Source organism: Sciurus vulgaris, assembly GCF_902686455.1.
Source record: "Sciurus vulgaris genome assembly, chromosome: 14".
NCBI classification, from domain to species: domain Eukaryota; kingdom Metazoa; phylum Chordata; class Mammalia; order Rodentia; family Sciuridae; genus Sciurus; species Sciurus vulgaris.
In genome coordinates this window covers 51,227,328-51,357,555 of record NC_136475.1, presented here as the reverse complement: position 1 = coordinate 51,357,555, position 130,228 = coordinate 51,227,328, and the positions used below count along the sequence as shown (strand labels likewise).

The window sequence follows — 130,228 nt, the reverse complement described above, 5'->3', positions numbered from 1 at the left end:
ACAAATATTTCTCGAGTGGCTTCTTGTGCTTAGGATTCTGCTATTTATCCCCGGGGTACTTTACTAGGAGATAAATGTGACAGCTTCTGTGAGTTACTGAGGCTCTCTGCAGATGTGTCTGTGGACCTGGCACTGTTGGTTATAACATCTGCCCTCAGAGTGTTTGATAGGGCATCTGAGTCCTGTTTGGCTTCACCTGCTTTTCCTGTTACACACTTTACCATATGGTAAAGATGCCAGGAGTGAGCTCTCATGTCTTAAAACCATCGGAGTAGGTGTTATGGAACTGTCTGTACTTTATGCAGAACAAAGTGCTGAGAGTTAGGTTACATAGACCTGCATAAGACTTAAGATATGGACTCATTAGAGCTGGAAGGGAAAATACAAATCATCCAGTCCTCCTTTTCATTTAAAAGATAAGAAAGTTGAGACTTGGGGACATCAAGGGATGTTTTCATGTTAAAAATCCTTATTGAACGATAGATCTGAAACTGCAACCTAGTTCTGACTTTCTGCATGGTGTTATTTCCACTGGCGTCTGTTATCTTAAAACTGTACATTCTGAAGAAAGAGAAAAGAGATCTAAAATTATCACAAGCTAAATTAGTATGTGCCAAAAAGTGTGCTCAACTTGGAGTTTCTCAATGAACCCTCATGACAACCAGAAGAATGAGTATTGGTAGTTCTCCTATTTATAGGGAAGGAGAGCTTAAGTAACTTTCTGAAACACCCAAGACTAAATTTTCAGAGGCAGTTTTCACCCAGAATCTGGGCTCTTAATTATTGAGTCAGTCTTACTCTATGAATGAGAGTGATGATACCAAAAAAAAAAAAAAAAAAAAAAAAAAAAAAAAAAGCCAGAGGCTGGGAGCCTGCTGAAATTCCATGAAAGATTTTCAGGTTCCCAGTGAGGAGCTTCTAGAAGCAGAGGGCATGTATCTGTTGGGACGAGAACAGAGGTCTTGCCTCATGGAAGAAGCCTAGGCTGGGTTTATTGGGTGAGTGTCCTAATATCCCAGTTTCTTATTGTACTTCCAAGTCAGGAGAGTATACATTGTAAATGGAATTTTTCTCTGGCACTGACACACATTGCTGATAACAGTTGGGTCCTGAATGCATTAAAATCTAGCCATTCTATGGCATGGGGTAACAAATTCTTTTTATTTATTTATTTATTTATTTATTTTTATTGTAAACAAATGGGATACATGTTGTTTCTCTGTTTGTACATGGCGTAAAGGCATACCATTTGTGTCATCATAAATTTACATAGGGTAATGTTGTTTGATTCATTCTGTTATTTTTTCCCTTCCCCCCACCCCTCCCACCCTTCTTTACCCTCTATACAGTACTTCCTTCTTCCATACTTGCCCCCCTCCCTAACCCTAACCCTAACTCTAACCCTAACACTAACACTTCCCTCCCCCCCATTATGTGTCATCCTCCACTTATTAGCGATATCATTCGTCCTTTGGCTTTTTGAGATTGGCTTATCTCACTTAGCATGATATTCTCCAATTTCATCCATTTGCCTGCAAATGCCATAATTTTGTCATTCTTTATGGCTGAGTGATATTCCATTGTATATATATACCACAGTTTCTTTATCCACTCATCAATTGAAGGGCATCTAGGTTGGTTCCACAGTCTGGCTATTGTGAATTGAGCAGCTATGAACATTGATGTGGCTGTATCTCTGTAGTATGCTGATTTTAAGTCCTTTGGGTATAGGCCAAGGAGTGAGATAGCTGGGTCAAATGGAGGGTCCATTCCAAATTTTCTAAGGAATCTCCACACTGCTTTCCAGAGTGGCTGCACTAATTTGCAGCCCCACCAGCAATGTATGAGTGTACCTTTCTCCCCACATCCTCGCCAACACCTGTTGTTGCTCGTATTCTTGATAATCGCCATTCTAATTGGGGTGAGATGGAATCTTAGGGTGGTTGTGATTTGCATTTCTCTTATTACTAGAGATGTTGAGCATTTTTCCATATGTTTGTTGATTGCTTGTAGATCTTCTTCTGTGAAGTGTCTATTCATTTCTTTAGCCCATTTGTTGACTGGATTATTTGAATTCTTGGAGTAGAGTTTTTTGAGTTCTTTATAGATTCTGGAGATTAGTGCTCTATCTGAAGTATGATTGGCAAAGATATTCTCCCACTCTGTATGCTCTCTCTTCGCATTGCTGATAGTTTCCTTTGCTGAGAGAAAGCTTTTTAGTTTGAATCTATCCCAGTGGTTGATTCTAGCTTTTATTTCTTGTGCTATGGGAGTCCTGTTAAGGAAGTCTGATCCTAGACCAACAAGGTGAAGATTTGGACCTACTTTTTCTTCTATAATCTGCAGGGTCTCTGGTCTGATTCCGAGGTCCTTAATCCATTTTGAGTTTAGTTTCGTGCATGGTGAGAGATATGGGTTTAGTTTCATTCTGTTGCATATGGATTTCCAATTCTCCCAGCACCATTTGTTGAAGAGGCTATCTTTTCTCCATTGCATATTTTTGGCCCCTTTGTCTAGTATGAGAAAATTGTATTTATTTGGGTTTGTGTCCGTGTCCTCTATTCTATACCATTGATCTACCTTTCTATTTTGGTACCAATACCATGCCGTTTTTGTTACTATTGCTTTGTAGTAGAGTTGAAGATCTGGTATTGCAATACCCCCTGTTTCACTCTTCCTGCTAAGGATTGCTATTCTGGGTTTCTTATTCTTCCAGATGAATTTCATAATTACTTGCTCTATTTCTGTAAAGTACGTCATTGGGATTTTAATTGGAATTGCATTGAATTTGTATAGCACTTTAGGTAGTATGGCCATTTTGACAATATTAATTCTGCCTATCCAAGAACATGGAAGATCTTTCCATCTTCTAAGGTGTTCTTTAATTTCTTTCTTTAGTGTTGTATAGTTCTCATTGTAGAGGTCTTCCACCTCTTTTGAGAGATTGATTCCCAAGTATTTTATTTTTTTCGAGGCTATTGTGAATGGGGTAGTTTTCCTAATTTCTCTTTCTGAAGATTCATCACTTATATATAAAAATGCGTTGGATTTATAGGCATTGATCTTGTAACCTGCTACTTTACTGAATTCACTTATGAGTTCTAAGAGTTTTCTGGTGGAATTTCCAGGTTCCTCTAAATATATAATCATGTCATCAGCGAACAGGGATAGTTTGAGTTCTTCTTTTCCAATTCGTATCCCTTTAATTTCTTTGGTCTGTCTAATGACTCTGGCCAGAGTCTCAAGAACGATGTTGAATAGAAGTGGTGAAAGAGGGCATCCCTGCCTTGTTCCAGTTTTTAGGGGGAATGCTTTCAGTTTTTCACCATTTAGAATGATATTAGCCATGGGCTTAGCATAAATGGCCTTTACAATGTTAAGGAATGTTCCCACTATCCCTATTTTTTCTAGTGTTTTGAGCATGAAGGGGTGCTGTATTTTATCAAATGCTTTTTCTGCATCTATTGAAATAATCATGTGATTCTTGACTTTAAGTCTATTAATATGGTGAATTACGTTTATTGATTTCCTGATGTTGAACCAACCTTGCATACCTGGGATGAAACCCACTTGATCATGGTGCACTATCTTTTTAATATGTTTTTGTATGCGATTTGCTAAAATTTTGTTGAGAATTTTTGCGTCAATGTTCATTAAGGATATTGGTCTGAAATTTTCTTTCCTTGATGAGTCTCCGTCTGGTTTAGGTATCAGTGTGATATTGGCTTCATAGAATGAGTTTGGGAGGGTTCCCTCCTCTTCTATTTTATGGAATACTTTGAGAAGTATTGGAATGAGCTCTTCTTTAAAGGTTTTGTAGAACTCGGCTGAGAACCCATCTGGTCCCGGACTTTTCTTTGTTGGTAGGCTTTTGATGACTTCTTCTATTTCAGTACTTGAAATTGGTCTATTTAAATTGTTTATGTCCTCCTCGTTCAGTTTAGGCAATTCATATGTCTCTAGAAACCTGTTGATGCCTTCGAAATTTTCTATTTTGTTGGAGTATAGATTTTCCAAATAGCTTCTAATTATGTTTTGTATGTCAATCCTGTCTATTGTGATATTTCCTTGTTCATTCTGAATTTTAGTGATTTGAGTTTTCTCTCGTCTTCTCTTTGTTAGTGTGGCTAAAGGTTTATCAATTTTGTTTATTTTTTCGAAGAACCAACTATTTATTTTGTCAATTTTTTGTATTGTTTCTTTTGTTTCAATTTCATTGATTTCAGCTCTGAGTTTAACTATTTCCTGTCTTCTACTACTTTTGGTGCTGTTCTGTTCTTCTTTTTCTAGGGCTTTGAGCTGTAGTGTTAGGTCGTTTATTTGTTGAGTTTTACTTCTTTTATTAAATGCGCTCCATGAAATAAATTTCCCTCTAAGTACTGCTTTCATAGTGTCCCAGAGATTTTGATATGATGTTTCTTTGTTCTCATTTACCTCTAAGAATTTTTTAATTTCCTTCCTAATATCTTCTGTTATCCATTCATCATATAATAGCATATTGTTTAATCTCCAGATGTTGGAATAGTTTCTGTGTTTTACTCTTTCATTTATTTTTAACTTCAATCCATTATGATCTGATAGAATACATGGTAGTGTCTCTATCTTCTTGTATTTGCTAACATTAGCTTTGTGGCATAATATATGGTCTATTTTAGAGAAGGATCCATGTGCTGCTGAGAAGAGAGTGTATTCGCTCTTGGTTGGATGGTATATTCTATAAATGTCCGTTAAGTCTAAATTATTGATTGTGTTATTGAGATCTATGGTTTCTTTGTTCAATTTTTGTTTGGAAGATATGTCTAGTGGTGAGAGAGGCGTGTTAAAATCACCTAGTATTATTGTGTTATGGTCTATTTGGTTTTTGAAATTGAGAAGGATTTGTTTGACATACATGGATGAGCCACTGTTTGGGGCATAGATGTTTATGATTGTTATATCTTGCTGATTTATGCTTCCCTTAAGCAGTATGAAATGTCCTTCTTTATCCCTTCTGACTAACTTTGGCTTGAAGTCCACATTATCGGAAATGAGGATGGATACTCCAGCTTTTTTGCTGAGTCCATGTGCATGGTATGTTTTTCCCCATCCTTTCACCTTTAGTCTATGGGTTTCTTTTTCTATGAGGTGAGTCTCTTGCAGGCAACATATTGTTGGATCTTTCTTTTTAATCCAATCTGCCAGTCTATGTCTTTTGATTGATGAGTTCAGGCCATTAACATTCAGGGTTATTATAGAAATATGATTTGGTTTCCCGGTCATTTGGTTCATTTTTTAAATTTCATTTATTTATTTGTTTGACACAACTTGTTTCCTCCTTTATTTGACAATTCCTTTAGGATAATTCCTCCCTTTGCTGATTTGCTTCTTTGTTTTTCATCTCTTCCTCATGGAATATTTTGCTGAGAATGTTCTGTAATGTTGGCTTTCTTTTTGTAAATTCTTTTAGCTTTTGTTTATCATGGAAGGATTTTATTTCATTGTCAAATTTGAAGGTAAGTTTTGCTGGGTATAAGATTCTTGGTTGGCATCCATTTTCTTTCAGGGCTTGAAAAATGTTGTTCCAGGCCCTTCTAGCTTTTAGGGTCTGGATTGAAAAATCTGCTGATATCCGTATTGGTTTCCCCCTGAATGTAATTTGGTTCTTTTCCCTCGCAGCCTTTAAAATTCTGTCTTTATTTTGTATGTTAGGTATTTTCATTATAATGTGCCTTGGCGTGGGTCTGTTGTAATTTTGTGTATTTGGAGTCCTATAAGCCTCTTGAACTTGATTTTCCATTTCATTCTTCAGATTTGGGAAATTTTCTGATATTATTTCATTGAATAAATTGTTTATTCCTTTGGCTTGTTTCTCTAGGCCTTCCTCAATCCCAATAATTCTTAAATTTGGCCTTTTCATGATATCCCATTGTTTTTGTAGATTCTGTTCATGATTTCTTACCATCTTCTCTGTTTGTTCAACTTTGTTTTCAAGGTTAAATATTTTGTCTTCAATGTCTGAGGTTCTGTCTTCCAGGTGTTCTATCCTATTGGATATGCTTTCTATGGAGTTCTTAATTTGGTTTATTGTTTCCTTCACGTCAAGGATTTCTGTTTGGTTTTTTTTTTTTCAATATATCTAACTCTTTATTGAAATGATCTTTTGCTTCCTGTATTTGCTCTTTTAATTGTCGATTGGTACGATCATTCAATGCTTGCATTTGCTCTTTTATCTCATCATTCAGTGCGTGCATGTGCTCTTTCATCTCATCGTTTGCTTCTCTGATCATTTTAATTATGTACATTCTGAACTCCTTTTCTGTCATTTCTTCTGCCATGCTGTCATTGGGTTTTATTGATGTAACATCTAGATTTGTTTGCAGCATTTTCTTTCCTTGTTTTCTCATATTGTTCAGGTATCAGTGGACCGCTGAGATATTGCAGATTTCCTCTATTGACTTACAATGTCCCTGAAGATTTCTATATATATCCCCTCTTAGCCTTCAGTAGGCTGAAGTCTTGGAGGAAGTTGATAATGCGGTGCTCCACAAGGAAGCTGCCTCTCTAGGGGTGGTGGCCTTCAGGTGGGGTATAATCCCTGCTAGTGGGCAGAGGTGCCTCCACTTGTTGACCAATGGTCATCCAAAGGGGACCTAGGCTGTGGGCTGAGGCAAGGCCTGTTTGGGCCTGTGTCTCTGGTTTTACTGTCCTTGTGGGGAATCCTCACCCGGCAGGGAAGACTCACCCGGTGGGGAGGTCTCGCTGGTCAGTTCCCTCCTAGAGATTCCCCTCAATTTACAGCTACCGCCTGAGCTGGGCTCCCTTCCTCTGCAAAGTTCCCAGGGGCCCGGCCCTACCTCCTGGACCTTGGAGCCTCACCCTTCGCAGATGAATCTCCTTAGGCTGCCCCTCCTCAGAGAATCTGCCCGCAGGCCTGGAACCTTCACTCCGCCCTCAGCCTGTCTCTGTGCGGCTCTTCCACCAAGAAGCCTCCTAGATCCTGGGACCCTGCTCTGCACCTAATCGCCTGGCTATGTGGCCCCTCCTCTGAGCAGCCACCTGGGGCCCCGTACAATTGCTCTGAGTCCCAGAGACCCGCCACACGCCTCTTCCTCCAGACAGCCGCACAGTATTCCGGTGCGGTCACTAGGAGTCCAAGAAACTCACTGCGTGCCTCCTCCTCCCACCAACCACCCGTAGCCCTGGGCAATCAATCAGTCCGAGTCGAAGTGACCCTCCCCGTTCCTCCTCCTTCTCCAGATAACCCCCCGGGTGTTCAGGAGCGGTCGCTCTGAGTGGCTCTGAATCCACGTGACCCGCTGCAAGGGTCCTCTGGGCAACCGCCTGGAGCTCTGGTGCGGCCACTCAAGACCAAGCGACCCACCATGCTTCTCCTCCAGGCAGCACCCCTGTGTTCAGGCACTGTCACTTTAAGTCCAAACAACTCACCACTCGCCTTCTCCTCTGAGCAGCCGCCTGGAGCGCTAATGCAGTCACTGCGAGTCCAAACGACCCGCCGCGCTCCTCCTCCTCCTCCTCCTCCTCCTCCGGGCAGGCCCCGGTGTTCAGAAGTGGTCTGAGTCCAAACAGCTCGCCACGCAGCCCCTCCTCTGGCAACCGCCTGTAGCTCTGGTGTAGTCACTCTGAATCCAAGCGGCCACGCTCCTCTTCCTCCTCCTCGTCCTCAGGGCAGGCCCCGGGGTTCAGAAGCAGTCGTTCTGATTCCAAACAGCTCGCCGCGGAGCTTCTCCTCTGGCAACCGCCTGTAGCTCTGGTGCAGTCACTCCAAATCCAAGCAGCCACGTTCCTCCTCCTCCTCCTCAGGGCAGGCCCCGGTGTTCTGAGTCCACACAGCTGTCCTCGCCACTCCTCCCCTGGGCAGCCTCCGGAGCCCCAGTGTTTGCTCCGAGTCCCAGCGCTGTGCCGAGCGGCCTCCTTTACGGGGCTCCCAGTTGTCCGAGTTCACTGCTCCAGCGGGGGGAGGGGCGTCTCACTGGCAGCTCTACTTCACAAAGTTTCCTGCGTTCCGGGACCACTGTCCCATCCGGGACGCCTTCCCAACGGGTGAAAGTCACCCGGCTGCTTTGAGTTGATCCCAAGTGTCTCAATATCTCCTCTTTTGAATCCTGAGTCCTGGAGCAACATGAAATGCAGCCACCCTCTAGGCCGCCATCTTGAAACCTAACAAATTCTTTTATCATACTCTACTTTAGGAATGATTATATTTGTGGGTCATTCATTCATTCATTGTTTCATTCAAGAAATATTTATTGAACATTAGCTATGTGCAGGAAGACATTGTACTAGGCAATAAGCTGCATTTGGGCTACCAGAGCAACTGTCTGCACCTTCCCTTTAGCTCTGACATCCTGTTTACTGTGGCTCATATGCTTTCTTTTCTTTCCTTCTTCTTTTTCTCCTTTTAAGGTAACAACCAGTATTTGACATTCTTGTTTAGATTTACAGCACAAATAAAATTAGAAAGGGATATGTTGCATATGATTCTAGATATGCTATTTTTAAAGGGGATCCCTGCAAGAAGGACCATCTGCCCCTGAATATTTTGAGTGTAAAAATATTGTCAGTTAGAGTATGGTTGATGGATGTAAACAAACCTAGTCACGTATAATACTAAAACCTGAAGTAAGTTTATTTCTTGTTACATAAAATCCCAACTCGCTCTATCTGGTAGATTAAAGAGACTTCTCTAAGTGATAATTTGGATGCTCAGTTCCTCTCAAAGTTGTCATACACATCTACATCAAATAAACAGAAAGAGGAAGACATGAAGGTTACACATGTGAGGTTTTCTGGGCATCATGTGAAAAGGCACACATTTTTCTACTAATGTCCCTTTGACAAGAAATCGATCATATTGTTGGCATCTAACTGTGAGGAAGCCTAGAAAATGTGCACTACTCTATGCCTGGAAATAAGATGAGATCGTTTGATGGACAACTGGCCAGTCTGTCAAAGTGTTTATGGACATCCCATACACACACACACACACACACACACACACACACACACACACACATACACGGATCTGAATTACAATATTTATTTGAAAAAAAGGAAAGAACTGAAATGCCCAGATTTATCCTACTTCTCTTAATTTATTAATCCTTTTAACTTACCCATTTCCTTGAATTTCATGTATATATTTCTGAATTTAAGTTTTTTTTATTTCATAAAGTTAAAAATTATATTAGTAAGTATAAATTGAAATCACGGTCTTTTTTTTTTTTTTTTTTAATAGATGAGAAATGTGTGTTCCAGAGAGGTTAAAATAATTTGCCTAAGGTTCCGCAATTGGTTGGTGATAGAGTTAAGACTAAAATTCAGAGGTTTCTTGATTTTCTCCTTAATTTAATATAATATCAATACTACATGTCCAAACCTTTATTATCCGTTTTATATTTTATATACATACAGAACAGTTTTGTTGAATTCATTTTATAGAAAGTTTGATATAAATATCTTTCTTTTTTCTTTTTTTTTTTTAGGTCCAAGTTTCTCACTACAGCCTTTAGATGGCACAAGTTAGCTAATCCGAGGTTGTTTTGTAGCTATGGTGATTACGGGAGGTTAGAGAAAAGTTTATGGAAAACATGAGAATTGAATAATAATTTACACAAACTAGCCATGTTATCAGCAACCCCTCCTCCTGCATTTAGAATCAGTCTTCTGAATGAGTATAAACATGATTGGCAAATGTTTAGAAGATTTTCTAGGGGTTCCCACTTTGGGCTGGTATCAGGAGTCTGTAGAAATAAATGACCCTTGGGATAGATTTTGGGAAAAGAATTGAAATTGGAGAAGGTTTTTCTGAAGTGAATGGAATATAAATCTGGGAGCTAGGAAGTCTTTATTTTCCACAAATCCCAAAATTTGCAAGATAAGTTCTTTTTCCTGTGGCTTATGCTGCTTAACACAGATCCTTGTGGTATTTGCGAATTATGTGCACCTCCTTGGGATGTTCTGAAGACTTACATGGGATGACTGAAAAGGTTTAGATTTCCTCTCTGTAGGATGGTACTCCAGCACAATGCTCTGCAGTAGGGCTACAGGAATTGTTTGTAGAATTGAATTTTCCCACTTGATTTTCTTCTGCTCGTTCTTGTGCCTGAAGTTTATTGTAAACGCCTTTCCCAAGATGCTAATGAAAAATGATATTTACCCAGTGCCTCTTACGTTCATCAGCATTCTTGGAGTCTGTGTAAAGAATCCTAGGAAAAATTCCTTTTTCCTGAGATCTAATTCAGTTCTGAGGACAATATTTGGGAAAAACAAACAAACAAACAAAAAACAAAACAAAAAAAGCATGTGTAGGACAGGCAATATAAAACCAAAATGATAAGTGAATGAGTAGTGTTTTTTGTGACCACGTGCAAATCACCAAATCATGTGCAATCATATATCTGCCAAAAAGGTGAAAATGTGCTGAATTGAGGAAGGAAGTGGTAAAAATACTCCTTTAGTAGTCACTTAGGGTATGCTTTTTGACACACTGTATCTAAATTTCAAAATTCTCTTGTTTATGAGAACAGAAATCCAAATTAGAGCTTGAACAGGCTGATTTCATTTTGCTGGACAATTTCAGTTTCCAGGTTCATGTAATAACGTGAAGCAGGCAAAGGTAACTATTGGTGTTTCTGGACTGAATGTGTTCTGCCTTCTTCCTTTTTAAAAAATTTTACTTATTTTTATTTTTACAGACTGCATTTTGATTCATTGTACATAAATGGGGTACAACTTTTTATTTCTACGTGATGTAGATTCACACCATTTGTGAAATCATACATGTACATATAGGGTAATGATGTTTGTCTCATTTCACTATCTTTTCTTCCCCCATCTCCCCCGATCCCCTCATTTCCTTCTACACAATCCAAAGTTCCTCCATTCTTCCCTTAACCCACCCCCACCTCATTATGTATCATCATTCACTTATCAGAGAAGACATTTGGCCTTTGGTATTCCACCCTTTTTCATTTTAGGTGCTATTCCCATGCTCGGCTCATTCCCAGCAGCTAAAGTCTTCTTCCTTTTTTCCCCCCTACTCTTAAAAAATTGGTGTGTTATAATTACACGAAATGGTGTGATTTGTTATTGTATATTCTTATATACACACAATATAACAATATAATTTGGCCAATATCACTCTCTAGCACTTACCCTCTCCCTCCCCTTCCTCCTGGCCTTGGTTCCTTTCCTTTATTCTACTGATCTCCTTTTGATTTGAATGAGTTTCCCCCTCCCCTTTCTTTTCCTCTTTCTTCTCCAGCTCCAAATATGAGAAAACATATAACCCTTGACTTTCTGAGTTTGACTTATTTCTTAAGCACCATTCATTTTCCTGTAATTTCATTTTTCTTTATGGCTGAGTAAAACTCCATTGTGTGTGTGTGTGTGTGTGTGTGTGTGATCACATTTTTCTTTATTCATTCATCCATGATGGACACCTAGGCTGGTTCCATTGCTTGGCTATTGTGAATTGTGCTGCTATAAACATGGGTATCAGTCCCAACAAAAGCTCACTCTCTGAATCTTGGCAATAAGGTGTATATGCCTGATGCTGTCTCCTGATATTCATAATATTTTCAATTTTTAACTAGTCTAAATCACCTCCCAAGTCAAAGGAATATACGTAATTAGATGGGGTTTTCAAGATGGCGGACTAGAGGGTGGTTGCATTTCATGTTGCTTTAGGACTCAGGATTCAAGAAGAGGAGATATTGAGAGACTTGGGACCAACTCAAAGCCGCCAGGTGAGTCTCTCCCATTGGGGAGGCGTACCGGAAAGGGCGGTAGTCCCGGAACACAGGGAACTTTGTGAAGTAGAGCTGCCGGGGGAGACACCCCTCCCCCCGCTGGAGCAGTGAACACAGACAAATGGGAGTATTGGAGAGGAGGCCGCTCAGCATGACGCTGGGACTCGGAGCAACCACCGGGGTTCTGGGTGGCTGCCCAGAGGAGGAGGTGCACGGTGAGCTGTTTGGGCTCAGAGCGACCACTCCTGAACACTGGGGGGCTGCCCAGAGGAGGAGGAGGAGAGCGGTGGGTCGCTTGAACTTGGAGTGACTGCACTAGGGCTACGGGCAGTTGTTGGGAGGGGGAGGTTCGCAGTGAGTTGCTTGGACTCCTAGTGACTTCGGGTGGCTGCCTGGAGGAAGAGGCAAGTGCTGGATTGCTGGGACTCGGAGCAACTGTACGGGGCTCCAAGTGGCTGCTCAGAGGAAGGGCCGCATAGCCAGGCAATTAGGTGCAGAGCAGGGTCCCAGGACCTACGAGGCTTCTTGGTGGAAGAGCTGCACAAAGACACACGTAGGGGTGGAGCAAAGGTTCCAGGACTGTGGGCAGCTTCTCTGAGGAGGGGCAGCCTAAGGAGAGTCGACTGCGAAGGGTGAGGCTCCCAGACCCAGGAGGTAGGTCTGGGTCCCTGGGAACGTTGCAGAGGAAGGCAGCACAGCCCAGGCAGTAGTTGTGGATTGAGGGGAACCTCTAGGAAGGGAACTGACCAGCGAGACCTCCCCACCGGGTGAGTCTTCCCTGCCGGGTGAGGATTCCCCACAAGGACGGTAAAACCAGAGACACAGGCCCAAACAGGCCTTGCCTCAGCCCGCAGCCTAGGTCCCCTTTGGATGATCATTGGTCAACAAGTGGAGGCACCTCTGCTCACTAGCAGGGAATATACCCCACCTGAAGGCCACCACCCCTAGAGAGGCAGCTTCCTTGTGGAGCACTGCATTATCAACTTCCTCCAAGACTTCAGCCCACTGAAGGCTAAGAGGGGATATACTAGAAATCTTCAGGGACATTATAAGTCAATAGAGGAAATCTGCAATATCTCACCGGTCCACTGATACCTGAACAATATGAGAAAACAAGGGAAGAAGATGTCCCAAACAAATCTAGATGTTACATCAATAAAATCCAATGACAGCATGGCAGAAGAAATGACAGAAAGGGAGTTCAGAATGTACATAATTAAAATGATCAGGGAAGCAAACGATGAGATGAAAGAGCAAATGCAGGCATTGAATGATCGCCCCAATCGACAGTTAAAAGAGCAAATACAGGAAGCAAAAGATCATTTCAATAAAGAGTTAGAGATATTGAAAAAAAAAAACCAAACAGAAATCCTTGAAATGAAGGAAACAATAAACCAAATTAAGAACTCCATAGAAATCATAACCAATAGGATAGAACAGCTGGAAGACAGAACCTCAGACATGGAAGACAAAATATTTAACCTTGAAAACAAAGTTGAACAAACAGAGAAGATGGTAAGAAATCATGAACAGAATCTACAAGAACTATGGGATATCATGAAAAGGCCAAATTTAAGAATTATTGGGATTGAGGAAGGCCTAGAGAAACAAACCAAAGGAATGAACAATCTATTCAATGAAATAATATCAGAAAATTTCCCAAATCTGAAGAATGAAATGGAAAATCAAGTTCAAGAGGCTTATAGGACTCCAAATACACAAAATTACAACAGACCCACACCAAGGCACATTATAATGAAAATACCTAACATACAAAATAAAGACAGAATTTTAAAGGCTGTGAGAGAAAAGAACCAAATTACATTCAGGGGGAAACCAATACGGATATCAGCAGATTTTTCAATCCAGACCCTAAAAGCTAGAAGGGCATGGAACAACATTTTTCAAGCTCTAAAAGAAAATGGATGCCAACCAAGAATCTTATACCCAGCAAAACTTACCTTCGAATTTGATGATGAAATAAAATCCTTCCATGATAAACAAAAGCTAAAAGAATTTACAAAAAGAAAGCCAGCATTACAGAACATTCTCAGCAAAATATTCCATGAGGAAGAGATGAAAAACAAAGAAGCAAATCAGCAAAGGGAGGAATTATCCTAAAGGAATTGTCAAATAAAGGAGGAAACAAGTTGTGTCAAACAAATAAATAAATGAAATTTAAAAAATGAACCAAATGACCGGGAAACCAAATCATATTTCTATAATAACCCTGAATGTTAATGGCCTGAACTCATCAATCAAAAGACATAGACTGGCAGATTGGATTAAAAAGAAAGATCCAACAATATGTTGCCTGCAAGAGACTCACCTCATAGAAAAAGAAACCCATAGACTAAAGGTGAAAGGATGGGGAAAAACATACCATGCACATGGACTCAGCAAAAAAGCTGGAGTATCCATCCTCATTTCCGATAATGTGGACTTCAAGCCAAAGTTAGTCAGAAGGGATAAAGAAGGACATTTCATACTGCTTAAGGGAAGCATAAATCAGCAAGATATAACAATCATAAACATCTATGCCCCAAACAGTGGCTCATCCATGTATGTCAAACAAATCCTTCTCAATTTCAAAAACCAAATAGACCATAACACAATAATACTAGGTGATTTTAACACGCCTCTCTCACCACTAGACATATCTTCCAAACAAAAATTGAACAAAGAAACCATAGATCTCAATAACACAATCAATAATTTAGACTTAACGGACATTTATAGAATATACCATCCAACCAAGAGCGAATACACTCTCTTCTCAGCAGCACATGGATCCTTCTCTAAAATAGACCATATATTATGCCACAAAGCTAATGTTAGCAAATACAAGAAGATAGAGACACTACCATGTATTCTATCAGATCATAATGGATTGAAGTTAAAAATAAATGAAAGAGTAAAACACAGAAACTATTCCAACATCTGGAGATTAAACAATATGCTATTATATGATGAATGGATAACAGAAGATATTAGGAAGGAAATTAAAAAATTCTTAGAGGTAAATGAGAACAAAGAAACATCATATCAAAATCTCTGGGACACTATGAAAGCAGTACTTAGAGGGAAATTTATTTCATGGAGCGCATTTAATAAAAGAAGTAAAACTCAACAAATAAACGACCTAACACTACAGCTCAAAGCCCTAGAAAAAGAAGAACAGAACAGCACCAAAAGTAGTAGAAGACAGGAAATAGTTAAACTCAGAGCTGAAATCAATGAAATTGAAACAAAAGAAACAATACAAAAAATTGACAAAATAAATAGTTGGTTCTTCGAAAAAATAAACAAAATTGATAAACCTTTAGCCACACTAACAAAGAGAAGACGAGAGAAAACTCAAATCACTAAAATTCGGAATGAACAAGGAAATATCACAAGAGACACGAGTGAAATACAAAACTTAATTAGAAGCTATTTTGAAAATCTATACTCCAACAAAACAGAAAATTTCAAAGACATCGACAGGTTTCCAGAGGCATATGAATTGCCTAAACTGAACAAGGAGGACATACACAATTTAAATAGACCAATTTCAAGTAATGAAATAGAAGAAGTCATCAAAAGTGTACTAACAAAGAAAAGTCTAGGACCAGACGGGTTCTCAGCCGAGTTCTACAAAACCTTTAAAGAAGCACTCATTCCAATACTTCTCAAAGTATTGCATGAAATAGAAGAGGAGGGAACACTCCCAAACTCATTCTATGAAGCCAATATTACCCTGATACCTTAACCAGAGAGAGACACATCGAGGAAAGAAAATTTCAGACCAATAGCCTTAATGAACATTGACACAAAAATTCTCAACAAAATTTTAGCAAATCACATCAAAAACATATTAAAAAGATAGTGCTCCACGATCAAGTGGATTTTATCCCAGGTATGCAAGGTTGGTTCAACATCAGGAAATCAATAAATGTAATTCACCATATCAATAGACTTAAAGTCAAGAATCACATGATTATTTCAATAGATGCAGAAAAAGCATTTGATAAAATACAGCACCCCTTCATGCTCAAAACACTAGAAAAAATAGGGATAGTGGGAACATTCCTTAACATTGTAAAGGCCATCTACACTAAGCCCAAGGCTAATATCATTCTAAATGGTGAAAAACTGAAAGCATTCCCCCTAAAATCTGGAACAAGGCAGTGATGCCCTCTTTTACCACTTCTATTCAATATCATCCTTGAAACTCTAGCCAGAGCAATTAGACAGACCAAAGAAATTAAATGGGTACGAATAGGAAAAGAAGAACTCAAACTATCCCTGTTCGCTGATGACATGATTATATATTTAGAGGAACCTGGAAATTCCACCAGAAAACTCTTAGAACTCATAAGTGAATTCAGCAAAGTAGCAGGTTACAAGATCAATGCTCATAAATCCAATGCATTTTTATACATAAGTGATGAATCTTTGGAAAGAGAAGTTAGGAAAGCTACCCCATTCACAATAGCCTCGAAAAAAATAAAATACTTGGGAATCAATCTCACAAAAGAGGTGAAAAGACCTCTACAATGAGAACTACAGAACACTAAAGAAAGAAATTAAAGAAAACTTTAGAAGATGGAAAGATCTCCCATATTCTTGGATAGGCAGAATTAATATTGTCAAAATGGCCATACTACCAAAAGTGCTCTACAGATTCAATGCAATTCCAATTAAAATCCCAATGACGTACCTTACAGAAATAGAGCAAGTAATTATGAAATTCATCTGGAAGAATAAGAAACCCAGAATAGCTAAAGCAATCCTTAGCAGAAAGATTGAAGCAAGGGGTATCGCAATACCAGATCTTCAACTCTATTACAAAGCAATAGTAACAAAAATGGCATGGTATTGGTACCAAAATAGAAAGGTAGATCAATGGTACAGAATAGAGGACATGGACACAAACCCAAATAAATACAATTTTCTCATACTAGACAAAGGTGCCAAAAACATACAATGGAGAAAAGATAGCCTGTTCAACAAATGGTACTGGGAGAATTGGAAATCCATATGCAACAGAATGAAACTAAACCCCTATCTCTCACCGTACATGAAACTAAACTCAAAATGGATTAAGGACCTTGGAATCAGACCAGAGACCCTTCATCTTATAGAAGAAAAAGTAGGTCCAAATCTTCAACATGTCAGCTTAGGACCAGACTTCCTCAACAGGACTCCCATAGCACAAGAAATAAAAGCAAGAATCAATAACTGGGATAGATTCAAACTAAAAAGCTTTCTCTCAGCAAAGGAAACTATCAGCAATGAGAAGAAAGAGCCTACAGAGTGGGAGAAAATCTGTACCACTCATACTTCAGATAGAGCACTAATCTCCAGAATCTATAAAGAACTGAAAAAAACTCTACACCAAGAATGCAAATAACCCAATCGACAAATGGGCTGTTAATGAACAGACACTTCACAGAAGAAGATCTACAAGCAATCAACAAACATATGGAAAAATGTTCAACATCTCTAGTAATAAGAGAAATGCAAATCACAACCACCCTAAGATTCCATCTCACCCCAATTAGAATGGCCATCATCAAGAATACAAGGAACAACAGGTGTTGGCCAGGATGTGGGGAGAAAAGTACACTCGTACATTGCTGGTGGGGCTTTAAATTAGTGCAGCCACTCTGGAAAGCAGTGTGGAGATTCCTTAGAAAACTTGGAATGGAACCACCATTTGACCCAGCTATCCCACTCCTCTGCCTATACCCAAAGGACTTAAAATCAGCATACTACAGAGATACAGACACATATACATATGCTTGTAAATGGTATACGAGGTATTACTGGTGAAATTAAAGCCCCCTCGCAGGTAGCCTATCCCAACAACTATGTAATTTTCCTTTTCTACTAGTAAGACAACTTGCATAAAGGATGGGTAATTTACAATATACAATATACAATTATCCTCTGTAGTTTAGTGATATATCTTAAATATTCTTAAATGCAAGGATTTATTTCTTGTGATTCTTATGGAAAATAAATCATGACTAGAAGATCCATTACTGTCTTGGTGCCTCTTGCTGCATAGTTTCTGCAGGGAGACATCAGAGCACCTGCATTTTTACACCTAGTTTCCCAGTTGGAGAGGAGCAAGTCTGGTTCCTGTACGAGTCAGTGATGAAGTCAGTGATGAAGACTGGTCCTGTCTTCCAGAACACAAGTTTATTATCACAGAACTATGTTATGGCTTCACCATTCCCCTCTTAATTTTCTAAACCGTATTTAAATTTTTGCATGAAAACAACGTCTATAGAAGGTACACTTGCTTTCTTAAATACTTTTCTCCTACTCCAAATACCTGTCAATCACTTTTTTGTCTTTTGGATTTAAAATTTTATCCCTTTGAACTGAAATGGAGAAAACTGTTATAAGCATTCATGAATATGTTCACCTGAAGCCCCCAAGTTTAACTATAACACACTAATAAAGACTTTTAAAAAATTTCCCCCTTTCCTGTCTTTTTTCTAATCTAGACCCACATATTTGTTCTTCTTTTGATTCTGCAGAATAGGGATTTTCATCCAACCTAAATAATGAGCTGATTAAGAACATGCTTAGCTCCCTGCCAGACTATGAAGTTCATGAGAAGAGCCAGTGGTGCTTAATGGCTTTGAACTTGGGTTTTGGACTCAGACTGCCAGGGCTTGAACACTGCTTACTACTTACTAACTGTGTGAAAATAGGCAATTTCACTTCTGTGAAGTCAAGATGACAATGAAGGGACTTCCATCAAAGATTGCTGATGTACTTCATTGAGGTAATCTATGTTGACCACTGAGCCCAGTACCTGGCAATGTAATAGGTGTTACTATTATTATTTATTCTTTTCTTTTTTCTTTTCTTCTTTCTTTCTGGCACTGGGATTTGAACCTAGAGGCATTTTACCACTGAGCCACATTCCTAGCCCTTTTTATTTTTTATTTTGAGGCAGGGTCTCACTAAGTTGCTTAGACCCTTGCTAAATTGCTGAGGCTGGTCTTGAACTTGTGATCCTTCTGCTTCAGACTCCTAATGACTGGGATCACAAGGAGACTGCCACTGTGCCTGGCTTAATTAATTATTTCTAAACACCATTAAACATGAAATCTGTTCTAAGGAAATTAATAGTCAAGCTGAATTAATATTCATGTATAATACCCCAAGAGTAAAATAAAATAACTGATATAGATTGTGATATTGGCACTAAGGGCTGTTATTAAAGAAGAATTCATGGAGGATGTGGGGATCAAGCTGAGCCTTGAAAGGCGTGTAAGGTTTGCATCTGCCAAGAAGAAAGGGAGACAAGATTCCCTTGTGTAGAAATTGTGTATTAAGGTTAGTTTTTCTTGAGTATCCAGAGGTTTGGGGCCCCTCCATCATGCATGGATAAGCTGCTTCTAGGGCTAGGTTCTGGCAAGACTGGGAAGGCTGTTCTTCAAGGCCTCAGGGTGTGATGAATTTGTTCTGTGGGGATTAATTGAGTAGATGGATGAGTAACAGCAATGGTAATTAAGCAATCCGATAGGACAGATTGTGGCATGATAATGATTAATGGGACGCCTCAGGTGAGCACTGAGACACGAGGCAGAACTGAGAGCTCTCGGTGTCCCAGAGAAGTGTCATTAATCAGCATTACATCATGCTTAAGAGTGGTTTTATTGAAATTATAAAATAGGTACTTAAAATAACATTAAAAGCACAATTTTAAACATGCACAATTGATTCTAGTGAAATACCATGCCAGAAATGAATTCCAACCTTCCAGAGGAGTGTACCCCTAGAAAAAGAAAGCAAGCTGTGCTCCTCAGAGCTGAAAGTGGCCCATTGACACAGGGTGGCCCTGCCAACTTTACCTTCTAAAAGCTGTTCTTTTCATTGGAAACCACAGTAGAGACCAGCAAAAACAGAAACGAAATCTTGGCAGTGCTTCTTCTTGCCTCGTGTGCCTGTAATGTCGCCCAACCTCTCAGCCAGGGCTGGCTGATTCTTCCACCTTGGATCGCCAGGGAGTGTGTAAAGGAAGGGACTCTGGACAATGTACAAGCATTGTTGAGTTTGGGGCAATCTATTGCATCTGCCCATCAAAAAGGGAAGAGGGGGTTTGGGTCTAGATGGGCCGGAAAGGGTCTCTCCCCCTAAGATGCTCTATGGATTCTTTATGATCAGGGTGTGTAATTCAGTATCAAGCATCTAAATCAAGTGGTTAGACTAGAGTCCAACACCTGGTGTCAGGTATGGATGGTCGATCAGGTACCTCAGCATCTAGGGAAGAGCTCTAGTTTTGGAAAAGGCTTTTACAAACTGAGTATGGAGCGATAAGGGCAAGGAAAGCTATAGTGAAGGACTGATGCATCTAAGAGGCTCTGCAGAGCTGGGTGCCTACAATACCTGGTGGGCTTCCTCCTCTGCATACACTGCTAGGGTAGGACCCCCTCTGCTTGACTTGGTTGCTCTCAAAGGGACTCTGATATCAATTAATCAGAATTATCTAGTAAGGGGAAAACAATTATGACCCCAAACTAAAATAAACTAAAACAAATGCCTTTCTCCTCTTTGATAAAACCCATTCTGGATCATATTAATTCAGATGATTACCCTATTAGAATTGCATGATCTTATTTTTAAAATTTTTACATCAGTCTTGGTGGTTTGAATGATGTTTCCACCCCCAATCTCAAAGATATATACAACTGTAACTTGTGAATCTGATTGCATTTGGAAATAGGGTCTTTGCAGATGTGATTAAGTTAGGGATCTTGAGATGTTAAGATTCAAGTGATCCTACATTAGAATGGGTCCAAAATCCAATGACATGTGTCCTCCTAAAAAAGAAGGGGAACCAGGCATGGTAGTGTACATGGAACTCTGGAGGCTGAGACAGGAAGATTCCAAGTTCTAAGGCCAGCCTCAGCAACTTAGTGAGATCTTCTCTCAAAATAAAAAATAAAAAAGGCTGGGGATGTAGTTCAGGGGTAGTGCATCCCTGGTTTTAATCTCCAGTGGTGGGGGGGAAGAGAGAGAGAGAAGGTGGGGCAGATTGGAAAGAAGAGGAGAGGGGAGAATTCACACAGAGAAGAAGCAGATGTAAAGAACGAGGCAGAGATTGGAAGTGATACAGGTAGCAACCCAGGAACGCCCAGCATCACCAGGGGCTATTACAAGCTGGAAGAGAAGCATGGAATGAATTTTTCCTCACAGCCTCCAGGAAAGCAGACCTTGCTGACACCTTGATTTTGGACTTGTGACCTCAAAACCTGTGAGAGAACAAATATCTGTTATTATTATTATTTTTTTACTATACATATATAATTCATTATAGTACATAATGTTATATGCAAATTATAAAATAATATATTATATGATGATGTTATGTGATCTAAGATTTGATACATTATATTATGCCTCTATGATTCATATTACATATGATATCTCATTCATATATATTATGATATAATATCATATAATATCATGTAACAAATGTCTTGACAAATTTGGGATGACACATGAATTATGTAATAATATATAATGACATAATGATTATTATAAGATATAATACATTAGATTATTTATAATTCAGTGTTAACATATCATATACAGTGTTAATATATCATATAATATCTAATCCTAATGTGATCATTGTGACTCCAAATCCTCAGTTTTCTCAAACATATACAGCTGTACATTTCCAAACTCCTTTTAGGATACACAATGCCTGAGGAATCACCTAACAGGTGTCATTGTAGGTAAATACTTGCTTTGACATGGGGGCTGCCTGGGGCTGGGAGTGGGGGAGGGATAGGGGCTGGGAGTGGGGGAGGGATAGCCTCTCAGGGGCAGAAGGACATTTTAGTGACAATGGGCGTCTTCCTTTGCCAATGGCTTCCCATGCCTATGCATCTGTCAAAGCCAATTTAATCACACACTTTGGACGCAGACAATCACACTTAAGTTATTTTTCAACAAAGGTGTTAGAAACCAAACCATGGCTTTGCCCACAGCCAAGTGACTTGTCTTAGCGACATGCTGCAGGGGATTTGTGTATTTTGTTGACGACCTGGGTGCTCTTCCCTCAGCGGAGTCCCGCCAATGGATTTTGGAGAGGAGCATCAGATTCTACAGAGTCGTTTGTTTCCAAAGTTGAATTGAAATTTTGAGACACACTCATGACTTTTTCCTCTGTAAGTGTCAACATTAATCAAGGGACAGGTGAATTCCATGAAGCTTGCATATGAAAAGCCAAGAGGCGTTCTTCTGGAAAACGTGGACCAGGAAGAGTTCTGAGCCATGCGCTCATTTGTGTGAACATAACTATGTAACTTATTCTAGCTGGTTACATGTAAAGTGAAATCCAGGTCAATCTCTGGGTACCTGTTTGTCACATCTCTTAAAGGAGCAAGTTTTGGTTACCTCTTTACATCTTTAAGTTTTGTATGAACTTTTATATATAAAAATACATATTTTCATTATAAATCTGTTCCCTTTTCTCTCTTTGTATTGTAGATGAAGCATGCTATTGACATTCTGTCAGGCTATGTGGTGGGATTACACAAGCTGTGAATTTCATTTCAGCATTATAAAGGCAGCAGGATAAATCATTTGTTACAGAAAGAGGTTGGGTCTTTTTGGATGGATTCTGCCTGATCAAACCGGACCTGAAGATGCCTCCTTCGCAGGCTCTTAACCTTTATGCTCACAGTGACCTCTTGGGTCGACAGCTTAAATTTATAGAGAAGTGGACTTTTCCAGGAAGTACATTTTAAAAAGCTTTGAGTTGATCTTTCTCAACTGGAAGCATCCTTACTCATATAATTATAGATTATATAATTGGGTTATATAATCATTGGGTTGCTTTCTGTTTCCATAGATTTTTCTCTTTGGGGGTGGAGTAAAGCTGTGAGCTCTTTGAAAGCAAAGATTGCATCTCCCTCCGACACCATGTCTTTCCATATTGTCTCTAAGTGAGCAAGTGTGATGGGGTTTAAGCCTAAGGAGATCTGCTGTGAGCTCCAGGTCTTGACCATGTTCATCGTGAATAAAGTCTATGGCCGAGACAGCACTCTGCTCTCTGAGCTCTGATCTCCCTGACTCCCACAGCGTCCTGCTAGCTAGGTGTTGTCAGCCTGGTCTCGCACCCTTGGGATAGGGGTTCTTTTGGGGTCTCAGTTTTTCCATGTGTAAAATGGGTCCATAAGAGGAGCCCGGTGGTGAAGAGCTTGTGAGGATTCGATGTGATGATGGGTGTCAATCACTCGGCATAGCAAGGGTTCCGGGGTCATCGACCTCCACTTCTCCCTCCCATGGGAATTCTTACTCAAAGGCGGGTTAGTAGATGCCCTTGGAGACGTCGCTTTTCGCTGAGATCCAGACATGTCGAATCCCCCCCCCCCCCCCGCCCCTGTTATCAAGGTCGTGTCCTACGTCCTCTGGCTGGATCAGCTCAGGGTGCTGATTCTCTGAGTCGCTCTCGGTAGGTACCGTGAATCATCCATTTTTGTATCTTGACTTCCTGTATTTCTAACAATTGCCCCCCAGTTGCTCCCTTGCTGGGTCGTGATTGAGACCCTCACCTTATCCACCCACTCATTCACTCCCTTCCCCCCACCCACACACACACATGCATTCCTCACCCACTGTCCACCTGTGCATGAGTCCACCCTAATTATTTGTTATTTTAAGCTACTAACGTTGTGGCAATTTGTTAGGGCAGTCATAGAGAGGACAGCGTTGGAGAGCTCGCCTCAAGAGCAATTTTAGCTAAAGGGGTTCAGAAACTAACTCACTGACCTTGGCGCTCAGTGATGACCCTCTATAGCTCACTCCTGAAGTCAGTGTTTCTGGGGCTCAGAGAGCAGAGAGCTTTGACCTGGATGAATATATGGATCAGTTCACCAGTGTCTTTTCAGATCATGACATCACACTGTGCTTTTCCTGAAATGGGTAGAAGACTTTAAAAGGTATTTATTCCCAAATGCATGACAACCAGTATGGTATGACAGTTGTCAAGTCAGATGAGTTTAAATGCTTTGATGGATATCCAACATATCATCCTAAAATGCAAAGTTGTTAATCATCTGCTAAAAGAATACAATTCCAAAAACCACAGACAAGTGATCTCAGATCTCATCTTGGCAATTAATTTATTAAAATATGGAATGAGCACATTCCAAAGACTCTGGGATTTACATTCTGCAATGTCATCCCGTTCCATACAATAGACGATTTGATGTGGTTTACTCTTCCTTCTTCCCTTTCAGTTGATGTGTAAGGACCCAGACTTGCAAAATGGATAAGAAAGAGGAAGGCAATTTGCTTTACAGAGGGTCCTTTGCTTAAAAAAGAATTAAATACATGGTTCATTCATTTATTCAGTAAATATTTATTGAGAATGTACATGACAGACATGGTTCTATGAACTGGGGATACAGGAGGAAACAAGGCGCAGTTCCTACCCTCATCAAACTTACTTCCTGATAGGAGAGATGGATGTTGAATGGATAAACAATTGCATAAATTAATAAAATTAATGCAATGTTATATAACATGTACTATGAAGATGCTCCTTCTCCTCCAATGGCTGGACATACTTTGACAAGACGTTCCTCTCATTTATGTATGACATTATTTTTTCAATGAGGCTTGAATCCTCCAAAGGCACAGATGTACATTTTTGTTTGATACTTGCTCCCTGCCAGTCTTCTCCTGATTTCACTAGTCTGAAACTCCATATGGGGCTGCTATCTTCCTAAAACCTAGCTCAGCATGTGGCACACAGAAATTATGGGCAGGCTTCTGTTGAATAATTAAAGCAAAACAGGAAATGCACTGCTGAGTGAGCTCCAATTTTATGAAATTCACCTATTTCAAAGAAGGAGTTACTTCATTTATTCTTACATTAAATTGTATTGCTTGGCAAATTTATTATAATCATTTTTGTGCCTACTCTGGAAGGCCCAGAAAGGAGATAGTTTACTGAATTTATGTGACTTGTTGCCTAGAGATATACTTTTGCGTTCCTTCATAGAACAAACTTGTTGGTTGACAAATAGAAGACAACCATCTAATAATACGACTGGCTGTTGACTGTATGTATTCCCAATAGAATAGTTCTTCAACACATTCTAGTAAGCAGTTCTCTAATTTCAGTACTTGCTCTACCAACCACCTTCACACACTATAAAGATTATTGTCCTCTTCTTTAACCAAACACTTTTCTATTTCTTCCAACCATGGAAACTTTGGGTGCTCTTGTTATTGCTGCTTGAGAGAAGAGATGACCAGTCAATTCCTCTCTTTTTTGGAAATTCAAGTATATACATAGTCATTGCTTAGTGACCAATATTTGCCATCCTGGAGGTTCAGAAATAGTAGGCAAAGTTCCTGCTTCCTGGAAGAGACCTGCAGTCCAGAGGCTTGATGTTATAGCTCCATGAATGCAGCAGCTCAGCTCCATTACACCTTACATAACTGTGCGCTGTCATGGGAACCCAGTAGCCTTTCGTGACATTATTTTCAAAGGAAATGTAACCAAGAGTGCCAGATTAAAAAACAAAACTAATAAAAACTTTCAGAATTTCATTTACCCTAAAATAAGATTAAACTTCACCTTTTTATTCTCTGGAGAAGATCAGAAAACATTTATTTATTTTTTTTTTTTTTTGGAGTTATTGGGACAATATCTAACACTTACCCAAGAACCCTTGGTTTTTATACTTTCTAAATTTTTAATAATGAATATGTGCCTTTGATTAAAGTTATTTTTAGATGAGAAGAAAGGCATTATAAGGAATATGGTGGCATAAGTGTAACAAGCTACAGGGCCTTTTGTAGTTGAGGCAAGGACAGGCAATGTGTATGCTGCTAGAAACGTCCCCACATGATGTCGGCAATCATTATTGGTGGGCTCGGCCTCAGTGAAGATCTTTCCCCTCGGAGGAGACTCGCTGGGTCCTGCAGGAGGTGATCAGAGAATGCCAGGCTTGGGATCTTCAGGTTGTCACCGAGAAAGTAACCTGAACTTGCTTTTCCTTCCTTATTTGACTTCTGCCAATGAGGCTGCTGAGGAACAGATGCTGCCATCTTACACTAGGCTTCCTCTCTTGTTATCTCTTCCAGACATTCAGAGACTAAGAGTAAGCCACATCAAGTTTTCTTTTAGAGAGCCTACTGGTTGATAACACTAAAGAAAAACAACATTAAAGTTCACAATTGTGTTGCACTTTATGATCTTCCTAGTATTTTCTGTTTTTGTGACTAAAAATTTGTGGTACAATACACGTGATCTAAAGTTTACCATCTGAGCCGTGTTTGGGGTACAGTTCTGTAGTATTTAAGTACATTCACACTGTTGTGCAACCATAACCACCACCTGTCTCCAGAACTTTCTTCATCTTGCAAAACTGAAACTTTGTACCCATTAAACAGTAATTTAGCAAGTGTTTCCTTTGACATTATTTCAGATGCTCCTCTTCATAGTCCTGAAGCTGGGAGGGAAGTATCATTAGCTTCAACAGAACACAGTGGCTAAAGGGGCAGGCTCTGGAACAGGGCTATCTGGTTGAAACCTCTGTCATCAAGTATTAACTGTTAATAGCAGAGCCTGCTGTACTGAACCAGGTTATGAAGATCACATGCGGTCATTCACAACATGTTTAGAGCATAGCTATAATCATCTTCATTTTGCAGATAAGAAAAGTAAGACTTGCATACCTTGAACAATACACCAAAACCCACAGAATTAATAAATGGCCAGTGAGAATCTGAATTGTGTTTGATTCAGTGTTCTTTTCTTTGTACTAGTCAATAATTAATCGAGTCTTAGCTCTGTGTCAACTCAGATAGCATGTAGCCTTCCTGCTTTTAGGCTAGCAAAAGGAAGTGACTTCACGTAAACCTATTTTGTGTTTTGACTTCAGAGACAAGGCCTTGCGGTTCCTCGTGAGCCCTGGTATCCCACCAGAGGTGCTGCTGACACTGACCTCAAGGTGTTCTATGAACCAGAAGAGCATGTGCTGGGGATGGGGAGGTTAGAGGAAGGTGGATGAAGGCCAAGCAGGACTGAAGTAAATTTAGTTCAGTTCCAAGCTGGCATTGGAGGCCCACAAGGAGCCTTCTTTGGGTAAATTGGCACAGGGAATGATTTTAAACTGCAGAACAGCAGTGGCAAAGGGACCAGGCAAAACCGTTAAGGTAGGAAACGTTTCAAGATCAGGTGAGAAATAGAAGAGGATTCTGGTCCATGTACATATGTAAGCTCATCAGATACCTGGGATACATGGATCTCCTGCCCAGGGAGAGGCTGGCTGGAGGGGGCAGAAAAATGATCTGCTCACCCTGTAGTTTAGGGGCTGGTAAAGGTGGGAAAGGAGCTGCTACTGATAGCCTCCAGAAATGCTGCAGTCTTTGGGAGACATTAGAGATCTACCAATTATTTCCAGGTTCCATTGGTTTAGGGATTTAAAATTCTTGGCCAGAGGATCTAAGAGTGAAGTAGGGGTGGTCTTTACACAGCTTCAGAGCTGGGATGGGACAGGAGAGAAGATGGTGCAGGTGAGACTTGCAAGGTGAGCTATATCCTTCCTCTCACGGTCTCTTTTTCCCCAGAGATCATTTTTACCAACCCCTGCTTTCTTTTTGGCACTATTAACTTCTTTCTCTCCCCTGGCACATTCTTTTTCTACAGAAACAGGTTCAGAATTCTTATATAATTAAAACAAACAAAACCCCCAGCCAAATAGCCCTTCAAGCTCAGCTCCTTGTCTCCTCCAATTATTGTTCTTGATTCTTGCCTCCCTTCATGGCCACACTTCTTGAAAGAGTTGTCTCCAATTTCCAGACACACTTCCTTACCTCCATCTCTGTCAGTCCCCTGCCATGTGGCTTCTCACTTCCCCCCACCATTGAAACTGCTGTTGAAGCTGAGGCAGGAGGATCTCAAGTTCACAGCCAGCCTCAGCAATTTAGTGAATGCCACTCTCCCCTCCTCTCCCCACCAAAAAAGAAAGAAATGGCAGGGATATGGTTCAGTGATTAAGTGCCCCTGGTACCACAAAAATGAAACCAAAAAACCCTGCTGTCACAAAAGCTACAGTTTTCTACAACCCCAAATTCCATAGCAATTTTCTCTTCTTTGATCATAATGACTGGGTCATCTTCACTGCTCTATCCTCATTACCCAGCAGCACATGCCTGGCACATAGTAGGTGTACATTAAATTCATATTGAATTGTATTGACCTCTCTGTGGCATCTGAGACTTTATCACAGAAGGGGAACAGATTGTGCCACCCCCAAATATGCCACTTTGATGTAGGGATCATTTTGAGCTGAGGAAAACTGAGAATCTACAGATACTGAAAGAAGTCTTCACAGAGCTCCCCTTATCTAATTAAGAGCAGAAACTTCTGAGAGTGAGGACTGCCATAAATCCCCCGTCTGGGACAAGTTTCATGACTATGGACAGGACAGGAAGTTGGTACTGAGATGGACCTGCACAAACAAACCTCAGTAAGTTAGCCTGCCCCTTGTTTTCTACTAACTTCCCCTGTGTGTTTACCTCCCCCTGGTGTGGGTAATATACTTACCCAGATTGATCTTGAACTTGAATATTTCAGTTCTGAGGGTGAACTTAGAAGCCCAAAATTGTTTCTCTGTATCTTGTCACATCTCCACAATTTATTATTTTTTGTTAAAAATTGTTATATAAACTCTTGGATTTATTTGCTCCTTTGGTCTTCACTTCTTTTGCAGGAAGACAATGCTGTCTTGTAAATACCACACATCAAACGGAATTCATGTGCCTTTTCTTCTGTTAATTTATATTTTGTCAGTTTAGTGTATAGGATTCCAGGCATTGAGCCTAAGAGGTAGAGTTTATTTCCGCCCCCTTCCTTACAACACCTTCTCCTTTCTATTCTTCTCAGACTTCCTCAGCTTGTTCCCTAAAGATCAGTAAGCGCTCGGGTCTGTCCTTTGTTATCTGCTTTTCCCTCTCTATAGACTTTCTCTGAGATGACAACTTTTGAATGGGAGCCCATGCCCCAGAGCCCAAGTGCTTACTAGAAATCATCAACTGAATGTCTGCGTGCACCTCATACTCAATATATTCTGAGCCTCTCCGTTTTCTCCCTCAGCCTGCCTCTCTTGTGTGCCCTAGCACAGTGCATGATACCCACCATGAACCCTACTGTCCAAGCTGGAAACCTGCTACTGTAATTCCTTCCTCCTCTTCCTTATCTCTCCTGTGCAGTAAATCATGGAATCTGATCAATTCTGCACCTAGTTCTCAGATTTATCTCTTTTTCTCTAACACCATTGCCATGACTCAAGTTCAAGCCACTAGGATCAGTCTGTCTCCTCCCTTATTGCTGTGGCCTCCTCACTGCTTCTCTTTGGCCTCCAGCCTTCCTCAGCCTCTGCCTCTTCTCCATTCTCCTTGGCAAGGATAATTTCCACTCATCCTCAAGTTCCACTCAATGTCACTTCACTTGGGAAGCTTCCCTGACTAAACCCTCCCAATCCTTGAGCCCCAGGATATGATCAATTCTTCTGCTAAATGTGTTCCAAGCACTTAACTCATCTTAGTATAATTGCTTATTTAATTGTTTAATTGCCCACTGGATTGTAGACGCTCTATTTTGCACTGCCTCTATTTCTAGCACCTAGCATAGAGCATGGTACACATAGCACGTTCATATTCAAAAAATATTTGTTGAATAGATCAGTGAAAAGACTCTCTAAAAGAACCACCATTCTCCTCTGAAGAAAGACCATTTTGTAGTTTATCTAAAAATAAACAAGATTGGTGGTTTAGCAAATAAATCTATGGTGTGTGTATAAACCTCCCACTCTAAGTTCATGTGGTTGATGAACCTCAACCATGTAAGTGAAACCTTATTTTCCAAATAAAAATATGCAGTGTGAATGGCAGTGTCATAACTTTTGGTTCTCATGGCAACAAGCAGCTGCAACAAACAAAATTAGGAAAAAACAAAGGTAACAAAACCCCATTTATCCATCCAGATCTTTTCCGTTTAACTCTGCAGTCTTAATAGTTCAATAATTCAACTGCAAATTTGTTAAGATTCATTGCTTTCCAAGTCCATCACATGCTCAGGCTTATTTGCTTGTCTCTTTCTGCTGGGAAACTATTTGTCTGTGGAGCGGCCCAGAAAACAGCTTTTTTCCATGTTAATTACTCAAAGATTAAGAAAGGTAAAGTAAGAGTTATGTAACAGAGGGTTTGTTTTGCTCCTGGGATTACTCAGTAGTGAACATGCATACTTATCATTGGGAATACTTACAATGATGTTATTTTATCAACGATGTATTTTCTTCCACCATTCCTACCAATAACGTACTAATTGCTATCTTTCTTTTCCCATCAATTAAATAGCTTTGTTGAACCCTCTTGTACCTTTAATAAAATGTATAAAGCACTGTTCAAATTGCTAAAACAATTAGTGTCATAGGTTCCCAATCTCTTTGGGAAAATGTGACCCAAACCATCATGAAAGACATAGGATAGGGTGTAAGAAGCAATTGTCTCCAAAACTTGGCAAACCAGGTTTCCTTCCCACTAATCATCAACCAGTGTTTTTGGACTTAATGTACTTACCCAGATTGATCTTGAATATTTCAGTTCTGAGGGTGAGCTTTTTACAAACTTAAAAGCTGGGGGCAGTTGCTTTCTTTGAGAATTATAGTCCCTAGAACTATGGTTGTATAAATATTTTTATAGTATTACAGTATGTACATAAATCTATTTTAAGGAAATAATTTCATTCCTCCCTCCCTCCCTCTTTATTTCCTTTTATAAAAGTTAATATTTTCCCTTTTAAAAATCAAAGTAATGAGCATACAGTTTAAAAATTCAATTAATGCTAAAAGGCTTTTAGTAAAAACCAATATTCTCTTTTTTCTTTCATGCCAAATTGTGTTCCATTTTTCTGGAAGCCATACCTCCCTCAGATAACCATTTTCAAAATCTTCAGCTGTTTAAACTGACATTAGCTGGGCATGGTGGGTTTATGCCTGCAACCCCAGCAACTGGGGAAATTGAGGCAAATCAGCAAGACCCTGTCTCAAAACAAAAAATAAAAAGAGCTAAGGTGTGGCTCAGTGCTGTGTCTCACCCAGAGTGCCCCTGGATTTAATCCCCAGTACTGAAAAAAATAAAAAAATAAAAAAAACTGATATTTACTTCTTTAAAAAAAATTTTTTTTAGCTGTTACTGAACCTTTATTTTATTTATTTGTATGCGGTGCTGAGAATCGAACCCAGTGCCTCACACATGCTAGGTAAGTGCTCTACCACTGAGTCACAACCCCAGCCCAAGATATTTACTCCAAATATCAAAGTACTATGTGTATACTTTCTTGCTTAATTCATCATTTTAAAACATTACTTATTTTGGTTCTCTTATGGCTCCTTTCCTCATTTCATTTCTTTTAAAAATGGTACTATCATAATTTTTGGTTAAATAAGTATTCAATGATTTATTGTAACTAGTATGTAATTGTGCATGTAAATAGTTTGTGTGTATATTTTATATAGTTTATACTATGATATATGATTGTGTATAGTATATATTACATATATATGTGTACTATACAGTGTAAAATTTATACTATATGTACTATTTAGTCATACAGGTTTAAAGTTTATACTATATATAGATTATAATATGTGCAATATATATGCTATACATACTAAAGTTTAAACATACTGAAACAATGTGTATTATATATGATATATATTTTTTATGTTAAAATTTTATTTCTTACACCATTTCTAAGTTTTATTGGAGTTAGTAATGGTCTTTTTTATTATTTAGTATTGATATTTTTTAAAACATAAACTTCTCTATAAAGTGGCTCTCATTATAGCTTTTCACATGATACAATCTGTAAAATAATCTGCAAGTTCCATTTTATATTTTTCTGGAAGAAGCCACTGTTACCTTTTGAGCTCCTCAATTAAGTTTTGTTTGGCTCTGGGACTTGCTACACATCTGTTTACTAGGTCTTCAGCTTGATACCATCTCATGAATTTTTTTCTCAAGGAATTTTCTTCTATTATGAGAATCTTGCTCTTTCCTGGGTTTATCCATCATTTTAATAAGCTCATTCCTCAGTGACTTCTGGAGAAAAAGCATGCCTACAAATTCGCATGAGATTTTGTATATCTGAAAATGAGGACTTCATTTTACCCTCATGTCTTTTGATGTTGAAATTACTTTTCTTCAGAAGTTGTCTTGGTCTCTTTTTAAAAGAACCTTTCTTGCCAGACATGGTGGCACATATCTGTCATCCTAGCTACCTAGGAGGCTGAGGTAGGATTGTTAAGTTCAAAGCCAGCACTCAGCAACTTAGTGAGGCCCTAAGCAATTCATCAAGACCCTGTTCTCAAAACAAAACAAAACAAAACAAAACAAAACAAAACAAAACAAAACAAAACAAAACAAAACAAAACAAAAAACCGGGTTAAGGATGTATCTCAGTGGTAAAGTGTCCCTGGGTCCAATCCCTGGCACCCCATCACCACCCCCAATTTTTTTTTCTTAACCATCTGGCATTCTTCAGCTATTCATTCATTTTTAAAGGTGAGGTCTCCTGTGTTCTGGTTTTTCTTAGACTGGGGCAGGAGGTAACGAGGCCGTGGAGGTGCTAGAGAAAGGTTGTTTTCAAGTAACTAGCAACTGGGCTTTTCAAGTCTGTTTTCCAGTTTTTTTGTTTGCATCCCTGAGATTTGAAAATTTCCATTTGACTATTTCATGAACTTTGAGCTTTGTTTCTATTCTAAATTTCTTAAAAAGACAGCAAACCAATCTGAAAAATGTTTAATTTTAAAATATGATCGATATTGCTCATTTTCATGTTGTTGCTCTGTCCTTTATTCCTTAATCTTTAAAAGTTATTCTGTAATATTTCTAACTAAATGTCTTCTTGCAGTTTTGTCAATATTTCTTTTATGCATGGTCTTGCTATGTGATTTTATTTATTTATTTATTTTGGTACTGGGAATTGAACTCAGGGCCATATGCTCGCACTTTAAGCCCTCTGCCACTGAGCGGCATTCCCACTCCTACTATGAGGTTTTAGATACATACATTCAGTATTTCTAATTCGTTGTTAATCTACTTTATCCAATAGATAGTCATTTCTAATAATAATGTGAGCTAAAAAAAAAAAAATCACCCTAATTAGCTACTAGTACAAATATCCTGTGTTTACCTTATAGTCTTACAGAGGTGGTAGACCTTGGTTGTTGTCAATCTTTTTATTTATACAATTTCTGTAAACTAAATTCTTTCCTTCCTCCCTCTCCCTTTTTCTCTTTCTTTCTTTCTTACAATTAAAATTGGTTTAATGTACCAATTTGAAGGAGAGGAAAAATTTATGTCATATAAATTTATATATTTTAGGAAATGTAAATAGTTAAATAAATGTACTTATGTATATGTACATATGTATAAATGCATGGATATACATAAATAGAAGCATAAATATAATACATAAATATATTTTATATATGTATATATATACACATATACATATGTTCTGTTTTTGACATGTAATAAAATGCAAGATCTTATTATTGGTGTGTTTTGATAAATTTATATACCTGTGTAACCAGCACCTCAATTAAAAAACAGAGTATATCCATGACTTTAGAAGTAGCCTTCAGTTTAAAAGCTTACTAAAACAAGTTTGGAAGTTAATTTTAAGCAAGTAAAGTATATACAGCTTAATTGGTCTTCTTTTTCCAAAAGCTATAACAGAGATATATAGAACTTAAAAAAATTAATTCTACAATTAAGTAAAATTTTAAATACTTTGTGGAAGAGATAAGACATTAGGTTTTGTTTAGCCATAATTTTTTTTCTTTATATCTAGAGTTTCCAAAACGATTACCAAATTTATTAATGGAGTTTATGTAGACAACATTCCATTCTTACTATATCCACTTACCCTCAGATGCCTTTTTGTATCCCTTAATTTTTTTTTCTTTGTATTATCATTGTTAGTGTGGGATTTGTTGATACTTTGTTTTAGGTCTATGATGATTTGGGATTTTTCTCTTCTTAACTTCAAAGAGAAAAGTTAACTTGGGTAGGTACTGCAGGTGGAGTTAGAATTCCATTTCCTTAGAAGTTCAAGACAGGCATTTTTTTTCTTACTTGTGTACTTTATCTTATATAATTATCTTCACTGTCCTTTGAGGTAGGATTATTGTACTTGTTCTGTGGAGGAGTTAACAGAATCAAAGTTGCATATCTAGGACCAGCAAAGCTGGGATTTAACTTAGATCTTTTTAACTCTTCCTTCTTTCCTGATTCCATTATTTCTACTGAGCATTGTCTGGTCTTTCCTATAGAGCTCTTCTTATTTCCAAATGAGATGTTCAGACACATTCTTACCACCACATTTTGAAATGTCTTCGTTAAACCTCTTAGAACATGAAGGCACATTTTATTATCATTAAAATAAAACATTTTTTGAGTGTCCGAGATGCTAGGTGTGGAGATAAGCTAGTCTTCATATTCGAGTACATATATCAAAATATCAATGACTTTTCACATTAGTACCAACTCCTTGGAAATTTATAAATTCTTATTCTTTATATATTAAACATTTGACAAACACAATTTTGGGAGGTAATGAGAAGTGTTATTGTTCTTTGCAACATTTCCTGACTTTAAAAAATCTAGACCAATGTGGTTTCTTTTTTCTTATTTTTTTCAATTAAAAATTTAAGAAAAATATTTTTTTCAAATATCCACTGATGCTGGCTGTTCCTGTGTTCTTCAGTAAACCATTTTTCTTGTGGGTTAGATCTTATGGTTTGTTTTTCAGGTGTGTTTATTTGTGAGCATTGTTCTAAGTGGTTTGTTTAAGTTGTGCATTGCTTTTTACTTCATCTTTTTAGTGGCATTTCTGGTTTCTTTGCTGGGTCCTTCCAAACATGATGTCTTAAGATCCTTCATGTTTTTAATAATTTTTTTTTCTAGTATGATTAATGGTGCTCCACTGGGATGATTTTGCCCTGCACCCCACAAATCCAGGGCATATTTGGCAGTGGCTGTAGACATTTTTGATTGTCACATCTAGTGGTAGTGGTAGTGGGGGTGGGGGTGGGGGAAGCTGCTACTGGTATCTAATGGTTAGAGGTCCGAGATGCTCCGGTTATCCCTGCAATACAGCACAGGACAGCTCCCCTTGCCCCTTTCCCTGCCTTATAACAAGGAATTATCTGGTCCAAAATTTTAGTATTGCTAAGATTGAGGAATTATAGTTTAGGGAGGTCATCTTGTTAAGGTGAATAATATTTCTAGCATTATGCATGTTATGCAGGTTCCTATCAGAAATTCATTTTGGGGCTCCCTTTTTGCTTCCCTGGAGACTTTCCAAAATTATAGCTGACACGTTTTTTTTTTTTTTTTTTTTTTTGGATAGAAAACAAAATACAGTAGCCCCCTTTTATAGTGATAGAGGTTTACTTTGGCACTTAAAACAAGGCTCTCACTTGAGGCTATTTCAAATGGTCCATTATTTGTAAATCTTAACTATCATTTTTTTTTTCTTTGCTCTGTTTACTCAAGGGACTTCATAAATCAGTCAATAAAGGTGATTTCATTTATAAAGTTAGCTCAATAGGTCTTCATTTAAACTTAATTTTTGTTTTTTTTTTTGCCTTTTTTTTTTTTTGCATGTTATCAAGTGAAATATACATTCTTAGCCATCTTTTAAAGACTGGCCATTTTAAAGGGATTTTCAGCATGAGTACATCACAACATATGCTCAAACACTGATTTAGCACGTGTGCTGGAAACCCTCAAGTTGAGAAACTGAATAACTAGATGAATTTTTCATCCCCTCTGGTGAACTTCAAGTACTAATAAACACTATAGTCTGAAAATACAAGGATATTTTGGATCTGGGGCTTAGTTTGCAGTCTTGGTGAAAGCAAGTTTGTTTTATTTTAACTTTTCTTCTTGTGCTTAACATTTGACCAAGATATAAAAGAAAGTAGGCGAGTTTATGTTTGCTCTGAAGTTTTAAAAAGAGAAAAGGGAGGAGTTGTGTTCACTCTGCATTTACTGATTAGAGTATTTTCAACCTCAACCAGGCAGATGGCTTCCAGACTTCCTGAAAAGAAGTTGCTGAAAAAAGGAGTTGCTGAAACCTCCTCATGTTTTCCTGTGCACATGGCCTTGGAAGATGGGAACAGATTATATTATCAGTTAAGTCAAATATTTATTGACTACATACTGCCCTGGGTGTTGGGAATACAGAGCATCCTAAGAAGTAGCTTTTGCATTTAAGGAATGCATACATTAAAATATAAACAGCTTTCCCAAATTAGTACCTGTTAACTGTAGGGAGGATGGTAACAGCAGTTCTTGCTACTGCAGTTCACTTTCCCTTCTGCAGCCATCCCACCTCCTACCAGCTGCGCAGTAAAGTGTGCACCCAGGGATTTGCTTCCTAAGTTCTTCTTGCTTCTCACACTGCAGAACCCAGGTACCCTGTGTCTTAGATGTTCACAAAGACACTTTGTTGTTGTTGTTGTTTTGTCTGTGGCGAGGCCTCCTTGGCTCAGTGGCTGACTCAGACTTCTTTTGGGGATTACTGATCTCAATTACCTGTCTTTCTCCTCCACAGCCTGTCTTGATTTTTGTTTGTTAGAAATTTGTGACTCTCCTTTGCTGGGCCCTGCAGCACTCCCACCAGCACTGAGCAGCTAACACTTCCTGCCTTTTTCTTTCTTCTACCTTGGTCCAGGAAAGATGCCAGACTTTGTGGCAAGGTGGGACTCCATTTTGATGAGAGACAAATTTTAAAAAATAAAAATTTCAGCTAATTTCGAAGTTCAATGTACTTTCATCCTCCTTACACCAAAAGCGCTTGTGTCAAACAGGACTTTAAAAGGGCCAACATGAGAGTGGCATGTACGTTAGAATGAAGGCAGGGAAATTTAATGAAATAATAGCCTAGGATCAGAGGATAAAAATCTCAGCTGGTAATAGGGGAAAAAGAAAACAGCACTAGAAATGGTTTAAAAATAATTAGCTAGACTGGACAGAAAGAAAAACTTAACAAAACAAAACAAAAAAGATTTTTGGAATTCTTAGAAATGCTGTAAAGATAAAAGTGCTATCAGGGGGAAATAATGAGAGATCTCTGAGGAATCACCAGCCTATTTTCCCAATGTGCCTAGGACTGAGAAGTTTCCTGGAATGCAGGACTTTCGATTTTCAAATCAGCAAACCAGGAAGAGATGTCCAGCACTATGGGGGCTCTTTTAATCCCAAGTCAGTTTGACTGGGATTATCTAGGCAGGTATTGGGATTTTAGTTGAAGGGGTTGAAGATATAACTGGGAGAGAGATAGCCACATGTAAGAGCGGCAGCTGCCTGTTCAGAGTTGCCAACCTTCATGATCCCCTTTTAAGGAGAGGCAAATTAAAAAAGAATTCAAATAATTTTAAATTCAATGTACTGTCATTCTCCTCCTACCAAACAAAACCAACCAAAAAAATCCAGAGTTCAATTTGTTATAGATTAAATTGTTTTGGTCTCACCTTAATAATTTTGTTTCCTTTTGTTGGATGGTTTAATGTTTACTGAAATGGTTCATGGCAGGAGGGACAAAGAGAAGACAAGAACACAAAAAAAAGAGAAGAAATCTGAGAGTGAACAGATTGATCACTGACCACTGAACCTGACTGTGCATTCCTAAAGACAAGTCTCTGGTAATGTCTCTTGTAAGACCCAATTTAGCTGGAATTCAGTCCTAAGAAGACCTTTGTGCAACCAGAATAGACTTCACATTCAGGTACTGATGCTTATATATTTAGATCCAAAAGCAATATTTCCTATTGGTACCTTCCAAATCATATTTACTTTTAATGTAGATGTTATATCAAACTTATTCACATGGATTTCCAATCTTTGCACAGTGGAGGCAAAAAACCCAAAGTTTGCTTTCAGAGACTGACATGAACCTCAGTGCAAAGTGATCATTGATAGGTTGATAGTAAGGTTGAGTATGGAAGGAGACAAAAATTAAAAATACAAAAATTTACCAAAGTAGTAAAGAAAACCTAGTGGTGTAGGACTCTTTTATGTGAGTGGGTCCAAGAATGGTTTTGGTATTATTTTGTACCCCTACATAATACTTGATAGTTTAAAGATGACTCCAAACCATCAAGAAAAAGTCAAATACATTGAGTATATCTTATTTGAGACCTAAGGGAACTATTTAACATATGAGAAAGGGTTTTCATCAAGTTAACATTAACAAATCTTCAGTTATTGGAAAAATTGACTTCTGTCGAATACTTGATTCCTCAGACTATCAATAAAGAAAATACTGCAAGTTTAAAAACAAAACAAAATGGAGGAAACTAAATGAAATTTAGGAATCTGAGAGTACTAGGGACCCTGAATTTCTGAGAAAATTAACTTGCAACCTCAGTATTCAGCTGGGGCTGCACAATGGACGCCAACTGCAGGACAAAGCCGGATCTCCCAGACATTCTGTTGCCCTGACTGCCGGCAGAGAGCCATCACAAGCTTCAGTGCAGCCCCAAGGGGCGCATATATTAAAGAAAAAACAAGAGCCATGCTCCAAAATGGCTTATTTAAAATGCAAAGGGTAACAAGAGAGCTACATTTGGGGAAAGCCCAGCTCTCAGAAAAAGGAAAGTAATACCAAATCTTGGTTAAAGCTGCTTGTTCTTGAACTAATTAGCTGGGGATTGAATTTAGCATGAGAAGTCAGAATGTGGGTTAAGAGTGAAGGAAAGTGTTATTTTTCCTCTTAGGTACCAGCCTGGCATGTCAGAATGTAGTAGCAGGCAGCACATGAGACTCAGCCAATTTGACGAAGTCACAAATTTATAAAAAACACCATGACTGATTGAAAAGGGGTTGAGGAGATATAATTTGGGCCAGATGTGTGATAAAAGGCAGTTTTATCTACTTTGGTGGTAGCCTTTTGGTAATAAGATATTGGCACATTTGTCATTAAAGAAAAATAAAGAGGAAAGAGTAATACAGGATCCAGGAACAGTAAATAATATGTTCCCCCACTTTTGAAATCTTATTCCTAACTAGCATTGATATGCTATTGTTTTCTTTCAAATCTCTTTTCTTGTTTTTCTAAGATGGGGGGTTTATGGGAAAATAATACATAAAAGAAGGAAGCTAAGATCTTTTGTTATTATTTTACTTGTGAACTTTTCAGAAAAGGATAGAACTTATAATAAAGTCATATTTCCTATTGATGGCATCCCTCACAGGATATAAGTCCTTGACAGAACATGTCTGTGTGGAACAAGATTTGACTTCTTAACAGGCCTGTGCTAGATTCAAAATGTTCATGCCTAATTAGCTGTGTAAACAAATTTGGAATTTAGGGAATTTTCTCTGTCACGGGGAAGTGAAGGTTTATTACCTCTATTTGTACCCCGCAAATCCAATGCACCTACACTTTCTGAATTTGGTGCTCTTTCCCCATGGTGTTCCCTTTGGCTCCTGCACTATACATTCCATGGGAATTCTGCTGTTGCTTCCGGACTGAGAAGCAGGAGTAGACCATTTCAGAGAGGGGGACACTACCCACAAAATACAGGGCACATTTCAGCCAAGGGCACCCAGCCCTTCTGGTGTTGCCCTGCCAAAGCTCAACAGTTATGTAAGATTCCCGTGCCCAGATCTCTGCCAAACTTGGGGATTCTGCAAATTTCTCGTCAGTCCATAGCAGAATGAAAGGAGTGGCAGGTAGAGATGGTGCCAACTCAAGGGTTAGGAGAGAATTTGACTAATTGGGTGTGGGCATCCATCAGCAGAGAGCACTCACCTCAGAGCGGGTCAGGAATCCTCAGAGAAGCCAGGCAGGCACATCGCAGGTCACCCGCAGGCGGCTTTATCTTCTCTGACTGACACTTAAATGGCAGAGCTCATTTGATGCTGTTCCAGGCTCACTGCTGGGTGTTTCTAATCATGTGTTTTAATTAATGTTTTTATTGTACTTGGGCCCAGAGGCTGTTTCAACAGACCAGCATATATTTAGAAGTCTCTGAATAAATAAATGTAAAACAAAGGAAAACTGACTCGGCTGGAATTAGGAGGATTGTTTCTAAAAAGATAGGCTGAGGCTTCAGACTTGACTGCTTGAAACTAACTCAGCAGTATCAGGGTCTGTCTCCCGAACACACTGGGTGTAGCAAAGCGTGACTTCAGGATCTTATCTAGGCTCTAACTTTTGAAACCTATGCTCTGGGTCTTGGGGTAGTTGGGGACACTAGAATTTATTATGTTGATTTTGACTTGAAAAAATTTAAAAATAAATAGTAGGAATACAGGGCTGGCAGTAGTAGCAAATTTCTGAGGCAACATTTCTTTAAAGCCAGGTGGATCTCTTTCTATTGCTAGGTAAAGTGATAATTGAATGGGTTAGTTTCTTTGTCCCACCAACATTGTTCTCTTGAATTTTAGCCCTCCCCTTTCAAAGGAGCTTATATCTCTTCCTATTCGAGGCAGTAGCACTTTTAGAGAATGAATTTAATTCTGTTTAGCAAATATGTACTGAGCACCTCTTCATTCAAGGCAAGAGCTTGACTTTCTGAGAAAATGAAGTGTTTACAAGTTATAGGAAGTATATTTATAAGATACAGCTTGCTTCCGGAATATGTGCTGTGTTCCGAGTGGATGAAAGCATATTCTGAAGGATCCATTATTAGCTAAATTCTCTGGTTGTGATTTCCTTTGGGCCCTTGAGAGCTTGTGAAAGTTACTCAAGAGCTGTAAGACTGGAGTGTCAGCAAATTGCCTGGCACTAGTAAGGAGGCCTAATCCTGGGCAATACAATGAAGTTCTAAAATAGGGTTTTCTGCTATCATTTTTTGTTTGTCTCTGGTGGCACCCATTTTTTCCATCTCCTTCAAGGTTCCAAGGTATCTGTTCTGAATTCTACTTGCATAGAGCATAAACAACATGGATGCTGAGTTTCACGCTGAAACAAATGAAAAGTGCTTCAGTGATTCTATCCAGCAGCTGGGGTTGGGGCTGAGATGCTCACTGGTCACCTCCAGCACTCCTCCACCATATGCACTTGGGCAACTTTGTTCTTAGGAGAGTACCTGCTTCAATTACACTAGCTTCTTGAGTTAATGACAGATTTTTTGACTAAAAAAAAAGAATCAGAAAAAAATATCACCACACTAAAAGAAAACTTAATTTCAGGTCATGACATGGTTTCAGAAAAGATCATGTAAATTTGAGAATAAGATCATATTATTTGAAAATAAAATTAACCTATACTATTTTGAGGGCAATTGCATTATTAAAGAGGATACATTTGAAACCAAAATATTGCAAATATTGCATTTTTGTTAAAAAGTTTTCAAACCAAATGCTCTGCTAGGCAAGGGTTTCTTAATCTGGGCACTAAGAAGTTTTGGATCGCATAGTTGCTTGTTGTGGGCAGCTATACTGTGCATTGTGGGACATTTAGTAACCTCCCTGGTCAGTTACACTCATATCTCTCTTCCTCCCAACCTTGCTGTGACAACCAAAAATGTGTCCAGACATTGTCAAGTGACCCCTGGGCAGAAGACAAAAAAGTATCCCTGGTTCAGGACCATAAGGACCGTGAGGCTGGTGGAACAGCTATTTGAGGGGACAGCAGGTCCCACTCATTTATTTGAGGGGACAGCAGGTCCCACTCATTTACTGTTCTGTTGCAGAGGGCAGGTCCCACTCTAGCTGGCTTAATCTGAAATGTATGAATGACACAGGGTATTGAGTGATCAGCAGAATCTGGAGAAACCGACTCCAGACTGGAGTTTTCAGAAATGGATCCTGAAATGACACCACGAATGAGCCGTCAAGGGAACTGCTTCGCTTGCCTGCATCTGGACACCGAATGTCCATGGAGAGCAACGGAGAGTAGCCAATCTTGCTAAACAGGGGAGCTAACATGCCACCTGCAGCAGGAGAAGGATCCCTCATGTCTTGCGTCTTTCCTTGCTGCACTCCATTCTGAATGCAAGTTCTAAAAGTGTTTCTGGTAGAGCTTAAATCATACTGAGATTGTAAGGAGTTTGGAAAGAAAAGTAATTTTTAGTTGACCAACCTCTATAAAACACGAGAAAGCACTCCATGAAGATGTTCAAATGGATGTTGAATGAGCCCACTTCTAGTATTTTCTATACAGTTCTTCAGAGATCCTCAGGTCCCACCAATAGATAGACAGCCACCTATTCTGGGAGATTGGGGTTGATCCAAAAGTATCCTCTTCCCTCCCCATTTACATATTTTACATCGGGTTAATTATCTTCCTTCTATTGCTCCATTCTTTTCCCTATTTTCTCTTTTATTACCATTCTCTCTCCCTGTCCCTAACTACAGGTTTCCTAAGGATTTGAAAAAAGTACATATTTTCTACTTGACTCTGTCAAAGCATATGACATGTGAAGTCCTTGTTGATATGTGAGTGAGCTTAGGATACTCATCTGTCCCCACCTGTGTCTCTAGTCCACCGAACTTACTGTGGAAATCTATATTTTGGATCTGAGATTTGTATCTTCAAACAGTATTTTCTCCAATCCAAATATTGATCAGTAGCCTTAATTCCAACCAATAAGCCTTAATTCCAAACTATACTTTCTGTATCTGGAGTAGAGTCCTTCAAATTTCAAGAAGTGATCGCTTACCTGAGATATTTTTCTTTCAGTCAGCTGCTATACTCTCTGAATTATTAATATGGGAACTCTGACCCTAAGTTAAAATTCAATCAATATCCTCAGAAAAGAAATGAAAACATCACAAGGTGTTTACTTTTTAGTATAGGGCTACCCCAGGAAATACAGGACAACTTAAATTTGAGTTTCAAATAAATAATGACTAATTTTAATATAACTTTTAAAATAAGCACATTCCAAATGTTACATGGAACATACACGAAAACATTGTTATTTAACTGAAATTCAAATTTAACTGAATCTGAATGTCTAGTATTTAGTTTTGCTAAGTCTGGTGTGCACGAATGAATTTTCTTTCTTTCTTTTTATTTGCACAGTCTGGCAATTGAACTCAGGGCCTTGTGCATACTAGTTAAGTGCTGTTACACTGATGAGGGGATATATCTCCAACCCGTTTTTGAGTTATTTTTTAAGAATATATTTCTTGAGATGGGTGGAGGATGTAGAAAATATGAGGACAATGGACTCCTGAGAGGAATAAAGATGAGCAAGTTGGGTTATGGACGGAAAGGAAGAGGGGCAAGTAAAAAGAAAAACTAACATCAAACTGGTCCTAGTTTATCATTGTCCATTCCCCAAATGTGCAAATAAAGCCCTGATTTGAAGATGAAACTCTATTCTTTCTCTGCTAATGTGACCATTTTCCTACAGCATTTGGATCAGGTCCCAACGCAGCATTTAGTTGCCCGGGTTGGACAAGCAGAGCTTCGAGGTAAGAGCGAGAGATGAGCCGTGCAGGCATTGGATACCTTGGAGCCTTGTAATCTCGCTTGCACAACCTCCAGATTGCATGGTTCTTGGCTTCAGTGCAGCTGGGCACCATTTCAATGCACATCTATGGAGACCATGTCACAACAACAAAACAAACCAATGTAGCTGTGAGTTACATTAACAGCTTGAAAAAACAAGTCAACAGACTTGAAGACTGCTCTGGGAGCCCCTCCCTGGGAGTCGGCCTCTGGCAGAAAGGGAGTTACTGTGCCTCCTTTTTGGCTTTTTTTTTTTTTTTTTTAGCTAAGATTACAGTATATGATCTGTAGTTTGTCACTTTCAAAGATTTTTTGGGGTGCTGGGGGAAGAACCCTTATTTACTTTATTGTTGATCAGCATTAGATCTTGCCAAGGTGCAGAGAGGTTTGTACTGTGCACAGTGTCTTGTCCTCAGGGAGGGTTTCCCTGCTTAGACATCACACCCAATGCAATGGTACTTCCTTTTGTAGGCTCTTACACTACTATTAGTCACAAATACATTGAGCCAGATTTTCCAAATCTTCTGATGCTTTAGTCACTGCCTGGTTGCAAATTAGTAGCCAGGAAGGGTTTACACACCTTGCAACATCATCTTCTATGGCAATTGTGAAACGATATGTTAGAGAAATTTTGCTTCTTATAGAGAGTGTATTAGTACATGTAAATTAAATCTGGTAGCACCTTCCTCATCACTGAACTAAGAACAAACTGACTTCTTAAAGCAAGTTAGTGAATCAGGCCCAGAAGTATATGTGGATTGGAGTCTTGCCAATATCAAGAACCTCCTGTGCTCATATATTTTTTATTTCTGATTTTTATTAAAGATTTGATTTATGTGCCAGTAACATCAGGGTGTGTGGGTGAACGCATTGTGAGGAAGCCGGTAAAGGGAAGGAAAATGAAACACTTTGGAAGGGATCTTCTTAGCTGCTCAGTGTGATTAAAAAAAACCAAAAAACAAAAAACAAATATAAGGTATGCTTTACCATGTATTTTGAACGTTTTCATCTGATTTACATATATTCATGGATATCCATATTCACTTCAAAAATTTTCCCTACACAAACAGAACGTTGTAACAACTTTAATTGTTGCTTTAATAACTGTAAATTTATGTTTTGAAGAGACTAACCACGAAAATAGCAAAGTCATCTCATTTTCTTTATTTTTCTTTGGTTGTATTTTTTTTTTTAAACAAGCTTCTTCTGACTCATATCCTGGGCTATCTCAATTTGCACATGTTTCCAAAGTTTGTTTTTTTATTTTTTTTTTTTCTATTTTCATTGCTTGCCCTACTTGTTCTTTTTCTTGTTATCCATTCCCAACTTTTGCTTTCTCATATTCTCATCTTTTCCCATTTCTCTAGATCTATGTGAGAGTCACAACATTATTTCAATCTTTTAAAATCACAGAACTATCATGAAGTCCTCCTCTGGGTTCCCTTAAAGTATATGGAACATATTGCCCTAGCTCAAGGAAACCCGAGACATGGAATGGTTGGAGTCTTGGGTATGAAAGGGGATGAGTTATCAACTCTCAGGTCCAATCTAACCTGAGGATGTCTTGATTCCATGAAGAGATATTTCTGGAATTGATGGATCAGGTAAGTTCTTTGTGCATTTAGATTCTCCAACTCAAATATTATTGTTGAACTTACTAGTTACATTGAGCTGAAAAACAAATGGACAAGACTATTTCCAAGCCATAGAAAGATTTATCTTTTTCCAGAGAGACCAAAAATTTCACTATTGTCAGATGGTCAGAAATCCTTACACTACCTGAGAGGAGAGTCACTCTCAGAAGAGAGAGTAACTGTGGAGGACTTAACTTCTAATGCAGGGCTTTCTTTGGCACATCTTGGCTTTCCTTGCCATATAGTAACTTTACCACCCACCCCCACAGAGGAACTAGAGGTCATTGATAGCTGTCACCCTCTATGTCCTCCCTGGAATTCTTGTGGTAAAGACTTCATTTAAGATGAAAAAGCCGTTACCTCTATGGAACCCTGCTCAAGAGGGAGCCATTGAAAGGGGAGGTTGCAAAGTTGTATATCATAAGCAAAAAGCATAAATTCAAATGTGCTTATTTTGTTGAGGCCATTCACTCATTTGCTTCATTGTGCACCTACTCTGTTCTAGGCACATTATTCAACAGAGTGAACAACGGTGGGCAAAGTCAGATATGGAGCTTCCATCTTTATGGAGCAGTATAGTCTGATGGGAGAAGACAGACAGTTATCACATAATCACACAAATACATTTAAAATTGTCTTGGCAATAAACGCCAAAAGGGGAAGTAATGGAGCTATAGGTGAGCTTGACCCAGTTGTGAGGTGAGAGGAGAGTAAGGAAGAAGAGGCATTACTTAGTAGGGGGTTGGGGTGAGACATCTCTAGAGTCAATGGCCAAGGGCCAAAGCTCTGTGATAGGAGGGATGGAGAGAAAGGACCAGAAGAACTGGAACAGAGTAAGGATGGGGGAACAACAGGAGAATAGGCAGCAGGGTCTGGGTCATCCAGGGACACAAAAATCATAATGAGGATGATTTTGATCTTTAATTGTAAAAGCAACAGGATGCCATCAGAGTCATGTTGGGCAAGGGTTGGGTGGGAGAGATAGTCAGGTTTACAAAAATATTTTATTTTGATACCATCACGTAAATTATTAGATGACCTCAAACACTTAAAATGGATATATAGTTCTTAAGAGTTGACTTCCAGTTCTAGCCCACCTCCTAGGTGGTTGTATTCCTTGGACAAATCCTTCATTCTCTCCCCAGCTAGTTATTATATACGTATAATGCCCTAATCAACTTTCCTGGGTGGCTGTGAGGCTCCGTGGAGGCAAAGGATGTGAAAACACATTGAGGGACATATAGCTAAATAAGTAAACTTTAATATTGTAATTTTTAGGAACCAGGAGCCATCATTACAGGGAAAAAGAGCATGAGGAGCTAGCATTCTTTGCTATGAATTATATTGTATTATATTTTTACCTTAATGAACTTAGCAGAGTTACCCCTTAAATAGTGAAATGTTTGCTAAATTATGATAGAGAATGTAATAATGGAATTTTTTTTTCTCTCTTTTAGGGGGAATTTTCAGATGGTATATTTATTATGTACAAATGAAAAAGGATACATTTACCCTACCTTTAGATCTTATTTTGATCTTGTCACTTTGACTCCATCATATTTCATATGGAAGACATTTTGATCTCTTCTGCTACTTACTGCTAAAAGAAACTAGACAAGAGAAAGAAACAAAAGACATCCAAATTGGAAAGGAAGAAGTAAACTATCTTTTTTTCCCTAGATGTTATGATTATATACGTAGAAAACCCCAAAGACTCAACAAAAAACTGTCAAAATTCAATAGTTGCAATTTACTAAATTGATGTAAAAAAATCAGTCCCATTTCTAGACACAAAGAGTCCACTATCAGAACAAAAAAGTAAGAAAACAATTTCATTCTCGATAGCTATAAAAATAATAAAATGTGTAGAAGTAAACTAACCCAATGAAGTGAGAGACTTGAACCCTGAAAAGTGTAAAACATTGATGAAGAAAATAAAATACATATAAATGGAAAAATATCCCATGTTTGTGGATTGGAAGAATTAATATTGTTAAAGTGTCCATACCACCCAAAGTGATCTACAGATTCAATGCAATCCCTGTGAAGATACCATTAACTTTTTTATTTTTTATTTCTGATAGTATTGATATTTGAACTGGTGAATACTATACTACTGAGCTATATCCCCAACCCTTTTACTTTTTATTTTTGAGACAGGTCTCACTAAGTTGCCAAGGCTGGCCTGGAACTTGCAGTCCACCTGTCTCAGCCTCCCATGTAGCTGGGATTACAATTGTGTAACACCATGCCTGGCTCCACTGACATTCTTTATAGAAATAGAAAAAAAATTCATAAAATTCAGAGGGAACCACAAAAATCCTTGAATAACAATAGCAATCTTGAACAAGAAGAACAAAGCTGGGGTCACCATACATACTTTCTGATTTCAAAATATATTACAAAAACTAGAGTATTCAGAACATGGTACTGGCATAAAAAATAGACACATAAAACAATGAAACAGAATAGAGCCCAGAAATAAATCCACCACTCTCTAGTCAACCAATATTTGGTAATGGTGCCATGACACAATAGGGGAAAGATAATATATTCAATAAGTGGATTTGGGAAAATGGATATCCACATGGAGAATGAAATTGAATACTTTTCTTATATCATATACTCAAATTAACTCAAAATGGATTACAGACTTAACTCTAAAAAACTTGAAACTGTAAAATAACTAGATGTTAACAGAAAAAGCTTCTTGATGTTGATCTAGGCAGTGATTTTTTTAATATGACACCAGAAGCAGAGGCAACCAAGCCAAAAGTAGACAATTGAGATTTCACCAAACTAAACAAACAAACAAAACTCCCTCTCCCACATGCAAAAGGAGAAACTTCCTCATAGCATGCAGCAGTAAAAAGGCAGCCTATAGAAAGGGAGAAAATATTTGTAAACTATATATCCCATAAGTGGTTTATTTCCAAATATCTAAGAAACTCAATAGCAAGAAAACAAATAACATGATTAAAAAATGGAGAGGAATCACTTCTCACCTGTTAGTTAGAATGGTTATTAGCAAAAAAGACAAATAATAACAAGTGTTAGGAAGAATGTGGAGAATCCTTATACATTGGTAGTGGGATTGTAAATTAGGACAGCCATTATGGAAAACACTATGGATGTTCCTCAAATGGTAGTTACCATATGCTCTAGCAATCCCTCTACTGGGCATATATCTAAAGGGATTGAAATCAGTGTCTTGGAGAGACATTTGCATTCCCATGTTCATTACAGAATTATTCACAATAGGCAATATGTGGAAATAACCTAAGTATCTGTTGACACATGAATTGATAAAGAATATCTTGTATAAGTAATATAAAATGAAATATTATTGAACCTTTAAAAATAAGGCAATCCTGCCATTTGCAATAACATAGATGTACCTGCAGGACATTATGCCAAGTGAAATAAGCCAGACATAGAAAGACAAATACGGCATCATTTCACCTGTGTATGGAATCTAAAATGGTCAAGTTTGAAGAAGCAAAGGGTAGGAAGGTGGTTGCCAGGACCTGGGGGCGGTGGGGAGGGAAGGAGAAATGGGATGTTGGTCAGAGAGTATGAAGTTTCAGTTTTTCAAGATAAGTAAATTCTGGAGGTCTACTCTATGGAAATGTGACTATATCTAAAAGTGTACAATTAAAATTGTGAGAGTATAGATCTTAAGTGTTCTCACCCACACTCATAAACACACACACAAAGGGAACTATGTGAGGTACAGATATATTTATTAGCTTGATTATGGTGATTATTTCCTATGTAGTTGTACATCTTAGATATATAAGATTTTAATTCATCAATTATATTTTAGTAAAGCTGGAAAAAAAAAACCCAACATAGATTGGAAATGACAACACCTCAAAAGGGTGGTCAAATTATCTGGGACCTCGTTTTAAATTTTAGGCATGTCTTATCAGCATCTAATATGGTGTCCTGTTCATCACTAGTACCTTACTCATTGTCATGCTCAGTTTCATTATTTTTCTTTAAGTCAAGTTTTTATTTCACTGTATATGGAAAACTGATGAAAAATTAACTATTGGGGACCATATTCAGAAAGAGGTTTTCTAAAAAATTTTTCAAATATATTTTTTTAATTGTTGAGGGACCTTTATTTTCTTTCTTTATTTATATGCAGTGCTGAGAATTGAACTCAGTGTCTCACACATGCTAGGCAAGCACTGTACCACTGAGTCACAACCGCAGCCCAAGAGGGTGATTTTTAATTTTAGTCAATAAATAACCCTTTTTAATCCTGCATATAAATAATAGATACTGGTTTGGGATTGCTATTCACTACTTAGTCATATTATAGTCTTCAAATATATTGAATTCAATTGTTATTTTTTAATTTGACTGAATTTAAATTGTAATTTCTGACTGATTTATAATTTGATAGTTTGAAGGATTCTGATTGGCTTAAAAGTATGAGAAAAGTATTGGACAAAGAAGTCCTCTCTTACTTTGGCAATTAAAAAATTTTGATTCCATTTTCAAAAGGGCTTACCTGAAGTTATGGTTAATTTCTAACTAGTAAAATAAGCAGTCACTATTGGAATCTTTCATTTAAACTTAGTGGAAAGTGACTAAATTTCCAATCTGCATGACTTATTCCAAATCAAGCAAAATTTCCATTTATAAACTATTAGAAATAGAACAAATTGTGAATAATGACCAAAAGATACAAATGCTGAAGTTTTAGTTTTAAAAAGTAATCTAGAGAAAAAAAATCCAAGTTCTTGAAAAATATTAACAGAATTACATAGTCTTAATTCTTAGGTTGGAAGCAGTCATGCTAGCTATAAAAATTAGTGAGTGAAATAAAATGCCATGATTTAGTGGAAAAGGAAACTTGCAAACAGAAAGACTTACCCTATTGTTTTAGGTCAGCAGTTCCATGACATACTATAAAAAGAAGAAAACCCCCAGATTTTGTACATAGAATGCAACGCTTAACCTCTGGAAAACCTGGAAATTAGTCTTGTGTGTTTTGTTTATTTGTGTACGTGAAACTTACACCTAGACAGTGCAGTCTAGTGGTGAAGAGGGAGCCTCGAGAGTCCGATCCAAATCCTCGCTCCAGCTTAGATCCAAATCCTCGCTCGCTCATTTATTAGCTATTGAACATCCATGACCTTGGGAGAACTGCCTAACCTCTTAAAGTCCTGGTTTCCTCATTTCTAAAGTGGGGATAATCATAGTTATATATCATAGGATTGGTGTTAGGGTTAAATGTCATAATACATCTGAAAAACTCAACCTATTGTTATCTTTATTATTATTGCTACTACTAGCTATAAGAGAATTTTCTGACTTAATCCAGATAGATTTCTCCTTCTTTTAATAGATAGTTGATGTTTGGAAAATGTTCTTTTCTACTCAAATTGTTTAATCTCCTTATCCATATTCTTCCTGAAGACCCCTGAGACAGTTGTGGGCTCTGTGTTTGGGGAGATTAAGGTTATAAAATGGTGCATGCTATTATATTGTGACAGGATTCTAATATTGCAGGTATTAAAAATACAGGGAATGCACAGAGAATAAAACTAATTCTGAGAAGTTACTTATGATGATGTAATCTTGGTAAATTTCTTTCATATCTCGGCTTATTTAAACTAAATCCCTAATTTCCTTCCAGAGCTTCTCCTGTCTGAAATGCCTATTTATACAGCTGGTATCACTGCCCCCCCCCCCCCCCCCAATCCTAGGGACCAAACCCAGGGCCTTGCTCAAGCTAGGCAGCTGCTCTGTCACTGAGCTGCATCCCTAGCCCTACCTGCTCCCACTTTTTTTTTGGGGGGGGACGGGTACTGAGGATTGAACTCATTGACCACTGAGCCACATCCCCAGACCTATTTTGTATTTTTTTTAGAGACAGGGCCTCACTGAGCTGCTAAGCACCTCACTTTTGCTGAGGCTGGCTTTGAACTCTCCATCTTCCTGCCTCAGCCTCCGAGCAGCTGAGATGATAGGCATGCACCACTGCACCTGGCCTGCTTCCAGTTTCAGGATGACTTGTATCCTTGAACCTTGTAGGATAGATCAGTGTGAAGATGATTATCTGATTTTATCCACTCAGGGTTGTGGTAGAACCCACAGCATAAAGATGAAGGCATCTAGGAGTGAAGTCTGCCATATGTTCAATATCAATATGGAGGCAGTGCTGAAATGACTGACAAAATGAGGTGATGGATAGAGGGGGCCACCTGCGCTCCTACAGTGCTTAATGTTAATAGGTGTTTACTAACTTCTTACTGACCTGAAGTTTCTTTAGGCAACATATTCCAGATTCCAGCTGCTGGGAATTTCTACCCTTGTTAACATTTATTTTCATTACCCTCCATTTATAAAAAGCTACTGCTTAAAAGGCTATTTGTTACTCGTGTCCAACATCACCACCATCAAGGACCCACCATATTCAAGGTGCTCTGTTGGGCACTGAGTAAATATTTGCCAATGTTCTAAATGCCAAGGCCTCTTGAGGACTTAAGAGGAATGTTGCTTAGGCAAGGATGGGGGAAGGGCAGAATAATACCTGTCCCTGCAGCTGTGCAGCAAATTTTGGAGTTCTGGACTGAAAGTCTCCAAAAAATGTACCACATTGCTACTGCTTAAATTGTTATTGTGTTGATGACTGCATCTCTCTCAAGCTGCCTTGAAATACTCTCTCTGGTGTTGACACTTTGAAGGACAGCAGGAATTCTCCTCTTCTAGTTTGGGTTTTGGACTGTGTTTGAAAAAGGAATCATGAACGTGTAGGTCTGCAAGGGTGTGGCAGAACAGGCCTTCGACCTCACATTGAGGGCTCAGCAAGTTGCTTCATGTTTTCTGTTGGTAGCCGCCTCCACTCTGTCAGCTCTTTTGAAGCACCCATAAAACAAAATAGGCTCATTAAATACAAGAGGGCAAGTGAAGTTGGCAGTTGCACCTATTCAAATAGGCTTTTCTTTCTAGATGTTTACACTCCAGGAAGGGAAAAATAAAAACGTCAGAAGATGAATGCCTGCTTATCACTGATTATTCATGGCCGCACTTTGGAGGGTAAGTGAGGTCAGTTGAGCTCTTGGAAGATGGGAGTGTTTTGCTCTGGACTGAACACTAAACTGGTTGACAAAATTAATGTTAAAGTGAAAAGTCAGGATGATCTTGTCATTTCATTCACTAAGTTTTCATATAAGGATGAAGACAGACTGTCAAGTAGGCTTGTCCCACGTGTGCCCTCTTGCTGACAAGCACAAGCAGTAGTTCTGCCCTGAAGATTTGCTCTTCCCATCCTCGGATTCTCTTCTTTCATGAGGTTTTCCTGATAGATTTGGTTTTTCTGAACCTGCAGCGTCCACATTTTAATGAGCTGAAGGGATGCCAAGATACATACATGATTTTAACCCTCAAAATCTTAACAGTCAGTAAATGAGGTCATGTGTGATGATGTTCAGCAAATCAACATGCAAATGTGAGGTAATTTGAACTCACCCTTGAAAGATGGAAGTTTTTCTGTGGTCTCTGTCTGTGGGAAAAGACATTTCAAACCGGGGGGAGGTTTGGATGAAGGTACAAGTGTGTTTCTAATCAATGGACACTTTTTGGTTCTTACCTTACTTGGCTTGAGTCGTGTTTGGTGCTGTAGAAGTGTCCTCTTGGCATCCATGACCTCCCATTCTGCAGGATATCCTCCTGCTTTTCAGGTGGCTCTTTTCAATCTTATCCCCAGTTTTCTAAGACCATAGATATGCTGATGGTAGCTTCCTTGTGCCTCCAGCCAGGCTGCTCTACTGATGTTCAGACCTATACAAAACTGATTGCTGGTCACATGCACGTATCCAACTCTTAAAGATCTGACGTTCTGCATGTCCAAAACTGAACTCATCTTTGTCCTTAGAGATCCATCTTCCTGGGTTTCCTACCTCTGTGAATAATGTTCATCTAATTATTCAAGAAATATGATCTTGACTCCTCCCTCCCCATCATCTTCCATATAATAAGCTGTAAATATCCTTTATATTTTCTTTTCTTAATTCCTTCTGAATCTGTCCAGGTCTTTCCATCTTCATTGCTATCTCCTTTGGGCAACTAACCATAATCTTTTGCTTGGAGGACCTCAGTAAACACCTGTTGTCAAACTTTACTCCAGCTAATTCTTTCTTTACATATTATCCAGCAGAATCTTTCTAAAGCACAAATGTGATCCTTGTACTGTTTCTTTCCTTAAAGCCCTGTGATATCTCCCATTTGCCCTAAGGATGGTGTCCAGATCCTACACAAGGCTTACTTGCCTTTCTTATTCTAGCCCTGCTGACATCTCTTGCCTCTTCTTTTGATACTGCCTCTCAAGCTCCCTGTACTTTAGCTATTTAAAAGTGTATCTACAGTTCATCAACTCAACAGAGTTTTCCTGTTTCCAGTACTCTTCCTTACCTGGTGCACTCTTCTCCATTGTTCTTCCTCTGATCTCAGCTGGGAAATCACTGCTGTTTTTAGTCCACTTTCTGTTTCTGTAACAAAATATCTGAAGCTAGGTACTTACAAAGAAAAGAGGTATATTTAGCTTATAGTTCTGGGCGTTAGAAATCCAAGATTGGTTGGCCCCATCATGTTGGCCTCTGGTGAGGGCCTACCCGCTTGGCTGCATCACAACATGGTGGGGATACATGCGAGAGGGAGAAATAACTTGAGGAGGCAGGAAGCCAGAGACTGGGGAATGGCCAGTCTTGCTCTCTTTGATAACCCACTTTTGCGTGAACTAACTGGGATTCCACAAGAATTACATCAATCTCTTCTAGGGCAATGCCCCCAGTGATCTAATTGTCTTACACTAAGCCTCATCTCTCATAGGTTCTATCACTTCTTAATACTGTCACATTAATCAAGTTTCCAACACGTGAACCTTTGGGGAGCACACTCAAACCCTAGCAACTGCCCATACTGTATTCTAGTAGCCTATTTATTTGGCCATATTCCTTTAAGTCAGTACCTTTTTGAAATATGGGCCATTCTAGATAATCAGTGGATACTTTTTTGAGTGAATAAATGAGTGATAATGTATGTAGTATTTTGAAGGAATGTCAGGTAACCTAGTTGCTGGAGTGTAGGATATATGGAAGATAGAAGTAAAAGATATGAAAGAAAGGTGACTGAGTATCTTTCATTATATTCCTGGAAGACAAATTCTGAGATGAAGATTCTAGTGCAGGAAATTTACTGGGGAGTGCCCTTGGGATCAATAACTGTAAGGGAATGGAGGCAGGAGGAGATGTTGAACTGAAATGAATTTTCAAAAGGGACCTTAGATGATCACGTGTCACTCAGAAGCTGGCAAGACCTACAGAGATGTCCTGAAGTGATGCAAGGGGGATGGGCCTTTGTATCATCACAGCAATCAATCATAAAATGCGGGTTGTGACTGAGGAGGGTACAAAACTTGGCCCAAAGAGCATCCATTGCTCAAAGAAATTTCTGGATAGGGATTCATCTGTGACCTGTCAGAAGCCAGGATTGCTGGCACCTGGGGAATGAAAATATTTGGTATGGAGGATCTCAGTGGCACACCATAGCATCCACTACACTGGGTCCAGTTCCTGCCTGACTGAGGAATTTATACTTTATTCAATAGATTTTTTTGGATGCGATCGAAGGTATTTACACAGAGAAGTAATGTGAGTCAGAGTTGTATTCAGGAAGACTAATCTGGCTCATATGTTTAAATTGGATTAGAGGTGGAGAAACTGGAGTCAGAGAGACCAGTGGGAGATTTTTGAAAGAGTCCAGGCAAGGAAATAAAGGCCTAAACAAGGGTGTTGGCAGTGGAAATGGAAAAGGCGGGTGGTTGCAAGAGATAGAACAATGCTAGAATTCACAAGTTCTGGTGACTGAATATGGGAAATAGGCAAGAGGAAGGAGACTCCAAGTGATTTCATGGTTTTGAGTCTGAATGAAATATAAGGACAATAGTAGCATAAATTTAGGAAATATACAAGCTCAGTGATAGATTTTTTTTTTCCCTTCAGTATGGTAGCCACCTTAGTAGAAATTGTCAATTGGTGGCTGCAACAATTTTCAGGAAGAGAAAAACACACATAAATGAGAAGTTATGTAATGTTACAGAATGGTCATGTAGCAGTATAAGCAAAACAGTTGATGCTATAGGATCACAGACAAGAGAGAAATGTTGCCAAGAAATGTTCATGGCAGAGGTGGTATTTAAGTAGTATTTAGATGGCCTGGGATTTACCAGGAGAGAGAAAGGGAGGGCAAGATGATGACATTCTAAGTGGGTCAATGATTTGAGCAGAGGCAGAAGAGAAAGAATACACATTCCCTATTTAGGGGACATTGAGATCAATTAGGCTAGAATGGAGGATCACTTATGGAAATACTGGTTTAAAATGTTGAAATGTCGATTGTGGAGGAAATTGAATGATAGATAAAATGACAAGGAAGGCAGAGGGGTTTAGGAGATTTAAAAAAAAAAAAACTTTGCATCTGTTTCTGAAGTTTGATCCTATATGCTGCCTGAATGTGGTTCTCTATAAACCCTGAGAACTAAACTCTACTTGAGAGACAGTTTCAATGTTTTTGTACCTAAGTGGCTATGATATGGAAGGCTACTGGACATTGGCAGTCTTTCATGAAGATTATATGTAGACACGGTGAGCAAATCCCAGCTTGCATGTGTTTCTGAAGCTTTTTCATCCACAGCCTTTGCTTAGCTTTCATGAGGCACAGGAATCTGTGGTCTAATTGGTCAGATAGTTTACAGGCTCACCCTGAAGAGTAAATATTGTGTATCAGCAAGTGGAAAGAAAGTATGTATAATCAAGCTGCCTAGTCACACCTGCCCCAAATGCTGTTGAAAAGTTTGACCAAGGACTATAAAACTGTCAAAACCGAAGCTCAAGCTTGCTTCCACACCAAATAACTTCTTATTGAAGTTATTGGGAAGATAATAGGACATGCATTTGACTTTCAGGGATTTCTTATTTGTTGCAGAAGCATCTAACAAAGCTAAATAACTTTGTATTACATCATTTTCTTCTCTTTCTCTCTCTCTCTCTCTCTTTGCTTTTTATTTATTTTCTATGTTTATTTATTTAATATGGAAACTTGCCCCACCCACCTCTGAGCACCCTCATTGAATAAAAAGGGTGCCTTGATATCACTGCAAAATGGGATCTTCAGATTGGCACTCAGACCATTGGAAAAAAAAAAAAACAATAAAAATGACAACAACATTTCTCTGGTGTCTTTGAGCAGATGTTTAATTTCACTCTCCTCCAAAATGGTCATAGCCTGCTATGAAACTTCTCATTGCCATTTTGTGACATTCATAGCATTGTTTGTTGTATTTCCTTTTTAAATTTCATCACAGAGTATTAGAAACATATTTCAGAAAGAGGATAAGGATTGCTGTTTTAAGGTACTAACCTACCTATCATTATGTCCCTTCCCCTACCTTCCCTTTTCTTCAAAAAGTGAATTGGAATGTGTCAAAGCTGCCATGATTGCTTTTGGAATGGCCTGCTAGATTTAGAACCAATGATGGAGAATATGCAATTGATGATGTATGACCAGTTACTTCTGTTAAGGTAATGTGGCCCTAGCATATCTGTAGCTTTCTTCACAGTTAATTGCTTGGGTTTTCACTCAACAGAAGAAAATATGCCAAACATTGAGTAATTAAAAAAAGAAAAACACAAAAATCTGAGCATGTTAAGGTGCAACTGATATTCAACAGCTCTACATTCATCTCTGAGAAGCAAATAAAGAAGTATTTACAGTTTTTATCCATGGTTTGGTCTTGCACAATTAAATACATTCTCCAGTCCCCAGAAATATTTATTGCACTGTAGAGATTTTTAAATATTTGTGTTTTATATTTAACAGTGTGTTTGGCCTAAAGAGGTGCATTTTAGTGATCCAACGAGGCATTGTACAAAGGTTGTGTGTTGTGTTTTCCATTTTAATTAGAAATCTTAATTGTATAATGATTTATTTATTTAGGTCCTTCCTGAACCCAGACTAATTTTAATGGGTGCCTTAGATATCTCTAGTATAAATTTTTTATTTCTTCCCTATTTATCTTGGCCAGGGATGGAGAATAGTCATCTCCAGTTCCCGTTGTGTGATGTTAGGGTGTTAAAAAGCTATCCTTACTTCCCAAGTTAGCGTTCATGGTTTTCCATTAATAATATTCTTTTAGCAGGGAATAAAGGCCTAAATGTAATTTATTTATACATGGTGTCTACCAACCCCATTCCTGTTTTAGCTTCACTAAAAAATATATATATATATATATATATTTTTTTTTTTTTTGAAAAAGATCAGGAAAATCAATGGCCACATAAAATTAGACCCTGACAATTAAGCTGGTTAAGACTATAGGTTCTGGAATCCAACAGACCTGGGTGAAAGATCTGGCTCTACTACTTTCTAGTTGTGTGACCTGGGCAGTTTCTTATTTCTCTTATGCTCAAAATATTCATCTTTAAAACAGGAAGGAAATGCTCATTAAATGAGATTATCTGTAAGGCACATGAAGCATTTAGCACAAGGCAAGGCCACAGTGTATGGAAATAATAGGTGCTCAATAAGTGTCTGCTATCATCATCATTGTTATTCAGATATCTAGGCATTAAAAAAATACCTGCTTGAAAGCAATGTTTTCATTTTGTCTGCCAGGCCAGCCTGGATGGGCCAGTCCTTGGGCAAAACACATGACACCATGGAGTTAAAATCCTTAGTTAATAAGAGTGGTGCAGTCTATACTAAAATATTGCTCTATAACCATTTATATGGAAGTTTCTGGTAACCTGCTTGTATTAGTCAACTTTCTATCACTATGTTGAAATACTTGATCAATTAACTTATTATAAAAAGAAAAGGTTTATTTAGCCCATGGTTTTGGACTGAAAATCCAAAAGGCCATCTGCAGGCTTGGCAAGGGCTGCCCCATGGCACAGATGGTAATGATGGGGTGTTATGTGGGACCAAGCAGGTGATTGATTATATCTGGAACAAAGAGGTAGAGAGAGTGGGGGCAGCCAGGCTTGTTCCTTTTATGATAACCCTCTTCTGAGAAGAGGGGTCACACAAGAAACCTTATGCTCTCAATGACCTGAGGGCCTTCTCTTAGGCTCCACCTCTCAAAGGTTCTGCCATCTCCAACAGCGCCACCTGGGGATCAAGCCTTTAGTCACAAGGGACCTTTGGGGAACCTCAAACCAGAACCTTGCTCCTGGATTTTAGACCGAACCTCTAGCTTTAGTTTAGGGTCCATTTACTTGGGATACTTAAATATGACCTGACTTCGATTACCTAACATATTTCCAAGTCTTCTATGGCTTCTTAGAGTTTGCTTTGAATTAAAAGAAAATTTTCATGAAACTCATAGTAAAAATAAAATTTCAGATATAGGAATGTACAGACACACATACACACATATTTTTTATGTAACTGACATTACTTTCTGCATTTCCAGATACTACCGTATCATAAACATCCCTTGCTCTAAAAATCTCTTTATAAACATGATTTTAATTACTGCCAAATATTCTATATCTAGTCTTGCCATATTTTAATTAGCCATTCCCAATTATTATATATTTAAACTATTTCATAGGGTTATTAGAAATTATACAAATGTAATCATATTTGTGTATTAACATTTTCTCATCAATTGGAAACCCAGTTTTAATATCCCTTTTAAAGAATAAAAGATTAGTTTCTAAATATTAAATAATGTATATGTGAAATATCACCTGTTACCCCATTAATATGCATGATTTTTATTCTTATATATTAGTTAAAATTAATTTTAAAAAGAAAAAAAATTTTGATTATTTCTTCCATCCTTGGGCATAGTATTTTCTGAGACAATAGGAGACACTTAAATATTTATCAAATGAGTAAATAGTATCAAGAAGGAGATTTGCTCTTGGTAAAAATGAATACATGAAAATGTGGCATGACATAAGGACTCTACTTAACTTTGAACACTAGAAAGGAACACTAAAGGAATAAGGAGAAAAATAAGTGAAGCTAAAAGTAAGTCTGGGAATGAGAAAACTGTCCTCTGTCCCTGGGGGACACTTCCAGTGCCATAGTATATACTCATTTTCTACCTTGTCTTTTTTTTTTTTTTGGGGGGGGGGTCCTGGGAATTGAACTCAGGGCCTTGTGATTGCAAGGCAAGCACTCTACAGCTGAGCTATCTCCCCAGCCCCATTTTCTACCTTGCCCATGGAGATAGAGACAGCTAGTTAATGACCAGGTCTATTTGTACCTCTTATTGGACAGTGCTAGAATCTCTTTCTCACCATTCCTCCCACTGAAGTGCATCCAAAGGATGATGAGCAGAATGATAAACCACTTTCAGGTCTGCCTCTTAGCGAGTTCTCACGTTCAGTCCTCCATGCTTTCCCCAACCCATGGATGTAGTTGAGCAGTGAGTGACCTTGGAAGCCACCCGTTGAAGATGATGGAGTCCCAAGTGGTTCCTTTATCTCTACACGGACACAATTGTCTGTGTAATAGGTAATGGGAGCCAGAAACCCACATTCTGTATTTCATTGAAGACATCTCAGTAACAGGAAACTTCATTTTAGCAGTCCCATGTGTAAATATTAATACAAAATATTAAAAATGGAATTTATATCGTGCCATCACTGTCCAGCAAACATGACAACATTTTTGAGAAATCTTTTGCTAGAGAAGGGGTGAAGCCATAGTTTTGCCTGAAACTCTATCTCTTCAACCCATTTGAGTGTAACATCCACTAGGAGCTAAAACCCATAAAAATCTGGTTGAGGTCTGGTGGAAGAGGGGAGGAGTGTTGAAAAGACCATTCTGAGTATTTGTCCCTAGTCCAGATTTACACGTGTCCTCTGGGTACAAGAGAGAGGTGTTTGTAAGGTTGCTGGTGGCTGTTTGCTGTGCATCTGTGGTTTGTCCAACATCAAGCAAAGGGCACTTCTTTCAAAGCAGAGTAGCAAGGCAGACCACTGATGGATGAGCCAAAATAGATCCTGGGGAGGATGGCTTTGGAGACAGTGGCCTCCCTAGGGTTGGGATTGGTCTAGCTGTACAGGAATGAAATGGGCTCTTCTCTAGAGCTGGCATGTTTTCAATACCCATTGCGGCCTCCATATGTTAGAAATATCAAGGTGCCACAAGAAATTAAACACATTTGAAAGTGGGTAAGTAAGGCAAACTTTTACTTCTTCCCCATGGGCTCCCTACCTACTCAAACCTGGTAGCAAGTGCACCTGGGTGGGCAGTCACTTGTCTGTATACCTAGTGCAGTGCGACCCTTCGCCCTGATTGGAGGAGTTCAGGGGTACACTCTAGGCCATTGGCTAATTTTAAAATTGGAGCCAGTAAAGGAGAGGGCTACAATCAAAATGGCTACAATTGGACCGAGTTAAGGCTGAAAACTATATTTTGAAAATGGACCAGAGTTTCTATTTCTCACACAGCTAGCTTCAGAAATCTTGGCTCTAGAGCAGGAAATGATGAGCCGATTTGAATCTTTGTCATCCTTTCTGAGCAAGTCAGGGAGCAGCCTGCCCCTGGTGTAGATGAACCAGCTACAAACCTGTAGCATGGACAAGTGTGCTTGCTGGGACAATATTGCTTTTTCTTCCTCGAGGGATAGGCATTTTATGGGTGCTCATATCCTGCAGAATCTAAACAGACTCCTTGGGCAGGTTGCCTCTTTTCCTTCTCTTGCCCTGTCGGTTAAAAAGGAAAGGTCCACCAGTGTGTCCATGCTATCCTTATCTTTAGCCTCCCTGCTGGATGTCCCAACAACACCAGTTCTTCATTCCAGAACTGCTCTCCCACTTCAAGGCAATGCTGAGATCTGAAGGCACCAGGAGTGGGGACACAGTGGGCAAAGGCAAGCAGTTGACCTCCTTTACCACCGACTCTCCTGCAACTTACAGGATGTGCCCCAGGTTATTGTTTGAATAAGATGCCAGTATTCCAGGTGCTTGTTCCTGGATGGAATTCAAGTGACTAATGGGCTGTCTACTGCAGAGATCTCATGGCAGCTAGAGGGGGCTCTCCCTCACCCAGCTCACTCCCCTCACCATCTCCTTTGTTCCTGGCTCCTTTATGGTGCACCTAGATGCTGTCAGAACCTCCACCAACACTCTTGCCTGAGTTACCCTGTCATCTTTTCCTGAGCTGCTGGAGTCTTTCTAACCTGCATCCATCCTAGCCCCTTTTCCAACCTACTTCCAGGTCAAAGTGAGTTTTTTAAAAGTAAAAATCTTGTAACATTACCTATCTGCTTAAAATATTTAAATCGCTTCCTATTGCTTTAGGAATAAAGACACAGTTTTTCAATGGGTTCTACATGTCTTTCCAGCCTCATTCTCAGCTCCAACCCCAATGATATTTCAGTTGTTTGTAACATTGTGCCAGAAAATGCTCTCTCCCTTCAAAGAGCATTGGCATATGTATATTCCTTTCTGGATGCTACTTTATTTTGTGTGTAGCTAATTTCTATTTATCTTTAAGATAGTTCAAGAGACACTTTTCCAGGGAAGCCTAAGTAGATCATTTGATTTCCCCCATCATAGGCTCTTGCAGTACCTCATGCCTTTTTTGTAGAGCCTGGCACAGTTGAAATTTACAAATTTCACTTGATTGTGAGATTATCTGATTCATTTTTTTTCTCCAAAAAACTGTAATTTCCTTACAAGTAGGGATGGTACCTAAACAGACATCATATCCATGCTTGTGGAAGGAATGAAAGAAGGAGATAAAGAGAGAAAAAGTTTGGGGCAATAAAGAAATGGATGGATGAAGTGATTTGTCATCACATGATTCAGTATCAGGAGTCAGGATCTTGGTTGAGCATGAGGAACCACAAAATTTATGATGTTTCTTGGCCTGTTATGTTTTGCTTCCTTGCTATTGTGGTTTGGGTGTGAGGTGTCTCCCCAAAAGCTCATGCATGAGTCAATGCACAAAGGTTGGCAAGTGGAGTCTCTCTTTCTGCTTCCTGAGAACCTTAACCCATTCGGTACTTTAATCACCTGATGGGATTAACTGAGTGGTAACTGGAGGCAGGTGGGGTTGTAGCTAGAGGAGGCCGGGCATTAGGGACATGGTTTTGGGGCATATATTTTGTACCTGGGGAGTACAATCTCTCTCTCTGCCGCCTGATTACCATATGAGCTACTTCCCTCTGCCACACTCTTCCACCATGATATTCTACCTCACCTCGAGCCCCGAGGAATGGAGCTGGCCTTCTATGGACTAAGACATCTGAAACTGTGAGCCCTCGAATACATTTTTCCTTCTCTGTTGTTCTGGTCGGGTTTTTATTTGCAATTACGAAAAAGCTGACAAAAACACTTGCCTATGTGCATAGGTCCTCTTTTGCTGAAACACCTGCTATACTTGAAGAAACCTGGTTCCCCTGGAGATCAACCCAGGAGTGATTTCACTGCCATCTAGCCAAAATCAACTACCCTCAGCTTCTCTCCCCTTAGAAAATATTCAGGCTTTGGAGAAGGATGGATCTTGTTTCCTGTCTTGTTCAAACCTGCTTGGTATTTGGACCTAACCAAGTCATCGAATCAACTTCTTCACCACTATGGTAGATAGTAATCCCTTCTTCAAAGGGTGTGAAGAATGAAATCATGGGTTGGAAGCACCTTATGAATAATAAGTGCTCAATAAATGGTGCTGATTTTTAAAAATTGAACTCCAAATATTATCTTTCATTCTGAATATATTGTAAGTTCTTTGAGCCCAGGGACCATGATATATTTATCTTTGCTTCCTTAATATTTAGTATAATACCTGGCACATGGTAGGTGCTCAGTGAAATGTTTATTAAAATGAATGCCATTAGAATTATAAGGTAGGATCCAGATGCAGAAATATAATCAGGGGATTAGATAACCTCAGACCAACCTCTCTTAGGTCTTTTCCTTCTTATTAATGGCTAGTCAATAGATGCAAGGAGAAAATGAAGGCAGGTAATCATTGATAAGAGACAAGTAGGGGAAACAGAACATTGAAATGTTACCAAAAAAAACTCACCAATAGACACAAGGACTGAAATATATTTTTCAACTTTTGATCTTCAGTCAGAACTTACTATTCTTAAATACACAATTGCTATTATTAAGATGAAATGATGGCATAGGAGCTAATGGCAGGTGTGGAAATATAGGGCCATCTTCTGTACCCTTTTCTGCCTATTTTCATATTCCAAGACCAAGATTAAGTGTTTGCTATAGTTTAGAAGCAGTTAGTTCTCTCCGAACCTCAGGTTGAAGCTTGGTCCTCAAAGTAATGGTACTGAAAGGAACTTTAACAGCTAGGGGCTAATGGAACATGACTGGGTCAAGACCATGCTGGTTAAAGGAATCAATGCTGGTCTCATGGAATCTTGCAAGGGTGGATTAGTTCCTGAGAGAGGGGGTTGTCATAAGAGAGTGAAGCCTGCCTCCTTTGCAGTCCCTTGCTTCCCTCTGGCCATTTGACCTTTTCTACACCACTGTAACATACATCTGCAATATGATGCCATTTCCCATGTTATGACACAGCCAGAGATCTTCCCAGGGGTCAGACAGGTGGGGCCACAAAGTCTTGCAAGTTCGGTCTCCAAAACTGAGATTGCTCTCTCAATAAAGTGTTGAGTATTTCGCAACACAAAATAGACTAAGAAAGTGTCCTTTTCTAACTTGCACAAAAGCTCCAAACATGTCAGCAGCAGGGCTGCATTTTGTTCTTACTATCAAGGATATGCCCAAGTTTTGAACAAAGCTTATACATATTTGGTATTTCACTTTAAGGGAAAGAATACAAAATTATAAGTATAAAATTAGACACAAAAGAGAATTTTTATTTAAAATAGCAAAAGAAATCACAATAAATTACAAATTTCAAAAGCCTACAAATATAGCAAAAAAAAAATCACAAAGTCTGGGGAACAAACGCTTTTTAACATTTTTGGCTGCATATTCTGTCTATGATGACAATTTTATATAATAATCTATAGAGAAAAAAGAAAGATAATTGTGTTTTTTTGGTATGGTTGAGTTTGTTTGTTTTTTTTTTTTTTTTTTTTTTTTGCAGTGCTAGGGATTGAACCCAGGGCCTTGCGCTTGCAAGGCAAACACTCTACCAACTGAGCTATCTCCCCAGCCTGAGTTTTATTTTTCTAACTGATGGTTTCTAGAAGTTTCTGCCTTCATAGATCATTATATATCATGCAAATTTTTAAATTGTCAAATTTGGAAATTTGGGAAACCTCTATCAATTTTGTATCATGTAAGATCTGTATGAGTTTAGCTCACTCCAAAGTTTCTTGTATAGTGACTAATCTTAACACTCTCTGAAACGACACACTTGTTAGCCAGTGAGTGGTGTCTAACTCTTGGTTTTATGTTGTGTTCACTCACATCAGTGTTCTGTACTGAAGTAGCAGGACATTTACATCCTTTCCCAGTGTGTTCACATGATTCATTCCTCTTTACTAATTTGATTGCAAATTAATTTACAAGTCTCTTCATTATTTCCATTTGAAATTTATTTCTTCCTCTCAATGTTACAACTTTTAGTATTATCTGAAACATTTTGGTTATGATTCACTTCTCATAGTTAGAATAGTTTCTAGTGAGTTCTTACAAAATCTATGCAAAGTATCTTTATAGTATGGGGCATTTGTAATTGTGCATGCTGCATAATCATGTATATTCATGACTAGGAATTGATTAAAACCCCAATCCTCTGCTTACCATTTTATGTCTCTGGTAAATGGAAGAATTTTTGTAGATTAGCTTCTGGCTTTAACTATTACAAAACTTGCTTTTTCCTATTCACATCTGGTGCTAGATGCTATAGGACATCATACTGTGATAGGAACTCTGCTCTTGAATTTTTGTGCCTGTTATCAGGTAAGGTCAACACAGAAGATGGTATGAATATTTCTAGAAGCTGTTCCAATACCAGACAGGAGCTCAAATAACACATAGAAGTGACTGTTAACTATAGAAATACATCCTTCTAAACCCAAACTGAATATACCGTCCTAAATCAAATTCTCCAGACTGGATTCTCAAAAATGCTTGTGACCTACTCCAGTGCTTCTGAACATGAGGAAAAGTATGATGCAGAAAACTGAGAGCTACAAGTTAGCTAAAATATATGACTTTCTCAAAATTTACAAAAGTACACAGCTATGTGAATATATAGCTTCCAGGACTTTGGAAAGGGCTGATGTAGGTAAGGCAGGAGCCTTGAAGCTTTAGCTTCATTAGCTGCCCTGAACACTCACCTTTGAAAAGCAACCCATTTCATACAATACTCTGCAGTTTGGTGTGATGAACTCTAGAATCAGGCTACTGGTGTTTACAATATAACACCACACTGTGCATTGTACCTTATGTGTCTTTGAATCTGTTTGTACCACGTGTCTTAGACATGGTGGTGCTCAATTTGCTAATTAAATAATACTTGGAGGAGAAGAAAACTTTAGTAAAAGAGAGAGGGGAAGAGAAGAAAAAAAAAAAAAGATGGGAGAGGGGATAGTAAAAGGTCAAGGAAGAGATTTATGTGAAAAGAAGCCATTAAGCCAGGAAGTAACACAAACTTCAGCTGCCAGGGTCATGAAGCATTGAGCTGACCTTGTCGAGCCCATGCTGGTGTCTACCTGCACATCCCGTTAGCCACATAAGCTTACTGGGGGCCTCAGTAGGTGTTTTAGCTTACTGGCAGTGTCCTGTATCAAAACTCTCTTGTCTTTTCCTGTGGGCTTTTTTCAGCATTGGAGAGCTTGCCCACTCTCAGGCAGTTATGTGTGTGTAGGTAACCCTTACCACAGAGATGGAAGTTGGTAGATAAATACCCTAGAAGGTGGGCTTCTGGTGAAATGCTTCTTTTTTAAAAAATTTTAATTCCTTTTAGATATACATAATAGAATGTATTTTGACATGCTATACCACTGGGAGTATAACTTATTTAATTAGAATCCTATTCTCGTTGTTGAATTTGATGCAGAATTACACTGGTTGGTGGAATACTTCTGAGGTGAGTTGCTGAGGATTTTTCTGAGGATCCTAGAAGAACTGAGCACCAGGTGCCCACAGAGGTGGCCCACTCATTAACTCATCCACTTATTGGCATCTTTTCTTTCTGTGGCTCCTTTTCCCCACTCCCTGAGATAACCTCTCAAACTATCCAAACTCAATTCTTGTCTCAGGGTCCGCTTTTGAGGCCTCATAAACCAAGACACCTGGTTTAAGCCATATGTGAGTAATTTATGGTAAGTGTAAAAAAATAAATATTAAAATACATAAATATGAAATACAGTGTTTAAGGGAAATAAACAATTTGGAGATACCAAAATAACTCATTAAAATAATTTATTTTTGTGTTACAGGCATCTGTTTAAAGATAATACAGATCTGCAGAAACTAATTCACTTTGTATGGGAAGATAAAAAAGAACTGAATTATTGCATTCAGGTCTTTAAAATTCTCTTGCATTTATATTCCAACTCTGGCTTATTAAGGGGATCTGTGCTCTGTTAACATACACATGTGCTTACAATATAAACAGCTTAACTAGACATCTGCGTTGACTACATATAAGAGGCAGTTAACATTTTGCCTTGTTTCTGTTCAACGATCTTGATATTTTAGCCTGTTGGCCAGATGAAACAAGATTGGTTTTTTGATACCAGATGTGTCACAGTTTGGGCTTGCATTTTGCAGGTGCTCCCCCCAGCTGGGAAGATGGAAATTTGCCATCTTTTAGGGATGATGATTCAGGATAGAAATATAAGTGTGTTAAAAATAATTCAACATATTAATGGAGGGCTTTGTCCCTTGTGGGCTGCTTATGCACAACATATGAACAGACCAGCAGCTGTTCTATATTTTAAAAAGGAAAGTTAGAAAGTTAGACACATACAGAGCTATTCAAAACATAAGCAACTGCTTGAAGTCATGGAAACAAGATTCAACAATCAAATTTTATTTGTGAAGCTTCCCCCCAAATAATAATCCCATCGGGCTGTGTTCAGGTGGTCTCAGGGCATTGAATGATTGTTCTGTTCCATCATTTGGATTCACTCCATCTCCATTATATAGTGGTAGAGATACTACATTTATTAGATATGGGGATTGGTTTCTTGCTGATTTCCACCCTCCACTATGTAGTCATAATTTTAAAGGAACCTATTTGTTCTTTCCCTTTTCACTTAAATATATTGTGAAAGACCCGAAAGGTCTGTTGATGACTGAGTTGTCAATTGTGATATCTTATTCCAGCCTCTAAAGCAAGAAGCCTTTAGTGGCTAATATTTGATGTACATACTTCCTTCTTTAATAATCACTTAAGGGATATTAACCAAGGTCAAGGAATGACACTATTCTTCACATTAACACCTTACCTTTCACTCATTCTGATGGCAGGAAGGACTTTATAACCCTTTTTTGTCCAGGGTAAGACCCACTCCATATTCACCACTCTGACTCTCAAAGCACCCCACACAGAGAGCTCTTTTTGGATTTTTAGTAATAGACTTTTTTTTTTTTTTTTTTTTTCGTTTGGAAATGGCTGTCCTCTCCATTATAGTAAGGTCTACATGATTGGTCCTTGCATTTCAATTTGTAGAGCTCAAGAATATTTGCGTCTCTGGAGTTAAGGAGAACAAATCAGCTACAGTTCTTCAGAGTCAATCTGTATTGGGTTGGTATCTGTGTTATTTCAACTCAACTACCTGTGACAGTAGCAGTGACAACTCATCATATAACCAGCAAGGCTGATCCATGATGTGGAGTAAGCATTTTATAGGAAATATAGTGTTTTATAGGAAGAAGTTTGGAAGGAAAGGGATTGCCTGATGGTGCTAGAATCTGGAGTATGGCCAAAGAAAAGAGCTCCGATTTAAGTCTTAGGACCTGCATTGTGGGCACAGTGCTCTTGCTTAACAAACTGCTACCTGGAGCAAGTCTTAAAAACAAGATGGCATCTAAGTTCTAGAATCCCTTTAGTATTAAAAAGAAGGGTGTGTAATAGGAAAGGTTTTGTTTGGAGGAAATGGTGACTACAAGTTGTCAAAGTACTTTTGGGGCTGTGGGGGGTTGGCAGCTGAGGGAAGTTATCATCCTTTTTTTTTTTTAGATGGCCTAACCACCAACAGGCTTTTTCTAATCAGTCAGAAAACAACTCTGCCCACCTGGCGAGCACTGGCGTCTCAGAGCCCAGGCCACAGGCACTGGAATGGTGAAGTCATGGGAATGTCTAGGAAAGTTCTCATTACTGAGGCTCACTGCATAGGCATTTCCCTGGAAGCATGTTTGAAGTGTTTGACTAGCCCTTTTTTACACTGGTGAAACAAGGTAAAATGACTTTCAGTTTAACATAAGCAATCATCATATTTCAGTATCAGCAGAAAGTAACAAAAACATAATTTTACAGAGTAAATGCTAAAAAAAGTATTTTGAATTATAATTTTAAAAATTAGAGCTGAATTGGATTATAGTCTCCAGTTATAACTATTTACAAGCAAATGCCATAATTTCATTCTTTTTGACTGGATAATACTCCATTGTGTATAAAAACCCACATTTTCTTTATCCATTCACCTGTTGAAGGGCCCCTTGGTTGATTCCATGGCTTGGCTATTGTGAATTGTGCTGCTATAAACATTGATGTGGCTCTATCCCTATAATATGCTAATTTTATCTAATTTGGATATATAGAGAGGAGTGGGATAGTTGGGTTGAATGATGGTTTCATTCCTACTTTTTTGAGACTCTCCATTCTGCTTTCCAGAGTGGCTGCACTGATTTTCAGTCCCACCAGCAGTATATGGTGTACCTTTCCCCACATCCTCATCAGCATTTATTATTTATATTCCAGATAATTGCCATTCTGACTTGAGTGAGATGAAATCTCAATGTAATTTTGATTTGCATTTCCCTGATTGCTAGAGGTGTGGAACATTTTAAAAATATATTTGTATGAAATACAAATTATATTTTGAGAAATACTCAGCTGGTTAATATGAGAGTAGAGACTCAGAACCCTGATTCTTCAGGACAACATCACACTGTTAGATGGGATTAGCATGGACATTTCTCAGTGAATGTTGAAAGGCCTATTGGCCAGTTGAGGCCAATTGTATTTCTTCTAAGAAGTGCCTATTAGTTCTTTTGCCCCATTTTTAATTGGGTTATTTGTTCTTTTGGTGTCAAGTTTTTTGAGTTCTTTATATATTCTGAGGAGCAGGTGGCAAAGATCTTCTGTGCTGTAGGCTCTCTCTTCACACTCTTGTTTCCTGTGAAGAAGTTTTTAATTTGATGCTGTCCCACTTATTGCTTGTTGGTTGTATTTCTTACTGATTTTTGGTTTTAGTGTTTGCATCTCAGAGGTTTCATTAATGAAGTCGGTTCCTGCGGCAACTGTTGAAGTGTTGGGCCTACATTTCTTCCAGAAATTCTGTGTTTTGGGTCTAATTCCTAGGTCTCTGACCCACTTTTGTGCAAGGTGAGAGATCAAGTTTCATTCTTCTGCTTATACATATCCAGTTTTTCTAACACCATGTGTTGAAAAGGTTAGAGTGGGGGAAGGGGACTGAGGGGGAGGGACAAGGCATGGGAGAAGGGAAGAACAGCTGAATGAGTCTGACCTAACTTTTCTGTGTATATATATATATGAATATACCACAGTGAATCTCAACATCATGTATAACAAGAAATTAACTCCAAAAAAGCCAAAAAACAAAACAACTAAATGTAAATAGCAGAAAGATCAGTACAGTAGAGGGAAAGGAACAGAGGGAGGGAGGAGGGGAGGGAAAGGGGAAAGACTGGGAACTGAATTAGAGCAAATTTTATCCCATGATTTTATGTCAAAATGAATCCTAATGTTGTGTATAACTACAAAGAATCAATTTAAAAAATAGCATGAGATTTTTGTTTAATGAGGATAGTTGTAAAGGAACTCACAGATTAGCTTCTCAAAGTTCTTTCCAAGTTTTTATTCCTATGTAAAAAATTTACTTGCTACTCTTTAGTCAGAAATGAAACTAAAATTGGGTGAATTTAGGCTATAAATTAGTGACTGAATTGCCTGGAAATCAGTTTCTTTTTGACATCCAAAATAAAAAGGAAGTATAGGTGGACACAATCAGTCAACTAATGAATGGATAAACAAAATGTGATATACCAATACAATGGAATACTATTCAGTCACAAAAACGAATGAAGTACTTATACATGCAACAATAATGTTGATCCTTGAAAACTGTTAAGTGAAAGAAACCAGATACAAAAGCATACAAATTCTATGATCCCATTTATATGACATGTCCAGAAGAGGCAAATCCACAGAAATCTGAGGCAGTTCCCACTGAGGCTGACAAGGTAGAGTGGAGAGAGACTGCTGAGGGGTGTGGGGTTTGTTTTTCCAGTGAAGAAAATGTTATGGAACTATGTAGTGGGAATATGGGTATAATGTTCTAAGTGTGCTACTGAAGTGTACACTGTAAAATTGTGTGCACAATCAGAGTGAATTTTGTGATGTGTATTTTACCACACATTAAAAGGAAAGGGGATTGAATCAGTGAAGTTGCAGTATATCATCCCTCTCCATGATCTATGATTTGCGAATGGGACCAAGCCTTGGGATTCAAGGACAATCATCATCTTGGAAGTTAATGGTTTCTGTAGATCCGAATTTCATATACAGGATTTGGGGGTAATGGGAGGGCCAGGGTTCATGCATAAATATTCCAGAGATTCCTATTACTTCTTCTACCAAGACTCTGCCTTTTTCTTTAAGAGTGAAAGATCTTGGAAGGTCTTAGGCTCTTAGGCTCTTTCTTTTTTACTCTATGTAGAAAAATCACTAGATTGATCATAAATAGAAAAGGTTAAAGCCTTAATTTACCTGGACCGTGGGCAGTCACGCAGACGGGTGAGGAGCATGCACTCAGTCCGGTGGTTTGGTCGGACTTGTTCTGCCTGCACTGGTCGGGTCCCTCTCTGGCACTGAAGCGCCCATCCTCCACTCTAACAGAGGGAACTTGCCTTTTGTTCCTTAGTCTCTTACTTAACTTTCTTTTTGACAATTCTTGCATATTCAGTTTTTCTCTGAGAGACCTTCATTTTAGTAGCAGGGTTACTTGGTGACAGAGGTTATTCATTTGTGCTTTGAAATTGGGTGTAAGAAAAAAATTGGTTGTACACTTTCTTTGTGGCATGATTTTAATGGTCTTTGTTTCTTCATTTCTTAGTACACACACACAAACATGCACACAGAAATAAAATGGTTGTTCTTGCTCTGGCAGCGGTAACTGATTTTTCCCCAGATATAAAAGTTATATTGGCTGTTATTGGCTACATTAAGAAAACTCCCAAGACTGGGCGATCTAAGAGAATATTTATTTAAAAATATGACACATCAAAGTGAGGCAGTTACATTTTTTTAAAAAAATAAGAAGACCTAAAACCTTTTCCTAGAATTGAAGGAAGGGATTTGCTTTAGTTCAGTCATTCTCAACACCAAGAACAAGAACCGTCATCATTTTCCTCCTCGGTGAGCACTGAGTACAAATATGAAAAATTTTACTTATAAATTAGTGAAGTGTTAGGGTTTTAATTTTATTTAGAAATTAACCCCCCCACCTCAGTAAAATACCTTTTCTTCATTTTGTTCTGCATCTTGTGAAATCCTAGGTTCAGGGATGTTATTACATTTACTGGATTTGCTTCTTCAGTTCCACTCCAGTGTGGTTTAGAAAAAAATTTTTTCTCATCTCCTCCTCATAGATTTCTCAATAGAACAATTTTATAGGGGATATTTGATGTATTTGGGGAATTTTGGAAAATTTTGCTTATTGGTTTTGAATGTTCATAATAAAGGATTTCTGATAAAAATTTAAAATACCCTATGGAGACTAACTTATTGTACAATAATGATTTATTGTATGTAATAAACAACCACCTTTAGACTGATTGTGAAAATAAAGACCAACACAAATATGGGAGTTCCTCATTTTCTAAAGAAATATATCTTTATTGACTTTTTCCATTTTCTTACAAAGCGGTTAAAAAACTCATTCCTGCCCTTGCATGCTATTCAATGTCATGATGGCTGCCTCCTTAAGAGACTGCCAGTGGAGCTATAGTAAGTCTCCCTAAGCACCACAGAAGAGCATCATTGCTTGGTCCCAATTTATAGGAAAGAATCCAAGATTCACTGGATAATGTATGCTTAGCTCCCTTGAATAAGACCAGTTTAGTGGATTAATGTTTGAAGAAGACCAGTTTAGTGGATTAATGTCTAATTTACACATATTAATACAGACAAACCTTGAATCTTTACAGATTAAATGCCCACTTTATACCATGGTGTAATTGTTTGCATTATGGGTGAGTGTACAGTATATAGATGTATATGTACTAGATATATCTATAAATAAAATAGTGCTTTAAGGTAACAATATTCTTTGGCTGATTTAAATGCTTGTGGTAGACTCTGGTAAAAGGCTAAAATGAAAATGGCCCCACTATTATTGTCAATCTTAACACTGAGCTTGTGCGGAAGGTTCCTATACTGTTGACTGTCAGCATTTCCAGGTCAACGATATATTCTCTTGGTCCTGTTAGCGACTTCACGAGCACAAGCATTGCACTCACAGGACTTGTTTGCTACAATAAAAGAAGAAAGAAGGGAGAATTATTTTTCTTGGAATAGAGTTCCTCTTATTTGTTATTATACCTCTAATGAGAATTAGGGGATAATTAATTAGTGGAGAGATAATCCCACTAATAAAAGTGGGATTTTAGAACTGCTACTTAGTCCCTTCCTGATTCCAAACCTTCTTCATAGTTACCCTTTGTTCACCCATTGAACCTAGCTCTAAGTTGCAAGGACTTGCTTTTCAGATAGTTTTTCTTTTCTATTCCTCCCTCTCCGCTAACATTTCTTGTACCCTTAAGCAGTTTCAGTTTTTACAGAGTCCAAAGCTTGGAATCAAATCTTTTTTTTTTTTTTTTTTTTTTTTTTGTGGAGCTGGGGATTGAACCCAGGGCCTTGTGCTTGTGAGGCAGGCACTGTACCAACTGAGCCACATCCCCAGCCCTCAAATCATTTTTGAACCTGTAAAAAAAGTTGTCATTTTTCACTTTTTGAACATCGTACATCTATTTCCATTCTAGTGAGTGGAGAGATAGGGAAACAGTTAATTTTAATAGAGTGTGGCAAATGTTAAGGAATATGGGGATACTCAGGGTATGTGCATACAGGTGCATACACACACAGGGAAAAAGAGGAGGAATCCTGAAACATTGAGAAAAGGCTTTGGAATGCCTGAGGAGAGTCCCCAGGGATAAAAAGAAGTTCTGTAAAGCACCATTATCAGAAGAACTGAATGCAGCTTAATTTGATGAAAAATGTGATGGGTGTTGGAAAGAGGAGACAGATTGATATGGAAGTGGTGGGTAAGCGGATGGGGAGTTTGAATGACAAAGGATACAGACAGAGATTAAGATTTAGCAATCATTTTGTGTAGACACAAGACCAAGGGAGAAAATGAGGATGTGGTAAGGCTGGAGTTCTGGGAGAGGATGACACTGAAGGAGTAGGCAGAGGAGAAATGAAGGAAGCTGAGAAGAAATAGATGGTAAAGTGGATAACAGATGAGTGACTGAGGGGTCCAACAGAGTGGAAGAGGATGGCGATTCTTGGACTTAATGTATGGAAATCATTAGGTGCTTTTTTCCCATATCAGCTTCCATACAGTAGTGTGAACAGAAGACAGAAGTGACCAGGAAGTGATAAAGCACAGACCACGATTACAGACTGAATTTTAAGAAGCTAGTCTGGCAAGGGAGAGGAGAGGTAGGACAAAATCTAGAGGGGAAAAACATGTTGAATAAGTAGGATGTAGAGGGGAGTCTGGTAGAATAAGGTACTGGAGGAGATAGAATGAAAAATACACGTGCTGGGTTTATCGTAATTGACAGAAGTGAAACCTCGTCTTTGGAAACTAGATGGAGGGTACAGAGACTTAAGTTTGCAGTGGGTGGCATGGGAAGTTGAGTTAACTTACACCTGTCAGTGATTTCAGAGGAGTAGGAGGTGAGGTGACTGACTGAAAATGAAGGGTGCAAGGACTTATAGAATATGGGGACATTTGAGATCAGGGAATAAAGAAAAATGGAATAAAAGAAATAAGAAAAATTACTAGAATTGTTGAGTAAATTGGAGACTAGAATTTTATAGGGTTACTAGTCCACACTGACAAGTTGAGTATGAAAATATATATGGATTATGGGATTGATGTGGGGTTGCCAGATGGGGGGTGGATGTGTTGTGACAGGGTAGTTTAAGTGTCCACCAAGTAGCTGATAGACTCGAAGGGCAGAGGCGGTTGGAGGTCAAGGTACTAGCATCACTTTGAGGGTGAAGAGCGCAGTGTGGGAGTGATGGCATGAGAGAGAGAGAGAGGAAGGAAGGAGGGTGAGTTATTGAGTGGACCACTGGAGACCAATACCTGAGTGTGGCCTGGGGGTTAGTGGCATAATACGGAAGGTCATGGAGATGAGATGGCCAGGGAACTGCAGGCTAGGGTGCTGGACAATTCTAATGGTGCCTAGATCAGGTTATAGAAAGGAAGAGTCTTCATGATGTAGCCCTTCCTTATTTCAGACACTCTTCCCTTTCCACTAATCACCCACTTCAACACACTCTCCCAGAGTGATCCTATCCAGAGTCATGGCTTCAGTTATGCATTTGCCAGTGACTGGGAAGTCTGCATTTTGAGTTCCAAATTCACATATCCAGCTTCAAGAATCTCTACTTTGATGTCTCACGGGGACCTAGACTTAATTTATCCAAATTGTGCTCTTCATCTTCCCCTCCTCACTGGTTCCTTGTTCTTCTTTATCTCCACTATTTACTGTTGCTCAAGATGGAAACAAGAAGGGTCTTATTCTTGATGCTTCTTTCTCCTCAAACCTCCCAATAGCAAATGGGTTACCAAGTCATGTAGTTCTTCCAACATCTTATTAAATCTGTTTTTTCTTCATTTTAAAAAACTCTTGGTTACCACCCTAACTCCCTATCTCTTGAATGTGTAACTGGTCTATTTCCACTTTGGTCACACTCCAAATCATGCTCTATAATATAGGTAGGCATCATTTTAACCTGAAAACTCAGTAGAGACTCCTCTATCTGAAGGTCTTAAAATATTATGTACAACTGGTGAGAGCTAGCTCCTGTTCAGCTCTCCAGGATCCTCTCAGGCCCCTCCGCCTCTAGCACTTGGAGTTCTAGACCAACTACACATCCTTTAATTTCCTATTCTTCAATTTGTCTTTGAGCTTAAATCCACTTCTACCAGGAGGTTGCTACACCACAGCTAACATGGTTGGAACTTCTGCTTACACACTTGTGAGCAACTTGAAACTCTGTTGCAATGGTCAACACCCTTCTGAGCACTTGTACAGTGTCTTGGCAGTCGTCTCCAATGGGACAGGAATTGGCTTGGTTTAATTCATTGTGCCTCTAGGATCTTCTATGGTACCTGCTTCTTGTAAGCAATAGCTCCAGGTAACAGCAAAAATTTGAAGGTGATACTTTACGTTCAATTTTGTGTACTATTTCCTTATAACATATCCCCCTTTCTAGGGAGGGAGGTTTTCTCAGTATTCTCCCAAAAGGAATATAAATAAAATCCTATATCCCACATATCCTTTCAAGCATTAGGTCAACACTCATGACTGTCAAGAAACCTCCTTTATCTATTAATTTTTTTGATGTCTTTAGACCATGGAATTAAGTATAATGTTGGCTCCTTCTTTTTCATAGATGTTAACTTTTGCTGCACAGTTGTAGCCAGAGCTCTTCGAAATCAGGAACTGTGTATTACATGTCTTTTTAATTCTTCACTCTGGAGCCAAGAACATAGTAGGTGCTTAATTATGGACTAATGATTGATTCTTAGGCATCAACACCCTCTGCATAAGTGGAATTTCAGTGAGAAATTTTGTAGAATTTGATCCAAGTACTTTTTGAATTATGTGATGACAAATAGTCTTGAAGTGTCTATTTTATCATTTAAAATTGCTTTTTATTCAAGCAATTTAAAATGACTTAACTCTGGAATTATCAAAATTGGTGATATTTTATATTATTCATGAGAAAAAGGACTTGTATTTGTATTTGAAAAATCAATAAAGGCAGACTGAATAAAAATAACTTTGAAAATGTCTTGTTTATTGCAGAGAAAAACCATGTTGGAACTTTATTTAACAGCTGATTCTACTAGGAAATTTTATTTTTTAAAATTGTGGTTAAGAGTACAAAATGGAAAATTATTTTTAAAGAAGATTTTGAGATGAGCCTATATTATTGCCATGGGATTACTGATAATATTGTCTGTTTGGGCTAGAATTATTTAATTGGTATTATCTGAACTGGGTAAAACTCATTTACAGGAAACTTTTTACAAATACCTAGTGCATCTCAAATTTAAAACATCAAATGCTAAAGAAGTTTATTTTTTCCTAATAGAAAAAATAATGATAGTAGTACATTGTATTTTGGGTTGGGTTTTTCTCTTCAGAAGTTGGTCATGAGAAATTAATCATTTCTAATTTACTGGCAAAGAAAGAGAATCACATTACTTGAGCTGGAAAGGAAGTTAATATATCAAAGAACAGGATAAACGTGTAAACGTTAAAAATCTGTAAACTTTACCACAAGGATGAATTTCCCAATTTGCTTTCATATTCTCAAAATGAAATACTGACTTTAAAATCTGATTAAAAAGGAAGAGTGCCCAAAGGAGTTTTGAAAAAAACCATAACTGGATGAATAACATCCTTAGCTTGAAACAGTTACGGTAACCCTGCAAACTGCTTGGTGGGGTGCCATCATGTTCACATGAAGTGGTGAGCTGTATTTAAAATGTGTCAGGATTTTAACCTAAAATGAACTTGCTGAGACTTTGCAGGGGAGAATGGAAGGCTGAAGCACTGGAGTCAGGGGGATCAGCTTGGAAGGCTCTGGAGAGATTCAGGAGGTGAAAAAGTAGCTTAAAGGAGAGACTGGGGCTTTGGGAGCAGAGGTAACCCAGGAGACATTGTGAAGAGAGAAATGGCAGAATTCAGAAATGAGATTTCATAGGCAATAAAAGACAGAGAAAAGACCTGGGTGAGCCCACACTGTCTGCCCGGAAGACAGTGGTACTTGTGTTGACTCATACTGTGCACTGAGGTAGGTCACTTCTGAGACTGACAGGTTTTAGTTTTGCTGTGAATGTAAACTGTCTTGCAAATGTAGCAATAAGGAATTCATGATTTTTGAAAAACTCTCCAGAAGTTATTTTTTCTATGTGTCATTGATTTGTAGACTTGTGTTTTGGCAATTACACACAACTCTACTAGAGTCTGTAGTTTGGTTGTGATTTTAGGGAAGCTTTACTTAATCTCTCTACATGTCATGTTTCCTTCTGAAAAAATAAAAATCAACACTAATATCTATCTTACAGCATTACCAGGGGGATTAAGTGAAATGAGGTCCACTGGAGGTCCTCACACATGCCTACACACAAAACTCTAAATGTTAGTTTTCCTTCCATGTGAATACGACACGACAAACTTCCACCTTTCTCAATAGTTGGCTACACGATACTTACCCTTAGGTAGAACTCTCCATTTTCATTTCCAGATTTAATCCGAAAAGTATTGATGGTATTGGCATAAATAGTTGTGGCCTGAATCTGGAAGATGTCTGATGGTACAGTCCTATCAGAGCGGATGCTCATGTATTTGTAGACTATGGATTGGGGCAGTTCTCTGCACATAGCATTTGAGACTGGGCAAACACATCGGCTGTAGAGACAAACAAAAAAGCATTCATTGGTTTGGCTGGGGAGGACCAGAAGAGGCTCACTTTCAAAAGCTGATGTTTCTTACTTTTCTGATGTTAAAATATAGGGATCTTGACATGGATTTCGTGGGTAACAACGGAAGCCACCATGATAATTCCAACACATTTCATCCTCTCGGCATTCATTGGCAGTCTCACATTCATTGATATCTGCAGACATAGGGTTTAAGAGTATATTAATCAAGAAAATTGTATAAGTGGCAGATTCTGATTTTCAAGGAAGAGGTATATAGGAATCTGGACTGCTTTTAGACCCAAGACAGGGTGGGACCTGAATTCATTGCACTGAATTCAGGACAGATGTAGCTGAGCCATTCTGCACAGATCAATATGTATCATTTTGTGATATATTTATCAAGTACCAATCTCTTAAATTCAAAGTCAAATGCCAACCATTGACTTGACTTATATAAAACTAAAAAAAAACAACCAACCAAACACCTCACCAGTTCCTGCCCACAGGGAGATGATAATTTAGTTGGGAACAATTACTTATAAAACAAAATGGAATTAAATAGGAGATAATTAAGTACACAGGAGGACTTGAAGCGGAATTGATTAATTCTGCCTGAAAGATTAAGGAAGGCTGAAGAAAGAAGTAGCCATCTCAGCTTGGCTTTGAAGGATGGTAGTTAAATAAATTTTTCATTACTAGGGTGGGGAAGGCTTTCCAGGATGAGAAAGCAGCAAGCAAAATCTATGCAGAGGGCAGCTGATTGTCTCTGGAGCTTAGGAGACAGAAAACATTTAGAAAGGTAGTTTTAGGAAGCAGGCATGCTGAGGGATAGATGGCTCTCTGAGAGTGATTTCCACAGTCCAGAGGAAGAAAGCACAGCAGAAGTGATACTGTGAGGTTTTTCACCTTGTAGAAAATTTTAAAAATTTGTTCTAATTGCTGATGCTGATTCACAGTGGGGGCAGGGATAGAACATAGATATTTAAGGACTGTGTAGAAGAAGAAGGGACTGGTGCCAAAGAGCCAGAGGGGAGAGTCCCAGCTGTATGTAGGCTAGGCTAGACAAAGGCTCATTTTAGATTAGGAGCTCCCAGGTGAGATTTGAAACAATTTAGCAAGCCGCTGCATTTATAATCATGGAAACAATTAAATTAATATCCACATCCCTAAGCCTTTACATTTGAATGTGATTTCTATTTTATCCAATGTAAACCTTTTCTGAATCATGCCTTCCCTGTTTTCATTCATTCATTTACTCATTCCACTGAATCCATACTGCAAGTCAGGCATGGGCTGGGAGCTGGGATATGATCTCTTTTGCATTCTCAGACCTGGTGCTCCCCTTTTACCACCTTTATTCCTTTCTGCTTTGCATTATTGAAATCTGCCTGTTTGTTTTAATCCTATTGTAAATTCCTTGTTGCTCCTCACACAAACTATGTGAAGATAGGTAAGGAAGATGTTATCTCCTTTTGACATGGAGAAAAAACAAAGCAGGGGTAAGTGGCAGATTCAAATTCATATAGTGACAGGCATCTTTCCATTGTAGGTTTCTCTAAGGAAGAATAATTCCACGCCTTGTTTTTGGAAAAAAAAATTTTTTTTTTTCTTTTGGCTTCCAACTGGCTAAACTTATCTGGAATCCAGGAGGGGACTGGAAAAATTATGCAGTTTCCAAGAGTCAGCCACAAGAAGTGTCTTCTTGGACTGGCTATGACTGAAGGCAGAAAACCTAACTTTCTCTGAAGAAATCACAATTGACCTGCCCTTTCAGCATTTTTTACCGTTTGGAGAAATAAAGGTGCTGTTTAGCTAGAGGGAAAATGAAGACTGGTTTGTTATACAGATCCAACAACAGCAAAAGGAAATTTTATGCTATAACTTTGGTTATTACTTCTGGTAATGTAGAGACTAGCATAATCAACAGTTTAACCGTTCTGGAAGGTTCAGAAATTAACAGTATTAAAATATTTGAGGAACGTGTCTGCGTGTATGTTTTTTCTGTCTCTGTTTAGATAAAAATGCACATGCGTGCTTTCACACACACACACACACACACACACACACACACACACACACACACTGTTTTCATTTTTGTAAGCCTGTGGAAATGAGAACAGTTATTTCATACCCCGAATAAGCCCTTCCAGGAAGGTAAGAATTCAAACCTTCTGAATTTTACTTTGCTCAAGAGGGATGGTTTTAGTAGGGGAAAGCAATTGCTTGATACTTTAAAAGAATGTAAGTCTCTTTCACAAACAATATTTTGGCTCAACCAAATATTCCAAAGATACATATCTTCAATATAACAACACTCATGAACTCCCATTTGTAATTTTAGTGCATTTTCCACCTTAAAACAGATATGTTTCTGGATATATGGATCAGGAAAATAAGATCCTATTGTACATTAATTTGCTTTTGTCTTTGTTCAATATCAACTCCATATATGATCAGAAACACACAGACATTTGTTTGAAGGACTCCAGGGAAATTGGTTAAAATATCTCATTGGCTAGCATTTTCCTGCATGTAATATTCATTCTAAAAGTCTCAGTTAGGGTTCAGTAAGTAAGACCATTGGAATGCAATGTTTCCCCACAATTAACATTTACAGAGTTTCTAGTAACCTGGAAAAGGTTATAAAGATGTTCATTATGCAATGAATGACATTTTGATTATGCACATAACTAGTGACTGGAGTCTAGTTTCATACTACAAAAGCCTAGGTCACGGATGTTCCTCTGAGTTACTATTTCCCTGTATATTTTGATATAGACTGAGACTTCCCAGTGTCTCCTTGATCTTTTCCTTTCTTAACAAGATGCTTACTGGCTTTGTGTGTGTGCTTTCCAATTCTGATTTTAAAAGTCTCTAGAAAAGACTTACTATTAGTTGCTGACATTGCTGAGCAAATTCCATAAAAATACCTTGAATTGTATGGACTTCATAGTTTATGAATTATTTTCACATTATATTGTTTCATTTCTCCATCTCCTTTTTCTAAAAGCGAGAGCTGAGACTTAGAGAAGTTTGATTGGTTCAATATTGTATAGTTAGAATGCAAAACAGCCAAATTCAAATAGATTTTTCTGTCCTCAAGTTCAGTCATTTTTTTTTTTTTTTTACACTTTCACTGTTTTGTGTAAATTTAAGTGTTGACACTAGCTCTCTCAGGATTATCTACATGTTTGGTTTTATCTACCAGTCTTTTTCCTGTTGAAGAAGTTTTAAACTACATGCAGCATTGGAGGTAGGGGGAAGAGGGTGTACATTTTCAAATCCTCCTGAAAGACTCTAAAATCATACAATTGTAGATGGTTGCCTCTCGCATCTGGTGTAGGTGTGAAGACCACCTAAGTATTTATTTTGCAGCAGGTACAAGGTCATTAGTTATTTTTTGGCTTACTAGTTTTTTTTCCCTGAAGAATCTAAGTGCAGTTTAATACATATTAGGATGATTCTCTCAGCACCTAAATTACTACATAATTTATAATCTTGGTATTTTAGAGAATTAAGACTGGATTGAGGTTATCTCTAACTCACATGTTAAACTGAGGCTTTAAACTCAAACTCGTGGTGAAACATTTTAATAATTGATTTTTCTGGTAGATGCTTGGAAGAGATTGTATATGCCAGTTAGTAGATATTAACATTTTATTGAAACTGTTTACATTTTTTACAAAGAAAAACTGTGACTCTAAATTCCAAAGAAGGTCAAGACTAACATGGAGTCTCAGCTTCATGAGATGTGCATTAACGCATGATGAATAGGGACAGAAATAACTCAAATTATGTACTCAAAGTGGGAAAAATGAAAATCTGTAGTAGAGAATCCTGCAACTTCCTCCAGGTTCTTCCCGGTTAAAACCAAACACTTCACATATAAGAAAACAAATTTACCTTGACATGTTCTACCTCTCACCACTTGGTATCCCTGTGGGCACATACATGTGAATTTCCCAGGTTCATTGACACATTGATATTGACACAGGTAGCTTGAGGTTCTGCATTCATCAATGTCTGTTGAATCAGATAAGAGCAAGGACACAGAGTTGAAAAGTTTTAATGTCACTACTTTGGCGATATACTTTTTAGATGAGCTAAAGAGAATAAAAACATTGTGAACTCTAAACAAAATATCAGACTTTATAGAAAGCTTAAGGTCAAATTCTAACAATATCAGTTTATTTCCCTTTACAATTTTCCAGTACTGGGAACCAGGGATTGAACTCAGGGCCACTGGACCACTGAGCCACATCCCCAACCCTAATTTGTATTTTATTAAGAGACAGGGTCTCACTAAGTTGCTTAGCACCTCACTTTTGCTGAGGCTGGCTTTGAACTCTCCATCCTCCTGCCTCAGTCTCCCCAGTTATTCTGTTTTTTCTCTTCTTAACATATTAACATATTTTTCTCTTGGTAACATATTAAGAAGCCAATGTTGTTAAACTATATGAATTGGATTTTGGAATAGAATTTCTGTGAGTAAAAATTTGTTTTCATCAACAGGTACACTCAGAGAAAGAATATGAATGACAATGGTGGACTCTTACTGCGTATTATTTCAAAAATATTTTACCTTCACAGTTGAGTCTGTCACTGCTTAGCTCATATCCTTGATTACACTGACAGATGAATGAACCGAGAATGTTGTAGCACTGCTGAGCACATTGGTTGCTGGCATCACACTCATTTATATCTGAAGGGAAAGGTTTTAGATACACATATGTCTTTAAACATCTTTGCTCTTTTGTACCTATATCATCTGATGATAAGTGAGTAAATCCCTAGCTGAATTCTTTGCCCTGCAGAAGCTCATTGGAGAATATCCATTCAGTTTCATATTTGTTGGAACAACTTCAAAGGTCTGTAATATACTTCTTTTAGAAATACCAGAATATTTTTTCTAGGTATGACAGTTTGATGTTTGATAAATCTTCCCAAAAGAATTTAATGCTTCTAATAAATAAACATTCCAGTATCTATTTTCTTTTGTTGTTCAGATTCAAAATGCTAAGTCTATAAATAATTGTTATAAGACACTCATACTGATATGGTCTCTCAGCATGCTGTAGTGAAGATTTATCTGTGCTATTTATTACTTTTTAAATGGTTTCTGTTAAATTCCATTACAATTATAACATAAGCCTTTGAGACCCATACAGAGTTTTGCAATGCTCTAAGGCACTGAAAATATTGTGAAAAGGCATTTTTCCTGCACTAGATTCTTTCCATGTCATGCCAATCTTATAATTGTGTGCCGTGACATTGCATTCGGAAGGGGGAGAAGCAGCAAGTAAAAATCAGATGCGTTTTCAGTGGAAAGTTTATGTACTTGAACTTATAGTAACCCCCTTGGCACCTTTAGCATTTATATCACACCCTGCTGACTAATTGTTGTGTGTTTATCAATTGATCTTGAATTTGAAAAAAAAAAAAAATTGATACACCTACAGAGAAGAATGAAAACCAAGCTTCAAAAAGTTTTCCATTCCCATGTTGATGTGTTTTGAGAAACAGATTAATTATTGTCCTTTCAGCATTAAATGATTACTCAAGGGAAGTTGATGGAAACCAGTTCATTAAAGAATGACAGGGACTGGAGACAGTGCACCTTGATATGGGGTCTCCTTTTTCTTGAAGACGGAGATAAGTTAGGATGGCAGTCTCCCCAAGACTTACCTACACAGGTGTAGTTGTTTGCTGCCAACTGAAACCCAGGGCTGCACTGGCAATAAAACGAGCCTGGAGTGTTCACACATCTTTGGTGGCAATATGGAGGCACGGAGCACTCATCTATGTCTGGGTGACCAGCATACACACAGAGAGACAAATTACTGACTTACCAAATTTTCAGCAGAGATTATCTAGAAAACCTATGTAGGGAAGAGCCTTTTTTTTTTTTTTTTTTTTTTAAATCCCTCTGTTGTTAAAATTAGGGTATATGTGTTTTTTTGCAGTTAAAGAAGATGTTAAGAACAGACTACATACCTCAGTGTGTGATAAATAAGCCTGGGTAGGTGGGCTGAGACTTAAAAGAAAAAAGTAATTAAGACCACTTCACATACGTATGAGAATGTCCATGTGGGGACTTAAAATCTAATGAAATGAGGTAAAAAAAAGAATTAAGCGATGTAGGATGAAACTAAGAGAAAGGGATTATGGGGTATGCGTGGCTGGTGACAGGGCCTAAGTTGCTGAAACATTCGGGTCTTGGGGTTTCTTTTGCACACAGTGAGAGGAATGCTTGCCCTGTGTATCTTAGGAAGTTTTTGTGAGAGTCAGATAGAAGAATGTGGAAGGAAAGGATGCTCAACAGGTCACCTCTTGGGAAGACCCTGCTGACACTGATGAAGTGTTCCAGCCTGTCTCCTTCTCAGACAAATAGTCCCAACCATAAAATGCTCAACTGAGTACTTGCAGAATAAGACTAATATCTTAGAAGCATTTAAAAATGTCACTAATTCATGACTATGCTTAATGACAACTCCAATATGGCATGTGCCATTTAAAACGATAATTATGCATGTATAATGTAACACTGTATACTGACCCTGACTTTTGGTAAACAAAACAAAACAATGCTAGGCTGTGTGGGTACTTTAAAAATGTGAGAGGCAGTGTGGTCAAGTGGCTTCAGGGAACCTGAGTTTGAATTTTAACTCGGGCAATTACTAGCTTGATCATAATTCTCAAGCTTCCATTTCCTCTTCTGTGAGTAATAGTGCAAAAATATGGTAGAATTGCTGAGAGGATTACATGATATGTAGGCAAAGTTCCTAGATCATAGCAGGTAAAAATAAATGGGAGATATTATTAATAAACTGCAAAATACTTTTGCTTTAACCTGCATGTTGAAATAAAGCATTGTCTGATCAATGTCACCTCCTCACATTCTCCCACATATATACAATAGTTTATTCTGCCCTATTTCTTTAACCTGCTTTGGATATCCTTGTAGCCCTTAACATCACTTGACATTGTGTTTTGTTTATCTGCTTCTTGTCTATCTCCCTCACTATAATGTAGGCCAAATAAAACCTGAATCCTCTCCTTGAGGTAAAAAACAATGGGGTTTTTGTCTGATCATGCCAAATGCTTAATATGTGGAACTAGGGCTGGCATAGTGTGTGCTCAATAATCATTATTTGAATGAATGATGAATGGAAATTCAAGGTTAATTAAGAGAACTATTAGCACAGTGCTTCCTAGTATTATAGGCAGGTACCAGTATTGATAGCCAATTGTACAAATGGTACTTTCTAATAGTCATGATTTTATATAGTCTGTTTGTTCACTATTATAGCCAGTAACTAGAACAGTTCCTGGCACATAGCCAGCCCTCAATAACTATTTGATAAATAAATGGTGCATGTCTTCTCAACCAGTGGACGTTCATCAACCATCATTATATGGTAACACTGTGTTTGGCACTGCAAGTTCATGATGATGATCAAGACATACAATCTGCATCTGCCTAGTATGGAAGATAGGCATGAAACAAGTTTCCCCATGGAGTAATAAGATCAATAATAGACAGGTGTACCAGGGACAGGGGGAACACTGTGCTACACAAAGTGTGGCCTGCAGAGTACTGCTGATCCATGGACTATTTGGATCAATCAAAAACTAAAAACATATGTTTAGGAATAGCAATTTGACAACACCACAATATTTTTTTATTATACCTTACAGAAGTATTAGTCTGCAACAGATTGGAGATTTAAAAAAGGATACTTTATCATAGTTTGATGAGGAAGGAGTGACTAATTATAGTTGGATGAATCATGGAAGGCTTCCTAGAAGAGGTATCTCTGAACTGGGATTGAATAATGGAATAGGAGTTTGCTAGGAGGCAATGTTCTTGGTGCAGGAAAGAACTTGGTGGGGATACCGAATTGTGACGACGTACATATATAATTAGTGGAAGAAGACTGGAGTGTAATTTTATTTTGGTGGGGAAGGATGTGAAGAGCTGGAGGAGGATCAGAATGAGGAAGACTCATGCTCTGTTGAGGGATGTAGACTTGATTCTGTGGGTGAGAGGAATATCGGGGCAGACACATGACTGGGATGTGAAGGTCTCTTCCTACTTTCTTACAAAAGACTGTGCCCATATGCTCCTCTCTACTAGGTTCGTCCTGCAGTAGGGTGGGTTAGCTCCTTCTTCTGGAATGTTTATTTTATCAACACAATAGGCAAAGCTCTGGGGTCTGTGGAGTTTGCCCACACTCTTCTCCTAAACCATGGCTCAGCTGCTGCAAACCCTGGGTGCTCTCTGAGGGCTGGGCACCAACCCTGGCATCTAGGAACAGCCTGTGGCAGACAGAACTGGGCCAGGGACCACGAGGAGTTCAGTGCTGACAACCTAATATCAACAGCTTACATTCGTGGGTGAAAACTGGTGCTGGTTGCCTGTCCCCACATCCTCACTCTCAGTTCCTAAGAGAAAATAAGTCCTCTTTGTTGGCTTGTGGTGAGAGGCAGTATGCAAATAAATGAACAGAGGGAGTCAATTACAGTTTCAGGGCTACTGCTGGGCCTCCCTGTTGAGCCAGAATGCTTTATTTTACTTCACTAGTTGCCAGTTGTCCTCCTCACACTGAGTTCTTCTATTCATTCAAAATGCACTCAGAGCATCCTCTTTGTGGTGGACACTCTGAGGACTCTGGAGCCAGCAGTGACACAAGCTGATCAAGACATACAATCTGCATCTGTCTAGTATGGAAGGTAGGCATGAAACAAGTTTCCCCATGGAGTAATAAGATCAATAATAGACAGGCGTACCAGGGGCAGAGGGAGCACTGTGCTACACAGAGTACTGCTGATCCATGGACTATTTGGATCAATCTAGAAACTGAAAACACATGTTTAGGAATAGCAATTTGATAACACCACAATATTTTTTATTATACCTTACAGAAGTATTAGTCTGCAACAGATTGGAGATTTATAAAAGGATACTTTATCATAGTTTGATGAGGAAAGAGTGACTAATTATAGTTGGATGAAACATGGAAGGTTTCCTAGAGGAGCCTGAACTTGGATTGAATAATGGAATAGGAGTTTGCTCTTGCCCTCAGGGAGCCGACAGGCTCAGACCCTCAAGGAAGCAGGTACTATGCTTGGCTTTGCACTTACAACACCTGGCACTGGCTGGCAACACAGAGGGTCTCTGTGTGATGAAGGCAAACAGCTGCACCACACAGGGCCAGTCTGTGGTGGGTGCTCCTGTGCGTGAGCTCCTAAGGTAGGAACCACTGCTGTCTCCACAGGGCACCTGAACAAGGAAAGATGCTGAGAACTTAATAGTTTCCCTCATGCCTCAAAATGCCTTGTGGGGCAGAGCTGGGGTTTGAACTTCACCATTTGCCTGGTGTGCCGTGCTGCACTATGCAGCAGTGACCAAAGCCCCGTCACCAGTGTGTTGGTGCGATACCCCCTCATTTAAAATTACTTTCTTGATTGCCCTTGTGGTCCAATTTACACCACAGACTTCTGCTATAACACTTTGCTGGTTAGTACAGGCTCAACCTTTAAGGCTAGTTGTTCTCGTTAGATGGAGAGTGGATTGGTAGTCAGTGAAAGAGGAAGTGTTGTTACTATCATTCTCCAATGGATATGGGTACTCTGTTGTGAATGCCTGAAGATGCTCAGGACAGGACTCTGCTTACTGCCCCGTGGGACTTACCCACACACTGCTCTCCTCGCTTCTGATACCCTGGAGGGCACTGGCACGCGAAGGAGCCTCGTAAATTGATGCACACTTGGTCTGCTCTGCAGTTGTGCGTCCCTGCAGTGCACTCGTCGATGTCTGTCCAAGACACAACAACATGAAGAATTTTAGTAGATTGTGAAGATGTCATCATTTCTTCCATTTTGCCATTGCTTTTCTTAAATTGAATTTTGACTTTATTCTTAAAGCATTACACTTTTGTTATACTGGAAATATTTTGAATTACAAATCAGAGTATTCAGAAAATAACTTCATTGATAATGGTGTGTACTACTCAGGTTTAACAAACACTAACATTTTGCCATGCTTGTCTCAGCTGCTTTTGTTAAGAAATAAAACATTGAACATGCAGCCAAAGACTCACTCCATCCTCATCCCTTTACCCACCATGTGCCACTCCCCTGGTAGGCAGGAGATCGTTTATACTTTTGTTAAACAGGGACTAGGTGGGTGCATCTAGTAGGATATAGCAGTTTAGTGTGTTTTAAAATTTGAAGAAGTTAAATGATGCCTGGGTTTTCCACCCATATGTTATATTTGAGATGATTTCTATTTATAAGGCTTTAAAAAATCTGCCCAGTAAGTGGATATAATCAATATTATACATATTATACATTTCATCTCCTGTTGCTGTTTTTTTTTTTTTTTTTTTGCAAATGGTAGAGTAACATTTGTGTATAAATTTTTCATTGCAAATTCAATATGCAAAGGATTCAATCAGATCATATTTCTCTAGAAGACATAGGCTGGTATAGTTTAATATATACAATTTCCCAAAGCATTTTACTTCTGAGACTATTTCACCAAATGTTGCTGAAGGAGTAAGCAGGTCATTGTTCTAGAAAAGTAAAAAAACAACAAAAACAAAAACAAAAGACAAACAACTCAGCTGTACATAAGAAAATAGCTTAGGGAATTGGTTTCAGATGAAAATGTGATGTAAAATTGTGTATGTATAGTCAGGTTTACAGTCATTTATAAGTGAATTCAATTTTGCCATATATACTATATTATAATATATCACCTTTAATATATATATCATCTTTGTATTCATTCAAAACTCCCATATCATGAAGTTAAACAGAACAAATAAAAGCATCACACAATTATCACATTCTCCAACTGAAGACTCTAAGTGTCATTAAGAGTATCATAATGACATGTAATTCTGAGATAACACATTTTGCATGAAAACTGAGAATAAGGGGGTCTTAAATCATTACTGTGGTAGACCTGGGGGTGCTTTAGTAGAAATAGTGGACCAAGTATCAATTGTTTAAAAAAATCGCCAATCATCTGAGTTTTCTCAATCTCTGCTCTCCCTTTCAGAAGCTTAGAGAGTGGTTGTGTTTTTGCCTTTTGTTTTTCCATATTTTCAAGGTGCATTGTTGCATTTAAACACTATGCAGTGTCATAATGTAGGGAGATCTGGTTGTAAGAGGTTTGTCCTCAGATAACAGCTTCACTTAGCTGAGCATGGAAATGATAACAGAGACTCTTTCCACAAGAAAGAGGGACAGGAGGTGAAGAATACTTGAGTGGTGTATGACTGTTAGATAATAACCAATGAAAGCATCTACTTATGTAATTCTTTGAACCTGGTTATAATGTTTTAGCTTTTCTTGGTATGTTTCTGGTTTTGTTTTGAAATTTATTAGTACTATTACTATTATTGTTAGTTTCAAATCAGTGATTGCAAACTATGCTTTTTGGGTACAATGCAATGGTTCAACAATCTTGCCGTGAGATTTATCTACTCCTTTTTGTGTCTTTTATTATTTTCTCATATGCACTTGATGAAAATCTTTCTACTGGGGTTTCTTCAGAGTTTTATGACTGGTTAATGCAGAAATGACAGCAGAATTCCTATTGTTTTATGTCAAGAACATTTGCCAGCATTTGCAGTGATAACAGCCCTGAGAGATATGGCAATGTTAGATTCAGATGTGGCAGATTTCCTCGGCATTCTCTGGCAGAAGATCAAGGACATGGGCTGCTGCTGCATTTCTAAGGAAGGTCTCACCAGTGACTGAGGCTTTTTTTTTTTTGAGACATCTCTGCAAACTGCCTCCACCCCACTGCATTCCTGAATGTCCTACAATTTCCTTCCTATTTTCACATTGTTCATTTCTAACTCTCTTTGATAAAAAGGCTAACATGTCCAGTGGGATTAATGCATCGTTACACAGGTTTTAAATACAGCAACCTGTGCTATTCTTCAACTATAATGTCAATTTAGTTCCCAAGAAGCGTTATTTAATAGAAACAAACAAAAGTTAAAGTAATTTAATAAAAACAAACAATCCTGAAATACCACTACTGTTACTCTCACTATGGTCTTTTCTTTTTCAAAAGCCAAGCAAAACTGGTATAGTGGTGGTGCACTCCTATAATCCCAGCAGCTCAGGAGGTTGAGGCAGGAGGATCACAAATCAGAGATCAGCCTCAGTAACTTAGACTCTGTCTTGAAACAAACAAACAAAAAATTTAAAAGGGGGTTGAGGGCATAGCTTAGTGGTAAAGTACCCCTGATTCAATCCCCAGTACCAAAAAATAAAATGAAACAAGCAAAATCCTACTGCAGTAGGATTGGCCTTACCTAACATTGACTGGTGATTATACTTTCTACTTACCTGGACTTACAAAATCATCAAAAAAGTAATCTCTGTGACCAGGAAAGCAGGCTTTTAAAAAAAATTTAAAAATTTATTATTATTATTATTATTTGTATTAGTATTATTTTCTAGGGATTGAACCCTGGGGCGTTTTACCACTGAGCTACATCCTCAGTCTTTTTAGTTTGTTATTTTTAGACAGGGTCTTGAAATTGCCCAGGATGACCTCAAACTTGCAATCCTTCTGTCTCAGACTCCTGAGTTGCTGGGATTACAGGTGTGTGGTACCATACCTGGCTCCAGAAAGCAGCTATTAACTGTATTTCCACTTATGGCTTCTCTGACTAGTTTAAAATATCCTCTTCCTTGCTTTCAGCAGGTTATCTAGTGCTGAAGTCTCCCGATGAACTGCATTTCTTTGAACTATTCATCTATTATAATATCTATTAGTTTACTTAGACAATATACTTTTATTATTTAGAACAATTATACTTTGAGATCCTGTTATTGCACATTTACACAGCTCTACAAAGCCATATCAAAATCATTATATGTTGATAAACTCTCTTGTTTGTCTTTTCCACTTGTAGGCATTTCTATTTAATCAGAAAATTCAATGTGATTCAAAAATCATGAATTCAGCCAGCACAAACAATGCCTTTTGCAGGCACCTCTGCAGTGTATAGGCAAAAATCCATTTCCATTTGGAAAGCAGTATGGAGATTCCTCAGAAAGCTTGGAATGGAACCACCATTTGACCCAGCTATCCCACTCCTTGGCCTATACCCAAAGGACTTAAAATCAGCATACTACAGAGATACAGCCACATCAATGTTCATAGCTGCTCAATTCACTATAGCCAGATTGAGGAACCAACCTAGATGCCCTTCAGTTGATGAATGGATAAAGAAACTGTGGCATATATATATACAATGGAATATTACTCCGCCATGAAGAATGATAAAATTATGGCATTCGCAGGCAAATGGATGAAATTGGAGGATATCATGCTAAGTGAGATAAGCCAATCTCAAAAAACTAAAGGACGAATGATCTCGCTGATAAGCGGATGAGGACATACGGGGGGGGGGTAGGAGGGGTTAGTGTTAGGGTTAGGGTTAGGTTTAGGTTTAAGGTTAGGGATAAGGAGGGTGGTAAGAATGAGGAAGAAAGGACTGTATAGAGGGAAAAGAGGGGTGGGAGGGGAGGGGGGAAGGGAAAAAAATAACAAAATGAATCAAACAACATTGCCCTATGTAAATTTATGATTTTTAATTAAAATTAAAAAAAATCCATTTCCTATGCCTATACTGGGGGCCTGTCTGAATAGACAAGAACAATGCTTTATTCATCAGGGAAACTATTCAAGTCTGTCAAAATCTTCCTAACAATGAAGGAACAGATACTCTGGGGAGAGGAGTTTGTGTTGTGTTTTTAAATTATCTATCATTTATTCTCCACAGTTAAGCTTACTTGGATTTTCAGACAGTCAGTATATGCCTGGGCCCTGGAGTCAAACTCTTTGAGGATGGAATCTGACTTCTTTCTGTTCTCTTAGCCTAGGATAGTGCATGGAATATAGTGAACTTTCAGTAAGTATTTGTTCAATAAATTGATGAGTCACTATTGTTTGCTGGGAATTGATGCCTAGAGTTTAAGGAAAGTAGGGTCAGTGCTTATCTCATGGAACTAAAATTTGTAAGAGTGTAATAGGCAAGATCTGAGAAATGCAGCAAAATCAACAAGGTATCAGTTAGTGGGAATAATGTAAAGTAATCGAGTACAGAAGTGCAGAGTCCACGAGGCATGAAGCAGTATCAGAGGTCAGCAGCTGCAGGAGGCTTGCCAGAGGAGGTGGGCTCTGAGTTGCATTTTGAAGAAGGTGAGATATGAGGATTAGCAGGAAAATAAGTTTGTTTCTAAGGAGAAGGCCAGTCACATTGGAAAACAGTAATAAGACCGAATTGCTTTGCATGAGGAGAATGGAAGGAGCTGAAGTCAGCACAGTTAGAGGTACTGTGTGTAAGGAGCCTGGTACAGTGCCTGGCAGAAGTTGCTCATGAACAAGCAGGTTCAAGTCATGAACAAAATTCAGGGCCATAAAAGTGGGATCAGAGAGTTTAGATTGAACAGCATAGCAAGCAGCCCTGAACTACGTAGTCATAGCCTAATGTTAACATTACCAAAGAATAAAATAATGGAATGTGCTTCCTAAAATATCACAACATATTTCCTCATTATATTATATTATGAATAGCTAATGGCAATATTTGGTGATTCCCTCATTTTTCAAAAATGTGCCCATGGTCTCCCTTCTAGTGATTTATACTATTTGTGGGTCCCTCTCTTGCTGACTTTGGCAACCTTAGTTGCTTTAAATAGTCCAGACTAATCTTTGCTCAGCTGTCACTTTTAGCTTCTTTATCACACTGGCCCTCAGTTGATGGATCCACATATTTGGTCTCTCCAAGCTAATGGAAGCAATGGTGTCCGCATCACTGTGGTGTCCATTAAGCTCCTGTATAAGCCTTCTTTCTCTCTGTTTTTGGCTCCCTCCTTTCAGTCTGACTCATATTTCCCAAACCCCTGACTCATACTGCTTTCTTTCTCTTATGCAACATTTTAATCTCTGCAATGTTCTTTCCATAATTTGATAACTTACCACGACATGGAGTCACTTCAGTGTGTTTTTATGGGCAAAAAGTATCTGCAGTTTGAATGCTGTTGAGTGCTATTTAGACTGTTCTAATTTGTGCTGTTTTAGGTTTAAGAAATAATTCAGAAGTACATTTGAATAAGCCACTATAGACTAGTTATGGGTGTGCCCTGAAACAGAAGGAAGGGGATTGAAATGATTTTTATTGTTATAGCTATGTGATACAGTTATCAATAAACCTTTCTAAATAAAATAAAAGGGACTTACTAGATAAAGGTCTTATAGTAACTTGGAATATTCGTTTTATTTTTCAATTTAATCCTGGTAGGTAGGAACCAGTTTAGCAGAGCTAAGGGTGGTGTTGTTTTATTATTGCCCTATTTATTAATGGCAATTGATAATTATAACCTGAGTAATCAAGGCACTAACTTATGTTGACTGAAATCATCATAATAAAGTATATAATATTTTATATAGCTTCATTTATAATTCATTAAAATTCTAAAATTAATTGGTAGGAAATGGATAAATGCTTTGCAGCATGAAAAGATCCATTATTTGATGAGGGAGTCAGATTTAAAAAACCCAGTCCTGTGGAAAAGGTGATTGCATCATCCACAATTAACAGATGAGGAAGGAGGAGGTTACTGAAATGCAGGTTCTGTGAGATAACCTGCCGAAGGTCACACAAAGCAGAGGTTTGAACCCAAGATTTCCAGTTTGGTTCTGCAGTTTAAGTCTTCAGAAAGACTTACTTCCTAGGAGTACTAGATAGCAGAGATTTTCCTGTAGCCATATGGCTTTTAACTTTCTCAGCATCAAAGAGAGGGTCCCTAATCTTGTAGCACCTTGATTCCCCCCTTGCATCTTTCTTTTACTTAGAATAACATTCATAATGCTCCAAGTTTTCTGTTTCCCTTCCCAGTCCTTAGCCAATTATCAACAATTTTTGTCAAAGACCTTCTAGTTCCCTTGCTGCTTCCTTCACAGCATTGGAATCAGATTCATCTGGGCCAAATGCCCAGTTCTAGTTAGCTTTTCGCCCTTCTGAAATTATCAGCTAGAATTCACCCAAGCTAAGCAGTTCTAATGGAGAAAATAAATACTGATATTAAGTAACAGAAGAGAATTGTCTTTGTCGATGGCCAGCAGTAGATTTATAGTTCTAGATTGTTATCAGTTCTGGCGAAACATATTGTTAATAATTTGTTGTGCTTCGAATGATAAACAAAAATATCACCAAAGTCAACAAATATCAACCTCCTTTATAGTTCATTTTTTTTTTTTTTGTTTTAGAGAGTGACAAATCAAGTGTCCTGGCAGTCCTTGGCACTGCACTGTGTTTTATTAGAATCTTGCAATATGCAGTTTCCACATGGAAACATCATGCTACATATACCAGAGTTGCTGTTTAAGAAATGATGAAGAATTTGCATTGAAAATGGACCCTCCCTCCTCTAGTTTCCTCTGTGGATAATAGCTTTCACTTGTAAGATGACTGGATGAGGTTAAACATATCATTCATAAATGTGGGAAGGAAACCAACTGGTGTGTGTGAATGATCAATCTGTGACTCATCTGTACTGCACACAACCAAATGAACCAATCAGTCATAGGCTGAAACAGAACAAGCAAGAAAACAAAGGCTTTCATGCTGATTCTTTTTAGCTTCTTTCACATATTTGCAAAGTGAAGATTACTGCTTTTGGAACCTTAAGGAAACAATGTTTTCTATGGATAAATGCTTGTTTTGTATCTGTGGTTATTTTCTGGCATCTCAGTGAATATGTCATACCCAGCTAAACTCTCCTTTTTTTCTTCTTCTTCTTCTTCTTCTCCCCAATCAAAAACTGGTTGGGGAGAGATAGCCGGGAATTTGGGACGTTACAACCAATCATCTGTAACCTGTAATGAGACTGTATTTTGAAACAAGAAGTGCTATCAGTTTTTGCTCCAGGGTGGCTCAGTACTAGGAATTAAAGCCCCTCTGTGTGAATGTTCAGGATCATTTTATACAGGCTGGGGTTCTGCTTTAAACTGAATAAGCTTGGGAGGAATTATGACCTCACCTTATTATGGGATGCCTTTGCATCGACATTTCAATTGTGTTTCCCTGAAGCCTCACCATTTCACCTTACCTCTCCCCCATTCTCTGCCTCCTTGGTCCCATATCAAACCCTGGAGACTGATGAACTGAATGGAGAAGGACTACATTCAACTGAGCACCAGGCCCTGTGTGAGCACTGTGATTTGATTCTTGGCCTCCTTCCTTAGGCTTTACAGCCAGCTTAGACAGTCTCCCTAGCCCAAAGCATACACATTCCTGGCTTACTCCTTCAGGCAAATCATCACTTGAGGTCACAAAAGCCCCTGGCTATGGCAATGCCAATTATAACAAGCATGGCTTGGTGACCTCCTAATTATATGAGACCAATTACATTATATTTGTTCATTCAACAATAAGCAGCTTTTATGCCCACTAAATTGAGGCATACTACTAAATTTGGTGAGTGTAACTTGGCAATACTTCTCCAACTCATTAACTGCCTAAAGCTTTTTCAATAAAGTATGTCTTTGTGCCTCTCGCCTCCAGAGCATGTTGCCCTCTTGTGTGAATTTTCCCGCCCATTTCATCACATCTTACTTATGTTATTTCTGCACTATGTTCCCCAAATGTTTTTCTGAATTCCAAATGAAGCAAAGAGGTAGGATGAAGGGTGGCTGCAGATGGATTCACTAAATTGGCACTAAATTCTTTTATTTTCCTTTTTTTGGTATAAAACTTCAGCACAATAATGAGAAGAGTAAAGGATAAATGTGCGTAAATCTAAATGAATACCCACTATGCAAAACAATACTAGTAGGTGATTCATATTTGGAGATTTATAAAATATTTAGAATTGAAATACATGAGAATAAAAGCATATAGATTGACGAGAAGGTAAATGAAGTTTACATATTTTAAGGTCTTCACATTGTCCAGCAAGGTTTAAAACTTCTAATTTATTTTAGATCTTGATAAGTCATGGAAGAACATTCAAGTAATCCCCAGGAAAAACATTAAAGAAAGAGTACAAGAATGTAAAACTACAAAGGTAACAGAAGGGAAAATGGAATCATACAAAATATTTTATCAATTTACAAAGAAGGTAAGAAAGGGAAAAAAAAAGGAAGCAAATGTGTAGGACTAATAGAAGGCAAATAGAGAATGGTAGTTTTAAGCTTAAACATGTCAGCAGTTGCATTAAAAATAAGTGAACTAAATACTCTCTGAAACCCCCTCAAATTGTCAGACTAATTAAAACGAAACCCAAATATGCTGTTTCAAGAGATATTATTTAAATACAGGGACACAGAAATTAAAATAGTTGGAAAACATACCATGCAACACTAAATAAAAGAAAGTTAGCTCAGCAATTTTAATATCAAAGTTGACTTCACAGGAATAAAGATCATTAAAGAATAAAAGGAGTACCACATAATAATGAAAATTTGAGTTCACCAGGAAAATGTAGAAATTCTAAATTTCAATGCATTTAATCACATCGTCTTAATATAGATAAAGCAAAAGTGGATTCAGTTAAAGAGAAGAGTAGACAAAACACAATTTTGGTGAGATTTTAACACATTTCTCCCAGGAACTGAGAAAATAAGCCTACATTTTCAGAAATGAAGTGAAAATATAATTATCATGAATAAAAACTTTGAACTAGTTGATATATATATATACACACACATATATATGTATAAAATTATATGGAATACATAACCTTTCTAAGGATTGAGGCAACATTAAAGGAAATGGCTAAACACACTCATAAAGTCAAGGGCCATGTGTTTTTTCTCATATATGGAAGCTAGAGAGGAAAGAGAAAAGAAAGAGGATCTTGAGAAAAACAGAAGGGAGGCCAATATAATACAGAAAGGGAGTAGGGAAGGGAAAGGGGAAATACTGGGGAAGAATATCAACCAAACTATGTTGTTATGTCATGTGCATCTATGAATATCTAGCAATGAATCCCATCATTGTGTATAATTATAATGCACCAATAAAAATACTGAAGAAAGAACATGGCTGTATGTTAGCCTTAAGGCAAGTCTAAGTAAACTGCAACATACAAACTATGTTCTCTAGTGTGCAAATAAGATAAAAACAAAACAATGACAAAAACAGCAATGACAGCAACAAAATTACAGGAAAAAACAGCCCTTGTTTTAGAAAAGAAGGCAAACACTTTGAGACAATCCATGACTTAAAGAACATGGCCAAATCCAAATCGGAGAATAGGAGAAACTGAATGAAAATGAAAATATTACGTACCAAAATTTGTGGGAACAAATGCCAGTACATAAGAAGGCCTAGAGACCCTCCCTTGCTCCTATCTTTCTCCCTTTTTCATTCTACAAGAGTCATAATTGGCTCTAAGAGTGAACTTCAGGGTTTTGAAGGGCTGCTTAGAAAAGAGGGAAGAGACTCTCCATCATGTATTCCCAAAAGGTGGAACTAGAATAAATGAGTAGAAATGCAAGGAAAGTAAATTTTAGTTCCATGTAAGCAAAAGTATACTAGTTGTTTGAATGTATTAGGCAGTAATGTGCTTCCTATCTCTGAACATATGCAAATAGTGCAAGGTGAAGTCTAGCAGTGGGTGGAAATTTGGTTAGTTGTCTGTGTTTAAGAATGGTGTTAAGGTGCTGCAGGCCAATGCGGCAGTGTGCAAATGAAGTTTTAACCTGGATGTTGGGGTTCAATGTTCACTGTTACTGTACAATTAACTTTTCTCTAAACTTGATAATGTTGATAATAAAAAAAAAATGGAAAAACAGCTGCCGCATCTACCCTAATACAGAAAATTGAGAGGACTTAAGAAAATGGAATATCTATACTTTCATTTGATATATAGTACACATACGTCTATCATTGTATAGTTGTGAAGTTAACTTTAACACTTTTATAATGTATCCTTTAACACCTGAAAAATTTGCTTGATGATAAAATGAAGCAAGAAAAGATTTCATCTTTAAAGTGGTTGGGGGTTGTGGCTCAGTCGTAGAGCACTTGCCTAGTATGTGTGAGGCACTGGGTTGGATCTTCAGCATCACATTTAAAAAAAAATTAAAGTTATTGTGTCCATGTACAACTAAAATATCTATTTTTTAAAATGGCTATTTCTTCCCTCCTTTCTCCTTGAGCAGCAAAGCAATTGAGAAGTCTTTAACTTGTTTATTCCTTGTCCTGTATTAGGATTTTTCAGGGAGGAAGACTGTTCACTCTTCATCATGTTTACTCAGGGATTAAAATGTTAAATGTAAGCAACTATCAGCTTGTGCCCAGATCTTTGATAAAGTACCATTAACCAAGAAAGATCAGACTTCTTGTTTTCATTCCAAATTCATACTATAGTTAGCATTTTCTCCAAGTTGTTACCCATGAATATCATGCATACTTAAATTTAATTTGCTAATAAACTGTGTTGGCAAAGACTGAGATATTTTCCCCCCTCTCTGTGTTAAAATACCTTCAGTATTGTGAGAGAAGAGCATTCAAACAACTCCTGAGTATTTGTTGAAGGAAGGCCTAACCCTGATGGGATCAAAGAAAATATTGTTCAATAAAATGATGGACCTATGAGTATTACAAGTCTAGGTATATCTGAGAAAAGTCTTTGGGCTTTTAAATGAGACTGGGGCATTTTATGTAACATTTCCACAGTAAGGTTGGACTATATAGTCTCTGAGATCTCTTTCAGTTTTAAGAATCTGAATTAAAGGTTACTTTGATGAATTCCCAAGTGCTATTTTAAAAAGCGTTCATTTTCTAGCTCTAATCTCTCTTCCCCTCTTAACTGACAATGTACAATCCTGGGAAATCTGAATAACATGCTCTTGCATTCATGGGACCTGGGTCACAGGTCTCTATTTCCTCTTCCTGCCTTTTTCATTTTTTGGCAAACTTCTGTCCTCTAATCTGCAGGATCAAAGCAAAGTCTAAAAATGGACTCACCTTCCTGGACCACAGATTAAATGGTTCTGTTAGCTGAGTGGGACAAATAGAAAGTTCACTTCAATGTTTAAATGAACTACTGTGTACCTGTAAAGTTACATACTTGTCAGGAATTTGGAGCAGCTTAATGTCTGTTTGGCAATGTAAATTGAAACAAGTCTCGTGGGGAAACATGCCCTGTATGTGGTTTCTAAGTCGGTAGGGTACAAAGGCATATGGACCTGTGCCAGCGATACAGTTGATATGCTTAAAGGCAGATGCCAAGCTAAGCCAGTCTTCAGGAGAATTTCTTGGCATGAATAAACACCAATGGGGAAAAGAAACCCTGCATTCTCAGACCTCTTTTATGTGTACTTTACATAGTTACTGTGTGCAGCACATCCATGGAGACACATTCCAAGTTTTCATTTTGGAAGAAAATGGAAACATTGAGCAATTCATATTGTTAATTTTAAAATCAGGCTAGGATAATTTTTCCCTAGAAATGTAATAATTTGTTCATGGAAACCCTAAATAAAAACCTCTGAGTTCAGGCACATATGTGGTTAATGTGGACGACTGTGAAGCTGCCAGATAGGGGTAAGGTGGTCCCCTGCGAATGACCTTCAATACAGATCTCTTTTGATGGTTCTCAGAAGTAGAGGTATCAGGCTATTCTCTCACTGCCAGTATTTTTAAGTTCTAAATTATTTTATTTGAGATTATATCTCTCCATAGTTGCTTATGCCAGCTTTTTTCCTAGTCTTGTTAAAACAAGAATAAATGCTTATGTATAATTTATTATAGAAAGAATCAGAATTTGAGTGAGAACTTGATCTTTTTAGAAAGTCTGAGAACTTCAGAATAATTTTTTTTCTTATATAGCTCACTGGCAGAAAAATCATTAAGACAAAAAAGTGTGTAAAGAGCATAGGTTTTAGAATCAAATAGGTCTCCTCAAATCCAAGTAATATACTTTGGTTATATCTCCTGGGAAAGTTAGTTAGCCTTTCCAAGTCTCGCTGCCACATCTATCAAGCAGGGATAATACCAAATTCATAATGCTATTGTGAGGACTAACCACTGTAATATACACCTCTTCCTTAGTAAAGTGCTCAATAAATTGCTCTTAGAGTGAAAAGGCTCTAAGTTGGTAATAGATCAGGATGATATTTCTGATGCATACAGATGGAAGGAATCAAGAAACTGCAAAAACTCATGATTTCTAATAGAAATTTCATGTATTTGCATATAATTAAGCATCTTTTCTTGGTTTCCTTGCTTATTGTCATGTTTTGAATAGGATCCATCAGGACCAAAATCCAGTCAGGAAGAACATCATAGCATTGCATGACTTTCCCTTCCTTTGACATATTCCAGACAAATGGATACAAAAGCAGGCAGTCAGTCTTTCTTTCTTGAAGCTATATCTCATTACGGAAATTGCAAATATTCAAACACAAAGGATCTGGCAAAACAAAACAAATCTAGCATATTTTGAATTTCAAAATGTTTTGTGATGGGAAAGGACTGTTCATGACTGCAGGACCCTGTTATGGCAATGGAGTGCTAATGTTTATAAAGACTGCTTAGCAAGCATGGCATTAACTAGAGCTCTGGTTAGAGATTATGTATAAATCCAAGAAAGAACTAATGGGTGAGCAAGTTCTAGCTATGAAAAAGACATGATCCCGTAGAATAGGACATTATAGTCACCATCTTTCAAGGCAATAATGAAATCATCTCAGAACTAGAGAACAAATGGGGTATATTTTCAAATGTCACCATAATAATGACATAAAAGTTAGGATAAGGATTTCTGGCCATTTGTTCTAAGGAAAGGCTCAGAGTTAGAGTCTAAGATGAATGGATTGGATTCACTGTATGCCAGACGTCTCAAATAAGCAGGTTGCAAACACAATGGTAATCTACAGCACCTGTGCCTGTACTTAATGGAGCATCCTTGCAGTCACATCACATAGGAGAGTTTAATCAGGAGCCAGTTTTTGTTTTTTTAAATGCTTTTCTAGTAATAGAGTAAAATCATGGCATATTAGAAAAGTATTATTTTGGAAAGTTAATTCTGGTTTCTTTGAACATCAAACAACCCCTTCCAAATGCTTTCATTATAGCTATAGGTAAATTATATATGCATATATGATTGTCTCTTGTTCCCATATTAAGGGTGTAACAGAGAGAATTAGCAGGAAAAAATGAAAGAACTTAAAGCCTGAGGAAAGGCTTCAGGCTAATGGTGAGAGTATAACAAATTAGCAGGTAACCACACTGACTCCTGTATTGTCTTTCGACTTATCTGTCTCCATCCTGCATTTCTGGCTTCTTTCTTCTTCCTACTTTACATTCAATTTACATTCAGTTTTGATCACACTTGGGATCATTCTTCCAACTGGACAGCTCTGATTGCTGCCAGTAGAAGACTCCCTTCTACTGGTCTGGAGGCCATGGGCGCTGCTTCTTGGGGAATGGTTTGAGGGTGCTTCTCCTCTGGCCCAGGGTCGTGGCTCTCCAGTGAGACCCTCAGGGACTTGGTAGGACTGCCCCTGGATCTTCACCTTCTTAGTGAGGCTGTGTTGCTGAGAGGCTCTCAGGCATCCAAGAACTGTCTGTGACTGTGTGTATATGTTAATAAAATGCAGATGGTGCTGTGTGATTGGTCTGAACCTTCACTGTAGTCTCTCCTTGGGCTCCAAGTCACCACTGTATCTCACGTGCCCTCCACATCAGCCAGGCTGCCCACTGCTATGTGCAAGACAGTCTTGTCACTTGTCTGTCTTTGTCTGTGAGCTTTCCTTTAACTCCTCTACCTTACCAGGACTGATTCCCCTTCAGGATTCTCCTTATGTCTATCTCTTTAAGTTCCTTTTCCCAGGTTTGGCCAACACAGGCTCCAACTGACCTTTGGGACAGCAAGATCTATGATTTATCCTTGTTACAGAAGAGAAGTAGAAGCACACTTGCTATCTTTGGAAAGTCAACTGACTTGAGGCTCTCGATAACTGCTCCCCACCACATCTTTAAAGTCACCCAAGGATGAAGCTGTGTGTCATGAAACTCTAATTGGCTTATAGTCCTATAGTTTTGTTCTAATCAACAAGTTCTGGGATTTTCCATTGGGAAACTAGCAGCTGGATAAACCTTGGCACTTATCAGTGGCTATATAATTTTATAGCCTTAACTAGTTGAAGGTAGCAATTAAGCTCTCCATTAGACTTGATGTACAATTTCTAGTATTGATACATTGTAAAGAGGCAAAACACTTAAGATAAATAATATTTGGTATTTCCATAGTGTTTTACAATTTAATTGTCACTACAACAACAATAATTTTTTTATAAGGTTAGAGAATGTTCAGCCAATAAAGGTCAATATTCAGAATCTCTTTGTAGCTTCTGCAAAGCCTGAATTTCTATTTTGTTTTTCAAACCAGTGTTCCAAAAAGTTTTAGGACAGGCTCTAAAATAGAACAGACCTTACATAGTAAAAGTCCTTTAAGACTTACAGTTATAGACTGTGTGGAGAGAAATTAGAAATGGCCTGAAACAACACACTAAATGCTGAGTGGACTTTTAAGGCTGGTTTGATGTCTGCAGCTTTTCCTTGAGCTTGGATATTTTCTCTCCTACACTGTCTGATAAAAACTTAAGTTTATGAACAGAACTGGGCTATTTTTAGAATGAAATCCATACTTAATTTGCCTCTGTAGCACTATGGTAAGTGGAAAATAAAGCCAGTCCTAATTAGGTATAGTAAAATTATGTGACCTCATTAATAAATTATAATTCAGAAATAAATTTAAAAGTAAATGGTGTGTTTCATGCACTTAATTCTTTTGTGAGCAAAGAGCATGACTTCATTTGGATTTGCATATGTAAGTTACAAGTTGATATGGGGCATCTTTCACTTCATACAAAGGAAAATTGATTATGTCACTTCTCATCATCTTCAGGATGAAACCCAAATTTTTTAACATGACATGCAAGGCCCTTCTTGATTTGACTCCTGCCTGCTCTCACATCTACTGAAGTCACACAGAACAACTTGTTCCTTTCTTCTGTCTTCCACTTATAATATCTTAGCAAATGTTTTTAACTCTGTCTGAAACATTTCTTCCCTCCTCCCTCCCAGCTCTCTAAAGTCAAATTTCCACAACATTTTAAGACTGAGGCCTGGTTTCTAGAAGTCCCTAAAATGGGACTCAAAATGCTGCATTCTTATCACTGTCTGCTTCCTCCTAGACTGTGAGCTCTTTGAGGGCAGGCCCCATAAACTCTTCTCTTTGTATTCTCAGCACCTAGTATACTTTTTACACAATAGTTACCCAGTTCACTTTTGCTGAATAATTTCACATGTTGAAATTGTGTGTAGGGATCTAGCAATAGGGTACCTAGTCTGTTTCATGCCATCTCCTCAACAACATTAAGTAACAAAGTAAGGTTAAATCCCCCCTTCAATCTTATCCCCAAATTCATACAAAATAAAAAAAGTAGATCCAGACAACTAACACATCATCTCCAGATGACTTGCCCTTGAGAAGTTAAAGTACAGGCACAGCTACTGCTTATGTAGTGTTTCGGAATGAAAACTTAAACTGGTCAATAAGTAGTTAAACCAGGTGTTTTTACCTTTGCCAAGTATCTGTGGGGAGGCCTTCAAAGAAAACAACAGCTACAGAGTTGAGAGTGAAGTGAGATCTAAATCCAGCTAAAATGCCTTTGCATTATTCCATAAACTATATATTCTTAAGTTCTTAAAACATATTCTCTACATAGTCTCATGTTCTCAAATTCTGCTAATAAAGTTTGCTTAGCATTCCAGTCTCACTCCTATTCCCAAACCACTGCTCCTTTTCTGTTCCCCTTTAAAATTCTATCCCGCACCCCGCCCCCCCCCCCCCCCCCCGCCATTTTTTCAGTACTGGGGATGGAACTCAGGGCCCTGTACATGCTAGGCAAGTGCCCTACACTGAGCTACAAACCCAACCTTAAAATTCTTATTTTTAAATGAAAACATTTTTTAACTGGTAAATTCATTTCCCTTAGACATATCAGAGGCCTTATTGCTCTCCTCTCTTTATGAGAACACTCTTATTTGTATTTGCAGATGGATGGTAGGGAAGTATGACGGACAGTGGGCGTATGCATATGCATTTTGCCATGATTTCTGATAAGGGCAAAAACCCAATTATCAAGGCATGACTGTACTTAGGTTGAGTCCACTGCATTTTGGAGGGTCATAGTCTTAATGTTAAAAAAAAAAAAACATTATTTTATTAGTAACTACTATTAACTGCCCACGTTTAGATGTAGTTTCTAGTTAGAGATTTGCTCCAAATTTCTTTGACTATACATTACAACTGATGAACATTCTCCAGCTTAATGGATGTGGGCATGAGGCAGAAAGGCTGATCAGAAGATCCTTGAAGGGCTTAAAGTTAGCTCCTAACTGGTTATTTCACAGGGTGTGGGAGCTGAAATCCCATGATGTTATTAATTTGCAATCAAGGCTTACCTTTATAATACATTAGCCCAGATCATTGGGTTTTTGCAATTATACATTGCTAAAGAATATCATAAACCATTTACCCTTCTTGGAGCTGAATTTGTTTAGAATCACTGGTTGACTCAGGAGAAGCACTTACATGCAAAAATAATGAATATGCTTGTTAGAAATAGGTTTAAATTAATTATTATGATCCTGAAAATAGTCCTTGATTCATTTTCTGTCTCTTATTGGCATCGTTACTGCATATACAGTACTTGAGAGTAATCAATTCTTTCCTGAGAAACTTACTTTTCTATAAGTCAGAGTGAAATCTGCCCTATCTACCCACCCACAGTTTTATTAGGCTTATTTAACAAAATTAACCACATATATGTGTGTGTGTGTGTATGTGTGTGTGTGTGTGTGTGTGTGTGTGTGTGTGTATGATTAACCAGGGCATCCACCCACCAAATCCTGTCCTACTCTTCTCAGGTTTAGTCACATCCTTCATGACCATCCACTCTCCGAAAAGTCCTAACCAGGCAGCACCTGGTTGTAGCAATCAATTCCTCCTCTGACTTCTTCAGGGTAACCACCATTTACAATTGACTATTTGGGAATGGATGTTCTCAGTTAGGTTTGTTAACTTGAATCACTGTGCTGAATTATTTGTATCATTTAATTTTTAAAAACCCAACCATATCTATCTTTTCAGATGGACTGAAAGTCCTTGCTAGAAAGGCAGTGTGCCTGGTGTCTAGCACAGTTTGCAGATGCATTAACTGAATGCCATGAATAGAGGACTACAAACTCTAATTGGCTTATAGTCCTATACAAGTTTTGTTCTAATCAACAAGTTCTGGGATTTTCCATTGGGAAACTAGCAGCTAGATAAACCTTGGCATGCGTGAATGGTACAGATTTCAGGGTATAGATGGAGAAATAGATCCCAAATTCACACTAACAATTTGGGGTCTGGTGAGGGAAAGATGGAGTTCTTAAAAACCAAGGCTCTTAATGTTTAAATTATCCTTTAGTATCTACAAGACAAAAAGTAGTGATCCAACAAAGTGCAGGCTAGAAACAGGCTCCTTTGGTTGCATAATCCCTCACTTGAGGAACTGAAGAGCGGCATGAGGTTATGGTGGATCTGATTACCCCATGTCCCCCCTTCCTTCTGCCATAGGAGAGATTGTGATCTCATTCTCTGCGAAGTAGATTCTGTTCCTGTACATCCATAGACAGCCTCTCGGAAGGATTAAATGCAATACAAAGTGGGATAAAGACAGAACAAACCTTACTCAGAGAACAGGCAGGAGTTCTGGGGATGGGAGAAAGCCACTGCTGAGTTTTATAATTTTTTTCCTTCTGAACCTTTGAAAAAGATCAACTCTGGTTTTAGTTTAGTATCCCCACCCCACCCCAACACACACCAAAGAAACCTACATGGCCACTTCTTCAAATTTGTTCCAGATGGATTTAGTCATAGAATGATTGATTAACCACTCAGTTGTGAGCTCTGTGGTTAAGCTCAGACCTATAACAAACTGGTTTGGAGCCCTGTTTCATGGTAAGTGGCAGAAGAGATAATCCTTAAACTGTCATTTTAGAGTTAGTGATGAAGAAAGAGGCATTTAGTGGGACCACTTATGTCAAGAGAATGTATTAGCAAATGGATCGCTGAATATGAGGAAATCTTATGAGTCTAATGTTTTTTTACTTCTCTCTGGGCTTCATGGTAAAAGGAAACCAGATCCTATCAGGAGCCCCTCTGATGGTTGCTCAGCATGTTCATGGACCAAACCAGTCTCCCCAGGATGCTCTAGGCCCAAGGCCAGAGGCTGGCCTCTACACGGCTGTGAGGCACCCACTTATCCCACAACCCACTCAACAGGCCATAGTGTTTTATTGGCATCAGAGACACCTGGACAAATCTGGAAAATAGAGTGAACAAAGGGGAAAATGTGCATTACTTCATGCAGAGCTATGTTATGTACTTTTAAGAGCAATTTAAGAATGGACAATTTCAATATTCTTTACCAAATATTCTTTTGGATTTTAGATACTCCTCCTCCTCCATTTTTTTTTTTTTTTTGTACCGGGGATTGAACCTAGAGGTACTCTACCACTGAGCCATATCTCCAGCCCTTTACTGTATTTTTTATTTTGAGACAGGGTCTTGCTAAATTGCAGAGGCTGGCCTTGAACTTGCCATCCTCGTGCCTTAGCCTTTAGCCTCCCACGTCACTGGCTTTACAGGCATGTACTATCATCCCCAGCTTAGTTATGCTTCTTAATAGCTGAATTCACCTCTTCTCCATTCTGGTCAATTAGCAGTCTGGCTACTAGACTATTCTGGAAGACTGAGTGTGGCTGGTGGCTATCCCTTCACATCATCAACTGATTTTATAGGTCCCCCTATACTTTGTTCAATTGCTTGGTTTCTACCTTCACTTTTTTTTTTTTTTTTCTTTTTGGTCATACATCTTTTATCTTTCCCTAGAGTGCTATTCGATTTCTGGTGCTCTCTTGTGGAAACAGAAGTCACCTCCTGCCTCTTATTAAGATACCTTCTCCTCTGGACCACAAAATAGTTCGCATGGAATTTTGTTGCTTCTGAATTTTTAACTCTTACACAATCTACTTATTGGTTGTGTTAAGCAAAAGAAGACTTATACATACTTAAACATAAAGATGATGAATCTAGGAGCAAGTGACCAAAACAGAGCAGGAATTTCTTTGGGAGAGATGGAGAAACATTTCCCCCCCATGATTCTTTAAGAAACACACAGATATCATAATGTCTAGAGCAAAAGTTAACATAAAGTAAGAATAGTGTTTATTATATTTTTCATGTATCAGGCATGTAACTACATGTTAACCTGAAAAATGAAAGGGGATTTTTTGTGCTTGCTCATACAATTTTTGTTTCATGGATATTGTTTATTTGTAAAGTGAACTAAAAGATTTTAATGAAAGAAGATTTTAAAATCAAAGGAGATACAATTATGCAGGAATGAATTTGGAGGAGATACAGAGAAGTCCTAGGTCAATGAAGAAGAAGAGGGTGTGCTACACAAAAGGAGCTGTTAGAAGCACTCCGTTTCTTCTTTTGGACAGGATTTCACCTGTACTGCTTACCACACCCATCAGGCTGTGTATCCAAATGAGTTATCCAGTCTCTGTCTGGCATTGCTGGGGAGCGGGGCGTGCACTTTGCTTTTAACTCATATTTTGCTTTTGGGAATACTTTAAAATTCTATATTTAACTGTAAAGATTGGGCTGGAGTGAATTTAGAGGCAATTTTAATTAAAGATTATGGTGGCAGCTTCTGACCTGGCTCCCAATGATGCCAGTCTCCTGGCATTCACACCCATGAGTGTGGCTGGAGCTAGTGACTTATTTCTAATGAACAGAAAATGGCAAAAGAGGTGGGCTGGCACTTTTTCAAGTAGGTTGCAAAAGACAGTGACTTTCATCTAATTAGCATTCTCTCTCTTGCTGGCACCTTCTCTTGCTACCTCTCTTACCTACTCTGTTGAAGGAAGCTGCCCATGTTAGAAGATGCTCTATGGAGAAGTGTATGCACAAGGAATTGTAGGTGGAAGAATTCATGAGGACCTGAGTCAGGAGGTGAGTTCGACTAACTGCGAATCCTTCCCAGTTAGTCCTTGAGATCTCTGCAGTCTTTGAAAGACCCAAATCCAGGGGACCTAGCTAAATCACAACTCAATTCCTGACCCAGAGAAACTGAACTTATTGTATAAAGCTGCTAAATTTTGGGGTTATTTGTTATTCAGCAACAGATAATGAACACCTAACTTTCCTTAAGATACATGATGAATAATTATGCATAAACTCAAATGAATCCCACGGTTTGGGTTGTAAGCCTGGTTGAGACTGAAATATATTCCAAAATGTGAAATGAATAACCTTGTAGACTTTAAATAGATTGTTCTTTATTGAAAAGCACTCCTGTCCTCAGTAAAGCCAGAAAAGCTTAACTCAAAATCAAGAAAATAAAAAAAGAGGTTGGTTATATTTAGTGCTGGCATTTTTATATTTTAAAGGAGTTTTTGTATTAATACATGCAAAAAGTATACTTACTGTGCACTGACATTAAAATAACTCCTTCCTGAGCCAGGATTGACATAGAGTCCAGGACTGTGTCATGAACCATAATAACTGTTCATGTCAGTGCCTGGGGGAAAGACTGCAGTGATATAGCTTTTAAGGCATCAGTGACTTGGCCCAGACTGTTAGCAAACAACCAGTACTAGGTGTGAACTGCTTTGTCAATAAAGCTTCAGGTCATTAGACTCGTCTAGTTTTCTGTTTCTGAGTCATTAATACTATTATAATCACGGAATGCACCTGCATTCTTCTCAGGGCAGATTTCAACTCGCCCTGGTATGTTTTCCTTATAGAAATGCCATCCAAAAGGCAAAGAAGAACTGTCATCAATACACAGTTTCAGGGCCTCTCTGTATCAATCAAGACCATATTGTTCCTCTACTTCCACAAGCTTAAAACCGAGACAAAATGTACTCCCTTTTTTACTACTATTATTATTTTTTGTTTTGTTTTGTTTTTTTGGTACCAGGGATTGAACCCAAGGGCACATAACTACTGAGCCACATCCCCAACTCTTTTTTTATTATTTTTAAATTGAAAGACTGGGGCTCATTAAGTTGCTTAGATCCCCACTAAACTGCTTTGGCTGGCTTCAAATCTGTGATCCTCCTGTCTCGGTCTCCCAAACTGCTGGGATTACAGACATGCCTGAATATCTCTTTATTTTGAATAATAGGTGAGAAAACTAAAGACCAGAGAGATTAACTATTTTAATACAGTCAATGAATCAGTTAGGGGAAGAGCCAGATGGAAATCTTTCTCTCTTGCTTCATTTCATGGAGTTTTCTACCACTCATTGCTGCCAAAGACTACTTTCTGGAATCCTCCTGAGTATTCAAGCATAAACACATTCCACTACAGGAGAAAATTCTATTAATTAGTAAGCAAGGGAAGTATCTGTGTATTACAGCTGTAGCTATTACAATATAATTTATGTTAGACAGACTTAATATCTAACCAAGGGAGGAAAATAAATTTTTGAAAAATCACTACATGCAAATCTGATTCTACTCAGATTATACCTCGTTTTGCTACCACAGAAAAGGAAGCATAAAGAATCATTAGATGTATCGGCTTCTTGGTGGGAAGCACACTATCAGCTACTGGAAGATATACTCTGCATACATCAGCAAAATCCAGGAACTTGTTAGAAAAGTGTAATATCAGTTCTCAGCCCAGACATACTGAGTCAGAATCTTTATTTAAATAGGACCCCAAGGCAATTTGTATGCTCATTAGCGTTTGAGAGGTATTGGTCTATCATGCATGGCATACAGAAGAGTATCAAACATATATTAAACTTGATTCTGAATTTAAAGACTCTTCTACTGTTCTGTTTCTCTAGAGAACCTTGACTGATGCAGAGGTTCACTTAACTGTTACAGAGAAGAGAAGTTATTCCTCCTGTTCTAAGAGAAAGTATAATATTTCTTTCTGTTGATCAATAGCTTTGACATAATATTGTGCCATCTGTTGCAACAATTAAAACATTGAGATTCTTCAAATGTATGGCAAAGTCTTGGTCTGAATTTGAATCTGCACCAATTCTTCCCTAATTCAAGATTTACACTGAGGAATAGGCAGGGTCCGTGCTTGCAGATAGTTTTACCCATTTCTCAAGAATTTTGTTCAATTGTTTTAAGCTCTGGAGAAAATTTCAAACATTATTCATTTTGAGTCAAGTGCAGTCTTCCTTATTGAGATCTTCCTTATTTTCTCTAATCACTACCACTGTATCCTGGTCACTATAAGTCTGAGACTAGAAACTGTACTTTAAAAAGAGCAATACACAATTAAAATCATTTTGTAATTGATTCACATGATAATTTTGGTAATGTGTATGTCTCCCTATTCCTAATTTTGATATTATAATCATAGTTTCCAAGAATTTTTAAAAATTATCTATTAGAACCCCACTACCATTTTGTGGCCAGGTTTAAAAATGGCAGGCCCATTTTTTTAATAGAATGATATTCTGATAAGTCTATTTGGGTATTAACCATCTGTGATAAGCAGATTTATTGGAAGCTACTCTTCTGGCATGGCTACACAAATCATTTTTCTACTTAAATTAAAATATCAACAAGAAGATTTTTGTAGTTTACTTAGAGTTGAGGTCTAATTTACAACGATTTTTCTATTTAACAAAGTTTTTTGACTAAGCTATTCACCAAACAATCTTTCCGGCTTTACAAGGCTATCATTAGCAGCTTAAATTGCACCACAATTAAATTCCCATGTTGCATTTAACTTCTTTTTATCATTAGCTCTCCTCCCGAAATCACTGAAGGAGGGAGGTCACACAATTGAAGTTCAGAACAAAGCACCTTTACCAGTCTGTGTGGGAGGATGTTTCTCTCTGGCTTCCTCCTTGGATTAGCGTTCTTATGATATACCAGGTCATGAACTGTGTTAACAAAAAGGGCCCAGGGCTTTTACTGTGAAGTTTAATTCATCATGAATGACTGGAATTTTCTGCCTTGCTTGATGAGTACAGTTTTATTTTGAACTTCCTTCTTACTCTATAATTTACCAAAGTCTGAAGAATGAAAGAGCTTGGTGATTCAATGTTAGTCCCAGATAAGTTATTATTTCCTTTCTATGATGGTTTATCTAAAAAGTTAATTGGGCTAAAAATTCAGTTATTGAGTATAAAATACAAAGGTGGGTCAGGATGGAATCCAGGTAAATCTCTCAGAAAGATCAGTAATGAATGTGCGGAAGTGTAAGGTGACAAAGCCTTAGAGATTATGCCTTAGTGGTTTCATTGTTGACTCTGTGTGTTATTCTGTTTAATACAATTCTTTGTTGAGCAAATAGTGTAGTAGCTGTCCAAGGTGCCCTGTTCTTTTGCGAGAGATAAATAGATGCATTTAGAAAGCTGTTTCCAGTGTTAGTTTTACAGGAATAATGAGGACAGAAATGCATTTCAATTTAATTTGGAAGTCTATCAATTTTGATCAGTTTAATTTTGGTATATGCTGCTTTCCTACTAAAAATAGTGGTGAGTGTAAATTTGTGCCTATCATGTGTATGCACTTGAGTAGGTATATGAATGTATACACATGTGTGAGTATAAACAGCTGGAATAAAGTAACTTCAAGCAAGAGAGGGGGTGTGTATCCTGCATAGGCAAGTTTCCAAAGTGTCTATTAAAAATCTCTTCTGGGATGCTCTTTTCTCTTTTAGAGAAGGGGTCTTCTGATTACACCAACTACTCAAGAAAGAACATGAATCAGACGAGAAAACCATTTTGTATAACAGCATCTCTTCAGACCTTAAATTGTGAAAAGTAGTGATTAGAAAAAAAGTTCATTGGTGAGTTTGCAAAGTTGAATGGTGCCAGATACCAAATTGCTCACATACTTTAGACGAATGAGTAAAATTGAACTAATTCTCTAAGAAGCCTCTTCAAATCAACAATTCTAAGGATTCAACATCAACTCTGAAAACAGACATACACTGCTTTTTTGTGATTCTTGTGTACTAGAACATATAAGGATATTTAAGTTTTTAGTGAATATTAAAAATTTTAACAATTTAATGGCAGACTTGTGTGAGTGCAAGTACAACAGGTTGGCTTTGCGGCCAAAATATTTCACAAGTGAAATCCAGTCATTACTGATAAAAATTCTTCCCCAATCCAGGTTCTGATAGACCTAGTCTCCAGAGAGGGCAATGAACAGGCCTCCTTGAGCTGTTTCCTATTTTGAATTGTGTTCTGTGGCTTCTCTCAGGGGATCAGGAATAGATTTCTTGCAAACACAGCTGTTCAGAGTGAAAACTTATTTTGCCACAGTCCCCAGAGCCTTTTAACATTTAACTGCATGCACAAAGGCAGGTCCAACTCCTGTCTTGAATCTCACTTTAGCTAGGTACATGGAACGCCATGTACACAGTTTTATGGCAGGTTCCAGTTCCACTCCCTACTTTACTTTTATTTCACCTACACTTCAAGTATAAGTCAGTTATCAACTCGCAGTCCCTCAGTGGGTCAAGTTCTTTTGTCCTGGGCCCTTGAGAGCCATGGTTTTCCTTCTCACTTCCCTAGCAATTCAGTTATTCCTACTTTGGGACCAGATCAGAACTGCTCTTCTTAAAGTACCTACGTTCAACTAAATGCCTTTCTTGGGTTCTAAAAGCAGATTTTAAAAGGGTAATTTTTGGCCTCTAGTCCTAGAAACCTCCAGGATAAGATGGACATCTATCAAAAACCCACATTGCACCCCATAAATATATCCTTGTTGGCCAATTAAGAGTAAAACTTAAAAAGAATTCCAATCTTATGTTTATCTTCAAATATAATACATATTAACATTTCCCCAAACTGTGTATTTTCATTGTTCATCATGAGCTTTCTGAGGAAGGATATATTGATACAAAGATGCATTCACTGGTTAAATGCCTTATCATAAAATAAAAAAGAGTTCCAGTGTATTCAATTACTAGTCTCTCTCCAGGAATAACAGCAACCTGTTTAGTTACCTATATTTATTAAGAACCTAATAATAAAGGATATAAAGAGTAGGTTTTATGAATTCTTTCAAGTGGCTTAAGCTTCAAATGGGAAAAAGGCATAGAAGACCTCCATCATTAAAGGAATAAAATGCTCTTTTAATATAATCTACACATGGGCCACACGGAAAGTTTATAATGCATAGAGCTGGGAGATATATCTTACACACACATGATACTCAATGGCTCATTTTCCAGGATGGCTGGATTTTAAGTCTGAGATTTTTGAAGATTAAAAACCATTCTTTTATACAAACAAACAAAACATTTCTGAGTGTCTTTTCAGTACTAAATAGAACAGAACAGTTCTGGAAGACATACAGCTAAGGCTAGATGAAGTCACTACTATTTTGTTGGGGGGATTTAATGAGGGTGGAACCAGTCATAGATGTGGGCTCTGCAGCACAGTTACTTTCTGATTTGGTCTGGGTCCCCAGCTTTCCTTGCTGGCATTCCTATCAGAAGCACAGGGTCCCTGGGACCTCCTCGGGGAGGACAGTTCTAGGACAGAAGGAACATGGATATAATGCTTCTCACTAGTTCTGCCTGGCTATGGGATGGGTATTTACTCTGATGTAAGGATCTTAATTTCCACATCAACTTATTATTTTCTCCTAAATTCTCCATACCAGGAACAAAACAGACTTTTGTACTTGATCACATTTCTAGGACATGTTCTTTTTCCATTCAAATATGTATTTCAATAAAAACTTGTGGGACTACCTGTGTCACAAACTTTACTTCTAATTTTGGAAGTCATTGTGATGTCCCATGTGTTACTTTACTGCTCTGTTGTTTGTTTTATTGCTATTTGGTAACTCATGTGTTGATTATGCTAAGTCCCCTAAGGACCATGAAAATTATTTTTCCTTGTACTTTGACTCTATCAAACCACAACAAAAAGTGGTTCTCAAACTTGATTGACAGTGTTGAACACTAACTGAATGCTTTGGTGTTCTTTTTCATCAATTCATCTGTGGTCATATGAAATTGACAATAATAAACTATCCATGCTGCTGCCAATATCTTGGCACTCCGTCTTCCTTTCATGTCATTTCTTCACTTTTCAAATGTTTACTAATCATTTAGGTTTAAACCAAAAACTTGTGATCATGTCTAAATTCTTACAGTGACAGTGTTTTCTTCTGCCAGTGTTTGAATGTAGTTTTCTTGATCAGTTTTATTTTTGAGTGTGCAATTTGTGGTTACCTCCTGGAAAAAGCAGCATACTAATGAATTTCAGATGTGGCATGAATTACTTATTTGTACATTCATGCAAAATCGAACACATTTGGGACAAACTTTGTTTACTCTCTGGTTTCAAAGAATAAAATTGTGCCAGTAATTCAACAAGTGCAAAGGCAAGTCTTACAAAAGGGCAACTTGTTGATTTCAGAGAATATAAGCTTGAGACTTTCAGCTGGAGAAAGAAATAATGAACCAGTACCAGTGAACATTCCTGAAGTTACCCAGACTTGCAATTCTACTCTAATCTACTTCTTTGTGATTCTATGAGGAGAGAGAAATTCATTCCACAGATTAAGTGTTAACTAGTCTTAACAAGAATCTTCTCATCTTTGATAGGAATTAAATCTTTGATCAAGTTTAAATTGTAGAGAAGACACTAATGTGAATACCCTTTCAAAAATCTGATGACTCACAGAGTCTAAATGTAGTAAGATGGTCAACTAACACCTCATACCAGAAAGATCCCATATCACTTTGGTAACTGAAAGATGCCTTAAGACCAAGTTCAGAGTCAATGTCTCTCCTTTTTGTAGCTCTATATGAACTGAACCTCTAAATGGCATTGCTTCATATCACAAGTTTGTGCCATGAACTTAAGGGGGATCCTGATGGAAGACAAAACTGACACTGAGCATCAATCATTACCACAGCCAGAGTACAACTTTTCACCTACTAGCAATTTAAGGGTAGTTATATTATGTCATCTTAGGAGGTTATATATAGAGAGATGCAAATCTCTCCTGTGTTTTTCAGGTGTGCCTTTTCCTTGAAATTATACGTATTGAGTCCTTGCTTCAGAGATACAATCCTAACCAGGACTCACGACCACTCATTTTCAGAACCACCCATTTCAGAGTACTGGTAACAACAATAAGAAAAGTAAGATAGGGCAATATATTTCTATTCTATCCCACAGAACAACATTTTTTTTTTTTTTATGCTTTCTCTTCATTATCCCATGTCAAGTGCTCTGACCCTGCCCTGATTTATATAGTTGAATGTAGCTTCCCAAAGTTAAGATCAAGTTAGGGTAATTGTTCTGATTTCAGTAGGCATCAGAATCATTGTTAAAACGTAGATCACTGGATCCCATCCCCAGAGTTTCTGATTCAGTTGGTCTGGGGAGAGACCCAGGAATCCATATTTCTAATAAGTTGCCAGATGAGTTGATGCTTCTGGTGTAGCACACACTTTGGAAACTGCTAAGTTGGGGTGTTTAATGGTACAATCTTTTATTGCAGAAAAGAGATTATAGTGATTTCTTCTACTACCTCAAATGGTTGTCATTCAATTTTTTTTTTTTTTTTTTTTTTTGTACTGCAGATTGAAACCAGGGGCACTTAACCACTGGACTAAATCCCCAGCCCTTTTTATTTTGAGTCAGGGTCTTGCTAAGTTGCTGAGGCTGGCCTTGAACTTAGACTCCTCCTGCCTCAGCCTCCCAAGTCACTGGGATTACAGGTGTGTACCTGTTTGCCCAGCATGTTATTCAATTTTTATAAAGGAATTTTAAGGACACTTCCTGATTGTGTATGAATCAGATATGCATATTCTTCTCACAGGCATGCTAAAAATGTCTCAAATTGATTAGAAATCAATGTCTACGGTATTTTGGAAAGTAAATTATGAAACAATGCTAGATTTTTCAGGAGTAAATCAATCACTCCTGTTACATTGCATCAGCTTACTTAAAAAATAATTAAGTTTTCCCTCAAAATTTAACTTCTATTCATTTACAAAGCTTTAGAGAATTTTCAGGTACTCAAAGGTAGTTAACAACTAAAAACAATGAAGAAATGTAAGCAGGTTAAATGCCCATTTTACTTTCTGCTTTAAGCATTTTTTCGGTTAATATCATAATTTATAAAATTATAGCTTCTTTTTGCAAAATATCTATTTTCTTAGATCAAAGCTGTGTAATTATATGCAACAAAAATTAGGCATTTCCTTACAAAAACCAGAGACCCTAATAACATTAGTAAGATCAACAAAAGGGCAGTGTTTAAAAGCCAATTGGTAATGACAATGCCAGGTATGCTGAACTACTTGATTACACTATAATTTATAAATCTTCTTTTGGATATGAGACAATTTAAATTCAAAATGAAAGAAGTCAAAGAAAGGTATCCCTCCTATCTGGGAGGCTGAACATGTTAGTTCAAGTTTCTCTTTTTTTAAAGTAGATGTATAGATAATAACTTCAACTTCTTTCATTTTCAGAATAGTATTTTAGTTATCCTTCTGTTTATAAAGAAATGTGCAGAACATAATAGATGGTAACCAAGAATGGAGTTTTTTTTTTTTTTTTTTTAAGCTGAGCATAATTTATTGTTTCTTTAGACTTTAATAAAGGGCCAAAAAACAAAAAAACAAAAAACCCACAAAAGCTTTACACAAAAATGTTTTACTTGCTCCTCTATCACAGGTAATAGTTATAAAAAGAAAACAAAATCATTGAAAATACAGCCAAGAGTTGAAAAAAATAAAAACTTCAGTAAACTGAAAAATTTATAATTGAAGTATGGTTCTTAATTTGGCAGTGTGGAAATGTGAAAAGATGAGCTGGTTATAGTACGACATGTATCTAAGTCTGTAGGTACTAATGTCTAGGTATCCTATCCGTGCAAAGTCTTAAACAATGTGGAGACTTGCTCATTGGCAAACTGGCAAGTGGGATCCCAACAACTGCACAGGAAAGCTCTGTCCAAGTAATGAAAAAAATCTATGAAGTTTGGTTTTGACTTTGAAAGATTAAAAAAAATTTAAACAATAGTCACACTGGATACACAATGCCTTAACTTGAACTAATGACTCTAATATTAGCACTCTTTCACTCTTGGCTCTGAACTGCATGGGATTTGGTCCTAGGGGTATGTATGCTAGGGGGATCAACCATCCTATTTGTCTTGGTCTGAGGTGTTTCCAGAGCCATGGGACTTGCAGTTTTAAAACCAGGTCAGTCCTGGCAGAAAGAGACAGCTGGAACCCCTCGGGTATGTTTTCACATCTCTCAGTGACACCTTATATAATATAAGCCAGGAAGTGTGCTCTGGATTTGGCTCTATAATCAGCTTCATTAGGCATCTGTACTGAGTTCATTTCTTGATGGCATGATTTCTTTAGCATGTTCGTAGTCATATCTGTAAATCTTGACTGGGCTGTTGATGGCTTAATTACTAGCTATGCAAAATGCCCTACATTTAATTTTCTGAAGGTTCAATTAAGCAAATTAGGCACTGGATGCTTTTTCCTTTTTGCCAGTTCCCAAATGATTTTTTCCCTACAAAAATGGGCTCTTAGAAAGTTATATATGATTTAAAAAAAAATCTGTTCTTGACTTGAGCTTGTGATTTTTCACTACATTTCCTTTGAGAAAGATTACATAAACTTTGTAATAACAATGTAGAAAATTAAGCATGAGCCATCGATGGGTTATAAGACATCCCCTATTCATACCACTTCCTTTTGGTATAGATGAATATCTGTTGTTTTTAAGGCAGATTATATCTCATGGAAACAACTAATTATTAAAACTTTATATATGCATGGCTCCAAGTATGTAACAACGAAATGATTGTCATGTAGTTCTATAGCTATGATAACACTTGATCTATATATCTACATATCTATATATGATAACACTTGATCTATAGTCAATGATAACACTAGTTATGTGAAACTCTCAGTGTGACTGGCTCCCCTGCCATCACCATCATTTGGTAAAAATTGAAAACAAAACAGTTGACTCTGACTTGCTCTTTGGATATTATGTTGTATTTTAAACCTCTCCTTTGTATAAAAAACTGAGAACCCTGAAATACATGAAAAGGAATAAAAATATTATGTTTTCACTAAATGCTTGACACAGATAGCTGGTTAAAAGACATATTTATAAAATAGAGTTCATTAAAAAAACTAACATTATTTAAATTAGTAGGAACTCTGTGATTGGTATAGGGCATTCGAAGGCAAAGTTGATTTTAAGACTGAGACACAATACAGATCTCAGCCCTTACACACACACAAAAAAATGTTCTCAGTTTTAGGTTATGTAACAATAAACTGTACCTGTTGAAAAATAAATGTGGAAAAAAGAAATATTTTTTGCACAAATATGACTCATAAGTAGGCATTCACTATTCTCATCCAGCCAACCATGGTAAATGTGTTTGGTTTACTGGGCACAAGTATGCAACATTTAAAAGAAAGTGGAGATCTTTATTAAAACAGAAGGCTCCTCAAGCTGCATGATGATGTCAGGAATATAGGTCCTTGGAGCACATTATTGTTTTAAGCAGAGGTCCCCACACTTTCACATTGGTTATAAAACATTATTTTGTGCTGCTGGCTTGGAATGAGAATGTCATACATCTGTAGGCAATTAGAAGAAGCTGGACTGAATGTTTGATTAGCTCAATAATAAATGGGCACAAGTGTGACTCGACTTATGTTAGTCAGATTCCCTAGACAGATTATTCTGTTGCTATCATATGAAATAACCCCCCTTTATCAACAATTAAGTAAATCCACATTTATGGGCACTTTGTAAAATCGTGAGGTGGGAAGAAATCCAACTTGAGCCTTAAGTCATTCGAAAAACTTTTAACCCTGCTTTCAATAGTACAGACCCCAACTTGAAAATTTAGAAATCAACTCAATCATATAGAACTATTTGGGTTGGAAATACCCTGTTTGCATACAATAAACCAATATGTATTTAAATTTTCCATAAGCAGGTCCTTAATAGTTTCAGTTTACAACTAAAAAAAAAAAAATCCCAAAGAAGGAGAATAATAAGTGTTTTAATATGTTAAAAGTAACTTTGGAAGGCAGTCTAAGTATATTCAAAAAAATTAAATGGGATTTCATTTTCATTATTCAAAGTATAATTTCTACTGTGATTAATGGGTATTTTAAGTCTTGAATATATATCATTCTAGAACTCCTTCATGCAGTTTTAGGAATTGTTCTCAAATTCCCACCATAAATGTCAATGATGGACTATAAACCACTTTGGACAATAAATAACCCATTCATTATCTGTTTGTTTGTTTGTTTTATCTCCCAAATACCACTGAAATATATAACATCAGAAAGGCTAAAAATAACCCAAAATATAAAAGTCAATACTGAAATCCAACAAAATTTTTTAAATTTCAGGAAACATACTACCAAATCTTCCAAACTAATTATATATTTAAAAAAAACAATTAAAAGTTGGTAAATCTTAAATAAACTCAAGGTAATTTTGATCCATATTCACCCAAATACATATATAAGAATAACCTCATCAGTTTATCTCCTTGACATAATCCTTAAATTAAATATCAGAATATCAAGCAGATGCTGAAGCATTCATCATCAATACTGGAATTCTGACTCATGACAGTAACACAAAACAGATGCTCAAATGATGCTCCCTCTGAAAAGTGACACCATCATTGCAAGGGTTAGCTCCCGACGTGGGGTAACTTAAAATTCGCACACAAAATATGAAATAAGAAAAGTCAGAGTTTGATAGATTTCTGTACTTCATTTATAAGCCATTTAAAATCTAGTATCTCTTATACAGAAGATAAAATGAAGCACTAGTAAACAGGGCAGCTCTCAGGACACAAGGAGATGCACTTTCCACTGAACGCAGCACTTCTACGATCCCACCTGCGTGGAGGGAGGAAGGTGGTCTCTTCCTCACTCAGAAGCTGGAAGGTGAGAACTCCTGGGCTCTTTCCACTGGCCAGTGTGTATGTACCATGCACTTATGTGGTGGTGACAAGGAGACCCATAACATAGGTTCTGCCCAGTTAGCTCCTAGCAGTGTGAAAGGAGTTGAGGGTGGGGGGTTCCTACAGCCCCATCTCATTAACACAATCTCCAAATCAGGCAGCTCTGAAAGGGTTTGCTAAGAAGGAAAAAGGAAACAAAATCCCTTAGCACAGTCCAGTTAGCTAATATCCTACATGTCTTCAAAGCCTGAGATTCTTATCACTGTGCTAGCATGAGTCTACAGCTGTTTCTAGAATACACAGTGATGTGTACTCTCTGTGAAAATAAACAGAAAAGCCCAAGCAGACCGTGCCATGGTGCAAGTGATAGAAGCAAAATGTGCTCAAATGAGAGTTTTAAAAGAAATAAATGTGAGCAGTGAAGACTCCCTCCAAGGTAGTGAGGCAGGAGCCCTGCTTCTTTATTCCTGAATGAGGAAAATAAGTCACTGACAAGTTCAATGACAAGAAAGCTTGAGAAATCAATGGGAGACATTTATGGAGCACAATTTCAAATTCCAGATGAATCACCTGACTGCTACTTCTGACAACTGTGACTCTGGCACCCTCCTGCCTGGGTTTGAAAGCCAGCTCTGTATTTCCACCTGTGTGACCTCTGGTTCTTAAACTTGGCTGCATGCTGAACTACATAGGTGCTTTTAAAAATCACTGATGCTGGAATCTACCTCTCGGGACAGTTATTTAATTGTGCTAGGGTGTGGTTTGGCCATTGAGAAGTTTTAAAGGCTCCTAAGTGACTATAAATAGGGGCAGCTATGGGAGGGAACCACTGATGAACTTTCTGCACCACAGTTTCTTCATTTGGAAAACGATAACACCAATGACAATTACCTTTTAGGATTATTGCAATGTTTAAATATGCCAGCATGGACAAAGCACTCTACACAGTGTCTCACTGGAAGCCCTGGGTAAACATGAGCTACCGCTGGCATCCTTACCTGAGGTGCACAGGGGTGAGAACATTCATGTTAGCATAGTAAGTCATGCTCACCTTGGCACACATTGTGCTCACTCTGCTCGTAGCCTGCCGCACACTGGATCCGATGGGAAGGGTTGGAGGGAATGCGCTGAGGGTCAGCTGGGTTCCGACGGATGACAAAGTTATTTCGGCCAGTCTGTACTTCAGGGCCCGCGACTGCAGCAGCACTGGCCACAAAACCACCCCCAGGCACCACTCCACTGGTTGCCATGCTACTGGCAGCAACACCCCCGGTAGCTGCTCCTGAGGCTGCTTCAGCTGCTGGTGTTTCTTGCTGAGGTTGTTCATTATTGACAATAATCTGGGCTGTTTTAGGAAGGCACAGGTATCCTCCATAGTGGTTGACACATTTCATTCCACCTTTGCAAGCATCAGGGACAATGTCACATTCATCAATATCTGTGATCAGTAATAAAATAAGTCAGCAATCTTTTTAGAGAGAAAATGGAACATATAACTATAGGCACATGCCTTTAGTATAATATGAGCAGGACAGCAAGAGCAACACAAGAGATGGAGTCAGGAAGCTATGTTCAGATGGAAGTCTTTGAAGCCAGCTCACCTTTGCACTGCTGTCTTACAGGGTCCCACTCATATCCGTCAGTGCATTGCTGCAAAGGAAACATCAAAGATGGAGCCAGAAAACAATTAGTTGTTTCCCTAAGAAGACACTCAAAATTGTGCTCATGGGCAACAATCCTTGGGCTGGAGTCCTAGATATACAAGATGGATAACTTAACGTTCTCTAGCCATCCTTGTTTTAAAGATAAACATATGCATATGCATAGATATGCTTCAGTGTTCCCTTGAATCCTTTTCTCTGTCTTGAGACTAATCTTCTCCAATCTCTCTGATTACTCTTTTATTTACCCCCTTTCCCACATTGAAAATTCACCAAAAAATTCACCAAGTTCTCCACTCACCCCTACCAGCCGTGATATCTTTCTCCTCTCCTCTTGAGCAATCAAACACCTGACTTTGCTCACCATGATTAGCTTCTTCTCACACCCATCCTTCCTCTTCGCTTCACTTCCTATAGTTCCTCTCATGTGCACTCCCTGAAAAAGCCATCTATTAAGCACTTAGGGATTGCCTAGGCCCTGTGGATGCAAAGATGATGAAGACCTTGCCCCTGTCTTCAAGCAGCTCACGGGCCAGAAGACAGACAGTTGGACAAGTTGGAGCAAGATGTCAGTGTGTATGTAGAAGGGGTGAGGCACTCTGCTCAGGGCTGAAGGGTGGACGTGAACAGGGAAGAAGGGAAGGCTTCACAGGGAAGATGACAAGTGACTTGGGTCTTACAGAATGAGCAGGATTTTTCCAGGGGGATGTGGCTATTCTAGGAAGGAGGACCATTGTGAGCAAAAGCACAGAATTGTCAGAGGGAAAGGGCTGCAAGTGTTTCTGAGTGGGGGGGTGAGGCTTCCATCAAATCCAGGAAGCCTTTCCTTGGGATAGAGGGAACTAGATTCTACCCTGAAGGTCCTTGAATTTCAAGCTTTGTTATGCCTTAGGATCACCTAGGGTGCTTATTAAAATGTGAATTCTGAGGCTCTCCAAACCAAAGGATCTGATTCTATAGGTCTGGGCCAGAGGCCTGGAATCTGAATTCCTAAGATCCCAGGTGATTCCCAGATAGGTCATCCATGGACCACATCTTGAGAAATGTTGCTGTAGGTGGTTAGAGTCCCTGCAGAATTTTAATGCTCCAGAAACAATTTGATCAGTTGCTCACTTGAGAAAGTCGTGGTGAGGATGATGCTTCAGGAAGGATTGTGCAAAAATAGAGTAAACAAATAAGCAAACATGGTCCTTTTAACAGAGCCAAGAATTCCTCATTCAACAACAGATGTATGGCAAATAGCTAGCTGAATGGTGGCAGAGATATCCTTTTAACTGTTTAATTGACACCTGAAATTTACCAGGATGATAACTAAACTCATGTTATTTCCCAGACTAATTTTCCAATACTTCCAAGGTAACGCCACCTTTCTCAAGACCCATGAACATCAGCTTTGACTTCTCCAATTCTTTTCCTTCAAGCTTTGCCTGCTTGTGTCTGTTCCTGAATCTACCACGTTAGCCCCATTTCTACCTACTATCTTTCTGGCCTCATGAGGAGACAAGGTTCTTGATCTCTACATTCTGCGGAAGCCCCCATGACAATGGTTTTTGCTCTTTTGATTACTAAGGGCTCACAGTGGGCCTCACACCTCTCATAACTCATTATTACTGTCTCCGGGTTCTCTCCATCTGCAGCTCCAGCCCATCTGCCTTTATGCCCTCCAGGCTTTATTGTTGCTGTTTTCAGCCCCAGTATTTGATGATGTCACACTCTTTGACTCAAGGGCCCCTTTAGCCTTTTTTGGATCAATCTGAGGTCATAACTCCTTCAAGAACCAGCACAGAGTTCTATCTTCTTTAACATGCCAGCACCAACATTAATCACCTCTTCACTTTTCTATTTCTTTAGCAATTTATATAAACTATATAAGATTATTTGTATTTACTTAGAAACTTTGTAGTTTTCAACAGTGTATTCCCAGGGTAAATTCCCTGGGACAGAAGGCTGACTATTCTTAGTAAACAAATAAACTTAAAAATTTTTAAATTATGATTTTTTTTTTTTTTTTTTTTGGTACTGGGGATTGAACCCAGAGGCACTTTACCACTGAGCTACATCTCCAGCCCTTTTTATTTCATTGCATTTTTTCATTTTGGAATACGACCTTGCTAAGTTACTGAGGGCCCTGCTAAGTTGCTGAGGCTGGCCTGGAATTTGTGATTTCCTACCTCAGCCTCCCAAAATGCTGGGATTACAGGTGTAACTGGCAACTTAAATTCTTTGAATAGTGATGGGAGATGCTTGTTCAGATACTTGTTGAGTGAGTAGCTGACTAACCCCCCTCCATCCAATATGGAAGGGGAATATGAGGCTGTGTTGTGGATACAAGCCCATCCTTCCAAAAGGTATCTTTCAAACCAGGCACAGATGGCAGTTCACTTGAATAATCTGAATGGTAAGTAGTGGACTTGCAGTTTGTTGTAGCTATTTAGTTCCAGAACATTTGATGTGGACCTATTATTGAACAAGCCTAGACTGAATTTAGCTTTATCACTTGCTGGTTGTGTAGTCCTGAGGCACACTTTCTGGTCTTCAGTTCTGTCATCAGCAGGGCAAGCAGATGCCACTTACCTCCTAGTTTACTGCAATGGTGAAAGGAGACAGTGTCTCCATAGTGGAGTACTTAGAATAGGTACCTCTGTCCTTTATGTCCTCTAACTATGGATTACTAGGCATACTTAATTCAAAAGAGAATAGAACTAATCTTAGCACAAAAAGGGTATCATATCTGGAAAATCTGTTAGAATAATAGTGAACCCTTGTTAGTAGTCTTAGAACTACAGTCCTTACTCCACAGGAAACTTTATTTACAAAAATAAGTTAGATTTAGGTGATTAGCAAACGGAAGGGCATAAAATAAGCAATTGTAAAAGCAATAAAATCTTTTATTACATGATTACAAAAGGGAAAAGCAAATTAAATTTTAGTTCCCTGAGAAGGTAGTAAGTTCAGCTTGAATAACAAAACATTTTCATTGAAGATAAACAGCACATGCATTAATTTCTCTTGCTTTATTTATCTTCAGCAGAGGAAGCAACTGCATTTAACATCAAGTTAACAAAATATTTATATTATGCTATTTTATTTATAATTGATCTGAACAACAAAAAGAAACATTTGCCAGATGAATACTAACATTCAGGGATTAAAAAAAAGTGAGATAATGTTTATTATCAGTAATTGACATTAGATCACTTTTAAGTTTAAAAAATTTTTTTTTGCATTCTTTTGAGTGTGATTACTTAATTTTTAAAGTTGGGAGCAAATAGAAAAATGTGTTTTTCATTTTCTGAACCAGGACAAATGTCATTCACTTCATAAACTGACTAAAAACTACAAAACACAAAACAGAGATGCAAACTCACTTTACTCAAGTGAGGTAAGTTCTGTCTTGCCCTGTTCTTACCATATCTATTTTTGGCAGTGGGAATGGTCAGATGATATTTTTAACATTTTATTATATATTGGTTATACTCATGCATTAACTAGTTAATCAAACACTTTGGAAATATCAGAGATACTAATAGAAAATGCAAAGAACAGTTGTACAGACTGCATTTTAATCTGCGTTAGCCAGTACTGCATCCTGTAGGGTACTTATGTGAGTTATAGTGTAAATGAATATATAGCCTTTATAAATTTAATAAAGGCTGCTTCCATGACAAAAGTCACATGCACAAATGGGATGCTGTGCTTATATCATGTTTAACATTCTTATTTGACTTGACGTTATTCTGTACTTACTGATTTCATTTGCATGATGTGGGAATTCAAGTTTCCTGATTCCTTACATCCATTAATTTACTAAATGTGTTGGAAACATGTAGCTTACTTTGATTTCAGTTTCAAAAGGGTTTCCTTTCTTTTGTCCTCATACAAATCATTACATTTTTGGTCCTTATCTCAACTGGTGATCTAAATGAACTTTTAAAAGGATTCTGGGCAATTCACAACAAATCTTAAATGTGAACCATACTAAAGTGGTGTTTAATTTATTACCCGTCACAGAATAGAGCCGGCATTCACTGGCAGGGGTGGGTAAAATCTTTCTTGTGTCATAGAATCCCACTGAACGCTCTTATCTCAAATTCCATCACCCCTTACCGTATATGTGATGGTTTCTTCGGTGTCCTGTGACTCGACCAGGGCCAGAGTCAGCATAGTTAGGAAAAGGACTTTCAACATTGTGAATCTCAAAGAAAACATAGGACAAATCGATGTTTAGTATCTGCTGCGGGGGGAGGGGGACTTCAGCAGTGAAGTAAGGCAAGTCAGGGAGGGTGGGGAGGCAGAGGCTCTACAACACCGAACTTCTCATTTGCTTTCTTATTTCCCCTCCCCCTCCTCAACCTTCCCGGTAGCCACCAAATGAGGCAGGAAAGACTGAAAAACGGCTGCAGAACTGCATTTCTCTTTACTCCATTCATCCATATTCAGAAGACATTCAGAGTGTATTTTATACTGCACTTACACAGCCGGTTCCAGAAAAAGGGACTTGAAGAGAAAAATTAAAAGTAATCAATTTTAAAGGCGACGGTGAATCCCGCCTCCCCCAGGGGTGGAAGTGGGGCAGTAAATCTCTATTCCCTTGAACTTTAAGGATTTCCCTATATGCTCACCTCCAGCTAGTGCAGTTCCTTGCATAGCTCAGCAAAAATACCTGCGAATCAATATGAATTACATGGCCTCAAACTTTTTTTTTTCTTAACAAAATATCAAAACAAAATTCGGAGAGCAATCTCTTCCCAGTTCTAGTAGAATACTAGAGCGTCCCACATCCTCCCGTACACACATTCAAAGTGCATTTCCACGCCGTTCTCTGCGCACAGCTTTGTTTAAAAGCCTCAGGTTGTGTTGAGGAGCAGCCCAATGCCACTGATTCCCTTGTATCTTATCAATCCCTAGGTCCTCGACCTGCTACCTTCAGGATCCGGGCTGCCTCGGGGCGGAACCGCACAACGCGCAGCAGCCCCAGGGTACCAACTTCGGGGTAGAGGGCCCTGGCGCCTCCAGGCAGGTTAGGTCCCCTTTCTCAACTATAAGCTAACAGGCGGATGTCCGTCAGAGCTGCTTAGCGCTCCAGCTTCTATTTTAGCTCGCGTGGAATCCAAGTGCAGCTTAAATTTCTCACACGGGTCTCCTGAAATCTTCAAAAGCACGTTTACAGGCAAAACCCTGCCGGTCGGTTGTCGGCGCGCACACACATGCCCATCCCAACAGATGTCACCGACTACTCGCACATGCCGACAGATCGCATTCCTAGACTGCACACCTCCACCTCCCTTTCTGCCTGAGACTTTGCGCAGTCCGGGGCAGTTCTCCGGCGCTCTGCACCTCGCAGGTCACCCCACCTTATTCCCCGGCGCGCAGCCCCTGGGGCGCTGGGTGTGCTTGGTGCAATTTCCCGTCGGGGGCTCCTACCTGCGCTGCGGTGCTGCGCTCGGGGCCGGGGCAGCGAGGGGAGTGCGCAGGGGAGGGCAGCCCGGTGGGTCTGAACTGGCGAGGTCTGGCAGCGGCCGCGGCGGCAGGAGGAGGAGGAGAAAGGGAGGGAAAGGGGGAGGGCGAAGCGGGGCGGAGGAGAGAGCCGAGGGAGGCGCAAGCGCCCAGCCAAGAGCTGCAAGCCCGCGGGGCAGCGCGCCGCGCAGCTGGTTCGCCCCCCAGGGCGGGTCTACGCCGCCCAGAGCCTGCCCTACCCTGCCAGTTGCTGCGTTTCTTGACTCACCCGGACCCCAGGCCTCAGAGGGTACATTTGAGAAGTGATGCCCTGCTTTTGAATCAGCCTTGGTGATGCTCACAGCCTACAGGGCGATTTCTTGTGTCCTAGGAGGGGCAAACATCTCTCCTAGAAAGTTTCAAAAGTTGCTTTAAAAAAATTTCCCCAGTTTTGAGAGTACATTAAGCCTATTCATAGAACTGATCCTTTTGCTTTTTAAGATCCTCCTCCTCCTCCTTCTTTTCTTTCTTTCTTTCTCTTTTTTCTTTTTCTTTTTTTCTTTTCTTTTCTTTTCTTTTTTTTTTTTTTTGAGGGAAAAGGTCTGCTTCCTCAAATAAACAAAAATGAGAATTCATGTATTCATTCAACAAATGTCTGTGGCCTACTATGTGCAAGGTATTGGGAAGGGGCCTGTGGAACTCACCCCAACCAAATTGTGAGGGGAGGTTTACTTTTGGTTTTTCAAACCCTTGCCTTTCAGTGAGTCTCCTTCCTCCTCTGCAGTTTATCTTTTCTCCTCTGGTTCACTTGATGGAGTCCTTAATGCTGCTTATTCAAAGTTGGATATTTTGCTTTTCCCCCCTTTCAAACCAATGGTGGAATTTTAGGAATCTGGACAGAGAGAAAAAAAATTATTTTTGCTTTTGGTTGAATCATACCACACAGATTGGGGTTATCTCTGAAAGCTGCAACTCAAAAGTCAGATTAATAGTTTGCTTCCTTGGCAGCTGTGCCTTTTAAGAACCAAACCATAAATGCAGAGATTACCTGCCAACAGGAGGGGTTAAGAACTTAACTTACCCAAGAACAGAAAGCAGAGGTGTCACCAAGGGTGAGAAGGTGATAGGGACTGCAAGAGAGAAGTTGCCAAGTAGGTACCCAGACCTTGCCAGCTTGGCAAAAAGTTTTGCAATATCAGACAAGCCCAGAGGAGCTCCCTGACCTTCCTTGGACCTCACATGAGCAAACAGTTAATTGTATTCAAGATTTTTATTACCAAAATTCTAGTACATCATTTCCCCTTAAACCTTTTTTTTTTAATGAATATTTGCTTTTTGTTCAGTAAAAGATCTATCCAGGTGTTTTCTTCTGTTTCATTTGAACTCTTTTTTACCTGTCTTCAGCCTTTTCTCCAGAAAAAATGAGGTGAAAACCCTTATCTGCAGCCTGGATCTCTTCCTGTATATCCCACTGTGGACTTATCTCCATTTAGACAACTAATGGACATTTCAGACTGATCACATCTGTTGGTCTCATCTTCTCCCCAAACTACTCCACCCACCTGTTTCACCAGCTCAATTAATAGAACTTTCATCTTTCCATTTGCTGTGGTCCAGAACCATGGAATCATCCTTGATTTCTCTTTTTCTCACATTCAAGTCTTCAGAAAACTGTTGGCTTCACCTTCAAATATATCCAGAACTGAACAGCTTCCCATCATCTCCTTTGCAGACATCCTGGTCTAAGCCACTACTGTTTTCTACCTCTATTTCAATAGTCTCCTAATTGGTCTCCCTGCTTACACTGTTGTTCTTCTGCAGCCTTTTCTCAGCAGACATTCACGTGAATTAAATTATAGAGTATATAATCTCTTGATTCTGATTTCCTTCACTTAGCATATTTTTGAGATGCACCCTTGTTAGGAGTTTCAGAAGTTTATTCCTTTTTATTGTTGCATAGTATTCCATTGTGTAGCTATACTCCAATATGGACATTCACAGAAATATTTGTGTGGGCATATATGTTTTCTAGAAAATGGGAGTACAATTTCTAGATTGTATGGTAGAAGAACATGCCAAAATGTTGTCCAAAGTAAGTGTACCATTTTACATTTCCACCAGCCATATATGAGATTCCACTTGCTCCACATCCTTGACCACACTTGCCAATATAAATATTGCCAGATATTTATCATGTTAGTCATTTTGTTGCTGTGTAAGTGCTATTTCATTATGGTTTTATTTTATAATTCTCTGATATCAAGTGCTAAACATTTTTCACATGCTTATTGTCCATTAATATATCTTCCTTTCTGTAAGGCCCATGTCAATCTTATTTATTTCTTTGACTTCTTTTGTCTTCTTATTAGTTGTAAGAGTTTTTGTAAGAAATAGTTTTCCTTCCAGCCCTTTGTTGAATATGTTTTTTGAATATTTTCTCCTAGTCTGTTGTTTTTTCAATATGTTAATTCTGTCTTTTGAAAGAAACATTTTTAATTTTGATGAAGTTCAATTTATTACTTTTTTCCTTATGTTTCATCCTTTTTTGTTCTGTTTAAGAAATTTGCCTTGGGCAAACTCTTTACAATTCTAAGCCTCAGTTTCTGCTTTTGTAAAATAGGAAGGGTATCAGTCTCTATTTCTTAAGGTTGTTCTAAGGATTGAGTGAGAATCTCATGACAGATATCAAGTACATGTGAATGACCATTTTTAGACACCAGGACTTCTGGTGTGTGAGCTGTAGTAGACCCTTCCTCCACTCCAACATAACCCAATATTATTTAGGTATTGTGCCCATTCCAAATGCCAGGGTGTTTCCTGATTAGTCTGAAAGTAATGCAATCAGCTCTGGTGTTTTGTGGCCACTGCTTCAGGTGTAGGTTATGTGATACAATACAGGACCAAACAGAACTGAAAGGAAGGGGCTCTTTCCTGTAGTTGGGGGAAAGGCTTTCCACCTGACAGCGAGTGGAGGGGAAGAAAGGAGCCCATTGCCCCAGTTGTCACCTAGCAGCATGGAACAGCCTGGAGGTAAGCCATCTTGAGCCCATAGATGATATATACTGTGCATAGCCAACAGATGCAAAGAACTTTGGTCTCACTTATCCCAGGACCCTTGATGCTTTCAGGGGTTCTCCATGATAATTTTATTTTATTTTATTTATTTATTTTTTGTCGTGCTGGAGATTGAACCCAGGGCCTTGT

The 130,228-nt window shown here is 38.4% G+C and overlaps 1 protein-coding gene, 1 long non-coding RNA gene and 1 pseudogene across 4 annotated transcripts; 1 reads left to right on the top strand and 2 right to left on the bottom strand.

The window, feature by feature from the left end:
* Window positions 1-26,081: 26,081 nt before the first annotated feature.
* Window positions 26,082-40,888, top strand: LOC306643918. The gene is made up of 3 exons (XR_013759123.1): window positions 26,082-26,964; window positions 35,882-37,590; window positions 40,707-40,888. It is a non-coding gene; the product is annotated as an uncharacterized lncRNA (long non-coding RNA).
* Window positions 40,889-59,578: 18,690 nt separating this feature from the next.
* LOC306643683 (homeobox protein TGIF1-like) lies at window positions 59,579-71,031 on the bottom strand (annotated as a pseudogene). Its single transcript has 3 exons — window positions 70,842-71,031; window positions 60,390-60,554; window positions 59,579-60,064 (listed from the first exon to the last, which is right to left on the bottom strand). The product of its transcript is annotated as a homeobox protein TGIF1-like (transcript).
* A 914-nt stretch (window positions 71,032-71,945) lies between these two features.
* On the bottom strand, window positions 71,946-127,166 carry EFEMP1 (EGF containing fibulin extracellular matrix protein 1). 2 transcript variants are annotated; one of them, XM_079110900.1, is made up of 12 exons: window positions 127,013-127,130; window positions 126,211-126,251; window positions 125,696-125,783; window positions 121,529-121,577; window positions 120,979-121,365; window positions 87,503-87,625; window positions 83,494-83,613; window positions 82,391-82,510; window positions 81,712-81,831; window positions 77,879-78,002; window positions 77,599-77,794; window positions 71,946-72,604 (listed from the first exon to the last, which is right to left on the bottom strand). In XM_079110900.1, exons 3-12 carry the CDS (start codon window positions 125,774-125,776, stop codon window positions 72,443-72,445), a joined length of 1,482 nt encoding a protein of 493 aa, XP_078967026.1. In that variant the 5' UTR covers window positions 125,777-125,783; window positions 126,211-126,251; window positions 127,013-127,130; the 3' UTR covers window positions 71,946-72,442. The 2 variants fall into 2 exon arrangements, with proteins under 2 accessions (XP_078967026.1, XP_078967027.1); XM_079110901.1 differs by lacking the exon at window positions 126,211-126,251 and having other exon boundaries at window positions 127,013-127,166.
* Window positions 127,167-130,228: the final 3,062 nt, after the last annotated feature.

Bases quoted from the DNA above. Each gene is read 5' to 3' on its own strand.
- EFEMP1 (XM_079110901.1), bottom strand. From the start codon at position 125,776: ATGTTGAAAGTCCTTTTCCTAACTATGCTGACTCTGGCCCTGGTCGAG. The intron at 83,614-87,502 runs GTAAGTCCCACG...CTGGTCACCCAG, and splicing joins GCGAGGAGAGCAGTGTGTGG to ACATAGATGAGTGCTCCGTG. The intron at 81,832-82,390 runs GTAAAATATTTT...CTGATTCAACAG, and splicing joins TGACAGACTCAACTGTGAAG to ACATTGATGAATGCAGAACC.